The sequence below is a fragment of the Periplaneta americana genome, chromosome 12, assembly GCF_040183065.1.
Source record: "Periplaneta americana isolate PAMFEO1 chromosome 12, P.americana_PAMFEO1_priV1, whole genome shotgun sequence".
Lineage (NCBI taxonomy): Eukaryota > Metazoa > Arthropoda > Insecta > Blattodea > Blattidae > Periplaneta > Periplaneta americana.
The window spans coordinates 96,576,643-96,720,821 of NC_091128.1; the positions used below are offsets into that span (position 1 = coordinate 96,576,643).

Below are 144,179 nucleotides of genomic sequence, written 5' to 3' on the forward strand. Positions count from 1 at the left end.
TGTACAAAACAAACAAAGAAAGTGAAGTAATTATTTTAATCTCTTTAAATTACTTACTACAATAGTCTGTTATGCCTCTGATTGAGGTTCTGGTTGATATATAGGCCTACATCTATTATCAGGAAGTACAACTCACTTGACGATATGTCAGAGGAAGAACAATTGTTTGTATGCATCTGAGGGCTGGTTAGTGTAATATCTAGCTAGTCAGCGATGTGTACAATGGAGGGGAAAAGGAACTGGCCACCCTGCCATTAGCTCTTGGTCTAGTTGCCTCATAAGTGGTGCCTTGTTGGTGTCACTTGTGGGATTCAGAGCTGTCTTCGGACAGTTGACTAATCAACAAACAATAGTATGTTCGTCTGACGGCTTCTTATGTAAGAGGGTATAAAATCTGCAGAAACGTATTCAGCAATATGCAAACATTATGGCAACAATATTGTATTAACCGTGTTAAATTTTATAGGTGATTTATTATGTTTCAAATGGTACAACTACTGTTGCTGTTCAAGAACGTCCAGGAAGACCAGGTTATATTAGAACTAGTTTACCACAATCATTAATTCTTCATTCAATATTTCTTTTTACATCTTGGTTACACAACTTTTAACACTGTATCACTTCGGAATATGTATGATAAGACTTTCTTGTGTTAAATTTTAACGCACCTTATTTACATGCTTCGACCTATTTTTATGGGTCATCTTCAGAACTGGTCGTTGTTGGTCTTGGCGCCACTTGTTGTTTCCTGTGAGGGTGCGTTCGTAGTGTACAGTCAAAGAGTGTATGTGTTTTGAAATTGAGTTGTGTGTTGAGAATATCGTTGGGGTGTGTTTTCGTGTATCTGTATATTTCATATTGTTCTAGTGTGTTGAGTTTCTGGCTTTTTGGTTGGATGTGCTGTATTTCCAAGTCTTTGTTGATGTCTCTGTAGGTGTGGTTGGCATTTGTGAAGTGTTCTGCATATGTGGAGGTGTTTTGTGATTTTGTTATGGTTGTAATGTGTTCTTTGTAAAGTGTTTGAAATGATCTGCCTGACTGTCCTATGTAGAAATTGTTGCTGGTGTTACATTTGAGTTTGTATACGCCTGTGTGGTTGTATTTGTTTGTTTGTGTGTTGAGATGTTTTTGTAGAGTGTTATTTGTTCTGTATGCGATGTTGTAATTTAATTTCTTGAATGAGGTTGCAATTTTATGTGTGTTTTTGTTTTCGTATGTTAGTGTGATGTATTTTTTGTGTTCTTGTGTTTGTATTGTATTCTTCTGTTTTTTTTTTTGTGGTATGTTTTGTCTTACGTATCATGTTGTCTATTATGTTGGGGATGTATCTGTTTTCTTGTGCTATGTATTTGATTGTGTTTAGTTCTTCTTGATTTCTTTTTAACTACAGAGGTAATACAGATTTGAATAGAAACTGACACAAAGAATGCGGGATAATAATGGCAGAGGAAATTAAAGTATCTGGAGAAAACCTACCTTCTGGCTGCTGTCTTCACCACCACAGCCACAGGAACTGCCCGGGGTCGAAATCTTGTAGCCTTTGATGAGTTGTCAGTTGACTTATGAGACAGGTTACTTGGTGAACGTTGAACACTATTGTTTCTTATTTACTCTCTCATAGTTATATCTATCTGTAGGGCTACTGTTTTCATGACTAAAAGAACTTTGATCTTTTTTTGGTTATTTTACTATGCTTTATCAACAGCTATGGTTATCTAGCGTGTGAGTGAGATGAAGATGATAATGCCAGCGAGATGAGTTCAGGGTCCAGCACCGAAAGATGAGCAGCATTTGCTCTTAAAAATTTTAAATTATGGTTTATTTAACGACGCTCGTAACTGCCGAGATTATATCAGCGTGGTCGATCTGGTTGGCGAGTTGGTATAGCGCTGGCCTTCTATGCCCAAGGTTGCGGGTTCGATCCCGGGCCAGGTCGATGGCATTTAAATGTGCTTAAATGCGACAGGCTCGTGTCAGTAGATTTACTGGCATGTAAAAGAACTCCTGCGGGACAAAATTCCGGCACATCCGGCGACGCTGATATAACCTCTGCAATTGCGAGCGTCGTTAAATAAAACATAACAACATTTATATCAGCGTCGCCGGTGTATCGGAATTTTGTCCCGCAAAAGTTCCTTTACATGCGGGTAAATCTAATGACATGAGCCTGTCGCATTTAAGCACTACACTATCCAGGTCGACTCATTTACTTTTAATCAGTTGACGAAAACCCCGGAGAAAACCTTAACCAGGTAACTTCTTCCAGCCAGGATTTGAACTTGAGCCCGGTAGTTTCACGATCAGACGTGCTAACCTTTACTCCACAGCTGTAAATAACATTGATCTTATGGACGGAATCTTTTAAGTGGTAAGCCCGTTGTATACGACTGTTCTATTGACGATACGGTAAAATTCTATATTCTATATATATATATATATATATATATATATACAAAGTATAAATAAAAATGTAACCGAAGATCGTATGCGAAACAGAATTGACGTCACATCAGAAGTGTACAAGGAGAAAGTTATTGAACTTTTTTCAGGGGGATTTGGAAACAAATTGTGCCCTGAACAACCTCGACATGCACAAGCAACTGTGTTTCAACAAGATGGTGCGACGTGGTCATGGAAATGGAAGTCTACTCCAACAGCTGCTTACCGGTCAGCTGATTTCTAGACACTCAGATTTCCCATATACTTCATGAAGATCAGATTGGTCATTGTGTGATTGTTCTTGTTGGAGGTACTGAAAGAAGAGTGCTTCTTATCCATTCCTCGTAGTCTAGACGAACTTCGTGCAAACATTGGAAGACAAGTAGAACATATATTTGTACGATAGATATATCGTTGTGTACAAAATGTTACTAAAGTATCTCGGTTCCTTCCCTAAATAAAAACGGTTTTATATGAAACCTTTCACATCGTGCTTTACGAAAGATATTGATTTAATTCCCAATATGCTCAGTAATATCCTTTAAATGTGCAGAAATTTGATCGGTTCAAATCTCAGATTTTAAAATTCCTTTGCTGAACGAAAAGATACATTTGTTCGGATCAAATTTATAATCAAACTAAAATTCTTTCAATAATTTACTATCATAATACACTGCTCTCTTAAATTAATTGAGCATATTGGGAATTTAATCAATGGCTTTCACAAAACACGCTATGAAATGTTTCGTATAAAACAATTTGTATCTCGAAAAGGAAGCAAAAACGAGAAAAATTGTATTTAACTTTTTTGTTTGAAATATTTCAAAGGGCAATCCCTTTACGGTTCACTCTGTATATACAGAGAGTTCCTATGCTGACCGGTCCCAGTTAGTAATGTGCCGTCGGCATAGTGACGGTAGTTTGCGTATGTGTGTGTATCCATTGTTACAGTGGCTCCATGAGACAATTTTGGTCTAATTTTTTTGTTGCTCTTCTGCTCCAACTTGTCAAATTTCATGGATCTTATTCCGTCTGAATAAAGTTTTGTATATTATTTGAACTCTTAATTCTTTTCATCTGTATTCCGAAATTATATAATTTTTCTAAATGATGATGATGATGATTATTATTATTATTATTATTATTATTATTATTATTATTATTTCTTTCTTTCTTTGTACTATCAAATTTCCATGGATATTCATTTCACATTGAACTCAGGTGAAGTTCAATTAACTATCTAATCAACCTCTTTTAGAGACTAAATTACTGAAGTTGATTTTCTCAACAAAAACAGTGATAATAACAATAAAAATAATTATGTTATGGATATCAGTCAGTTTAAATATCGTCCATAGCTTAGGTCCGACGTTGTGATGATCCCACGACGTTGAAGTCCCATCATGTCTTTGTCTATTCCCAGTCGAAATTAGGGACTGTTTAACTCTTATGATGCAAGGTGTATGCTCATAGACGTTACTAATTTGCCGCTTTGCTTTCGAGTGTGCTAGTTGTGTTTCGATGGTACTGGTTATAAGTGTTGCCAATCTGACAATTTTAAACATATTATGAATGAACATTATTTACAGAATTTGTCACTTTTATAACATTGGTACTATTATTGAACTATAAAATCGTCTTTTTGTATAGCCGATTTACAATTTCAGTCGGAAATAAAGTAGCCATGTTAGCCACATTTGTTCAATTGGTCAGTAATTAGATATTGGCAATCCTATTGTCTGTGTAACATGAGATGTAGTTTCAATTTTTGCCACCTCTGCAACATTCGCTTATAAATTTAAAAAATAGTCTCTCGAAAGTGTACATTGAGTCAGAGATCTTTCTATGTTATTTGTCTATGGTCGAAATTCCATAGGATAGACGTTCGAAAATATACGTCAATATACATTATTATTATTATTATTATTATTATTATTATTATTATTATTATTACTTCCTTCTCACGGAAAACTACTTCCCTAAAATTTAATCATTCTCTTAATAATGTCATAGGTACTAGGAGAGATTGTATTAGAGATCTTGGTGTCTTACTTGATTCTAAATTATATTTCCATGATCATGTGCAAAATATTTATACCCATTCATTAAGAATGCTTGATCTAATTAGATCTATAACTTATTCTTTTTCTACTCCTATGAGTCTATTACTTTTATACTATATGATGGTTAGATCCAAGATTGAATATGCATCTGTAGTATGGAACTCTATTACCTCTACTGACTCAGCTAAATTGAAGAATCTTCAAAGGAAATTTATTTCCTTGTATTCTTATAGATTTTTACCTAATTCCGATGATTATAAATATGAGATTAACTGCAAATATTTTAATTGCTGTAGTTTATTTGCCAGACGTCAAGATCTTGATTATTTATTTTTTTGTAAAGTCATTAAGGGTGATAGGCCTATTGATTGTGAATCCTTCTTACGCAATATCAGTCTTCGTATTCCTGTAAGGGTTCAAGGTTTCATAAAACTTTTTACAATATAAATTCTAAATCTCTTTCTCCGGTCTGCAGATGTAATTAATTGTGGTTTATTTAACGACATTCGAAAATGCGGAGGTTATATCAGCGTCGCCGGTGTGCCGGAATTTTGTTCCACAGGAGTTCTTTTACACGCCAGTAAATCTACTGACATGATCCTATCGCATTTAAGCACATTTAAATGCCATCGACCTGTGTCGTGGTCGAACCCGCAACCTCGAGCACAGAAGGCCAGCGCTATACCAACTACGTTGCTCAGGCCGACTCTGCAGATGCAAAAAATATGCTCATTTGCATGGGTTGAACTTGAATCCATTTATTGTGCAGTATATATTATACTTTTTGGAGTTTTATGTCAGTTGTTATTAATTTATGTTTTTTGTTTAGATATGTATTATAATATTATTCTCATTATCTTTTATATCATTTCTATTATATTCATTTGTATAATACCACCCTTTCATGTTCAATTATCATTATTTTTAATTGTCATAATTTAAACATTATTCCTATGTACTTTTATTGTAATTTTTATCATTATTAATGTTTTTATTATTAAATTGCCATGTGCTGAACTATTTGCCCCTAGCTGTTGTACAACACATTAAATATTAGTAAATAAATATACATTATTATTATTATTATTATTATTATTATTATTATATTTGTGATTTTGTTGGTGATTATTAATTCTTAATTGACTTCTATTATATAAATAATACTTAATATGAAAGTACAATGTCGTGGTGAAACAGGCCTGATTGAAGGAATCTTCCACCATAAGTCCTTTATCCACCACAAATGTCACAGATCTGCTATGGATCGAGACACAGATTATGCTTAAAACCAGGTCTGCGACGTTTAAAGTCGACAAGATAAACATGTGTCAGAGTACACGATATTACAGGAAGACTCTTCTCGACAAAATGTGTGGAAGTAACGTACTTCATTACCACGAAGATTGCACACACGGATTGCTCATTTCTGCTGGCTGGTGACCTCCTCTGATCTTCAGTATCACTACTTGTCACTCTGTTAATTAACAGTGAACTATAAATCCCGGACAACAAACATTCGCAGAGTACAGGACAACACAATCAGTCCGCACGCGTCACCTGTCAACGTCTGCTCACGGCGCTCCAGTGGTGTCAAGATGGGACCTGCTGACTGTCATCCAGACTACCTGCACTAATTCTACATACTTCTTCCCTTAACAAGACATTTTGAACTAAAGTAACTTATTTTTTATGAACTGGCGTTATAAGAAACACTGGCTTGATAGTGAAATAGTGGACAGCGGAAGCAACAATAACGACGATAATAGTGAAAAATACAACAATGACGGCGACGCAAAGATAATGATAACTAAAAGAACGGATATGACAACAATGATAATAAAATAATACATTCCTGGCAATCATTACGATGTGAATGAAACCATGATAACCATAACGATAATAAAAACTATGGTTACAAAGAAAATAATAACTATAATAAAAATAAAGGTAATGAAAACCATAACAACAATAACTATTTGTTAATAATATGGCGAATAAAAAGTATGGTAACAATAAAACCCAACGACTTGAAAACTATGGTAAAACGACAATAATACTCATGATAACAATAATTTATTTCAATGGGAACTAAAACAATAACGATGAAAATAAGAACTATTGTATTAATTGCGAGAATAAGAGCTGCAATGTTACGTGCTTCCCCCCATTCAACGAAACAGAACAAAGACTGCAGCCGCAGTGCCCGCAGTCTGCATAATGTATCTCACAAATGAAGACGTAAAAATGCCGATAGTAAAGCAACCGGCGATCTTTCAAACCCGAGACTCAACGAATGGCGATGGCTCTTTACTGCAATGCTGAATATGAAGTATTTCTGGAGATTTCAGTCCTAATATTTTAATATGTATTGGCGTAATTTCGAAGACATTTATTATTATTATTATCATTATTATTATTGACCCCTGGTTGTTCTGCAGCATGTTAAATATTAGTCAATAAATAAATTAATAACAATAATGATAATAATTATTGTATTAGAGACTTCGGTGTATTAATTGACAATAAATTATATTTTCATAACCACATTGATTGTATTTACAACCATGCAATAAGAATGTTAGGAATAATTCGGTCAATTACTTATTCTTTTTCAACACCTGACTCTCTCTCTTTTAATACTATACTATACTATACTATACTATACTGTACTATAATATACTGTACTATAATATACTATACATTAGTGAGATGGAAACTCGAATATGCATCTGTAGTTTGGAACTCTATTACTAGTACTGATTCTGCAAAATTGGAAAATATTCAAAGGAAATTTATTTCATTATGTTCGTACAGATTTCTACCTAATAACTCCGGATATAACTATGATAAAAAATGCGAGCACTTTAAATGTCGAAATTTGTATGCTAGACGTCATGATCTCGATTACTTATTCTTATGTAAAGTCCATAAAGGTGACATTAATTGTCAATTTTTCTTAAACAGTGTCAGGCTTTTTATTCCTATTAAGGACATGAGACATCACAAACTCTTCTATATTAGAAATTCTAAATCTTCCTCGCCGGTCTCCAGATGTATTAAAAATGCTAACATACATGTAGGCGATTTCGATTCATTCAATGCATAGAAGTATTAGAACATGGCAATGTCTTTGCTATTATTATTTGCATAATCTTTCTACCCAAATTGATAATACTTTTGTAAGAATCAACTCCTTTCCATAAAATATTATAGTATTAATAATTCTTGTAAATTAATCATTGTAATCTATGTTCTTTTTGTTGTTATCTCAATTATTTAATTTGTACCATAGTTGTTAATTTTATTGTATTAATTGTATCACTGTGCTGGACTTTTATTGGCCAATGGCTGTTGTCCCGCACCTAAATATCAATAAACAAATAAATAATAATACTAATAATAATAATAATAATAATTATTATTATTATTATTATTATTATTATTATTATTACTATTATTATTAAAATCTCGATTTTTTTATTTTTAGTGTTATATTTTCATAAATTTAAGATCTTTTATAGGTCATTTTTCTGTGATTTTTAGGTCATCAACTTTCGATCCCTACTGATAATAGTAACTATAATAAAAATTATGATGACAGAATCAACAAATCTGTTATAACAACAACATCAATAAGAACTGTGATAATGATGACAGAAGAAATTGTGTCAATAATGATGGCTATAACCGGAATTAGGATATCAATAATGAACGACAATAAGAACTATACTAATCGTCATGAAAACAGTAATATTATAAAAATGACGAAGACAATAAATACTATAGCAATAACCATGTCGAGTGTATGATGACACTAACGAAAAGCATAACAAGAACTATGATTATTATTAGAACGTGAGAAAAGACTATGACAAAAATGAAGAAGACAAAAACTGTGATAATTACGACAAGTTAATAAGAATTATGACACTAACGACAACGAGCTAAGGACTATGATATTGATAACAACAACGACAACAGTAAGGACTAATAACAATAATGAAAACTATCATAAGAACTGTGATAATTACGACTCTTATAATTATGAGAAACGTGACAGTAATGAAACAATAAAAAAAATATAATTATGACAATGGTAAAAAATACAGTATGAGAACAAGAAGAACTACAATAAGACTTGTAATAGAAATAAGAACTGTAAAAATAATAATGATAACAATAATGACGACAATAATAGTAATCTTTACAACGGCAGCGATAATAAGAACTATGGTAACAAAACGGCAGTGACAACTATGATAATTACAACAATAAGAACTATGGTAACAATACCGAAAGCTATAAGAACTGTTATAAATACTACAATAATGTAAGAAGTGTAGCTATAACGAAGCAATAAGAAGTGTAATAATAAATTACGGCATCGGTAAGAAGAAATATGATAACATTAACGATTATAATAAGAACTATTAAAACTACAACAACGATAAGAAGAATTATGATACTAATGACTAGACTTCGTTGAATTGCCACACGCAGCATGCAATCAGGTTGCCGATGTACGGTAGTATAGAGGTGAGCGACCGCCCGGTCTCGTAGTATAAGCAGTTCATGTTAAGAGTTGTGACCGGTCCAAATAGAGCAGCTACAGCTAATGTATACCTATGTAAGCACTTGTTTTTGCATTACTGTGGTTGGAATAGTCAAAGCTTAACATTTGTTCAGTGCAGACAAGAATTCAATCAAACATACCACAATGAGAGTGTTACTGTTACAAACAATTGCCCCTGGAATACCCTTACCTCCGCGGCTAGCCTTGACCCGTTGGGGAACGTGGTTGGATTCTGTTAATTATTATGCAAAACATTACAGCAAAATAATGGAGGTAAATGATGCATTGAATAGCACAGACAGTTCCGCTGTTGCAGCTGTAAAATCATTGCCTTCTGAACAGCTATTGGAAGATATTCTGTTCATTGACTCTAATTTTAAAATCGTGTCCAAAAGCATCATCCTGTTAGAATCGTCTAAACTACAACTCTCAGAAGCCCTTAATATAGTGGATAAAGTATCACAAACCGTTATCCAAAATAGCAATTCACTAATTTCAGAAAAAGTGAAATGTAAGTTGAAAAACTTTATTGCTAAAACTTCTGCCTATTCACAACTTCGTATATTAAATTATGTGCTATCAGGTCACGACAAGACGTCTGGATTTGGTTGATACTAAAAAGTAGTGACTTTCCGTTCTTCAAATATGCACGTATTACATCGTGTGATGTTGAACGTACATTTCTCAATATAAAAACTGTTTAAGTGACCATCGGAGGAGATTACTTTGCAGTCGCTCAAAATGTACGTAACTCTTCACTGCAAGGCACATATTCAAGGATGATGTGAGTATCTTACATTAAATTTTAAGAGTTAATATATCTCACTATAAAATAATTGTGTATTTAGACCTACATGTTTAGACATTTCCTACTTCAATGATCATTTATTATATTTCTTGAATGCAGGATACAGGTTTTATTTTAACCGCAGTATACTGCTCAGTGTTTACATCAGAGGCATACTCCATCCGTTGCACGTCCCCTTCTAATACAGTCTATACCGCGTGCGCAGTAAACCTTTCGATTCTCGTGACAATTCCACGAAGTCTACTAATGACAATAAGAACTATGATAATGACAACGATAATAAGAATTATGATGATAATAATAATGACAATAAGAACTATGATAATGACAACGATAAGAAGAATTATGATACTAACGACAATAAGAACTATGATAATGACAACGATAATAAGAATTATGATAATAATGACAATAAAAAAACTATGATGACAACGATAATTACTATGACAACATTAAGGACAATAGGAAGAGTGTTATAATCATGATGACTATAATAACTATCGTAACAGTAACGACGAAAAAAGAATACTGTGATACAGACACCAATAACAAGAACTACGATGACAACAATAATAGCTGTGATATTACAACGGTAATAAGACTATGATAATAATAACAACGATAATAACTATTACAACATTAACGACAATATGAACTATTATAATTACGACAGCGATAATAACTATTATAAGAATGACAAGAAAAGAATTATCATACTAAAACAATGATAAGAACTATGATAATAATGACAAATAAAAACAATGATATTTACAATGATAAGTGCTATAACAATAACGACGAAAATAAGAACTATGATAACAATAACTACAATAAAATTATAACAATGATGACAAGAATGAAATAAAAATGACAATAGTGATAAGGACGATATTAAAAACAACTGCTTTAACATTTAAAATGCGTTGTTTGTGTCCTGCTTGAACAATATATTCTCAAGAATTTTCAAGTGTACTGTAGTTAATGATTATTGGTAATTATTTATTTAGCGTCCTTTTATAAAAGCAGAGAATATTGAATAACGATAAGCTGGCGATATAAAATATATTTTGGACACATTAGAGAGAAGAATAAGATATTGGGGAGATTTTATCAACACAAATAAATGTTTTATAAAGAATGAGAAGTTGTATGAAAGTGTATAAAACTAGAAATTATAACTAAATTTAAAATAGTTGTACAGAGAGTTTTCGTAGTTCTAATGATAAAATGAAGGCAGGATGGGATTTCGAGGAAGGTAACAAGAGATATGTTAATAAGTAAAGGAAAATTAGTACAGACAATAGAGTGTCATGTATTTGAACTTTATTTTATAATTATTTATAATTAACATTACATTGGAAGCTCCACGGCGTCGTATGTTTTTCATTATTTTTCATCATAATTTACATGTGGGAGAAGAAGAGAAAGTTGTCCTGTACAAAACACACTACTTATGATGACTTTTTCTTTCTATTCTTATAATGACTGGCGTAGTGTATTTTACGATATAAATTGCGACGTCACATAATTGTTGATGAATAATCACCATGGCGATATGAATATGTTTGTGATGAGAGATGTTCGTGATGATGATGAGAATTACACATTATGTCTGGAAAATATAGTTCATTCACAGAAAGAGTAGTATACAAGTTGCTTTGTGTTTTTTTTTTAATCTGATGTCTTAAACATATTTTTTTTTTTTTATTTTGGCCATTTACGCATTAAATTTGATCCATGTTACGAAATTATGTATACTTTTTTGTACAATTCTAAAATAATGATCATAAACGGACACCAATAAATGTACAATTCACTAAAAACTCATTCAATTTATTTATTTATTTCGTCAGTTGTTCTTAGTATAGCAAGAAAACCATCTTTTACATGTACTGATGAACATTCATAAGGCGGATGAGAGATGTAGCAAATAGAAACTAGAAGACATCGTAACACAGAGCTTTCTTCCTTTAAATATTTTTGATTTCTTGTAAAAACAAATGCTCTTTTTCCCCTTTACAACAGTTTCACAAAGTGTTGGTCTGCGCCAACCTAAGTCTAAAATGATTTAATATTTTTCTCGCGACTCACCCCAACACACTGTTCACTTTGTTGTCACCCAGAGTAATTTCTTCCACAACTTGCCTTTTCGCGTCTGGGGTATGTATGTGTGTGCCTGTGTGAGGGTGGACAGTACTCAAAAAGTACTAATCATCTCCAGTACCGTTGCCTGAGACTATATGTTCATTTTTTTTTCTGTGGGACCGAAATCTGCAGTGGCGATTAAAGTTTTAACCAGATTTCCAGGACTGTTCCATGGACTTGATTGGCCTGCTATAAAAATGTAACATGAAATGTGTTGGAGGGGTTAGCAGCTAAATAGAGATATAGACCTATATTAAATATTTTTAAATCTGCAGTAATGTTAACTACATTTACAGGACAAAAATCCTATGATACAGAAAGGAGTTCAGTAGATAAATACAGATACATATTAAACAATTTTTAAAAAGTCTACAGTAGCAATCACAGTTTTAATTACATTTATAGAGTTGTTTCTTAGATTTGATTGTTTTGGTGCAAAAATATAACACGGAATATCTTCAATATATTATACAGTATAGACTCTAGTAATTTCAGAAATATGTAGTAAAGAACATAATTTTAAGGCAGTGCGCATGATTAGAGGACGAGCGACCTGGTCTTCCTATAGATTTCATGCTACCTTAGTTCAAAAGTAGAATTCAAAGTAGGCTATCTTAAAAGAAATGGAGAATACAATTATTCATTTCAGAAATGTAAACTCTGATTAAAATGTCTAGATTTTCAATAATATTTTATTTGAATATTTATTTATTATATAAACTTTATTTATAAACTCATAATTTGTTAGACAGAATGTAGATAAAACGATACTCTTTAGAAAAACAGGTAAAAAATATATTACAAGAAGACGATGTAAAGATATAGACCTAAAAAATCTTTCTGACGCTAATAGCCTAATATCTCTTTAGAGTTAGGTCCGTAAACCTCGTGGGATTTTATTAGTGTTAAAATTTTACAGACAAAGCTATATTTGACCCCTTTTACAATTAGATTATCCCTTCTTCTTTTCAACGTTTATAATGGATCCAATTATTCCTTGAATTGATAACCAAGGGAAACAAATATTATTTCAAGCAATAATGTGAAGGAAAACAAATAGTTGTTTAATGTATTGCTCTGAAATATTAAAATGTTCATTGTTAAAAGGAAAATTCTAATCTGGTACATCTGTAACACTTCTACCATAGAACAATCCTGAAAATTTCTGTCGTAGGCAACATTACCTTTCTGTCTACGAGTTTGTAAATTATATGAAGGTACTTATATCTGTCTAAATTATATTCATATATATTTTTATGAAATTGTATAGGTAACAATATGTAGTAACAGTCATCTAGAAATTCAAGGGTTACACTGCAGTGAATCCATACTTAGAAAGCAGAACGTTCCTCATAATTATTATTACAGTTCATTTTATACTGTGACAAAATTTTTACATATAAATTTTAGTCTTCATGCTTTGAAAAAACAGGGGATGACCTAGAGCTTTAGATTAGAGTTATGTCTAAAAACTGAGTGCGTTAACTACTACAAACTTTGATATTGATGTAAATTTCATTAAACACTTCACAAATACAAAACTTCGCACATGGAAGTGTCTGTATTCAGCTCTGAGACTGGAATAGGAAAATGAATCAAGAGGTTTGCCATTGGCGATCATTTCTCTACCAAGACACTGCCAAACTATATAAAAAGAGTCTGGTTAATCTTTCGCTTCCCCGTGTTATGCTGTTACTTACTTCTTACTGTAAGAAGGAAGTTTGAATGTTTGTTGCATTGACAAAAATATTGAGGAAAAGTTTTTAAGTATCGGATTGTGCATGAATACGGATAATCTCCATTGAAATGTAAATCATTCTTTTAAATGTCTTGAATGTGACATTCCACAAGGTTATAACTTCTTGAACGAAAATATTGTTTGAGTAGAAAATCAAGAATCAAAATTGTATTGGACTGTTGCTGTACGAATGAACAATCTTAGAAAAAAGTTTTGTCGCACAGATACTGTATGTCCCAAAAAGAAGGCAGTGCGCATGACCAGATAACGAAACTTCAACGTGCTCATAATTTGTGTGTATGTTTTGTAAGCAATGTTCGCAAATATGATCATATTACCCCATCCCTGGAAGCAATAGGTTGGCTTAAAATAGATAAGAAAAGAAATTTACATTCACTTCTCTTTCTTTTCGAAATCTTGAACTTTTCTATTCCTTCGTACCTGTCGTCTCGCTTCACTTACCTTTCTTCCCACCATAATCTGAACACACGCTCTCGTCATGAAACAATACTAACAATACCATCCCATCGCACCTCTTCTTACTCATCCTCTTTCGCAATAGCCCTGCCAAGACTCTGGAATTGGCAACCTGCTAGCATCAGGGACTGTCGAAATAAAATTGAATTCAAACACAAACTTACTAGGCATTTGGTCAGTAATTGGGACTCGTTTAGACATGGTTTCTTGTAAATAGTTCTGTTAATCTATCACAAGATATTTCAATATTCGGTAATTTCATCACTATACAATTTTGTTATTCTAGGTTTAATTTGTTAATTCAGAAAATACAAAATATATTCTTTGTTCTTAACTTCTATGACAAATTGTCTAGCTTTCATTAATCAGGTAATCTTTTCGAACTTTTACTTTTATTGTAATTGTAAATTTAATATTAATTGTAATTTTATTCTCCATATTATAGTTGTAATCCCCTGATAGAGAGGCAAAGGCCTGACGGTCTTATCTCTACCAGGTTAAATAAATAAATACTACTAATATACAACGAAACAAAACTAATTTTATTACATCAATTAATCGTTCTCTTGTGAACCAGGTCGCTCGTCTCTGATCATGCGCAGAGCCTCCTAAACAAAACTAATTTTATTACATCAACTAGTCGTTCTCTTGTGAACCAGGTCGCTCGTCCTCTAATCATGTGCACTGCCTCCTTTCTGGGACTTATAAAGTATCTGTACGACAAAACTTTTTTCTAATACTGTACATATAAATTTTTGTTCCAATTTGACGTATGCAACGCTTTGGCTTGTCTATTCTATGCCCAGAATGGTACAGTCTTGCCGCTGTCTGTGAAATTAGAATTGGATATAACTACCACAAGCGTCAATAATTGAAGGGTTCAGAGTCATAGTGGGCCAAGCGCCATTTATTAAAAACGGAGAAAACAAGGGCTAAAGTTAAGTGAATACCATAGTTTAATGAAGATTGACATATAATTTAGTTTTAATGTGCACAATTTATATTATTTGCTATATGTTTCATTGAATTATGGTAAGCACTTAATTTTAACCCTTGTTTTTTTTTCCGTTTTTAATGTATGGCGCTTGGCCCACTATGGCTCTGACCGCTTCAATTTTAGTTCAATTCTTTTCTCGCGAGACAAGTATCTAGCGCATGCGGATAAAGACCGATGATGCAACGTGACGCACTGTATTTAATTGTCGTCTGTGGTTGAAATCACCCACTGTATCCACCTCACTAAAGCAGTTGTTTTGTGCCCTATTTTGTCACGTTTAAAACTACTCCAGTTCTAATTAACATGTTAGTGTTTCTTTTTAGTACATTTCCAGTCAGCTATCTCTGATTCTTTTCTTGTAAGGACTCAGAGCTGGGCAGAGAAGTGTTCTCTAAGAAACTATTGTAGCCCTCGAACTGTTTATAAGAGAGATGACTGCAAAGAAAGTAACATTTACTTATATTTGTCACTTAATTTGTTTTAAAATCGAGTGGTTGACATATATTATTAAATACAAACATACATATTTCGTTGGTTTCGCCACAACGGATTTCGATCCAGAAACGAATACGTCAATTGAATATTCATGTACAGTAATTTGATTTATCTTAAGACGGTTCAGTTTACATTTGTTTACATCAGCGATTTCCAACTAGTTTATCTATGACATTGCTATTAAGTAAGCAAGCACTGCAAAGCTAATGGATGCCGAGAAATCAATGTTGACTCTCTTTTTAGTGGCATAACTGAAATAGGAATACTTAAATTATACTATAATAATTATAATAACTTTTCCGTAACTTTCTAAAAATATACAAAAATAGTAGACTATAATCGCTTGTTTATTTAAGTTCCGTTTACTTTTTTAACTAAGTAAATTAAAGTTTATACTGATAGTTATATTTTGTTATCAGTTAAATGTATCGTATACACTATTCAGTAACACGTGGCTAAAAGGTGTATTATGCCCGAATAATTTTTATGTTCTCCGTTAAGATATTTACTGTATCAACAGTTCATGTTGCAGTTATTAGTTTTTCGAGTCAGATCATCACAAATTAAAATAGGAAACGAATGTAAGTCAGTACTTGTTTATAAATTAAAACATTTTTAAATTACTTAAAGATAAAATACCAGCACAATTGTGTGCATTCTTAAAAATATAGTAATACAAATTACATTAGTTTCCTATTACACTGGTACTTATTCTTCAATACACTACATTACTCTCCCTAATTTGCTCTGACCAATGCTCTGTGCCATTTCTCTGAAACGAAAAACGCGCCTCGACGTCATAAGTTCACAAGTTGGAAATCACTGGACTATATGCTTTTAAAATACACGCATTCTTATTTAATAATTAAGGGCTTTTCATACTCACATTCTTTGAATTTTCATTTCTCTAATAATTTAATTTAATTTAATATATTTTTGCCACAAAAGAAGTTTAGAGTTGCAGTATACAAAAATAAAAGTATGAAAAATATTTCGATTGTTTATGGATTTTGTTCTACTAATTAAAGTTGAGACTCAGGAAACGGTCTGAGAAATAACTTGCGATTGGGCATTGTGGTGTTACGGCCATGATGCCGGTTGAAGCAGGCCAACTGTGTCCCATAATTCAGTGAAGATATTGAGCGGAATATCAGCTGGATGGATGCTGGGATGTGCTCATTTGAACTCTGTTGAAAGTCATATAGAATTGTTTCTAAATGTCTTTTCGTAAGATTACATATATACACGTACATATGTATATACATTTCAGTTCGCATTTGTTTCTGTTGTTTTACATATAATTTCAACTATAAAACGAACCTGTTATATGTCTCCTGTTAGGAAGTTTTGTATGAGGGGAAGAGATAATTGAAAATTATCAACATGTTCAATAAAGTAAATAAAGAGGACGAAATAAAATTAAAATAAAAATCTATTTCCTTTTAAAAATTAAATATGACATTTTTGCTCAAAAGTTTGATGTTCGTTGAAACACAAAAATTGCACTTAATGTAAAAAATTGTTGTTCTTAACATGGCACTAGATTCTTTATTTACCACAGTTGCATTCACTCTTGCATCTTTCACACTCAAATTTACACGAATAAGTCCTCAGTTTTAAACTCTAGTTTTAAGAAAAAACATTAAAGACGACCTGAATTTTCGTATACGTCAAATTTGGTCAGGAGAATTGTATGTTAATACGAGATGACAAATATATATATATTTTTCGTTCCTCGTATAGCACGACCTTTCTTGTATTCGACTATCCTACATCTAGTTATTTTGATATCTTCCCACTTAATATTTTTCTTCCCGTTTTCGAAATAAAGCTAAAAAATATCCATTTCATTCTTATTTAGAGCAAATTGCGTACCTCGATGAGTTCAACTCTTTCTTTGATTCACCGCTAAGCGGTATTAAAAACAAGAATAGAAATAAACAGATTAATTTCAGTGACTATATAAGACGGGCGTAATTATATTCATTCTTAAGCAAAATTATTTTATAAGAGAGTTATATAAATGAAAAAAAAAAACAGGTATAGTTTATCGCACTGAATGATTTATGCAGCAGTCTGGTGTTGCTGTTTAAGGCTCATTCTTCCTGGCAACGGATAAGCGACCCAAGAGAAAACAGACAGGCCAGCACTTGACATATTGGCATACCCACACACACAACTAGGTTCCTTGCTTTGTTATTGTATAAGACACAGCCAACTAAAATTCCTGCAGCAAAAATATTAAACTGCAATTCCACTTGTCATAAAATCAATGCCAGTCTTGAAAAACAGACAACATTCTCTTTAGATAATTTAATGGATCTACAGTATAGGCTCGGATATTTTAAACTCTTTGGAACAGTTTTTAGTAACAATTAATTAAGTACGATGAAAAAATAAAAACAAAATTAAAAGTACATTAATCTTTTTCTCTTTTTCTGTAAATAATTTGGCACACTGTAATTAAGAAAATAGCCCTTCAAAATAGTTGACAATTGTTACTTTAAGTTTTGGTTTAATTTAGTAAAAATTTAAAACTATATAATAATGACAAAGAATCAATAAAAATTACAAATTTAATTACATTCCGAGTAATAAATAAAATCAGCTTTGGAATTAGGCTACAGTCGCCCTTTGACGTTTAAACATTTGCTGTGTACCAGAGAAACATTGTATTTTTTTCCCAATATTCTAATAGAAGATATAAGAAAAGAAATCTGTATGTAATTTATTTTTGGGGAGTATATTTACACTCAGTTTATTCTTATAAAATACGTTTCGGAATAGATAACGATCGTTATATCTTATGCGGTGATTGACATCCAAATTGTTTAGATAAAAATATGTAATAATTCTAAGATCAGAACAACAAAAATGAAAAGATCATAAGAAATAATTTGGATCATTTTTAGAAATGATTTATCTTAACGGAAAGAAAAAAAAATCAATGGGTTTAGTCTACGTATAAATGACGTGTGCAAAGCACCCTTGTAATAGTATTAAGTGTATATGAAATTGAAACGTATTCTGACAAAAATGTGATGTCGTTAATTGTGTTTCGTGATGGACGCCAGGGTTCAATGGTTGAAGAAAGAAATACAAGAATAAGGAGATGATGATTGTGATGACGATAATGATAATTATGTTTACAATTTAAATGTTTCTCATATTCATTTGTTTTTATTAGTACTGTAGTAATTATAAGCTTATAAGGGTGAAAGCAAAATTTGGATGAAAATTTAGAAGAAAAATGTATTTTACTTTGAGATTCATGTAGCGAACATATAAAAATATAATATTCAAATTCTAGAGTCTATTCCAGATAAGACAATACAGCTGATAATCATACCAACAAAGGCGACGAAATACAAAGATATTTATCGCTAGAAATAATGAACAAAAATGTATTTTGCATAGATATAATGAAGAGAAAATTGAGTCTTGAGGTTACTAATATTTTGTGAACATTCCCTTATTCTTTATTAACACGTTGATTTTGTCAGGGATGCTGGAAACCAAAGTTTGACACTTTCTTTGAATATTAGCATCATTTAGTCAGATATCAGACAGTGCTTAAATGCTTGTTGTAAGCCTCTTTTTGTTCACTTCCTTCTTCAGTATAGATAACAGATTTTCAATTACGTTCATGTCCGGTCATCTTGCAGGCCATGGGAGAATATCTTCTGCGGTATATAATTAAAACACCAGTAGTACCAACATAGCCAGTAAAAATATATTTAACCATTGGATAAATATACCAGAAGATGTAAACAATCATATTCACAACAGAGACTCTGTGAATTATACTGATAGTTGATATGACGAATTATATTATGTTTCCAAGAAAAAGTTTTAGTCCGTACAACCAGCTTCTAATTTCAGGCAATTTTCTCTGATTTTTTCCCTTAACTGTCTTCCCTTAACTAATATAAATATTGGTTTGTATACCTAATTATTCTCGAAAGGATTTACGTATTTATATTGTAATATTTGGTAGATTGCAATGAACTTGGAGCACGTTTAAAATCTTGTCAATCTTCGGTAATATAAAACAGTCTTTGACAAATCTTTTTCATTATTGATCAATCTCTGACAAGTTTTCTTACAAAATACTGAATTGGGAAACAATAATTTAGTAGATTATAATGAACTTGGAGCACGTTTAAAATCTTGTCAATCTTCGGTAATATAAAACAGTCTTTGACAAATCTTTTTCATTATTGATCAATCTCTGACAAGTTTTCTTACAAAATACTGAATTGGGAAACAATAATTTAGTAGATTATAATGAACTTGGAGCACGTTTAAAATCTTGTCAATCTTCGGTAATATAAAACAGTCTTTGACAAATCTTTTTCATTATTGATCAATCTCTGACAAGTTTTCTTACAAAGTACTGAATTGGAAAACAATTTTACATAGACTGCTCCAGCCAGTATTTAAATTTGGGGACTCTCTTGCCTACCCTGTGAGAAGAACTCGGAGAATCTGTAGGGGATAAAACTGATGCAGTTGACTGTACGCAGTGCCAATGCTCGATGCTTAGATTCATCTTTATGTGGTGCTGCTACTTGGTTTGAGAGGCTGGCGTGATTCAAGCCGTCGCTGTATACATAGCCGGCTACATAATGCGTCATAACAGCTTTAAATAAATAATGGGTTCCACAATAAATAAGTAAACCACTTTTCCTGAGTGGGCAGATATAATGTATTCTTGTCAGGTGAGAGGATAATGAAACGACGTCGAGAAGAGAGAGAGAGAAAAAAAAAAGACGAAAGAAAAAGAGCGAGAAGGATGATGCAAGACAAAAGAAGAAGGACAAGCAGAGAACAAGCCTTTCTTTAGCGCTTTTACTGGCATCTGTCGGGCTAATCTGTCAGAGGCGGCAGCTGTTTGGGGCATCAATCTCTCTCGTCAAGGTTCCTGCGTGCCACGAATATATTTTGTTGGCGTGGGTTTGCCCCCAAGTCAGTCTCATCTCTAGTTTTAAAAGTAGTTGATTGGCCAGTATATTATAAACCCAATGCAATTTATTATTACAAAAAAAAAAATGTCTGAGGGGGGTTGACATGATGTTTTTTTTTTTTTTTGTTGCTGATGCTGTTTCTAAGCAACACGGATAAAAACAAGCACGGTCGTAAAGTTGCGGTACATCCGCCATTATTTTGCGGTGAAATAAAAAAAAATAAACATCTTTAAAAATCACGTAATTTTAGACGTTAAGTTACAAGAGGTATTATAAAGATGCTTGCTATTATTTCAAATAATTGGAGTCTTCGAGAGCGGAACAAACAGCATGTTCTCTCTGGCATGACGTCTTTTACACGTCTATTGACCTGATCAGCCGTAGATGTGAGTTCAGAAATATCTTGAGTGTATACGAGGTCTTCCCTCCCCCTTCTCGATCCTTTTCAACATCGGGATGAATCTTCGATAGACTAAATGAATTTTGAGCCACGCTTCAATTTACGATATCCTTTCCCACGCTTCTTCTTTCTCCTAAAGGTGTTTAGCTACAATTAATATGAGTGCTAGTGCAAGCATGAAAACGATTAATTCATACGGCGCTTTCAACTTTTGAAGACCATTGCTCTGACTCTGAATCTAGAATTTCATCTTGACCTGATATCAAATAAAGACATAGTAAAACCACAGTCTAGTATATACAGTCACGAAGCTCAATACGTAGGGAATATGAATCCATAGATAGTTGCTAACCACTAGGATCGCTACTATCGCCTCATCACAGACAATGCGAAATAGTACAGGCACAGTCTGTTGTTCCTAGTACCCTCAACAACTCAATCTTCGTGACTGTATATACTATAGACTGTGGTAAAACTCCCGCAAAGTAATTAATTAATGAATTTGTTAATTTTTTGACATCTTCTAACATTTTAGTGAAATAACGAATAGTTATAGCTTACACATAGTACTTGAAGCTTATAATACCAAATGTAAATCGTAAATGTGAATAATAATAATAATAATAATAATAATAATAATAATAATAATAATAACGCCACGAGAATTTCAAGATAGAACATTCCAACATTCACAAAATTCAATTGCAGACAAATTCATATTCTGAGTACACATTCATACGGAAAGAATTTATAATAACGTCAATAGAAGATTGATTCTTTAGACGCTCGCTCTCCTACTAATCCTGATCCACGTAATAGTATCCAGGATACCTTGCGCAATGAGAACCATGGCGCTATAATGACCTTCAGTTGAGTGGTTTGCCCATTTATAACTCTTCTGCGCATAAACAATCATGATATAAATCAGCTGATAGAAGCTCAATAAATAAAACGGTTGTAATCTGCGTCTATAAATGTTGTACGCTATTTTTATAACTTGTATGTTAAGAAAATAGGCCGAACAGGCCGAAGGAATTAATTTCGTTATATAAAAGTTATAATTATTGCTAATTAAAAGAAGTGTGTAAATATAAAACGAACTTATGCAACTACTTCAGCGGCCCCAAAGATAGTTCATTCAAGAGAGCACGTGTTTACACATGCGCAGACACAGTCTACACGGATCGGGCTTCATATTTGACGGTAATTATAGTCAGCAATAGTGTCACTATAATGTGTAATATCGCTGGGATTCTTTCACGAAAACTAAACTAAAATACAAATTCTGTGAAATATATTATTGTGGTTTAATACTATTAATATTTTCAAGACAGACCCAGCTGTACATTAGTTGGTTATTTGACGTTGGTACACAAAAGGGTCAAGTTTGACTCGAACAGATTTTGTGGCATCTGTGGTGAAAAAAGGAGATATATGCAGATTTTCTCAAATCGCTTTCTATTTATTTCACTATTTTCAATCCAAAATTGCTCCAGAATCATGTTATCGTTTCTGAAAATATTTGTGATTGAAAGAAGTAACTTATTTTTTCTTAAAGAATGTCATCACATGGTATGTAGAATATGTTTTCAACAAATCTACATAATCTTATTTTCAGAATTAGGTTCGAATCATATGACATACCTAATTGAAGACTGCAAAGTAAAATCCAAGTCAATTGCATCCCTTCAATTAATGTCCAATGTGTAAAAATTTACGCTCTATTTTGAATGCAAGATGTAATTTTTTTTAACCACAGTTACCTGAAACGAATCATGACTATAAACATAACACAGTAATTCTACTCACACCCAACAACATATTCATAAAATAATTATAATACTAATCCTTATATACGGAATATGTTTAGGCCTACATGAAGAGAAATAGAGCGTAACTTTGTACACACCCGGTTGTAGATGTCTATTTGAAGATTTATGTGTGTTAAATGTTATGTTTTATTTAACGACGCTCGCAACTGCAGAGGTTATATCAGTGTTGCCGGATGTGCCGGAATTTTGTCCCGCAGGAGTTCTTTTACATGCCAGTAAATCTACCGACATGAGCCTGTCGCATTTAAGCACACTTAAATGCCATCGACCTGGCCCGGGATCGAATCCGCAACCTTGGGCATAGAAGGCCAGCGCTATACCAACTCGCCAACCAGGTTCGACACGATTCATGTGACTAACATAGGGTGACCAGACGTCCTCTTTTGTCCGGACATGTCTTCCTTTTTAGACCTTTGTCGGAGTCCGGGCGGATTAAAAGAAATCAAGAAATGTCCTTCTTTTCGTAACTTGTATGCCTGATATTTTGAAATTATCTGATTTGTTCCTTTTTCAAGTAATTTGCCTGTAGGTGGCAGCAGCATCGACGGAACGATTATAACTCTCTTTGGTCCTCCTTGTAATGGTCATTACTCAAAGATAGTAGTAAATCGAGAAATCGAGATGCGAATGTAAATCTAAATAGATATTTTCTGTCCTCTTCAAAAATTATAGTTTCCTTGACTTTCATATGTAGCTACGTAACTATAAAATCATTATCAATTTTTTTCATAACTATTTTGTAACAAAATAGATATTAACATACTTTTAAGTATGATATAAGCTTTAGATCTGTACTGTAAATATTTTGTAATAACATGAATGTTGACGTAATTTAAAGTATAACATAGACCACAGCCTAAATCTAAGTACATATTTTCTGTCCACTTTTTATGAACAATGTCCTCCTTTTTGAAGGTTTGTGTCCTCTTTTTTATCTTTGTGAATCTGGTCACACAAGACTAACAGATAGAATGGATTTTAAAGTACTACCTAAAGAATTTTACTACAAAAATTGACATGTTTAAATAGGCCAATTAAATTATATCCATAAGAGATAAATCAATGACTCGTTAGTACAGGGGCATCATTTTATTTTTACTTCAATTTTTATTGTACCTGAGTTTTTGAATGTACTTCACTCCCACCCCTTCTACTAACGAAATTCAACAGTCCTGCACACAGATCCAAGACCGCATATACAGTCATAGTAGCCTTACCGTCACAGTACGTTCCAAAAATATGTTCGCGTTTTCCAATGACGAAAGAGCTTTCAATATTGAATCATTTTCGCACATGTACTGTCGTCCATTTGCCTACGTCGCATTCCGGTTTTCCCCACCAGCTTCTATTCGCCTCTCTGTAAAGGCTAGTGGCTGGGCTGTCTTAGCTCTTTTCTGAGAACATTAATTTCTGTTAGGAATTGGACATCTACGTAATATTATACCCATACAACTGTTTAAAATAACTTAAATAAAAGGGGCTCGTAAGTAATTAACTGTCACGTGATTTCCCTCCTTTCTACGATCCTGCGACATAACCACTTGGACGGACAGTAGATAGCATGTCTAAGTAATTTTATCTTTTCGGATCGAGCAGAAGTGAAGATTGAATTTACAGTACGTAAACTACTCTTTTATAGAGTAGGTACAGAATTATTTCAATATGAGTTACTAGTATGAAGGACGAAACTGGTAATTGGAATTACACACATTAGAACTGAAGCCTGTATCGGAATGAACCGCCACCATTTTGAAAAATGTGTTTAAACATCCATATTATGATTATTTTTCAATTTAACTTCATTCTCTACAGTGTACGCTAATGTATAGACAGTATAATATACACTGCATAATGAATACTTCCGTATTAACAGCTCAGTTCGTGAGTAAAAACACTCATTGTTAATACTGTACTGTATTCTGATTAAACAAAAACCTAATGAAAATTATCAAACTCAAAAGCGTGATATTTCTTAGTTTACGTAAATGGATGAACTACTTTTCTTCTCTCCTATCCTAGTAAAGTGATTTGTTTGTATATTACGCCATGGAACTCCCGTCGTGGAAGGAGGTAGCAACCGTTGATCCAAAGGTATAGCCAGGTTAATATCAGAAATGTTAGTAAAAATAAAATGACGTCCCTGTATATTCTGGAGTGTTGACTGTGATAATTATTTAGAATGATGGTAGCGATAAAAAAAAATATGGTATGAAAACTTTTGTAAAACTCTATACGTAAGTCCAATACTTTTATCACATGTTTCTTCTGCAAACTATCACAACCGATTTTCCTGTCCTAGTTCTCACAGAATCTGTCCGACCTTTGAACCTTGTCCCGTGTAGTGAAAACTTGCCTACCGTGTTGGACCACTTGATTTTGATTTTTGGCGACGCATAACGTTACCAGCGATGTCGCAGACAGAGGAGGTGTCTGCACGGAGGACGGAGGTGGGACTCGGACTCGTCTCTTGTAAATCACGGGTGGACGGCCGTCATTAGACTGCGGAACCGGTCGAGCTGCGGCTTGTGTGGGCCGCGCTGCCGGACAGGTGAGCCTTCCCTCCGCACCTTCGCTCATTTTTGGGAACTCATCAAGTTGCAAGGGGGACAAATTGGTAATGAATCGGCTTTCCACTTCGAAGCTCCGGTGCAAACTTCCGGAGAGACGACTATACAATATTATGTATTACACAAACACGAAGTTGCGATACAATATCTCGGTTATTTAACGACGCTGTGTCAATTGCATGTGATAGCGAGATGAGTGCAAGGATTCGCCATGGAATTAACTAACGTTCGCCTTACAGTTAAGAAAAGGCTCGAGAACTAAACGAACCATGTAATCGGCCTAAGCGCAGCTTTGTAGTATGATTGATTCGATTTGCAGAATGGCACACAACAGTATAACTTTTCTAACTACACAAATTGCAGTCTAACTTCATGATTTAATTTAATTCTAACTTCTACTTCAAAATATATTTATACACACTAGGCCTAAAACACACTATCTACCAAAAAGTAATTGGGCACTGTTTTTTTCCCTTTTAGAATCTCGTTTTACCATCTTTTGTTGCTATAACAGCAGCCACCCTGTCAGGCATGCTCTCCACTAGTTTGTGTAGGATATCCACTGGAATGCGTCGCCATTCCTCTTGCAACATGGCACTCAGTTGGACAGTGGAAGTTGGCCGCATCTCCCGAGACCTCAATCGCAGGTCCAATTCATCCCAAAGGTGCTCAATGTGATTGAGATCAGGACTCTCTGCAGGCCAGTTCAACCGGTGAACATTATTGTCTGCATACCATTGCATAGTAGCCGCAGAAACATGGTGCCAACTTCCATTGTCCAACTGAGTGCCATGTTGCAAGAGGAATGGCGACGCATTCCAGTGGATATCCTACACAAACTAGTGGAGAGCATGCCTGACGGGGTGGCTGCTGTTATAGCAACAAGAGGTGGTACCACGAGGTTCTAAAGGGGTAAAAACAGTGCCCAATTACTTTTTGGTAGATAGTGTACTACAGCATTTTCTATTAACCTACTATACACTACAGATTAATCAGTAGGTCGATTAGATATTTTTTTGCCACTGCATGAAATATGTGAAGTCGAAGGTGAAGAAATGATCAGTAGTAGGACGGCATCAAACAGGTTTAAGAGATTCAATGATGGAGACTTTTAAGAAAAACATCCTTGGGAAGATGACCAGTTCTAGAGAATGAGACTATATTCACCAAACTGGATGAGCGGCCATTCACTAGCAGCAGTGAATTATTAGCAAAAGTTGGTGTTTCTAAGGCCACAGTCTGTTGCAATCTCATCAAATTTTTATTGTGTAAATGGTGAAGATTAGAACGAATGAATTTACCGAAGCACGTTATAGGAAAACAGTTTTGAGACGACCTAATATTTGGCCTACATAGGAATAAATTAAATTAAGATATTTTTGAAAAAAAAAATAATAAAAATTACGGATAATGAAATAAATAAAATGACTTCGAATAAATTTACTGGACCACAGAAGTAAGACTTTTCACCTAAACCAAAACTATACGCAAAACGATAAGTTAATATGTTACATTTTATTACAAACGTAAGCCTATATGAAAATGGCATCAAATAAGGTCTATAAAACCCTGAAAGATTCATGTAAGCGACTAGAATTAGGGAGCAGAAAAATACGAAAGATATTTCAGTGCAGAATGTAACGGAAAAATACATATTCGTAACATCGGAATACAATTGTCACCACATTGCTGGAGTGAAGGTCCCATTAGACAAATAATAGAATAATCTGAACCGTTTACATCTGAAATCTTAGTTGCAATTAAAAGTATACCGGCAGTACAAAGTTCTCTTATGCTAAAACCCCGTTTATTAATTGAGACCCGGAATCCAAGAGGGGCCCAAGTCCATTACATCAAACTTTTGGAAAATTTAAAAAAAAATGTTTGCTGTTGCTACAAAATGCCTCTGACTAATTATTTTTTGTTTCGTAAGTACATCTCCATTACATATTTTCATATAACCATGGCAACAAGCTTCTACTAATTATTTTACATGAGAAATAAATTTTGAAAGTGATTAAATATTGGGCCCCTCTTGGATTCCGAGTCTCAATTTTATAATCTTGCAGAATTTACCGTTTGCAGGAGATGAAACCTTGAATTCCTTTCGTTTTAGAGGTGGTAGAGTTAACGACAGCATAATAATAAAATACTGAAATCTATGTTCTCAAACAGCTTTCACTATGTACAGAAAAGATGGACGCGACAAAACAAGCAACAGAAATGAAATGCTGGAGAAAGAAAAAAAATATTCTTAGACAAACCTCAAAAGACTCTATAAAAATTGAAAATGGTCCCACTATTAAAACATACAATGGTTTCAAAGAAAATGGTTTCAACGTGTAGGCCTAAACAGAATGACAACAACCAGATCACCCAACATTTTAAGAAGCTACGTATCAAAATGAAGAAAACATGGAATAGGCCTACCAATCAAAAGACTTTTGAAAGAGGGAAGCTATAATAGGGCAGCAAGTGACTTAACTCCATGAAATCTGCGCCATGATGATGATGATGATGATGATGATGATGATGATGATGATGAAAGAAGGGAAATAGTAGACGAACAAAAAATAAATAATAAACACAAGATCAATTTTCACAAAATAAAACAAGTACTTTCCCGGTCACCGACAAGGCTGCGCTCAGGCGTGGGTTCGAATCTCACTTGGGATTTTATTCGTTAAAGAGTATTCTCTTATTCCTTAAATATAGCTCTCAAATGATTTGCCAAAATATCACCTCGCTATCACCAGTTTTACCAACGCTAAATGATATAGCAGATGATATAGCGTCGTAAAATAACCGAGTAACTAAATGTAGCTATAGAAAACTTTTTGTAAGACGAGAATGTAATACAGCATTAGAGGCCAATCGAAAAAAAAAAAAAAAAAGGAATGAAATGAAATGAAATGGAAGAATAGAGGAAAACACGTATTATACGGAACACATAAGCTTTTTAAAAATTGAACCCACGTAGCTGAAGAATATAACCTTAGTGTCGAGCTCAAATGATTCCGTTTTTGTTTAGTTTTGTTTCAATTATTGGCGCGAACTCATCTGGTAAGCGCTGAAAGGATATAAGGAACTGCACTTCACACTATAAGATAGCCTACATTCTTGGAAGGCACAGAATAAATAACAGACCGTTTATTTCACACACTTAACAACAAGAACATGTGATACATAGGAAGAGAAAGTATGTGAATGAAAAAAATTGTTGATAACCATAAAGAAGAAAATATGTAGTGAAGAATAGGATTAAACACTGAAAGAAAAGGAGATAGTACAGGAAAAGTAATTCTGTTACTGGTGATGACGACAATGAAGGTGAAGAAAATGTTGAAAGTGGAAAATTTTGGTTGCGAAGGAAAAGAAATGGAATGTCATTGTGAAAGAGAAGTAATGTTAGTGAAGATGACGAAGAGGCAGAAGGAAATATTGAAGATGTATGATTTTTGTTGACGGCAAAACGATTTTACTGGAAAAGGTTGCGTTAATTAAATTTATGGCCACGATAGTGTTCAAGAACAAAATTCTAAAGAAGCAGATGATGTTAACGAAACTACGGTTAAAGAAGAAGGAGGTTATATGATTGACGTGAAGTTGCTGAAAAAGTAGGCCTTATGATTGACGTGAAGTTGCTGAAAAAGTAGGTCTTATGATTGACATGAAGTTGCTGAAAAAGTGCGCCTTACTACTGACGTCAAGTTGCTGAAAAAGTAGGCCTTATGATTGACATGAAGTTACTGAAAAAGTACACCTTACGACTGACGTGAAGTTGCTGAAAAAGTAGGCCTTATGATTGACATGAATTTGCTGAAAAAGTGCGCCTTATGATTGACGTGAAATTGCTTGAGAAGTAGGCTTATACCATTCCAAAAAGAAAAGACGTTAATAAAGAAGATGGTGGTGTTGCTGAAAATGGAACTGGAGAAGAAGAAATTGTTGCAGTTTAGGAACATGCTGATGGCGAAGAAAGAAAGACGTTATTGTAAAAGAATATGTTACATAGACAACAATAGCCTCGTACATCTAAAACAAACGTGACAATTTTATTCCACCATTATAACTTGGTATGAGAAATAGTAACAAACTAAATCACTACAACCTAATTATGTTTCATGAGTACCGCAAGCCACTGAAAAAGACGTCACTAATGGTGAGCTAGGAGAGTTGAAATTTCTTTCTCTCCAGTTTCAATCAGCGTCAGTTCAGCTTCATCTTCAGACAAGCGGTTTAGCGTAATATCACCACAAATGACTAGCTATATAATTAACTATGTCTGAAAACCAGTGCAAGTGTCGTTTCTCTTGGGTCAAGGAAAAAAAAACATATCCATATTTTTTATTATTATAGTTTTTATTTAAAAAGAATCTGTTGTGGCACAGTCAGGTTCATCAAATGAATTTGGCAATGAAGGAAATATATATGTATATATATATATAAATTATAAGATGTTTCTCATATTTATTAAATTATTGTAAATTGACAGTTTATTAAGTCATAAATAGTCATACTACTTTGAAAAAAAAAACTCATGGGAGACATCACACAATCGCAGCCTGAAAACAGTATAGGCAGTTATTTGAGCGTTTCTTCGACCACGAACAAATGTCTGAACATAGAGGCAAGGAAAGAAATATAAACATCTAACAAAATAAAGGGAAAGATATATCTGAGCTAGCGTATACATTTTGTTTCTCATTTCTTGCATATTCTCGTTTTAAATATACATAAATTTGAGATTAATTAATTTCCTTTATTTAGTCAAAGAAGGAAGAATTGGATATTAAGAGATGCGTATACGAACGTGTTTTGTTATGCTATGTCTTTGTTGAGAATATTATATTCCCAATACTCTGCTCATCTCCCGTTTTTAGAGATTCTTTGACACAGATCCTGTTTTCAGCTAAAAGATATTTTAAAAATTTAAAAGAGAAATAGCGTTTCACATATTTCTCTGTTACATTTTTCTTTTCCGTTCATACCACATTTATATATATACACAAAATATGTACCTCAGCAGTACATGCACTGTTGTGTATTCCACAAAATACACCGGAAATATCTTATACAATGTTGAACAGTTCACATGAGCAACTCAACCATCTAGCGGCGATCTGTGACGTAATAAATAGGCTGATTAGCAGCCACGAGGAGACGAAGATAATCACGCTGGCTTGAACTTTGTTCCAAAAAATTAAAGTTCTTACATAATTCATCACAAATTTTTTATTATTTTATATCTTATGGTGACACAAATATGAAATGATAAGTGCCTCATTTTCCTAACAAATTCCTCCAAATATTTTTATTCTATATATATTCTAATATTATTACTTTATTTTAAATTTTACTCGCGGTTGCAAGATATGGTAGCATCACATTGTACTTCGCACGAATAGAACCAGTTGCTACGCAACCGCTCCTCCGAGCAGATTTTTTAATACTATTAATCATAAATTACTTTTTTTTTTAATTTTAGAACACCAACAGCACGAAGGAGTGGGGGAAAGGACTTTTTACAAGATCTACTTTAGAGGTGGGAGGAATGACAACTGGGAACAAATAATTTACAATAGCGGCATTCACTCGGGCTCTCACACGCGACCGCCAAGTTTTCCTCGTAAAATCTCACTGTGGTTACGAATATATGTACACGCACACAGACACACTCTACAGCTATACGTATTTGCTGGACAATTGTTTGGCCAGTTCTGTGTATTTGAGAAACTTGGAGTGTGGACTCTCTTCAAAGTTCGCTTGTTGTTGTGGGCTCTTGCCGCTGCCGGAGCCCGAGGCGCTACTCACGCTGTTGGCCGCGGAGGCCACCGCCGAGCTGTTGCCGACCTTGGAGGAGGAGCCGCTGGCACTGCCACCGGACTGCTGTTGCTGCTGTTGCTGCTGCTGGGCCTTTAGCGCCACCGGGTCGGGGATCACGCCGTCCTTCACGAAATGCATCTTGGAGAGGTGGTGCCGGTACGCTCCCTTCGAGATGAAAGGGGTATCACAGAAAGCGCACTTCATTATGGAGTCAGCCGTCATCACGGCGTCGTTGCACGCCCAACTAAAGGCTAGTATGGCTCCCGGAGCAGTACCGCTACCTCCGCCGGCCGCGGCCGAGCTCTGGGTGGACGCTGCTCCCGACGAGGCGGAGTGGTTGCCGCTGACGCCGGCGCCGGGCGTCGCCCCGGACCGACTCCCGCTCCCACCGTGTCGTTCAGTCTTGTCGCAGAGTTTCTGCAGTGCCGCCAGAGGGTGGCTGCTGGTCGTCCTCCCCGAGCTGGCGACGGCATCGCTGCCCCCGCCACCAGCGCCGCCCCCGGAGAGGCTGTCGAACATGGAGGAGAGAGCGCCCAGACTGGTGGAGGACTTTTTGTCGGGCCCCGCGGTGCTGCGTGGCGTCCCCGAGCGGTCGCTGCTGGCCGGACTGCTGGTGCTGTTGCGACACGGACTGCTAGGAACCGCCGCCGTCGACGCCGATGCCGCGCCTTCGCCCCCCGACGGCGTGAGAGGTGTCGCTTGCCGCGGGCTCATCCCCGGACTCGGCACGCTATTGCTGCTCCGCCTGTCTGTCACCTCCTCTCCGTCGTCGTCGCAGGCGCCCCCACTGGCGGGCGTCAGAGGCACGTCTTCCGCAGCCATCCTCCTTTGTCTCCCGCTGCTGTGGAAGCTACCTCTGTCGTCATCGTCCTCCTCTCCGTCCTCCATTTCCTCCTTTTTCACTATCACCTCCCTGCGACTACTCTTCCGACTGTCCTCTCTGTCCTCTTCCATTACTACCTCCTTCTTTATCATGTCCTCGTCAATGGATTCGTCATGACTGACCACTTTCGCAGATGGAGGCGTCTGGATGCGTTTCTCGGGTGTCGTACGCGGGGTAGAGCTCAGCAGTCGCTCAGCAGACTCGAGCTTGCGATCGGGCGTTAGGGACTCCGTCCTACCACCGCCTCCGCCCCTGTCCGACACGGAACTGGATTCGCTGCCACTCCGTTCCCTCCTATTGTAGTGGTGCTGTTGGTTGTGATGGTGGTGATGGTAGCTTCTCAAGATGTTCATAGTCTGCGCGTCGACTAGAGGCTTCGTGTAGTCCACACTCTCGTCTATGCCAAGCCGCTTCAGAATGCTGGAGCCCATGGGAGCGGAGCCGACGCCACCAGGACCAGCGCCGTAGGATGCGGCGCCATGCCTTGCTCTGGAGTCGAAGCTTTTCTCGATCAGCTTCTCGATTGCGTTGAGGACTGATGGAGAAGACGTGTCTCCGCCAGTCACGGAACCTGTAGTTCCACCTTCTTTGCTGCTACTGGACAGATCCGTTGCAAGAGATGGAGACCGGTGTTGACGGGCGGCGGGGGGCGTCGAATCCTCCCCTATGCTCTTCCTGCCCTCTCTTTCCACCATATGCTGCCCCATCACGACTGGCACATCTGGAGGAAGAACGTTACTTGACAAGAGCGCACTCTTCAACAAATTTCTCTGGTTGTTCCCGATGCTTCCTCCGCCTACACATTGCCGAATATGTTCTACAAAGATGGACGTCTCTATCTTATCACCACACTTTTCGCACGTTATCCTTCCCGCTGCCGGTGCTGCATCTCTCACAACTTTTCCACCAACGATCATGCCCCCTTCGCCATTCTTGAGTTCGTGTTGAGCCCTTTCGAGTTCTAATAATTTCCTCACCGGAAGTGACTTTTTACGTTTCTCCCGAGTTTGTCTTCGTCTTCCGCCACTCTCGGTGATTGATCGCATGATGTGTTCCTTGTAATGGGAGTTTTTGACCATGTGATTACTCAGTTCTTTAAGAGAACTAAACGCCTGGTCGCAGACTTTGCAGGTAAGGACAGCACTAACATGACTGCTGGCACCCCCCGGTCCCCCCGTAGTTGCACCACTCCCTGGCCCGCCTCCCGCCTTGCCCTCATCCGACGACTTCCAAGAAATGATCTGTTCTTGTGAGATTATATTGGTGTAATGTTGAGTCTGTTGCATATGGCTCGTCATCTCGGCCAGGGATCGGAAACTCTGTCCGCACCACATGCATTTGAGAATCTGTCTAGTTTGCTCTGCACCCTTTCCCAACCAGACATCCTGACCTCGGACTAGTTTCCTAGGCAACGGCATCGTCTCCTTTATGAGCAAATTGAGATCGGCTGTGGTTGGTTTGTTATTGCCCGCCATGGCTGCCGAAGCAGGTCCACTACTGGAGCTACTACTGTTTGTAGAAACAGACGGTGTTGATGTTGGTGGTTGTTGTTGGGGTGGCGGTGGCGGTGGAGGTTGAATTGGAGCTGCAGGAACATTCACACCACAGTGTTTGGCTTCTTTCATATGTGCCGTCATAGCCGCTAAGCTTGGAAAACTCTGCTTGCACCACACACATTTGAGAACGTCTTTCGCCTGGTCTGCACCCTTGTTGAGCCAGTGCGATTGCCACGCGCTATGTCGGCCACTGCTACCACCGCTCACGGGGACACCAGTACTTCCTCCGCTGTTGACTGACGGCCTGAACAAGTCGTCTCCTCCGAGTTTGCTCAGTTCGCTCATCTTTTCTAACGCTTTTGTGGCATCGCTTGGAGTTGGAACTCCACCAAAATGGGAACTCTGTTTCTCGTGCATCTTGATTTTCCCGTTCCAAATCGCATTATCACCAGGACCATGACTACTGTTGGAGGAATTGTTTTTCGGAGACAGACTGGCCGCAACAGCCGCTGCGAAGTATGGGAAGTGTGACGCCACGACTGGCGATGTCCAAGGAGACACGACTGACGGCTTGAAGTCCGAGGACAAGCGAGTGCTCTTGCGAGATGTGGGATGAGGACTAGGAGAAAGAGATGGTGCCGATAATGTCGCCGAAGGAGATTCATCGATACCTCGTTTCCTACTGGGTACTGACAGGTCTAAAGGACTGTTGTGCTGCGATTCTGATGGAAGTACTGGAGTTGTTGGCTTGCTGAGATTCAGCGCTGAGTCGCTATCTGTTTCGTCTCTCCCCGAGAGAGATTTTCCCCCACTTGAGGCCTTCTTCGTGCTGAAGTCCAGGACGGCAGTATCTGTTTCCATCGGCGATCTGAGGGGAGGAGGTGGCGGTGATATAACTATGTTACCAGCTAAAGGGAGGATAGGGGGAGATGAGGACGAGGATACGAGAGGCGAGACCGAGCCACGCGGGAGGACTGGAGGGAGGGGCGAGGTCATCAGCAGTCTGTGGTGCGTGTGTTGCGCCGCGGCTGCTGCTCCGAGGTAGGCTGCGATGGCCGCGGAATGAGGAGGAAGCAGCGCCGCCGACGCGGGCAGGGAGACGGCCACCGGGCTGATGGGTGCCGTGGGCGCCGTTGTGGCTGCGGGCATGACCGGCGCCGTCACGGAAATGCGCCCCCGTTCCGAGCACAGAGAATCGCGCGAAGGACACCGCGGCGGAATCGAGGACCCCCGCGAATCTCGGGACGGGCAGCGGGAGCCTGGAGTCTCCCTGGAACAAGTGAGCAGAAATACTCTGTCAGAGTTGACAATATTTTCAACACATCTTTCATATACCGGTAGTTATTTATAAGTGACGTTTACCCCTCCACTCCTGCTTTTCTGCAAAGAATAAGTAAATAAATATGAGAAGAGAAGCAGAAAAAAGAGAATCAGAGAAGAACGACAAAGCAAAATAATAGACGTAAAATATAAACAAAGAAACCTGATCAAAAAGAAACCAGAAAACAGAAGCAAAGAGAAGAAAATAAAAACGGATAACACAGTATCAGTAACAAATGAAATAACTACAAAGAAACGAAAAGAAACTAGGAATCAATAGGAAAATAAACAAGAAAACAGAAGCAAAATAGAAGTAGGAACTCATAATCAAAAGAAACAATAAAACAAGGCCAGAAAGAAGCAGGACATTAAAAGCAACAAGACCCAAGAAAGTAGAAGGCAAAAAGATGCAAAGAGACAAATTAAAACAGCAACTAAAAAGAAGTTGGAAGTCAAAAGAAAGAAGAAAAAAGAAAACGGAAGCAAGAAATCAAAATCAAAAAGAAACAAGAAAACAGAAGCAAAAAGGCGAAAAATAAAAATAAACATAAAAAGCAATTAAATAAACAGAAGCAAAAAAGCAAAAATCCAAATGAAAAGGAACAATGAAACAGAAGTCAAACATAAGGAAGAAATCAAGAGCAAAACAAACAAGAAAACAGAATCCATAAAGAAACAACAAATCAAAAGCGAAACGAAAAAAAGCGGAATGAAAAACGAAGCCAAAAATCAAAAACAAAAATAAATAAGAAAACAAAAGGGAAAAGAACTGAATATTCACAAGCAAAAATGTACAAGAAAATATAAGCAAAAGTTATGCAAGAAATTAAAAGTAAAAATAGACATGAAAATGAAAGCGAAAACAACCAAGGAAATACAGAAAAACCTACAAACAGAAATAGAAAAGGAACTTGATAAGATTGGCATGAAAGAAAGAAGAAAACAAGAATTTGAAATGAATAAGAAAAAAAGTATATACCGTAATAAAACAGAAGTTAAACATAATAACACGATAGGCCAACTGAAGGCAAATGAGAAACAGGGAATCAATCCAAAAAGAAGAAGGAAATCAAAATAAAAAGAAAGAAGAAAAACGGAAGAAAAAAACAAAAAAAGAAATAAAAAGCGAACACATATAAGAAAACAAAATAAATGGACATAAAAATGAAAAATATATCAAGAGAAACAACAAAGATAGAAGCAGATAAACACTAATGAAACTAGGAAACAATAACTTCAAAGGGACAATAAAATAGAAATATAAAATAAATTTGAAAATGGAAGCAGGAAACATAAAGTGAAAATGATGTAAACAAAAAAGAAACAAGTAAGACAAGTAACAACGAATCAAAAGCAAAAAGAAAGAACAAAACAGAATAAAAACAAAACAAAAAATTTAAACGATAAAAGTAAACAGAAACATGAGAAGTTAAACATGAAATAAACAAGGAAATAAAAATTTGAAAAAAAAAACAAGAAAATAGAAACGTAAATTAAATAAGAAAACAAAGTTAAAATATAAACAGAGAAACAGATACAAAAAAAAAAACAAAAAAACGGAAGCAAAATAGAAAAATAAACAATGATAAATTAGAAAACAACTGACCTCAATAAACACAGACATAGTTTGACACTTGATAGACGCCTAAAACGTCAAATCAATTAGGTTATCATTCAAATGTTCAAAGAAAAAATTAAGGTCTTTGAAGTGCATATTGGATAGAATCGAAACAGTTTCATTAAAGCTTAATTTTCATTTTAGCAATAATAAAATTAATCGTAATAATATCTTTGTATGGTTATGTTATACCACAGTCTAGAATATACAGTCACGAAGCTTGAGTTGTAAGGGTGCTAGGAACAACAGACTGTGCCGGTACTATTTCGCATTGTCTGTAATGAAGCGATATTAACGATCCTAGTGGTTAGCAACTATCTATGGATGCATATTTACTACGTATTGAGCTTCTTGACTGTATATACTAGACTGTGGTTATACTATTAATCATGTTTCTTTCACAGTCTTCTTTAGCAACAACTGAAATAACAACAATGATGCCAATAATTTTTTCTCACTGAGCTGCAAGGGTAACATAATCAAACTTCGGTATACTTTATTCTGGGCCATACTGTGCAAGATATATTCACAATTAATAGTATAATAAACCAGGATTCCTTCAAATAAAGGTCACAAGCTATGCTATATGGAATTTGGTGCGTCTCCTGTATAGCGACAAAGAATAGTGCAGCACATGCAGTGGCACATAGAATTTCAATTACTTACATACTGTATTTTCCAGTTTCGTGTATGTGGATCTCAATATTCCTTGCTGACACATGTCGCACATTACAGATTCTTTTGATTGAGGTACATGGAAATCATTTGCACGTGACTAGCACAGTCGTCACTCCCACCCCGTCTATTTTACATCTTATAATACGTCTCTTCTCTCGTGGTGACAGCATCTGTGTCTACTCGATAACTCTGACCTGATTCGGCTTCTGAATTTCTTTCTGACATCCTTATGATTTTCGCGTCATCAACATTTCTAAGTTGGTTTTTAAACTACAGCAAAAGTCCGAAACCCGGAATGTTCGGAGTTGGATCGATACGAATTCTCAGGCTGTATTTTCCAAATTCAAATTGAAGAAAATATAAGGAAGAGACGAACAGGTAAATCTTCACCGTTTATTTTCACTGGCAAACGAAGCATGTTTGCATTACGTACCGGCACTTCGAGTCCTGAAGTGTCCTAATAAAATAATTGCTATCAGACTCAAATCATGTTATTTTTAAATTACAACATTAGTACATTGTGAATTGATATCGTTTACCATTTGACTAAAAACTATAATGTAACTGCTTAATCGACAGAAAAATAGCTCATAAAAAGCTGTATTAGAGGTTTCCGTGTGTGTGTATTTATGGACTTTTTTTATTTTACCTATCCAAAGTAGTCCCATAAAAGTATTTGTGCAAAGAATTTAAATTTAGATTATTAATCTGGTAATCCTCGACAGATTAAAGTTTGAGAACACAGGTAGACTCTATACTGAAAAATATAACTCACAACTTCAAAATACACCAGAACACCTTTCTATTAGAAAAAAGTACACATTCAATGGAATGGGAAAACTGATTATGTTTACACAGAATAGGCCTTGTTATCATAAAAATAAATTTTGTATTTTTTAACTCTTTTCTTATAAGACGTACTGTACGGTTGGTAATACTGTGATACGAGTAATATTATGATAATTCTTTTTGAGAATTTATTACAATTTCACTGAGCGAGAAAAGGGCTGATTTTGTGCAGAAACTTGTCCACGAACATTCCCTTAATACGTTGACACAAAAACCCGATCTTCCTCTCGCTCAGTAAAATTGTAATAAATTTTCAAAAGAACAATTACAATATTACTCATATCACAATATTACCAACCTTTACCCCAGATAAAATATTTTTATTTTACCATTTAACTGGTTGTTTCATAATAATCAACTTTATTTTTTATAGATATATTAACCGCAAGCTAATGATTTCTTCACAATCGACATCAACTTACGGTTTTATTTTCTTGAACGGGCCACGATTTCAAAACTTATCGCTTTATTTTCCTTGAATGGTTATTATAAACCGGCATAATAACATTGAAGGTCACATTAAAGTATAAAACTGACTTACAGTATAATTAAGAAACATTGTAATTATTCAGATGTGATCGTTGTTAGCAAAGGTTACTTCACTTCGGAAGCACGACAATGACGTCAAACACGCAAGAAATCATTTAAAACCTGCTCAACATTACAGGCATATTAAATACATTTTACAAATTCAAGTGATACACTTTAAATACAAGAGTTAATACAATATTATGTATATATTAAAATACGAGTAGTTTATCGCATAATCAGATTGTTATTCTGGCACACTGTCAGATAGAAAATAGTGAAACATTCAATCACGCAGTCAGGTGAGTAGTGACACAGTGAGATGATTAGTTAGACATAGTCGAACATATACTTAAGAAGTCAGATAAAGAGGCGGTTAGCCAGACGTTAAAATAGTGAGATAGGCAAAAAGGTAGATGTGGGTATCCAGATATTCAAATAGATAGGCAGAGAGGGAGCTGTAGTTAGCCAGATACTCAAATAGTCAGATAGACAGAGAGGGAGATGTGGTTAGCCAGATATTCAAATAGATAGGCAGAGAGGGAGCTGTAGTTAGCCAGATACTCAAATAGTCAGATAGACAGAGAGGGAGATGTGGTTAGCCAGATATTCAAATAGATAGGCAGAGAGGGAGCTGTAGTTAGCCAGATACTCAAATAGTCAGATAGACAGAGAGGGAGATGTGGTTAGCCATATATTCAAATAGATAGGCAGAGAGGGAGCTGTAGTTAGCCAGATACTCAAATAGTCAGATAGACAGAGAGGGAGATGTGGTTAGCCAGATACTCAAATAATCAGATAGGCAGACAGATATTACAGTTCGCCAAATAGAGACATGTTTAGTAAGATATTAAAATAATCAGTGAGATATTCAAATAGATATCTAGACAGATGCTTAGTCAGATATCCAAACAGCTACTCAGATAGACAGATGGTTAGTCAAGTATTCAAGCAGTCAGACAGACAGATGATCAGGCAGACATTCAAATAATCAGGTACACAGATAGATATTTAGATATTCAGCCAGACTATCAGATGGTTGGTCAGACATACAAATATTCAGTCGGTCAGAAGGGCAGACAGACGGTCAGTCAAACATTCTTTAGAAAGACAGATGGTTACAAAGATATTCAAACAGTCAAAGAGACAGCCGAGTAGTCAGATATTCAAAGACAGATGGATAGTAAATTATTCAAATAGTCAATCAGATACACAGGAGGTTGGTCAGTTTTTCAAATAGTCAGTCGGACAGGCAGATGGTTAGTCAGATATTCAAAAAGTCAGAAAGGCTCATATTGAAATGTCAAATAGACAGGTATGGCAGTTAACTAGACATTCAAATTGTTAGTCAGACAGGCAGACAGTTAATAAAATATCCAGATAGTTAGAAAGATATTCAAATTGTTAGAGAAATAGACAGATAGCCAGATAATCAAATCGTTATCCAGGCAGACAAATGGTTATTCATATATTCAAATAGACAATCGGTTTGTCAGATATTCAAATAAATAATATGGTTTGTAAAATATTGAAATAATAATCCAGAAATACAGATGGGATGGTTAGTCGAACAGACAAATGGTTAGTAAGATACTCAAACAGTCAGTCAGAAAGACAGATGGTTATAAGATATTCAAGATAATCAGCAAATTCTGAACTGTAAGGGTGCTATTCATAGACATTTCGCAGCAGATACTTAGTCAGATACTTAGTCCAACAAACAAATGGTTAATGGTTCGACAGATAATCAGATTGTTTTTCAATCATGATTGTTAGTCAGGTATTCAGATGAGTAATCAGATTGTAGGGTAGTCATTCAGGCAGTTAATTGCTCATATAAACAGCTGATTAGATAGAGAATCGGTCGATTAGTCAATTAATGAGTCACTGAGTCAAATTAATACAAATAGGTAAATTCTTATAAGTTATTTACTTGACAATGAAAGCTTTTTCTCACGAGAAAATGCATTTACAAAATTTCTATTAAATAACAGTTTACTTTAAGTAATAAGTAATTAATACGTGGAAAACTGTAGTATTTACTTAATGAAGGAATGAACAATTCACAGAGTTCCGGTGTTATGCACATAGATGTCTTTATTCATACACAACAAACAAATTAGATTGCTATAGAATTTCTTTGCTTCACCCTACATTAATTAATTATAGCCGAATATTTTTTTTTCTGCTTTAGACAAAATACTGATAAAAACTAGTACGGTCTGTTGTTGTATTTCTTTTCATGGTGTATAGATAGAAAAGTAGTTATTTCATTCACAAACCTTCAAAATCTAACCTATTCAAATCAAATCTTTAGCAAACTTCAAGACTTGAAGTAGCCTATGTGTAAGTAATTACTGGATTGTTACAAGCAATTGCTCAGATATATTCAATATAATTTAAGTGCTTACTGGAAAATCATTCAAATATTTAACAAATTTAAATATGTGTAAGTCATTAATGGATTGTTACAATTGCTTAACTTTAATTCAACACAATTTACAATTTTATTGGAAATATAAGTCAAATTTTTAGCAAACTTAAATATATGTAAGTTATTAGTCGATTTTTACAAGTAACTGCTTAACTTTAGTACACAATTTAAGTGCTTACTTGAAAATTAGTTAAATCTTTAGTATGTACTTACTGGAAAAATAAGTCAAGTCTTTCATAATTTCAGCGTATGTAAGTAATTAGTGGATTGTTACATGTAATTATTGCTTAACTTAATTCAACACAATTTTAGTATTTACTATAAAAATAAGTCAAATGTTTAAAAACTTGAGTATGTGTAATTAGTGGATTTTTACAAGTAAATGCTTAACTTTATTCAACACAATTTAAATTTTTACTTGAAATATAAGCCAAATTGTTAGCAAAGTTAAGTATGTGTAAATAATTAGTGGATTTTTACAAGTAACTGTTAACTTTACAACACAATTTAAGTGCTTACGGGAAAAAATAAGTTATATCTTTAGTAGGTTTAGTTATGTTTAATAATTACTGGATTGTTATGATTTCTGCTTAACTTTATTCAACACTATTTAATCATTTATTGGAAAAATAAGTCGAATCTTTAATAACTTCAGTATGTGTTAAGTAATTACTGGACTATTACATGTAATTGCTTAACTTTATTCAACATAATTTATGTGTTTACTGGAAAAATTTTTTTCCAAATAAAAAATCAGTCATTAGTTTTTAATCAGCAAATTCTGAACTGTAAGGGTGCTATTCATAGACATTTCGCAGCACGCGCTACGAGCGTACTAAGCTAGCCCCGGCTATCCACTGGTTACTTGTACAGAATTCAAGTCATATCCTATCGCTAACACTGGTTTATGAATACGAAAAACGCTGATCATCCACCGGAAACCCGCGCTAAAAATGTCTATGAATACGACCCTAAGTTATTACTTAAATTTATTGAACCGTCTCAAAGTTTTTCCTGATACTCCATCAGTCATTCCTTCACAGTCAGTCAGTCAGTCAGTCAGTCAGCCAGTTAGTCAGTCAGTCAGTCAGCCAATCAGCGGGTAGCAGGGCTTCGCGTCAGCCAGACCGCCTGTTTGCGCTCGAAATGATATGGAAGAATGTGTGTAGCAGTTGTTGATTTACGATAATGGCGGACCACCAGTGCTAAATATTGCTCAGCGCTATGCTTTCCTTTCCTTTGCCATCGTCGTCGGCGTTATAGACGCCAAAGACAAGGACGAAGACAGAGAAAAACAAGAAAGATAGGAAAAAAGTGAGAAAGAAGAAAAGTAATTCCAACCAACCGTGCGCTGACTTTATAGATTGTGTCGTAGTTAAGACTTTTGAAAAAGTTATACAATATGTTGTTCGTCTTTTTTTTTTTCGATTGTTTTATACGACAGAATAAGATGTGAGCTGGCGTCGGTCACCTGGAGGATATTGGCACGATCGTAAGCAGTGCAGCTTCCGCGCACGAAGTATTACTTCTCCAGCGTTGCTACGCTGATCGTGTACAAATTGGTTTGAAAAGAAACTTGCACGGTAAAACTGATCTAAATTTTGAAGGAAACAGATCAGTAGAATTTGAAATTATCTTTATGAAGCCACGTAAGCTCGCTAGTGCTGCGACCACAACATTGGGCCGGTGATATGTTTTTACGTAATATCTTCCAATCACACAAATTGAAAACATTAAAGTTATTGAAGTTTTCAGAATTTGAATGGTTCAAAGTTCCTATTTCTGGCACTTCTTTTATTTATATTCTTCTCTATAGATCTCATAACATACTCAATCCATCTAAGGCGCCTGCTTATAACGTTGGCCACGAAATCGGATCATTTCAATATTTAATTCGTGGGTGCGCGGACAAAAGGGAATAAGTCACCTTTCAGCCAAAATTGAGTCAAGTCAACATTTCGACAGAGAAATGTGAGAAGAACACTGTGTAGAATGCAATAAGTCATAGCTTTGAAATTAAAGATGAAAGAGAATTTTGCATAGAGTTAAAAACTTGTTTCAGCGATCCTACATATTTCGCCAAAGTGTTTTTTCCTTTCTTTCAATTATCTCAAAACTTAGTTTTGGTGATTTATCCCCTTTTGTCCGCGCACACACAAATTTATTCCTTTCTCCATATAATTCTTCATTACCTAGCAACACGGTTCTTGTCCTTGGTTACTCCAAATGTTGTTCCACATTATCTTCCTTTCAAATGTTCATAATTTTGGCTCATCTATTTCCAGGTTTCATGCACAACAGAAAGAGCGGATATACTAAGAAAGAAAATGTTTATGTAAGAATGGATTTGCGAGTCAGTTAACCCTTAAATTCACAATGTATTCTAAAGGATACAACAGGTTAATAGGCTATATGCTATAGTTTTAATAGAACAAGAGAAAAAAAACACATGTATTCACCACGAGTTATATATTTATTTCCGTTTCTCAAAATTATTTAAGATGTGCCTACTTTTCGTTCTTTCAGTCCATAATTCGGTATGCTTTAATTTTCTGGGGAAATGGCACCAAATTGGAAGTGTCTTGATTCTGCAAAAGAAAACCATTAGAATTCTATGTCAATCAAACTATCTTGAACATTGTCCACCATACAGGTATTAACTGTCAAAATCTCTCTCTCGCTCTCTCTCTTTCTCTCTCTCTCTCTATTTATATATATATAATATACATACATATATATATATATATATATATATATATATATATATATATATATATATATACGACCTAGTCCTTTACACTCGACAAAATATAGACAATTACTCATTAGTAGCCAATATATATGATCATGAAATTAGAAATAGTGAACAAATTAATATTCCATAGGGTAAAGTTGCCTATTTCCATGATACACCTAATTCCGTGATAATTTTTTAAAATTGAATGTCAGTCAAAGCTTTGGCGTTCCATCACAGCGCCAGACATCTTTCTCAAAATATTATATCTTTCGCCTACTTTTGAGACACCGGTGAACTTCCTAGCAAGAAAACCAAACCTGTGACATTCAGTGAAAAAACCGCATCACGGAATTAGGAGTATCACGGAATTAGGCAACTTTACCCTACTGTAGATTACATAAAAGTAGTACAAATTTTTCTGTCATGGGAATGAAATTATATAATAAGCTTCCCAGTCAGTATTATAAGTTACCAACCAATAGTTTCAAAGCTAGATTTTATAATTGGCTTTTAATTAATCCTTTCTGCTCTGTAGATGAGTTTCTTAACATAAATTCATTCGAAATTATTTCTTTTTAATGAATAAAGTTACTTACATATAGTTACAAATATTACATTAAGAGTGAAGTGCTTTCCTTAATTTTTAGAATTTCAAAATGTTTTGTGTTTTCTTTCTAATTAAACTTTACTGTTTTCAATTATGTGTATTTCCAAATTTATGTTTTTTTTTCCCCCCTTCTGTATTGTGACGAAGCCTATCATTGTATGTTTAATAGCGTAATAAACTGAATCGAAATGAATTGAAGTATCTTACACAACTCGCTGGCACGAACAGTAAGTGAACACCTCTTTATCAGCATAGTATTTACTCATAGGAGTCGCAGGTCACAAAGGCCAGAGGAAGAGGGAACAGTGATTCATATTCCGAACGCAAATTTAACTTGGGCGCGTAATATGTATGTATGTATGTATGTATGTATGTATGTATTTTTAGTTGGTTATTTAACGAAGCTGTATCAACTACTAGGTTATTTAGCGTCGATGAGATTGGTGATAGCGAGATGGTATTTGGCGAGATGAGGCCGAGGATTCGCCACAGATTACCTGGCATTCACCTTACGGTTGGGGAAAACCCAACCAGGTAATCAGCCCAAGCGGGGATCGAAACCGCGCCCGAGCGCAACTTCAGACCGGCAGCTAAGCGCCTTAACCGACTGAGCTACGCAGGTGACCTGTATGTATGTAGGCCTATGTATGAGTGCACGTAATTTCCGTGGCGCAGTTTATTTTCGTGTGCTGCTCAGTCAGTTTTTATGTACTGTAGCTGGGGTCACTTCAGCACTCGCTACCTAATAGTAGACTGCAACATTCACTGGTTCGGCGCGATAGGTGATTATCTGGAACGCTGATAACACTCAATTAGCAGCAGTCAATCACGGCTGTGTTTGTGTCCTCAATCTATTTTTATTTCTCCTACCGAGCGTAGAGGGGACAAATGCTATAAGCTAACACATAATTCGAGACTCCATCGACCTGGAAAAATGAACCGTGTTTGCTGAGCTAGTGGAGTGAACGTTGACGGCTTCGATTGTAGTGAATGTTGACGAGTTCGATTGTAGGTAGGTGTGGTATGAATTGCAGGTGAGGGTTGGCCACTCGTATGAGCCTAGTGTTCTACATCCAAATTTTTGTTCCGACGAGATATGGTAAGATTTTCGTTTCGATGAGAAATGAGAAGCAGATCTTTCCTGTAGCACTCTAATTGAAAACTAGAATTCTTCCACGTGTCTGAAATCTACAGGCCTAAGGGCTAAGACACGGACTTTCCATTTTACTTCGCTTTCCGAAAGAAGCACTGCTAAGATTTCACTATGCATAAAATTCCATCGCTCTTGACTAAGTATGAACCCGAAAACCTCGTAAGCAATGACATGCAAGTGTGATAATAAATAGACATCAAAGACGACGATTCTGGTTAGGATACATATTTTATTTATGTTGGTTCTAAACGAAGTTATTATAATAAAATTCATCCAAAAATAAAGTAATAAAACATAATGAAAAATTACAGATAGGCTACAAAAAAGATTCAGTTACATTATAATAGAAATACGAAAATACTGAGCTTAATGAGAGTAAAAACGTAGGGAGAGGAGGAGGATCAGAAGTATGAGAAAAAGGAAGTGGCGAAGGAGAAGAAGAAAATAAGTGGTAAACAATAAACATAGTGATAGAAAATGATGAAAAACTCTAAAGAAACGTGTGGAGACGAATAAACAGAACACAGAAAAAAATAAGACGGAAAAATGATAATAGTACATTATGCAACCAGCCTATAATGGTAGTAATTAAGACGCGAGTATGGTTCTTTATGAAAAGAGCGCAAGCGAGTTTCATAATTTTCATACGAGCGTCTTAATTACCATTATAGGCAAGTTTCATACCACTTTTTATGCTCGACTATATTTCTAACTTGAAATTATTCGTAAGTATTCATGTTATGATTATGTAAGTGAAGAGCGGAAGTAACCTTCTAAATTGTGAGATGTGCGCAGACGCGAAAGTATTGATTTTTCCGAGGCACGAATGTCATTGACCTTGATATAATCTAGAGAATAACATGAAGATCAATACTGATATAACATGGAAATTGATTTAGAATTGAAAAACGAGATGACAAATTGAATTTATTTGAATATTATTTACAATTAAAGCTAATTATTATAGTAACAGAACATAACCTTCTGCGACAGTATTGGATTTCCAGCCTCCGTGACGTTTCGCTAATTGTCTTTCGATTGCATATCCGAGAATAATCGATACTTGCGGTTTTATAATGGTACAATGGTGATTTCTCATTGGCTGAACAACTGAAGTATAATGAATAGGTGTACTTTAATGAGGTGCATTAAAGGGCTACTATCAGGTGTGTAATTACTACATTTCGGCATGGTTGAGAATAAAGTCTGTAGAGAAACAGATTATAGAGAGAAGATTAAATAATAAATAGAGATATAATAGATAGAAAACGGAAAAATGATAAAAGAAATTCTACAGAACAGATGAAATAAAATAAATAGAGAAATAGCAAACAGAAAAGTAAAAAAAGTAAAAGGAAAACAGATGACCAAGAATGAACAAAAGAACAGAAAAATAATAAAGTAACTGTAAAGAAATAAATGCAGAAGAATAAACAAGGCTATTAAATGTAAAACTCGCTTTGTCTATAATAAATGATTTTCCACAATTCGCAAAAAACTACTGAAACCCAAATCACCAAAAATGGAAAAATATGATATTTGATTACATTGTATTTATTTTATTTTAGTAGGTTATTTTACGACGCTTTGTCAACATCTTAGGTTATTTAGCGTCTGAATGAGATGAAGGTGATAATGCCGGTGAAATGAGTCTGGGGTCCAATACCGATAGTTACGCAGCATTTGCTCATAATGGGTTGAGGGAAAACCCCGGAAAAAACCTCAACTTTCTCCGACCGGGAATCGAACCCGGGCCACCTGGTTTCGCAGGCAGACGCGCTAATCATTACTCCACAGGTGTGGACACTACCGATAGATCAGTTTATAATCATGAATATTTTCTGTGGACGCTCTAAACTACAAACAAAATAAGTCAGAAAGAAGGGCGTAAACTGAAGGTGTAACAGTAGAATACATGGATGGAATATTATAAAACAGAAGGAGAAATATGCGAAACATAAAACGGTGAAGTATAGAACAGGAAACAGGGATAATAATGAATGTTAAGAATTAACAGTAACAAAAGAAATAGATAATGAAACAGACGGAGCTGATAACAAGAGGATGAAGACGAATAACACAAGAAGGAACACAGGAGGGATCATATCAGAGACGAAGAGAATAAATTCAACTTTTTTACACATCGAACACAGGACTGTTGCGTGCCGATTAAAGCTGAGAAGTGAAAATACTGTAAAGTGATCAATGATTGCGTCAATTCCATAGCTGGCCGGCACGTCAGAACCTGGGCGATAAATATTGTAGCGTGAAGGAAAACGGCTTTAATACAGACGCAGAAGTCGGCGTGTCGTTGCGTCATTCCCTTATTTATGTACGAAACATAATGAAATCTCAATTATAAGTTTCCTATTGATTTGATTTGTGACTGAACCACGAAGACTATTGCTGCATAACTTATAAATATCAGCAAATAACCGATGCTTGCCATAGACGGTACCCTGACTGGAATGGTGTGGATTGAGTCTTCTAGTTCCAATTACGTATTCAGTCATTAAACAACAGAATAGTAATTACGATTATGCAGATTTGTATTAATCACTTAAAACAATGAAGTAAGATTATTTTAAATAATTAATTGATTACTTACAGTGTGTTTCGTAACACGTGGTACCAACTTCAGGGACGGATAACAAGAAGTTTATAATTATTATTATTTATTCGCCTTAATTTCAAGTTACAGTCATCCTTGCGTTTCAACACAAATGAGCTTGTCTCTGAAGAAAGTACTGAAAGTAAGCTCTCTGCGCTACCTTACGAGTCCTACAACGCCTCCAATATAATAAATAAACAGGAGTGTGTAGCGGAAGTAAAATTTCTTAGGCCTATGCCGTAAATAGACTATGTAGTAATCTTTAAAATGTTCGTGTAATGAGAGACCATAAATAATTAGGTAGGGTTAAGTTTAACAATTTTATACTCAGCACACTTCAGAATTTAAAAATGAAACAATTGGTTTATGAGATGTGCAAATGAAGTACACAAAACCAAATTTCGTGGGAACTTTGATATTAATTAAAGTCTTCATATGACGAGCCAAGATTTAATTCCAAATTAGCACAAGTTGGATCAGCCATTGCACTCCATGAGTGTTCGTTGATTGTTGGCACAGTACGAACTTTGTAAAGTAACTGCAGAGGAAAGGTTTAAAAAGGATTTTTCCCTTCGCTGCATTCTCGAATTCGGTCCAGCCTATTCTATTTCGTTTTTGGCTGAATTTGTAGCGGTTCATTTGCATGTTTTCTTTCAGGTCAGATATTGTTGTCATTGATAGAAAAAGATCACAGGAACAGGAACCCGACTATCAGGTTCGAAAGAGATGCACAACAGCCAAAACTTAGTGATGATGAAAAGAGAATCATCTATGAATCTTGCAAGCAGTATAACATCATGGCTAATGGTTGTTCAGTACACGGACTTATTTTTGGAGTTCGTGGTACTATCTCCAAATACACCTATAACCTTTTAAAATCAAAGGAATTCACATTTTACAATGTTGAGAAAATCCTTAGAGAAATTCTAATGGACTAAATTCAAATTTTGCAGTTTCATCTCTATTTCAAGTAATATGATTCATTTTAATTTTCCTTTGAAATGTATTGCATATATTTTCATTGTTTCATTGTAAACTTTTATATATGTATTTGTTTTCTGGATCTTTGTGGTCACCCTTTTCAAGGGCAGATGGTTTTATTTTATAAATCAGATAGGCCTATATATGGCCGGCATATTTTCTAGCAAAACGTTTCTAATGTACTTTCACGCAAGGTTTCGACTATATAACGTCACAACACTACACAGAAGACGCAATGCCCGGCGGCAGCCCCACTCCCATTAATTCATGCATTAATTTGTGTGAATTGGTGTAAAACAGCAAACATCACCAACTTTATTTCAGCGACAACATAGCGTGAGTGTATTCATTGCCCACCCACTTCTCCTACGTGATTCGGGTTCCGCATATTTCGGATAGTTGGCGGAACCCATTTTAAAGTTGCATACCACTTCGGCGAGCCACGTTGTGCATGATATGTATCTGTGGAGACTTGTGTCTTGTACCAGGATGAGTGTATGTGTAAGTGTTCGTGTAAGTGTAGTGTAGGGAATGGGTGAGGATGGTGAGGAAGGGACAAGGGAAAACCCGGGTGCCGGCACGTAGTCTATTTCTGTTGAAAAGCATCAAGGGGACCGCCAGGTTTAGCGTCCCCATCCGACGTACGAATCACTATCAACAATGATGTATGCCTTCTCTTCAAATGCACTGCGGAGAGATTTGGGATTTAACCCAGGCATATTGGTGCACCATCTAGTGATTAGAAGTTGTGGACCGTCACCTCCTAGTCCCGAGGTATACATTTTACACGAAAATCTGACTCCGCGGGGAGTCGAACACGGAGGCTAGTCTGGAGGCAAACGCACTACAATAGAGCTAAATCGGGGACTGTGAAAACTTAGCAACGTACACAATCTCGTAACAACACGCAATGCCCTCTCAATACGTAATTATATAGAAATTTGTTTCACAGCCTTCCATTTTTACTTTGCCTAAAAAGTTTTACTTCAAAACTGACTAAAGAAATCGTCTGAAGATTGTTAAAATATCGTAATTTTATGTTTTTGACTTCGAATAAAGATTCATTATTGTTTTATTAGCAGCTAATGATTACAGTTTCAAATAAATTGACTCATAATTAATGTCTGTAATTAATTTTTACAAAATCCGAATAATAGTTTAGGAGAAATCATTTGTATAGAGACACAGATGGAATGTCAGTTAACTAATTTTCTGTATCACACATGTTCAAAACGTGTATTTCTGGGAAAATATAGTAATGTAACTTTCACAGCATAGCAATATATTTTTACACTTCGTGTATTGAGAAAATAAATAGTAATTTGATACGTTGCTAAGAGATATGCTACATTATGGGATGAAAATAAACGCAAACAAGACGAATACCATGATTATCGGGAGAAAAATAAAGAAGGTAAACTTGCGAATTCTAAATGTGGCAGTAGAGCAAGTGGACAGCTTCAAATACTTGTGGTCTACTACAAGCAGTAACATGAGCTGCTGCCAGGAAGTCAAAAGAATGATAGCAATGGCAAAGGAAGCTTTGAATATAAAAAGAAGCATCTTCAGTGGACCTCTGGAAAAATAACTAAGGAAGAAACCAATGAAGTGCTTTGTATGGAGTGTGGCATTGTATGGAGCAGAAACATGACATTATGACGAAGTGAAGAAAAATACTAGAAACATCTGAAATATGGATACTGAGAAGAATGGAACGTGTGAAATGGACAGACAGAATAAGAGATGAAGCTGTGTTGGAAAGAGTAGGTGAAGAAAGAATGATGCTGAAACTGATCAGGAAGAGAAAAAGGAATGCTTGGGTCACTGGCTGAGAAGAAACTGCCTACTGAAGGATGCACTGATAGGAATGGTGAACGGGAGAAGAGTTCGGGGCAGAATAAATCAGACATTAAGATATACAGATCACATGCGGAGACAAAGAGGAAGGAGGAAAACAGGAAATATTGGAGAATTCTGGATTTGCAGTAAAAAGACGTGCCCTTGAGCAGAAAACTATGCATGAATGAATGAAAGTACAAGAGAGTAGAATTAGATTTTATCCGCGAGTGGAAAGCAGATAATTTCCACGAGCGCTTAAAATCTGTTTAGTCTTGTATGCTATACAATATTTGATCCATTACTAGTATCTAAATTTAATTATAAATTGTATGCATTCTCTTTCTAATTTATTGTTCGTGAAGAAATTATAAGGCCGTGTCTCAAAGCTACATTTTCAGCTGAAGTGAACTACATAGTTGTCTAAAAAGCCGGAAGTGACGTCAGAAGTCATGCTCCAAAGCTACATAGTGCATAGCAATCAAGTCCGTAGTACCTAGTAAACGAAAATGCTTGCTTGATTGATGACTTGTTCACTAAACAAACATGGATACCTCATCAGCAACAATTGAGGTTATGATATCTGAAGACGCTTTGGAAGTGAAATAATGTAAATATAATATATAATAACACGTTAACTTTGAACATTGACATTGTTAATATCATCTTTACGATGTTTTAAACATTAGCCTACTGTAATATGACTCGTAATGAAACTGCATAAGGACATTGCTTTCTGTGACATTGCTGCACTTTGATGTCACGATTTTTAGAAAAATAATCTGTGAAGAAAGCTATGATTCAAACGTACATGTCCAAAGCTCCCTAGTGTTTAGTTTACAAGTCACCTAGTTGCTAGTCACTAGTGTGTAGTATGAACAGTGAAATAAAGAACAATTTGGATACCAGTTAAAGATAAAAGAGAAGATAAATATGGACACGTTAGTGTGGAAAATTCTACCAATCTGTGAACAAGAACAACGGATGCTCATACGTTTATCCGAAATTATTCTCAGTTCTTGAATTGCCTCCAGCCCAGTGTAATGTCGTCCAAGAAAGAAGTTGTCCTGCGACAATCGACATCAGAGCATCACTCACCTCAAAGCTAGCGGGTCATGCAGCATGGTTATCGCCACTTCGGGCTCCGTGTCGTGTCCATCGACCACCATTGGTGAAGGAGTTGCCGGAGACGTGGGAGCAGTGGGTTCCGGCGTCACGGATCCCGCACCATCAGCCACATCATCCTGGGCGCCGCCAGGTGAGTCTGCCGCCGGCGATACGGGCTCGGACGAAGCGTCATCCCCTGCCAGCTTGCTGCCAGGACTGTCTGGTGGGCCACCCTCCTCACCGCCTTCCCCACCTTCCCCTGCAACGCAAGACGCAGTCACTTCAGTTAGCATATAGCACTGTGTTACAAATCAAATGATGTACTACTCGCAATAATAATAATAATAATAATAATAATAATAATAATAATAATGATTTATTTCAGATGGCAGAATTAAGGCCGTAAGGCCTTCTCTTCCACTCAACCAGCAAAAAGTATACATATAAATGTATGAACTTACAAGCTACAAAGAATTCAACAATTTGATTTAAATAAGAGTTACATGTATACAAGAGTTATTTATGAATTAAACAGCAAAATACTATGAACTATTAATTAAACAATGAAATACAAACTGTGTAGCAGAATTAAGCTAAAATACACAGAATTTTTATATATTTCAAATAATGTTAGATAATAGAAAGAGATTATTAGGAGACAATCTTGAAAATACAGCGCTAATGAAAATACAGCGTAATGATGAGTCCACAAGAATCGAGTTTCATTTCCAGAACGTAAATGCAGTGTTATCTCTTTTTCAGAAGACTGTGTCCCTTGTCTTCTGTGTCACAAGAGCGATGGCCACTGCATGATCCGGAGTTACATTATCTCTAAGTGTTGTTTTTACAAATCAACAATTATGCCTAAGTTAAGCAGCAAAATCTTCGATTGTTTGAAAGTAGTAGTAGTAATAGTAGTAGTAGTAGCAGCTGTAGCAGCAGTAGTATTAGTAGCAGTAGTATTAGTAGCAGTAGTAGTAGTAGTAGTAGTAGCAGTAGCAGTAGTAGTAGTAATAGTAGTAGTAGCAGTAGTAGTAATAGTAGTAGTAGCAGTAATATTAGTAGCAATAGTAGTAGTAGTAGTAGTAGTAGTAGCAGTAGTAGTAGCAGCAGCAGCAGTAGTAGTAGCAGTAATAGTAGTAGGAGTAGTAGTTGTAGTAGTAGTAGTAGTAGTAGTAGTAGGAGTAGTAGTTGTAGTAGTAAAGGCATAATTAATTTTTTCAATGGTGTTCACGCCCTCCTCTAGGAGGAACACGCTCTACTTGTAGACTCTTTGCCGTAGTGTTGCCCTTGGTGCAACATGAGAAGTGATCTGGAGCGCACCAGTGTGATGATTATGATGATCAATAAAGCAATGGTGGAATATCGGTAGGGGAATCTGGAGTAACCCGCGGAAACCTACCTCCTAACAGCGTCTTCGTCCACTACAAATTCCACACGGACTCGCCGGGATTGGGTTACCAGTGTGGAAAACATTTACATAAGAATACCGTTGTAATCATGATGCTGACAAATTTATCCTGAAAATACGTAGAGTTTGGCGATTTGTAATATCAGCATGAAGTTACCTACAATATAATCCCAAGACTACAATGAAACATAAGAAGGTGCTAAAACTGGATAGCATCTGACCAGCGAAATACGTGAAATGTCCAGTGAGAAAGTACGTGTAACCTTCGTAACTCATTTTTTCTCTTCTTTTCATTAATTGTTTAATATTCGTCATATTATATTTGTATCTAGGCTATATTCTTATATTGATTTTCACATTTATAAACATATTCTCGCGAATACCGAAATATAATTGTCGCCAAACTGATATATAAGAAATTTGTTGAAACGTTTGAGAATGAACAAAAAAGAACTTAAAAATTAATAAGTGAAAAAGTAGCAATTAACACATTACAATTGAACTGAACAAAAACATTAAATTATACGAAAGTAAACAAGTGCGATCCAAAGACTTCATGACATTTATAAAAACAACGGACAATCAGTTGTTCCTCAAATGCAGTTGTCGTTTAGTCAACTGTTCGAAGACAGGTCTGAACCTCATAAGACATCACTCATGATGCAACTAATCCAGAAGATAATGGGTAGAGTAGCCAGTTCTTTCCTCCCTGTCAAATGCAATATGACTTACAAATGTATAATCAAGTAACCAAAAGATAACAATTAAAAAAAATGCATTTTAAGAGCTCAGCCCTTACATGTGTGAAATTCACCCTTTAAACTACAATACAGGGTATGCCTATTACTTAAAAGAATGCATTTTCAATTCACAATTAATGTTTGATGAGTATGTAATATAAATTAATAGGCTTGCAGAACTGCCCTAATTAAAATATCTTACGATGATGATGATGATGATGGTAGTGGTGATTTTCTTTATACAGTAAGTGGTATGAGGGTGGAAACACATTCAAACGTCAATCAATTGTTAGCATTTAAGAATCGAAGAAATTATATTAGCACGATATTATTTGTTAGGCATATGCACATATTTCTTTAAAATTATAATTTCCGACACATTTACATACAAACATCGACAAGGTTTAACCCTGCAACTTATAGCCAAGATGGAAGCCATGTCTGCAGCACCGGTAACCCTCCTGAGGCCTGGCCGACTGTCTCCCATCCGAAGGAAAATATGAAGGAGATGGGAAGGTTTTCAGCAGCGCGTCACTGGTTCCTTTTCATTTCCTGCGCTTTCACACAATAACATCAGCAAAACGACGACAAAACTCTGGGGCGCGCAGCAAACCTTGTAATTAGTACAGCTTGGGGGGGTTAATTTTAATTAGAAGGTCTATCGGGTCTGTTTCTCCACCTCCACCTCCTTCACATCTTCCTCTTCTTCTTCGTTTTCTTCAAAACTATCTTCTCACGTTCTCTATCCTTCCATACGGACAAGGCATTTCGGCTGCGCCGTGAGCTTCCGTGAAAACGGTGGAGGTACAATCCTGGACACGTCGATTCCACATGAATACCTGTCCACAGCACAAGTACATTCTTACACAATCACAAACACTTGGCCACAAAACATGTACTCTCCTGCATATGGCACATGCACTTGCCCAAATAAGATATATACTCCCGCACAGGTGTCCAAACAACAGGTACAATCCTGCACACGTTTACACTTTTCCACACAACAGGTACAATCCTGCATACGTATACACTTGTTCCCACAACAAGTACGTTTTTCTATACACGTCACGAACACCTGTCACACAGTAATTGTATTCCTAAATATGTCACAAACACTTCTCCGCTCCACAGATACGTACATAGCTCAAACCTCACTAATACTTGTCCATTTAATAGGTATATCCCTGCATATATCACATATACTTCTCCATACAACATATGAAGGGTTCAGACACATAGTGGGCCAAGCGCCATATATTAAAAACGCAGAAAACAAGGGTTAAACTTAAGTGATTACCATAATTCAATGAAACATACAGAAAGTAATATGAAGCATGCACATTAAAACTAAATGATATGTCAATCTTCATTAAAGCATGGTATTCACTTAACTTTAACCCTTGCTTTCTCCGTTTTTAATAAGTGGCGCTTGGCCCAGTATGGCGCTGAACCCTCCATATGCACTCTTTCATACGTCACAAACACTTGTTCACACAATATTTACATTCCTGAAGATGTCACAAACACTTCTTTGCACCACAGGTACAAAGCTGCACAAATTGCACAAATATACTTATCTACAAAACAGTTACATTCCTGCACACGTCACATACATTTGTCTATACAACATGTGCACTCCTGCATATGTCAAAAACACTTTTACACACAATAATTAATTGTATTCTTACACAAGTCACAAAAAATTCTTCGTACCGTAAGTAGGCCTACAAAGCTGCAAACTTTACAAAATACTTGTCCACACAATAGTGTTTCATTCCTGCACGCGTCACATACATTTGTCCATAGAATATCTACACTCCTGCATGCGTCACAGTTCCTTGTCCACACAATAATTAATTGTATTGTTAAATATGTAACAAACACTTCATACCACAGGTACAAAGTTGCACACTTTACAAATATCTGTTCATATAACAGGTACGAGTATGTGGGAATTCCAACTTTCAAGGCCTAACAGCAACAGCTGTAAATACAACAAAAGCACGATCGTGCAAAAAATAAATTGCCCAACTTGATAAAATATTCGCATAAAAAAACAGAAAATTTTATTTGCAATTTGTCAATGAGAAAATTTATGGAGATAATTTTAAAACAGGCAAATAAAATTGCAAGGTCTTGGCAGTTTGGGTTCATTTATATGTAGCCTAATGGTGTTTAGGAAATACTATTGGGTATATAGGCTGCTTCTTAGCGGACATCCTCCTTCTTTGTTAAAGAACTGAAATAAGTTATTCGTATTTACGTATTTTCTAACGCATACAAAATAATAGAAATAAATAAATCTATTCCATTTATTCGGTTATTTCATATACAAATAAACGAATATATATGTCTATTTATAAGCAATATGAAGCGTTTATATTTGAAATAATGTTTAATTACAGTATTTAGATTTGCCTCTATTATTTCATATACGTTAGAAAATACGCAAATAACTTATTTTAGTTAAAGTACAAAGTGAGAAATGTCCGTTAAGAAGATGTCTATATACTCAATGGTATTTTCTGAACTCTGAACATTCTATAGAAGTTTAATTTTAGCCAGGAAAGTCAAGAACAGTGCAAAACAACACTAAGCAGCATATTCAGATTTAAAGTAAGACTAAGAAGAAAATCTAGAATATAGAAAAGAAGATATAGGTTAAAGAAGAGGGCGAAGAACAAAAGAAAACAAAGTCAAAGTAACAGAAAAGGAGAATAAAGAGAACAAAGAGCAAGGACCACAAACAACGAAAAGAGGATGAAGATAAAATGAGAAGAAAACAAAAATGTAGAATAGAAAGAAGTAAAAGATAAAGAGCGAGAAAAAGATAAAGTACGAGAAGACAAAACTTGGTAATATTACAAAGAACGAGGAGACAAAAAGGAAGAAAAAGTTAAAAGCGAGAATAACACAAAGAGAAAAAATACGAAGTACAATATAAAGACAAATAGAAAAAAGACAAACTATAAGGAAGGAAAGAAAAAGAATACAAAGAGAAATAAATAGTTACGAATAAGAAGAAGGCTAAAAAAAGACATAGACGAAAAATACTGCAAGTTGAAGAACCAAAAGAAGAATGAAGAAACATGGAAACGCAAACAGAAAATACAGCTAGACGCCTAAGCTTCCAAAAATCGATTTTATGGCCAGAAGTATAACTTACCGGCAACACATTATGAAAGTCTTCTAAAAATAAATTCCCCAACTTAAAACGAAAGACAAAAGAACAGACCTATAGATTTTAGCATAGAAAGCGTCTTTAACGCTAGAGAACTTGTAATCAACGACTCTAAAACTTCCACGTGACAATTTCAAGCACGTAATTTTCTTCAAGTTTCGGAGTCAAACGATGTCATTGAGTTCCCCCCAGTAAATGTTAGCAATGGTTATAAATTTTATGACGTCAAGTGTAGGTTTGAAGATCATAGAAACGGAGGAAGCAGGAGGGAAAGAAGGGACAGACTGAAAAGGAAGGCAGAGAGAAAGAGAGAAAAGACAAAGATTGCGAACAAAATGCGTTCTAACGTTTCATTAACTACCACCATCATCAAGCATTATTTCATCTTCATCGCACATAACAACGCGCTAAGAGTGAGATGCAACCTCCGCCACGAATGAATGAGAAATCATAAGCTAAGACTCCATCCAGGCACACAGCACACATAACCTACTTCAAGATAAACAACAACGTCTTCATCGCATTTACAGGCATCGTAAGGATTCTTACAGCTTATAATTATCGTCATGGTAAAGTGTGTTCAGCAGAATTTTAAAACTGATCAATCCAAAGACTCTCCCTTGGTTCTTGTCCTTGAAGAATTGGTTCTTTTCGTTGAATAAGCTTTAATGGGTTATTTAACGACGATGTATCAGCTGGCCCGTTATCTATTGTAGATGAATTCGTCGAGAGGGATCCGAGAATTAATTACGGGAAAATCCCGGAATTAATCTATAATCTGCACAAGCGGGATTTGAACCCACGCTCCAGCCCAGCCTCGTAGTACGAGTTCCATTCGTACCAAGACTAATGTAGCTGCGTCCCATTCCTTTAAGCGTGATCGGATGAAACCGGGGACGTCGTTTTTGTGTTAATATTCGGGAGTCACCATACTTATTCACGGCTCTGGCTGAAGAGCGCCGGAAAGACTACGATTAGGCATGAGCCAATACTTACAGTGTAACTGCATTATTATTCATAGCTACTAGCCTACATCTTGCAAAATTGTTTATCCGTTCCATCCTATGCACCTGTGGTGCAGATAGGTTTTTGTGACATATTCAGGAATACAATAATTGTTATTGTGACATGCAGGGGTGCACATTATCTGGACAAGTGCATGTAATACGTGCAGGAATACTACCTCTTATGTGGAGAAGTATTTCTGAAGTTTGATTATACTCTGAAATGGTGGCATCCACTCAGAAACTTATTTTCTTATTCCTTAGAGACAATCTTACTTTGTGAGATGGAATAGTTAGTATGAAAGTGAGTGTCCTGCTGTAAAATTGATTTTCGCGCTCTGTTACCACCCGACCGCATGTTAATTTGCTATCTAGTATTATATTTTACTAATATTATTTTATAATTCTCAGTTATTACTCTTTCAATATTTATTTCATTTCATTAAGGATACACGCGTGAAAGAGAATAAATCTTACAATTGAAGGGTTCAGAACCATAGTGGGCCAAGCGCCATTTACTAAAACCGTAGAAAACAAGGGCTAAAATGAAGTTATTAGGCCTACCATAATTCAATGGAAACATATAGCAAGTAATACAAAGTATACACATTAAAACTAAATTATACATGAATCTTCATTAAACTATGGTATTCACTTAACTTTAACCCTTGCTTTCTCCGTTTTTAATAAATGGCGCTTGGCCCACTATGGCTCGGGAACCCTTCAATTTGAAACAATAAGTTGATATTAGGGATCTATGTTTACAAAACTCCCATCCCACCCTCACTTTCTTTTGATTTACTTGTTTCGTGCAGGCAAGTGCAATGAGTTTGGAGCTGATTTTTTACTGTGGTACAGAGATGTGTTGAAGTTAATAACTTTTACAAGGGTCAGTTTCATTCATTTTTTATGGAAGCGAAAAAATCGCAGAGCACACGTGTGCATATCGCAAGCGAGTAAAACAAAATAGCAATTAAAGTAAAAATGATGAATATGTAAACACCAAAACGTGCTAAAAAAAAAAAGAAGAAAAAAAAGAAAGAACGAATGTATGTATACCTGAATGTGTCACAAACACAACCATCACATACATACATAAATAGAGGATTCTTCTTTAATATTTTTTTATTTTGATTACGCAATCTCACTTGTATAAATGAACTCGTCTAGCTTACACTTGCACGGTCAGATTCTATCTTATCAGTGTATGAAGTCATTACTACCTTTCATACACATTTCATTTGGAAACTGCCATCTATTGAAAACGATAGTGCTGCTCCTACAATCAACTTTAGGAACTTCATCTTACACAAAAGTGTTACATATTTTCTAAGTTTGTAGGTCGAATACAGATGTTTCATGTCAAAGGAGAAGTAGGAAGAAAAGGGCAAGAATTGTGAAATATATAAAGATAAGAGTGAGAAGAGGAGGAACTGACGAGGCTGAGAAGCAAGAGAATAAGGTGCAAGAAGAGAAGCATGAGGAAGAGGATGATAGATGCAAAGAAGGAAACGAATAAAGTAAAAACTAAGAGAAGGAAAACAATAGGGAAGAAAGGAAGGAAGAATAGGATGATATAACGAGGGAAAAAAGATGTAGCAGGAGGAGAAAATTGAGACTGAAAAACAGGAAGAGAAAGAGGATGAGAAGTTAAATGGAGAAAGAGATAGGAAAACAAAAGAGGGATAAGAACGATGAGAAAGAGGGGAGGAGAAGAGGAAGAGAAGTTTACAAACGACATGATGTATGGCACCAGCATGTGAGTGTAGACTGTAGCATCGGCAACGCGATGAGACGCACCTTGAGTGTCGTCGTTCCGAGGAGGTGCCGATGAAGGAAGCGAGCTACTAGCGCCGTCTGGTGTTGAGAGGCTGAGGCGGGGAAGGACAAGCAATCTACGGCGGAATCAAAGGTGACGCGCCGGAGATGGGAAACAACCGAAGAGCGATAGCAAAGGGAAACGAGTCCGATGGAAGATGGAGCCACTTACAAGCAGCCTGCTCCCTCAGGTATTGTCTAATTGATGACGTAACGGACCGTTTCCGTCACTCGTTGTTATTGGTGACGAAGGCAGTCACAGGATGCGACAACCTGAGTGACGTCACTGCAGCATGTTTCCTCTCCTTCTAATTTCAATTTTCGACAATGGAAATTCGTTTCGTTTTCTGTGTCTAGTAAACATGTTATTAATTTTGTTCAGTTGAATATTTCCATTAACTTTCATGTAAAAATATAAGTGAAATGATTATACTTTATTACTCTGAAGTCATAATTTCAAATGGAAGCGAAACAAATGAAACTTCATTGTTTTATAATTAAAAAAATATATATATTATGCATTTCTAACTATTGTTGACAGAAACGAAACAAATGATTTGTAACTATTGTAAACATAAATTAAATAATTGAAAGATAATAATTAATTCGTAACTATTGTTGACATAAATGAAATAATTCAAATATAATAACAAATTCGTAACTACTGTTGTTACAGATGAAACAGCTGAAAGATGATTAGGAAGTGGTAATCATTTTTGACATAAATGAAATAATTGAAGTATAATTATTATGAATTTGTAACTGTTGTTAATATGCATGAAACAATTAAAATATAGTTAGGAATTTGTAACTTCCTATTGTAAACATAAACGTTGAAAAATAATTATGAATATAAATGAAACTATTGAAAGATATTTATTAATTCGTAACTACTGTAAATATAAATGAAACTATTGAAAGATATTTATTAATTCGTAACTACTGTAATATAAATGAAACTATTCAAACATATTTATTACTTCTCAACTACTGTAAATATAAATGAAACAACGGAAACATAATCATGAACCGGTCACTGTAAGCATAAAAAAGTATTGAAATATAACTATCAATTAGTAACTATTTTAAGCATAAATAAAACAATTTTATTGTAAGACAATCATGTACTTTTCGCTATTGTAAACAAAAATGAAATAATTGAAAGGTAAATATGAATTGGTAACTATAGTAAAAATAAATGAAACGATTAAAAGATAGTATATTTGATAAGTACTCTAAACCAAAAAAATGAAGGATTGTTGATTATTGTAAACAAAGACGAAACAATTAAAACAGATAATTCGTATATGTATTAGTAACTACTGTAAACATAAATGAAACAAATAAAAGATAATTATGAAATTTTCACTACTGTGCACAAAAATAAAATAAATGAAAGATGATTATGAATTGGTAATCATTGTAAACATAATTAATGAAACAACTGAAAGTTAATTGTTTATTCTTAATTACTATGAACATAAATAAAACAACTGAAACGTAATTTAAAAACCTAAATGAGGCACTTGAAATATCATCGTTCAAAATCCGTAACTATACCAAGGGCTATAAGCAAGTGAAACAAATGAAATACAATTTTGAATATGTAATCATTACAAACGCAAGTGGAACAACTGAAACATCATCATTCTAGATATGTAGCCGTTGCGAACATTAGTAACATAACTTAAGCGTTATTATAGACTTGAAAAAATACAAACAGAACTAAAAATAATTGAACTAAAAACTATAGGTATAAAAATAAGATACTGGAAAAGATAATAAAGATGGGGATCTGGAGAAACAGTGATATACTACATGTGTGAGATGATGCGTAACTGTTTTTACACTAATACAGTCTTTTCCGTAATATAAAAATTCACAATCCAGACAATTATGGAATATATTAATCAAACAGACGAAATTAATTTTAGATAGTAGAACAGACTTCAAAAAAGTATTCAGAACGAACAAAGAAACAAACAAGAAACGTGGACATTAAACGTTGTATTTACAGATATCCCACGAATTTAAGAATATTCTGCGAAATTCGTTTGTGGACAAAGTGTTCGTGAGGATAGGTTTAATAATTTGGTTTTCACTACCAATATTATTTGACCATTGCTCCACTACCACTGTACCACCATATAAACAACTCTTAACAGATCTCTTGTTGTTGATATAGCCCTGTTAAAGAATTTTAATTTAAATTTCAATTAATACTTTTCTGAAATTAAGATAAAAATGAAAAAAACTAGATTATACAAAACTTCGCTTGTATATTGGAATAGGATTTTAATACATCGAAAATAATTCCTGTGACAGAAAAATACGAGAATATTCTAGAATATGTACTTGTCCCGAATGCTGTTTTCCACCATCCTGTATTCATTTCTAGTCTTCATGCAGATTGTTACGTTTGAAAAGTGGTAGTTGAAATGGTAAAGGGAATGCTCCGTGAATTGTGATAAGAAATGAAGAATTCACACTCTTTCTGGCTAGCATGCCCAAGATTGGACTGTCAACCAACTGTTTGGTAGGAGCAGCAGTACAGAAAAACCTTTTTACACCACTCAATCCTTAGAGAATAGCAACTCATTTACATTTCGATACGAAACATCACCGAATAAGCAAAAAAAGAGAAGATAAAAAAACTGTATGTGAATTTTACAAATGGCGAAAGATTTAGAAATGCATGAAACGTAGGCGTGCGTTGAAAACTGCGGTTTGTAAGTCACAACTATTGCAAGAGAGAGTGAGAGACCAAAAGAATGGAGGAAAAGGCTAGTAAAACGGAATTTTCTTACCCTATTTTCTCTCCTCCCTACCATCTTTCCTGAAGACGCATTTCATCATAAGTATTTTGAATCCGCAGTAAATCTTGGGTAAAAGATTGATCTGATAACAAACCCATCAAAGAAAAATGGATTCCAATTTTCTATAGCGTACCCGTGAGAAAAAAAAACAGGTGAGCATCGGTGTAAGCAATGTTCAGAGATCCAACTAATTAGGACTTTAGATTAACACACCAGACCATGAATAAAGAAATACGATCGAGGCAAGGCCCCCTAGATCATCCCAAGGTGACCGTCAAGTCTGATGGATGATTGAAAGAGTGATCATGCTTGCTATCTTTACATCAAATCTCGCGCAACACGATAAAAAGAAAAGCGTTCTCTCGTGATCTGCGAAAAATACATAAGTCATCCAAAAGAGTGTAGGTATACTCTCAATGTCACCAGGTCGCTTGCCTTGACCTATCACGGTGGAAGGTTTCAAAGCTTGGAAATATTCTTGATCGCTCCTGTCACACGGTGATGGGCTGGGAAGGGGGCAGGGAAAAATACGGCAAACTCGATGGATTTACGAGTTGCGCGTGATGTAACTCAAAGTCACAATCAAAACCTGATTCCTTTGCCCGGGGCTCTCAACAAAAGCTATACTGTAGTTAAGTCTACCTTGCAACCTTCCATCCCGGATTTCTAGAGACATAATTCAACTTACTCTCTTTTCTGAAAATGAACCTCCATCATCAGTTCTAGAAGATGAAGTAACCGTCATAAAAAAGGACGGGTAATTACGTTGCCGGGTCTCAAGTTACACGAAAATTCAGTTGAACTGAGGCACGGATACGAAAACAGTAATATTGTAATTCTTTCCTAAACGTCAACTTCGTAATAAAGCAAAGCGAAGAAAGCTCAAGGCAGGAAATAAACAAAAATGCACGAAGTAGTGAGAGCAGGAAATAAACGATCAAATAAGCATTTATTATCATCTTCGTCGCTACTTAATAATTACACCAAATATGCTAACATTTTGTCTTTAACTGTGCGCCTATTTGTCGAATCCTTCGGCCAGTAAATCAGCCAATCATGATTCAACTTATTCTGTTTTTTAAATAGCGTTTCCTTAGTAAATTCTAAAGGACCAAGCAACCAATATGAAATGAAAAATAAATGTGTTACCAGGTTTTCCAAGATACATAAAAATTCTATTGACTGCAGGAAGAGGTATGAGAAAAATGCAATTTCAGCAATTGCATATTTAATATAAACTTTAAACAATTCATAGTAACAGCACAGTTTAGTATATATAGTCACGAAGCTTGAGTTAATGAGGGTACTAGGAACAATAGACTGTGTCGGTACTGTTTCAAGTTGTATGTGATGAGGCGATAATAGCGATCCTAGTGGTTAGCAACTATCTGTGGATGCATATTCCCTACGTATTGAGCTTCGTGATTGTACAGTATATACTAGACTGTGGTAATAGTAGTATAAGGGCGAAAGTTGCAAAAGGATAAATTCATTCTACCTTTTTACATGTAACTTAGTTTAAGGGCGATAAACTGCGCTCACATTCCGTTGCCAATTAGTTATCATGGAAAGGTGGAGCGGTGCATAATGTACTATTGAAATTAAAAACTTTTACAGAACATCAACAATTTTGAGTCTACTAAGCGTGAACTTCGTCATTTTAATCTATGTCACCATGATCACGTCCCACCTGCTCATGCGATGATGCATTTTCATCCATACAATTTTTTATTTTAGTAGGTTATTTTACGACGCTTTATCAACAGCTTAGGTTATTTAGCGTCTGAATGAGATGAAGGTGATAATGCAGGTGAAATGAATCCAGGGTCCAACACCGGACGTTACCCAGCATTTGCTCATATTAGGTTGAGGAAAAACCTCAACCGACCTTGCCCCGACCGGGTATCGAACCCGGGCCACCTGGTTTCGCGGCCAGACACGCTAGCCGTTACTCCACAGGAGTGGACTCATCCATACAAAATTCAGATGGTACATTAAATAAAACATCGCAATATTCTCAACAGAAAGGCGTTTTGTGAGAAGATTTTAAATGGCATGGATGAAGATGTAGACTTTACTGACACTTTGTGGATGTCTGACGCAGTACATTTCCATCTCAGTGATAGTCACAATATAAAGGACGTATTTTCAAGAAATAAAGGCAGACTATGTACTTTATAATCTCGTCAGTTCGCCTGCCAGAATTTATTACACATTGATTCTTTACTATATTAGGCCTATACGAAATTCGAAGAATAACTTTTTCATTCATTCATAGTTTTCTGCCCAAGGGCAGGTCATTCACTGCAAACTCAGAGTGTTTCTTTTTATGTTTCAAGTTAATATTTGAAATGCTCTTACTATCTTTTGTAATAAATCACATGTGACACTAACACTAGTAATAACAGCAATAATAATAACAATACTAAAGTTCAAGATAAATACAATAAATTCTCTGTTTTTTTTTCTGCATGAGCCTAACATACGAGTACTTTCCAATAGGCCCAATGTAACCAAGTGTGGATTCAGGATCGAAGGAAATAGGCCTACATACGCTGTATAAAAATTAAAGCAGCTACTACGTCACAAATGAAGGTCATTTTACGAACAACAGGATGTCAGGAAAGACACAGAAATTACCTTTGGAATCAGTAAATGTAAAATTCATCGCGCGTACGAAGAGGAACATGGAAAGAAGACAATACGTTGAGACAACCACGAAGTAATGAAGCACATAAATATTTAGGCATAACGCAAGAGCAAGTCGTGCAGAAGAAACAACTTAAACAAGGACATAAAACAGATTTTATAGAATTATTTCTTCTTCTTCTTCTTCTTCTTCTTCAAGGATTAGGCCTTTTGTTCTATTACGACTTCAAGAGGAATTTTGGTTTTGTCATCTAGAGATGAGTCGTCCCTTAGTTCTGAAATCTGTTGGTTTACAGTTAAGTTTTTTGGGAAGTCTATTTTCTGGCATTTTTTGGGGATGTTCACACCAATAATTTCTGTAACCAGCTAATGGATGAAATTCTCATCTTACGTGCATTTTTCTTTCATCGGAGCGGTTTAAAGTTCACTGTTCATATCTCCGTATGTACATAGGGGCACTTTCATTATTTTCTTTAGTTTTAACTATGTGGTTTGCAATATCTTTTGACCTACGTCCTTCTGATAGTTCCACACATTCTCCGAAATTTATTTTAATATTCAAATTTTATTTTTTTTTTTGCAGTAAGAGGTATTAAAACGTAAGTAATTAAATTTATTATCTACTCAGTTATTTCTTTTCATAGGATTTCGTAAAAAAAATTAAATCTGAAGAACATCGAAAAATAACCGTAACACCGTCTACATTTTCTCAAACTCTTTTTGGAATCACAATGTGGTCAGATATTAAAGATAATAGACTATAAACTACAGAACTAACGTAAAATAAATAAATAAACAATCACACAAATAAATAAATAAATAAATAAATAAATAAATAAATAAATAAATAACTAAATAACGACAAAAGAGTTAAGGTAGAAGAAGATATCAGATGATAGATGACAGTAAGATATATAGATCATATGGGAGACAAAGAGAAAGACAGAAAAGAGGAAAAACTGGAGAATTCTGGGTTTGCAGTGAAGGACCTGCCCTTGGGCAGAACACTATGAATGACTGAAATAAATAAGTAAAAAAATAATAACAATGAATGGAATTATTTAATGATGTGCACCTATACGCAAATAAAATATATATCTTTTTACCAACTTTGTTTTTTTACGAACTATGCATTTTACATTAAAGATTTTAGAGTATGTTGTTCACTTGAGAGAAAAATACATGCAAGCAAAGTTTCATTAAAATATATTTAGTACTGTTTGAGTTATCACGTAAAAGATGTCCGGCTGAACAAAATACTTCACAAATGTCACAATTAAAAAAATGGCTATATATCAAAAACATGCCTGGAAATTGGCAATTCAGAAGACGTACAGACCGATTATTATTTAGTCCTGACAGCTCAGCGACGCGAAAGAGGGGAAGTAATAGGAGGAGTGGGGAGAGTTCCGGAGTAGAGATAAGGGTGAGCGGTCGGTAAAGGAATGCAGTACAGCTGAATTGTACTGGAAACATCGCTCTACCGCACGCATGACATCCGATCGCTTCGAAGGCAAGCGAGTGAATAACCCAAACACTCTTTAGCGTAACTAAATGGACTCGCCTGACCCAGGCGCACATCTCCGGTAACTGTCAGAACTAAATAATCGTACTGTAGTCACAAATCAAAGAACTGATAAAAGTGATCTCAAACTAAACTAGCTAATTGAGATCATACTACTCCTTCGAACATCGTCCAATGGGTACAATAGGTTCCTAGACCTGTGACCGCAACATTTTAATAACACATAGAAAGAGAACTGATAATGTAATACAATGTACATAAACGCGAAGGAAATTTACAGTGATACAAGAGTGGTATCCATTTTCCGATATTAAACCAGTCGAAGCACGATGTTCACCGCCATGTGATACAGGAAATAAAACGCTCGGAGGCTGCCCCATACATCAGGATTGGACAATACTAACACTAGAACAAGTTCACCTCAGCATTACCATTAAAAAGAATAAAATTCTGTTAACACTCCCAGTGCATAGCGTCCGACTGAATCTCTGTATTGCATTTACATGCCAGCTCACATAAGACTGTTCCTGGTGTTCGATTCATGGCATGCATGTTTCTCCGTTGTCAAGTGTTGTCTTGTGTCTGCGGTAGCTCTGTGCCATGCTGACCACACAAGTAGGGAGAATCGCAATGTGTACCTGTCTAATATTGATCAAAATGATATACTTTCCCCTACACCCCATTGGAATTCAAGTCGGTTTGAAAGATCAGGTGAAATATGACGGATATGTTATACAGAGTGTAGAGAAAATTGAGAATGTGGAACATTTAAAGTACCGTATCATTGAAGCCTGTGCTAAAGTCATCTCGGAAATGCAACAAAATGTTCTATCCACGTTCTCAATTTTCTCTTCATGTATGAAACTCTTTATGTAACCCCAAAAGAAAAAATCAAGGTGTGTTAAATCTGGAGACCTGGCCGGCCATTCTACTGGCCCAAGCCGATCAATCCAATGTCCAGAAAACTGTTCGTTCAGTCTGCTGCAACATTTTTGTGACTTAACCTACCAGAATGAAGAATGATTTCAATTCTTTCCTCTTTCGACAATGCCATCACAAAAGTCAAGAAATTTGTTACAGGAAAGCTTCAAATAATCATAACAATGCATTGAAACTGTCACAGGTTAACCAAACAGTAAAGCAGGAAACATTAATTACCAGAATTGCATAAAAATACCTTTTCCAAAGCCTCCTTAGTACCGTAACATATTACAAAATATCTGTAGATGCAGTTACTAATATTTGTGTCATTACTACAGTTATCTTTAAATAACTTGAAAACGATTAGAGATATCTCAAAACGGATTGCACCACTGTTTTTCTCATAAAACTTCACATGATTTTGAGTACATACATGACCCCCTTTCCATTTAAACTTTCAAAGTTGTATTCAAAATGGCGGCTTTTGAGATAGCTGAGGACTAGAATCGAATGTATCACTGGTAGAGCATTTGGTCTTACAAATACTGATAACACCAATATTAATCGAAAATAAAGCATATGGAAAATATTTATATGGTTCCAGACTTCTGATTCACTCTGTATAATACAATGTATATTTGTTTATATAACTCCCTCACATACACTATATATTATGTCACAAAGTACATTTATGCAATGTTTAAAATTTTCGTATATAAAAATATTTCTTGTCTGAAGATGGCGTTTTAGGCGAAAACGTTTATAAGAAATGTATTTAATGTACACTGTAAGATTACATTAATTGTGATAAGTCATAAGACTGATTTATAACTGATTATTTTAGCAATAACATTATAATTTACTTATCTGATACTTCAAAATGAATTGCAAACATGTAAAAATATTGCCTTAGGTTATTACTACAGAAAAAAGTATATAAATTGTAGTTCATTCAACCATTCAAGATAGTTACTCGTATCGGTAGTAGTCGCAATATTGTCTAAAAATTACTCACGTTGTAAAAAGTATGATGCGCGCCCACTTGTGTCACTGAATTATCGCGTCTTTCCAGAAGGTTAAGAAATAACATATGCTAATATTATAAAAGACTTGTGGATCGTTTTGCGAAAAATAAAAATAAAGCCCCATAATTAACATAAAATTTATCAGTAATTTCTGAACTTTTGCGTAACATTTTTAACAGATTTAGTTATATAGGTACAGTAATTATGACTGTAAAACGAATAAGAATTGATAACATAGATGTCACTGCCGGTGGCATTATTTTGACTACCGTTGCACAGTATGTATACTTCTATTTTATTCAACCCCAACCTCCAATATTATTGTTCAACAAACTACACAAACTTAAATCCAAATCGCTCAATGTGAATGTTTCTTGCAATCAATGACGTGGTGTACTTACAAACAAATTCCTCAATTATTAGTTTACAACAAAGACACATTACTTGAAATGAAGTATAGATTACAGAGAAGGCAACCATCAACGCCATCTTTCGTAGCTGACGTCACAATCATCCAACTCTGCTCTGAATTGTGAAGTTCAAAATTTCGTAGCATTGTTTTCTCTTCCCTTAGACGAAGCGATGAAGGAGAGCGATAAATTAGAATAAATAGGGAGTTAAAGAAGGAGCGAAAACGTGGAGGAGGAGGAAAGAGTATCTTTCTCAGTCGCTCCAAAACATTTGAAGAAACTGCTGCGCGCAGGATGGCTGTCGTTGCCTGCTCTGATTTCATTTACCGATAGCTGCTAAGTTTTCCTAAACGTCTTTTCGTCTGCTCCCGTCATTTCATTCTCTGGGCTTTTATGATGCTGCAACTTTCTGCTCAAGTTTGAGCGAGGCAAGCAGGCAGACGGACCGGCGGATTGAAATGGAACTAAACGTCATCTCACGTAAGATTTTGCCTGATGTAAACAAATTATGGAAATTGTGGAAAAGTAATCCGTAAATACATTACAGAAGTGGTTGGAAGAACGTACACGTGATTTATGCACTATGTATTCTGTTCATAATTGGTTTCAAGGTAAAGTAGAACCTGGGTTATACGTAAGTCAGTTATACGCAGTTGTGGTTTGTATGCTTATGCATAGGTCCTAGTAAAATTTCTTTTAATTACATAAATTGATTCTGAATTGCAGTACGTAGTTCCCTTTTGTATTGAATTTGGTATTCCCAAGAAACTAGTTCGATTAATTAAAATGTGTCTCAGTGAAGCTTACAGCAGAGTCTGTATAGGCCAACATCTTCTATATGATGTTTTTCCAATTCACTGCGGGCTAAAGCAAGAAGATGCACTGTCACCTTTACTTTTTAACTTCGCTCTAGAATATGCCAGTAGGAAAGTTCAGGATAACAGACAGGGTTTGTTATTGAACGGGTTACATCAGCTTCTTGTCTATGCGGATGACGTGAATATGTTAGGAGAAAATCCACGAACGATTAGGGATAACACGGAAGTTTTACTTAAAGCAAGTAAAGAGATAGGTTTACAAGTGAACCCCGAAAAGACGAAGTATATGATTATGTCTCGTGACCAGAATATTTTACGAGGTGGAAATATAAAAATAGGAGATTTATCCTTCGAAGAGGTGGAAAAATTCAAATATCTTGGAACAACAATAACAAATATGAATGACACTCAGGAGGAAATTAAACGCAGAATAAATATGGGAAATGCCTATTATTATTATTCGGTTTAGAAGCTTTTGTCATCTAGTCTGCTGTCAAAAAATCTTAAAGTTAGAATTTATAAAACAGTTATATTACCGGTTGTTCTGTATGGTTGTGAAACTTGGACTCTCACTTTGAGAGAGGAACAAAGATTAAGGGTATTTGAGAATAAGGTTCTTAGGAAAATATTTGGGGTTAAGTGGGATGAAGTTACAGGAGAATGGAGAAAGATACACAACACAGACTGCACGCATTGTATTGCTCACCTGACATAATTAGGAACATTAAATCCAGACGTTTGAGATGGGCAGGGCATGTAGCACGTATGGGCGAATCCAGAAATGCATATAGAATGTTAGTTAGGAGGCCGGAGGGAAAAAGGCCTTTGGGGAGGTAGAGACGTAGATGGGAGGATAATGATTTGAGGGAGGTGGGATATGATGATAGAGACTGGATTAATTTTGCACAGGATAGGGACCGATGGCGGGCTTATGTGAGGGCGGCAATGAACCTACGGTTTCCTTAAAAACCATTTGTAAGTAAGTTCCTTTTTGTAGTATTTTTTTGCATCGAGTCTGAATTGCACGCATTTTTCGTTCTCCTTGATACGTAATATTGTTTGATTTTAACTTCGCATGATTTATCTTATATGGCTTCGACATTTTAACAATTTTCCACAGTTCTGAAGGTGTGACTGCACCATTCTCGTTTTAAAACGTATACAGTCAGTTCGATAATTGTGACTGTCCAATCAGTCTATTGCACACCAACTCCTTCAAATGAAGGGCTGAGATTAATAAAACCCGAAGATTGAATTTGCAACAAAGATGGCTCAGGCAGGCCGTAAACGGTCACCAGATTTAGCCTAAGTGACTATCTTCGTGTAACTGCAAGTCCTCAACTGATCTTGTGAAATGCTTCCCTGAGTTACAGGAAACAATTCATGGCCGTGATCATCGCATAGGGAAGTTTTAATAAAATTATATCAAATGAAGGTAAGTGTAAGGTGAAATGGATATTGTTACCGATAATAGAATGCAATTAGCCTATTAAAGTTCAGGGAAATAGCAGCATCTCACGAAGATACCTCATTCTTCAGAATTATCAGCTACAATCCAACAAAGGCAGGGGCTCGAATCCAAGTTTATGGCTACCGGCATTGTCTCTGTATGACAACCAAGACAAGTGCTCCGAGAATGAATTGGGGTACAGATTCGAACCTCACTGGGTTAATTATCTAATTGGGGGTATATAATAAAAAATAAAATCTCACTCTTACCAATTTCATCGGCGCTAGTTAAGCATTCAGCGTCGTAAAGTAACAGATTAAAAGAATACTCATCTACCGGAGGAGCAGAGAAGAATGTAGTATTTGTCAGCACAATAAGAGAATAGACTAGTATATACAGTCACGAAGCTTGAGTTTATGAGGGTACCAGAAACATTAGACTGTGCAGGTATTATTTCACATTGTCTGTAATGAGGCGATAGTAGCGATCCTAGTGGTTAGCAACTGTCTATGGATGCATATTTACTACGTATTGAGCTTCGTGACTATATATACTGGACTGTGATAATAGACTAATTCTTGATTCATACACATTTAACAGTCTTGTAGGCTATATCACTAAAGATAATGTTAAAACTTGTTAAATTAACAACTTTTCATTCTGCACTTAATACAAACTTCCGGTACTTTATCTTCGTGACTAATTTCGACGTGGAGTTTTGCCATTATAAAACATTCTAGCGAGGTTCTGCGCGTTCTTCCAGTTTCCTTTTCTCGATATCATTGTGGGGGGAAGATGTTTAGGTAGTGGTGGGGTGTGTTCGCGGTTAGTAGTGTTGTGTCGAAAATAGTATGCATTTTGAAATTCAGTTGAGGGTTAAGGATTTGTTGTGTTTGTGTGTGTTTCTAACATTAATTTCATATTGTTCTGTGGCTTTTCAGTTCAATGTGTAAAGTTTCCATATATTTTTCTATACTGTTGTAGTTGTGGTTGCTGTTGGTGATGTGTTCTGTGCAGGTGGATGTATTGTGTGATTTGGTTATGGCTGTGGTGTGTTCGTTGTGCCGTGCTTGTAAACAGCTCCCTGTTTGTCCAATGTAGAAGTCGTTACAACTACTGAGTGTTAAGTTTCTACTAGTTAACATAATACAGTATCAAAGGCTTTTAATTTAACAAGTGTTAACATTGTCATTAGTAAAAATAATAACATACATGATTATGAACGCAAAATGTTGAAATGATTGTACAACATTTAGAATACATGCAGCGAAACTGTCTCTCCAAAATGAAGCGAGTATGAAAATCTGAGGCAGTGCAAACTGGTCTGTAACAAAAGTGAGCATAATCCCTTCGCACATTGCATACATGTTGCATTATAAACATTCCTTCAGCAAAATCAAAGCGAAAACCAACTGCAGTAATAAATTTAGCGGCAGACAGTTTGAAATGCCGATGCGAAGAGAACGCTCAGTGTATGGGGCAACACTAATTGCATGTTTATGCACTCTAATTGTATTGGAATTTTGAAGAGCGCATTCCGAAGATTATAGATATTACAAGCGAACATCTCAATTAAATCTCTACGTGTTATAAAAGGAAAAAACGATTTGGAATTAAAGATACAATTCCAGTACCATGTCACCACAATCAGCTCCGATATAAAGGAGAGATCCTTTTTGTATAACAAAAAGACGTTGCCGCCGTGTGCAGACGTACAAACAGTACATGAACATCACAAAAGGAGGAGGAGATACATGGAAAAGCCTAACCCTTTTCCAATGTAACAGCCAATGATCTTCGTTTCTAGAACTACTTATACTTGCATGTATCCACATGTCTGAGGGGGAGGGGAAGGAAATAAAAAACAGCCATAGCAAATGGCTGCGCGACCAATTACATTGATTTATGTAACTATTGTTCAATGCAAGCAAAGCAATGCGTTCGGTCCTCCATGTTTGGACAGGAGGACGTCACAAAAAGACATCAACTTTAATATAAGTGTACGCCCCATTTTCCATCCTATCCTCCCTCTAGAATGTCCTCCCCGGCCGCATCAGTGATCCATCGAACGTATAGACCTCTCGAGAAGGGAGAAGAACACATTTTTGCAACTGCAGTTAAGAACTGAGGACCTGAGAAGAAGATTGGACCAAGTGTAATTCTATAGCCAGCAGCTATAGTGGACACAAAGGACTTGGGAATTTGCTCGCCACAAAGAGAGTTCCATTCTTGTGGAATGCGTGTACACCAAAGTTTGACAATCTTATAAAATGAACCCATTGTTTATACGGTTCAATATTTTAAAAGTTCTAGTTGGAAAAACAACATTTTTAGCATTCCAAGGTAATGGATGGCAATGCCCGTGTCGTAAACGGAAACGCGGAAAATTGAAATAAAAAAAAAAACTTAAGAGAAAAAGATATACATTCGTAACCATCATAATCATCTTTACCAACAGCATTATCTCCATCATGTTACACTACATTCATCAGCATCACCACCACCAATACCAGCACCACAAATATCCCCATTGTCATTACCACCATCATCGACACAATCACCATTCTCACCACTAGGACTACCACCTGCACAGCCACCATTGTTACCAGATTACCATTAGCGATAAAACTACCACCTCTGCTTTAGTATATGAGTGACACACCTAACTTGACTTCGTTAACGACAAGTAGAAAACTAACTCAAATAATGTTAAAAGAAACAATTTACGCTATACAGAGTGATTCAAGAGAAAAAGACCATACGTTGAGGGGCGATATCATGAGCGATTCTGAAGGAAAAACATTATATAAACATTGTCTTATTCTCAATGGTCCCCCCCCCCAAAAAAAACAGCTGTTTGAAAATAACAAGCATAAGTCTTCCTTTATTCCTCTGCATATTTCTTCATATTGATGCAAACGCAACCGAAACGATATTAGGTTGTAGTGGCCTTTGTCAGGTTGGCCATTTACACTTGCGCAAGTGCTACCAGAACTTGGAGGATGTTCCCTTGGTAACAAGGGCTAGTATGCACTTTCGACAAGATAAGGGCTCCTACACACTCCAGTCGGCCAGTGATTCAGTACCCCAATGAAACCTATCCTGGGCGTTGGATCGGTCGCGGTGGTGTCATTTCTTGGCCATCGAGGTCACCCGAATTTATAGCATTAGATTATTGTTTGTGGGGTTGGCTAAAGACCGAAGTCTACAAGCCCAAAGTGGAAACAAAGGAGCAATTGATTGCCCGCAATTTAAGTGCTTGTGATCACATTAAGGAATGTTCGAACCAGCTCAAATTAGCAACACGGCATCTGGCTACACGAGTTGCAAAGTACATCGAGGTTGATGGTGACATTTTTAAACATGATATTTATAGAGAAGTGAAGAATTAAATACACCATACAGGTAACGATGTCTATCACCTGCACTGCTCTCGTTCTTCATGGTTTCGATTGATTTCCTCCAAACCCGTTGAGAATAAGACATAATATATTTATATAATGTTTTCCCTTTACAATCCTATGCTCCCACCCCTGAACCTATGACTCTTGTTTTCTGAATGATCCTGTATTTTAAACTTACATTTACAGTATCAGTATGCAAACACTATAAAACGTGTTTCGACCTTGTTAGCTTTATTTCCATTCTCACAGAAGCCATTCTGAGTATTTTTATCGCTCAGGATCGGGTTTAATTCCGAAAACTTCAGATTCATTGACATTTAGATTAGTATAAAAACCTTAGTGAAAAAGACTGTATCGATAGTGACTTGCAAGGGGGAATAGTGGGACAAGTGTTTCGGCCTGCTTCAGGTTCGAACACTGCACAGCTGCAGCTGTACTACACACATACGAAGGCACATACATCCGTTTGCTTCCGAGGTCTTTGATTGTTTAAAGGAGCTCAGAAAACTAGTCAACACACATGCTGATCTAGCGTAGGAATGTGCATAACCAAGAAGGAGAAAAAGAGATTGGCGAAGAGAGAAAGACGTGTTAAAAATACTTTAAGGTTTGAATATTTCTTAGAAGTCAATTTTTCTTCTCCCTGGCTGGAGTAATTTTGTGTTGAAACAAAGAAGACGTGACAAGATAGAGGTTGCTTCTGCAATGGTGGACGTTGTCGGGCAACCGGTTAGAAGACGACCCCAACTCCTCCCACTTGGGTGTCTTGCAGCCAGCCAGAAACCACGAAGAAAGCCTTTATTTATATCCTTAAGAATAAAGAAATTCTGATGGAAAGCTGCAAGCTTTTTAGTTGCATTTCCAGCTCAAGAGAGAGAGAGAGAGAGAGAGAGAGAGAGAGAGAGAAAGAGAGAGATTGGGCGTGTAACACGTTCATTTGCATACAGTGTACATACATCGTACAGCTTTCAGCTTCAGGCTTTACCACAAGCAGGTTAATTTATAGGAGCATTCATTCAGCAGCAAAAGACTCTTTCAACGAAAAAAAAAATAGTCATTGAAGTTGTATAAGCAAAAAGAATGGATTATAAACTGTATATTTACTGTCCTGGCTTCTATACTACAGACAGTAAATTCAGGAGTTTTAGCAAGTCCTTTTCTTCTTCTCCTAACTTGAAATTATCATCAAAAGCATCTTCATAACCACCACCATCAACTTCGTCATCACTATAATCATTATCATCATCATCATCATCATCATCATCATCATCATCATCATCATCACCATAAATATACGGTGCATAGCATCGCACATCAAAATCAACAACGCTATTAACATAATCTATTATTATTCTCGACAACCTTATCAAAACAGCCATCATCCTTCAAAAAACATTCTCATCATTATCATCTTCGTTATTAACAACATCGACGTCATTAATATTATTATTATTATAATCAGCAACATCACTTTTGTCGTCATCCTAATATTTCTCATCGCCCACGTCAATATCATTTTTATCATTATCCTTATTATCAATATCATTCTCTTCGCTGTCCTTATCAACATCATTCACGTCACTGTTATTATCAATATCATTCTGGTCACTGTCATTATTACCAATATATTACCGTCTTTTTTATACATTATCCTGATCGTTGTCCTTATTATCAACGTAATTCTCGTCACTATCCTTAACAATATCATTCTCCTTGCTACCATTATCATCATTCTCCTAACTGTCCTTATTATCAACATCATGATTGTTACTATCAATATCATAATTCTCGTCACTGTCCTTATTATCAACATTATCGTCACTGTTCTCATTATCAACACCATTCTAGTCACTTTATATTATCAATATCATTCTCCTTACTACCATTATCATCATTATCCTAACTGTCCTTATTATCAACATCATGCTTGTTACTATCAATATCATAATTCTCGTCACTGTCCTTATTATCAACATTATCGTCACTGTCCTCATTATCAACACCATTCTAGCACTTCATATTATCAATATCATTCTTGTTACTGTCATTATCATCATTCTCCTAATTGTCCTTATTATCAACATGATTGTTACTATCAATATCATAATTCTCGTCACTGTCCTTATTATCAACATTATCGTCACTGTCCTCATTATCAACACCATTGTAGTCACTTTACATTATCAATATCATTCTCGTTACTGTCATTATCATTCTCCTAATTGTCATTATCAACATTATGCTTGTTACTATCATTAGGCCTATCATAATTCTCTTCATTGTCCTTATTATCAACATTATCGTCACTGTCCTCATTATCAACACCAATCTAGTCACTTTATATTATCAATATCATTCTTGCTACTGTCATTATCATCATTCTCCTAACTGTCCTTATTATCAACATTATGATTGTTACTATCATTATCATAATTCTCGTCACTGTCCTTATTATCAACATTATCGTCACTGTCCTCATTATCAACACCATTGTAGTCAATTTACATTACCAATATCACTCTCGTTAATGTCATTATCATTCTCCTAATTGTCATTATCAACATTATGCTTGTTACTATCATTATCATAATTCTCGTCACTGTCATTATTTTCAACATTATCGTCACTGTCCTCATTATCAACACAAATCTAGTCACTTTATATTGTCAATATCATTCTCGTTACTGTCACTGTCATCATTCTCCCAATTGTCCTTATTATCAACATCATGCCTGTAACTATCATTATCATAATTCTCGAACCTGCCTTTATTATCAACATTATCGTCACTGTCCTCATTATCAACACCATTCTAGTCACTTTATATTATCAATATCATTCTCTTTACTGTCGTTATCATCATTCTCATCATTGTCCTTATTACCAATGTTATTCTCGTCACTGTCCTTGTAATCAACAACTTCCCTTCGCCAACATTATCCTCGTACATCAACATCACAGTTATGCTAACACCTTCTTCGTGACCAATATCATTCTCGTCATCAATGCGATCATTGTATCAACCCTTTGTAAACATTATAATCTTCAACATCAGCATCATCCTCGTGACTGTCATCATCAGATATTATCGAATATCCTCAAATAACAGCGGGTCCCGCAACAGGACATCGTCTAGCATTGGAAACACTCCCGGATGTTAACCGTATGTAACCTCTACTGAGCGTCTCCGACTGACGCTGGTATAGCACTGAGCTGTTGATAGAGAGCCAGGAATCTGCATGATTTTACCCGTAAGTACATTGTCACTGAAGCTAGTAGACTAAACTATATATCCTATAATTTTTTATGACGTTTCATAAAGTGACGAGTAGAGTAATTTCAAATGAAGAGTGTTAGTGGAATGAAACTTGTGACGCTGAAGAAAATGTGGGAACCCCAGGATAATCCCTCATCCTTCGATCTTCTTCACAATTATCACTCTCCAGTCAACATCGAAGGTCCACCCGAGCTTGCGGAATGGTCAAAGTGAACTATCTGAAAATTTGTCTGCGCTCTATATGCGTGTATGAATAGACGTATGTGTGTGTTTGTGTATGTAATAAGGGATTTCCAATTCCTTGTATGCAGGCATCCAAGAACAGGAATCAGATCAGGTGATACAGAAATGTAATTAAAATAGGAATAAAATCCACTTTTCAAAGTCTCCACCGGAGCTGTCAGCTACGTGCGCAGATCTGCATGCCTGCCCGCTTCTCTGATGGATGCAGATTGGCTTCTGTGTTGTTCTCGTTGAACCTCTTAAGTCGCTCGCCTGTTCTTTGATGAGGTGGGGTGTTAATCAATGCGGATGACAAAACAATATTCCACTCGAGTGTAAATTAGATGTACATGTCATATAAAATCCTGTTTGAGAACAGTAAGCATCCTTCCTATCTGCCTCACATTACAGTCAGATAGCCGACTGGCTAGAGCCGCTATCCTGAATTCATATCCTACTGAGTTCGAATGAAATTTGTGATGGACAAGAGCACGGCAGAATTACCTCATACTGCCGTGCCATTTGTTGCATATTCGGGGTTGAAAAGTTAGCCACGTCATTTAATTCATTTGCGCCTTACCTCCTCGAGTTGAATGCGTGCAGAATCAATATTGGCCTACATAATAATCCATGTCATCCTCTTTGTAAATAGGCTCGTACGTTTTATAATTACATACATACGTACATACATACATACATACATACATACATACATACATACATACATACATACATACATACATACATACATACATACATACCGTACATATCAAACAGGAGCAAATTAAATCCGTTTGTCCCGACTCACGTTCTGTTATCCTTTAAGTACTCTATTATTATTTGGTTGCATAATAGGTATCTTGTGTAGATCAATCAATAACAGTTTGGTCTTATACACAGGGAGTGAGTACTGTGGTTATTACGTACCAGTACCTATTAACAGTGGCTAGAGTTATTTCAAATCCGTCCAATTCTTAACAGGGGAGGGATCTGGGCTACTTGACTTACGGTTCCAATTTTATCATCATGTGAATCCTCTAAAGGGGTTCAGATTTCGCACAGATAATGAAGTAAAGGCCGTAGTGCTGAAAGTTAGTGAGGTTTAAAAAGGGTACGTCTTATTCCATTTCTACGAACAGTCGTGTGGTCATAATAATAACTTATGGATGTTTAGTTTTGAAATAATACTCTTATAGCAATGTTTTGAATCCCGGTTAGCTAATCATTATTAGGAAGGCGTACGCTACTCTAGAATACTTATAATTTCGCATTATGAAAACAGACACAGAGTGTATGGATAGAAAAAGGGGTAGTTGCTTGAAAACAGTGGTAATGGCCAGGACTAAGAGATCTAATATAACTACAAGATTAAAAATTTAATCCAGTAACATGTCTTAAGTAGGGAAATTTCGTTTTCTCAACGACTGAAATAGTCTCTCTTTTTTAATAACAAATAATACATACTAATGACAATAATAAACTCGAGAACAAAAATTGTCTCATGTGGCCTTAAAAGAAAACTGCAGCACAAAGACTTAAGCTGCTACCTATGTAAGGGGGGGAGAGGAAAATTGCGCCATACAGCAGCCACTCTGTCCATTAGGAGGAAAACGAAACGACAGTCGTAGCTTCTGAGATGAGAGCAGCAAGACCCCTTATAGGGCCTATGTACCAGTACCAGACCAGACACATGACACAAAATATATGCTCAAATGAAAGACAATGGTCCATAAATCAGATAGAAAAAGGAAGAATAGCAGACCACGGTGGGATAATACGAGACGGTAATGTAATATAACCCCATGGACGATGGCTTCGTCCCGCAGAAACTGCAATTACCAAAGGGGGAGGTGCTGCAAAAGAGTCCCTTCTACCTACCACATCCCTTTCCTTCCTAACTAACCAACCCACCCCCTCACCCCACATACAACATATTATACCATTATGCTTGGAGCCAATTAGCTAAATTGCCCCGAAGCTCTACTGCACCTCTCCAGTATTCCAGCACCTCCCTTCTTCTTTACGGGATCTTGTCTGGTATTTACGACAACTTTATGTCTGCCTTTGCTCTGTCCCACGGGACATCCTCCTTTCCCCTCCCCCCACTGCGGTTTAGAAGTTCCTGGATGTTGCAGCGCAATGGTTCATCACCCAAAATTTCCGGAGAATGAAAACCTGTTCATTTTCACATTATGCTAGTGAGACGTTCATCAGGCCATATATTCTCTTTCGTCTTCATCCATCCATAAAGATACTTCAATATCCAGACAAATTTCTGCAATGTGCCAAGTTTCATAATCAAGAATTAATATTGCGAATATTTTCGTATAAGGTGTCAATTTAACCTATGCAAGAGTTCCCAACCATTGTTGCTTCTTATTTCATTATATTTAATACGTTAATAGATTCTGAATTTTTAGCCAGACATAACGATTTGCAAGATCACAGACCACTGTTACCTGAAATTAGACGTAACAGAAAAAGAAGCAATATGACAGCTTCTGAATATCATATAAATGTTAACTGCATACAACAGTGAGTTATAATTATTTACTGTTCGACGCCTATTCGACGTAATAGAAAAAATAGTATGTGATAGCTTTTGAATACTCTGTGGTAATTAATCATTTACAAAATTCATCTATCTTCATTCCCTAACGTTCAATATCAGAGAGAAAGACATAAATTAAGTAAAGAAGCAATGTGTTTGCATCTTGTAAATATTGTCTCAGATTTAATCCTGCTTAAAGAATATTGGAAATATTTTTGTCTGTTGTTCTGCGAAAGAGAATAAATTAACAATTTATTGACAGCTTCAGGTACAAGAAAGAAAAAAAAAATTACGTGTTGATAATTGCTTAACATTGTGGGGTAAACACTGGTAATTTCGTGGCAGTGGTTATTTCGTGATACTTTTTCTTTGCTCTTTCGTGAACTAACCAATGGTGTTACGAGATTCAAATTTCCGCCAAGGGATTGCATATGTTGTCCAGTTTCCAGAAACATACAGCTACGCTTTGTGTGACTATTGTAGCTGCTTCAGTGAGCTTTTATGTTTGGAGAGAGCAAGTTAGCGTCGACTTCTCAGGCGTACAAATTTTGTGGATGTTTGTAATTACATTACAGGCTTATTACTAAAGGTAAGCATATGATATTTGGTACAAAGATTTATTATATCTTAATGAAATTTTAGGAAATGTTTTTGGAATTTCAGATACAGCTGTAGTCGCCATATAGGCTTAGCTTTACTGATAGAAATCTCAGCTCTTTGAGGCGAAATTTTGTTGAGTATTAAGTGTTACATTTTATACTATTTTAAAAATTGTATTAAAATACGAATTTTAGAAATCTGAAGATAAGATGTGATAACAAAAAAGAAAAGGGGGACGCAATGGGTTCAGTGTAGCTTCTGTTTGATTTCTTATCATGCTAAGTGTCAATGATAAGTGTTAGATGACTTACTAGCAAGAATTGTGACAGAAGATGAAACATGGCTCCACCATTTTGGACCGGAGACAGAGGGAGACAATGTAGTGGCATCATGCACATTCACCAAAGAAATAGAAATTCAAAAGTGCACCTTCAGCAGGAAAAGTTATGGCTACTGTGTTTTTCGATTCAGAAGGACTCTTGCTAGTGGACATTATGCCACACGGAACCACCATTAATTCTGACGCGTATGTGGCAACTCTCAAGAAGCTTCAAGCTCGACTGAGTCGTGTTCGACGACATCAGGAGAAGCAGATTGTTCTGCTATTGCACGACAACGCACAGCCATATGTCAGTCACAAGACCACAGACCAGATCAGAAAATTCGGATAGACAACACTGAAACAACCGACCTACAGTCCTGAACTGGCACAGTGCGATTACCATCTCTTTGGTAAACTGAAGGATCCCTTCGCGGAACGAGGTTAGAAGATGACTCCCTTGTGGACGCTGCTAAAGAGTGGCTCAGACGTGTTGGTCCAGACTTTTACCGTGCTGGTCTACAGGCCCTCGTTCCTAGGTTACGTAAGGCAATTGAAAGGGACGGGGATTAAGTGGAAAAGTGACATTTTGTTCCTAAAGGATGTATCCACATTCTGTGAAAATAGCAAAGCTGTAGGATAAAAATATATTTTTTAAACAAATGTTATGCATTACTTTTGGAGTTACCCTAGTAATATAGGCTATAGTAAAGTCCGTAATAAAAGTGTTCACCCTTTCAGGGCAAAGAAGATCCCTTTTCAATTTCAATTTTTACTTTGATTCATTCTTATTGTGTGTTGATATGTATTTCTATGTTTTCTTGCTATGAATATTAGACGGAATTACTATGTTTGAAGTCTTGTAACAATAAATGAGAATTTCATTTGACTTTAATGAATTTTTCCACAATTTTTCTACCTCTCACGAAATTATCAATGTAATATCACGAAATTACCAAGGTTATTACGAAATAACCAACCTTTCAGCTTAAGTTGTAAAAGTGGTTTTTGGCACCTGTTCAAGAACGTGTCCAATCTTTTATGTCTCCAGATTTGTACAGCAAATTATCGTTTTTTAGATGAAAAAATCGGAATAAGGATATATTTACTCATTTGAATTTTAAATTAATTTTCATGAAATTATCACGAAATTAGCAATGTTTACCCTACCAAATTTTATGTTGCATGTAAGATTTTCTATCCATTGTTGTTGCTCTATGTAAGCGAAAAGGTAAAAAAAAAATTGGTGACAGTTTTGGACGTAAATAAACAAAGAAGCAAACTGTCGAAAGCTTCTGAATAGTACTGTATGTCAAATTTTATATTTTATTCAATATTTTTTAACGATTGTTGTTTCTTACTCTAGTAAAAGAAGAAAGGAACACTTTGATGAAAGTTTCTGCTATAACAAAAGAAATAAAGTAATGTGTTGATAGCTTCTAGAAAAATAAATAAATAACATTTGATAGCTTCTCAATGTTGTGCCAAATTTTATCTTACTTGCAAGACTTTTTTACTATTATTTCTTCTTATTTTTTACGTGAGGAAAGAAAAATCAAACGGTTGACAGTTTTGGACAGAAAGAAAGAAAGAAAGAAAGAAAGAAAGAAAGAAAGAAAGAAAGAAAGAAAGAAAGAAAGAAAGAAAGAAAGAAAGAAAGAAAGAAAAGAAAAGAAAAGAAAAGAAAAGAAAAGAAAAGAAAGAAAAAAAGAAAAAACAAACAAACAAACAAACAAACAAACATAGAAAGAAAGAAAACGTGTTGATAACTTCTGAACATTGTGCCCAATTGCATCTTGTTTGCAGAATGTTTAACTATTACTGCTTCTTATCCTACTGTACTTACTGTAAGAAATAAATGTGACATAAGAAATCAGCACTAACTTACGTTTCTGATTATTTTGCCAAAGTATTAAATCATTAACAACATTCACAAAGTAAAAAACAGGCTATTTTGAAATACTGATGCTAAAACTACAAGAAAAGAATTTTTCTATTCCAAATCTACATTTTCAATAATAATCTAAATAATAAATATAATTTCATTTACCAAAATTCAATTTTAAAAGTATGTTGGATTGTGTAGCCACTACTGCTATTTTACAACGTAACAAAATACAGAAGCAACACGCTTATATATAGTTCAAATGTTTATAAAACCAAACTATATCCAAGATTCTTAACACCAGTGTTTCTCTTATTCGACGTAACTGAAGAAAGTAGATATGTGGTTAAATAATCTGAATATTACGTCAAATTCATTTATAGCCTATATTATATAAAGTATTGTAATTTCTTTTGTCTTCGAGTCGATGTAATGCAAAAAAAAATGTGATAAGAGTTTGTCAATTTGTACAATTTCTGCGATTTGATATAAAACTATCTTGCCTCTTGTACGACGTAACACTAGAAAAACATAGGCCTAAGTTAGTAACGCGTTGATAACTTCTCAATATGCGTAAAATTTAAACTTTTGTAAACATTTCTAGAAACATTATATTAAAGATTCTAAAATATGGTATTTTTTGTTATTCGAAGTAATACTCGTAATGTAAAGAAGAAAATATGCTATGATAACTACTGAATATTGTGTCATATTTAATCACAGCAAATATTTATAACCATCGGTTTTACTAGACGTAAATACAAGAGAGAAATGATATGACGACTTTTTTGTGCTATTTACATATAAAATTACATGAAGTAAGAATAACTATCGTAAACTTGCGTCCAGCCTGTTTCGTTGTTGAAGGAAATAAACGGGAAGGTAAATTACGACAACAACAACAACAACAACAACAACAACAAAAAGTAGTCTATCAAAGCAGAAAAAGAGAATTCGACACTCAATTGTTACATAGTTTGAATACAATAAAAAAACAAAATAGTGCTGAAATAGTCTAAGTTTGGTAGTATAAACAAAGCGGAAAAACAGAAGATCAATGATCATCCGTGTGAAAGATAGCAAAACAGAACAATATCATAATCTCTGAACTGACACTGGTGATATTTGTGCTGAAGTGAATGGTATGTTCTTATATTATGAATAAAGTGTCCGCATACACGCCATTGTGGCGCATGGAGGTAGAGTTTCTATGTTTTCTGGATACGGAACTAGAAGATGTGATGTGGTCATCACCAGGCTACCATTAACTTTTACTCCCGAAAGAGCTCCGGTATGTAATGAAGGTTAAGTGGATCCCAGAGCTGTATTGGAAGTTATGACGAGATAAAAAGAAATACTGCCCTCACCTGAGCTTGAATTCAGACTTCCAGTCCCTACACTGTCAAAATCGAATGCATCTGTTCATGGTGAAAATGACGTTGGACCAAAATCATCTCTAACATATTTTTAACTTTGTCTTAATTTAAGTGATAATTTGTACATGTAGTTTAAAGAAATTTCCGAAAAGTATGATATTAAAATTTTTTTGATAAAAATTAAACAACGGAATTATTCGGAATAAGTTTAAGCCGAACAAAATTAGAAATTAGAGTAGCCACGTCCAGAGGATAAACAAAGGATCTCTCCTAATACCTATCCTTTTTGCATCAACCAAGAGGCCGTCGAGAACTAAGAAGATCTACCCTTTTTGTGTGAATCAAGAGGCAGCAGAGAACTAAGAAGAGCTATCCTTTTTATATAAAAGGGCCGTCGAGAACTAAGAAGAGCTACACTTTTTCTATCCGCCGATATCTAAGAAGAACTATTATTTTTGTATCAATGAAGAGACTGCCGAGATCTGAGAAGAGCTATCCTTATTGTATTAACCAAGAGGCAACCGAGAACTAAGAAGAGCTATCTATTTTGTTTCAACCAAGAGGCCGCCGAGAACTAAGAAGAGTTATCCGTTTTGTGTCAACTAAGAGGCTCCGAGAACCAAGAAGAACTATCCTTTTTGTTTCAACTATCCTTTTTGTTTCAACCAAGAGGCCGCCGAGAACTAAGAAGAGTTATTCGTTTTGTTTCAACCAAGAGGCCACCGAGAACTAAGGAGAGCTATCCCTTTTGTTTCAACCAAGAGGCCACCAAGAACTAAAAAGAGTTATCCGTTTTGTGTCAACCAAGAGGCAGCCGAGAACTAAGAAGAGCTATCCCTTTTGTTTCAACCAAGAGGCCGCCGAGAACTAAGAAGAGTTATTCGTTTTGTTTCAACCAAGAGGCCACCGAGAACTAAGGAGAGCTATCCCTTTTGTTTCAACCAAGAGGCCACCAAGAACTAAAAAGAGTTATCCGTTTTGTGTCAACCAAGAGGCCGCCTAGAACTAAGAAGAGCTATCATTATATTAACCAAGGGCAGCCGAGAACTAAGAAGAGCTATCCCTTTTGTTTCAACCAAGAGGCCACCGAGAACTAAAAAGAGTTATCCGTTTTGTGTCAACCAAGAGGCCGCCGAGAACTAAGAAGAGCTATACCTTTTGTTTCAACCAAGAGGCTGCTGGGAACTAAGAAGAGTTATCCGTTTTGTGTCAACCAAGAGTCCGCTGAGAACTAAGAAGAGCTATCCCTTTTGTTTCAAACAAGAGGCCGCCGAGAACTAAGAAGAGCTATCCTTTTTGTATGAACCAAAAGCCGCAGAGAACTAAGACCCGATCAGAGACCTAGGAATCCCATTTAGCCTACCATTTTTATATCAACCGAGAAGGAGTCGAGAACTAAGAAGACCGAAGCAGCGTTGAAAAGTTTATGATGTTGATAGGTAAAGCAATGCCATTAAATATGTTGTCTACCCTTAGCAGGAACACACTGTATTATATGTTTGGAGAAGGAGTAATTGCAAACTTTGATAAACATGCCTTTCTTCGCTATCGCTTGCTTGGACTCCGTGTACTGTTCTGTTTTTATATAGTTTCATGCTAAAGGGTTGTTCGTTTCTGATTTAATATTTTAAGGCCCTAATTCACCCAAGTCAGTCAAAGGTTCGAGGTCAGATCCTCAATAACTTTCCTAACAAAAATGCTGTAATACACTCTTAAAATCTGTAATTCTCTTTTCCACCCGACAGTCAATTCTGTTGCATAAACGAAACAAAAATGGACGATAGGAAAAGAAATCGACAGTACTCGAATGGCGTTATTGATGCTGTCTGCTTTTGTTTCGTATAAATATGAAATATACGACGAAAGATTCAATGACCCGTAATTGTCCAGAAACAACCCCACCCCTTTTCGACGTCACGGTTCACATGAGCATCTACCGACCAGTTTTTCAATTTAAAATCAGCTATAAACAAAAGAATAGCTGTAGTTAGGTGTGTTCACAATACTTACCTTAAGAAGGTAAGGAATTCACATATATACACAGTCAACGTTAAACATAAGTTCAGTATTGCAGTTGAGAACATGTTTTAAGGTCGCACAACGTGAGATAAACATAGAGACATTCACAATGCATTATTCTTCCATCTCATTGGTGGGTCGAGCTTGAAAATGTAACTTTCGCGATTTGATTTAATATTTTAATGCTATAAAGGATACAAAATTATTATATGATAAAAATACTATAATTTATAACATTAGAAATAACTGAAAATATATTAAGCATAATCCTCTGCTTGAGGTTCTGACTGATATGTACGGTACATCTATTATCAGGCAGTACATCTCACTTGACGATATGTGTCAGAAGAAGAAATTTGTATGCATCTGAAGTTTGACTAGTGTAATATGTAGCTAGTCGACGATGTATGCAATGGAGGGGGAAAGGAACTGGCCATCCTACCCCATTATCTCCTTGCCTAGTTGCCTCATAAGTGATATCACTTGTGAGGTTCAGACCTGTCTTCGAACAATTGACTAAACAACATATAAATAGGCCTACATAAGTGGCGACATTAAAAAGGTGTAACATACCTTTTATTTTATTTACTTTTTATTTATTTATTTAATCTGGCGGAGTTAAGGCCATCAGGTCTTCTCTTCCGCACCACCAGAATACAAATAGACATATACAAGAAACAAATGCAAAGAGAAGAATAAAATAAGAAATATAAATAAAATTACAAAAGATTCAGAAAAATTATATATATATATATATATATATATATATATATATATATATATATATATATATATATATATACTAGTAGGAAGATAAGATCTGATATTTGATATTTTTATGGGATATGATGAAAATACTAAAGATTTAGTTTTGCAATATGAAAAAGGTCTTACTGAAACCACTTCACTTGCATGATTCGGGTTCCACATATTGCGGATAGATGGCAGAACAGTGACCCATTTTCAAATTGCACACCACTTCGGCGGGCCACGTTGTGCATTATGTGTATCTGTGTGAATAGTTATTTCGTATACTAAGGTGAGTGTATGTTAAGTGTTCGTGTAAATGTAGTGCAATGATGGTGAGGAAGGGAGAAGGGAAAACCCGGTGCCAGCACGTAGCCTATTCCTGCCGCCAGGCTTAACGTCCCCATCCGACGGACGAATCACTATCAACAGTGACATATGCCTTCCCTTCATATGGATTTAACCCAGGCATGTTTGGTGCACAATTTAGTGATTGGAAGTTGTGCACCGCCATCTCTCCTACTCCCGAGGTAGAAATTTTACAAAAAAATTTCTGACCCCGCCAGGAATCGAACCCGGGCCGGCTAGTCTGGAGGCAGACACGCTACCACAGAGCCAACTCGGCGAACTTTTTGAAAAATGTAATAATTTGAATATTCAGGTGTTAACATTAGTAAAGTTTCGTCTTCGTTTAACTTCCACCTGTTGTAGGGCTTACACACCAAAGTCTGTAGGAGAGGGGACGATCCTATGGCCCACACATACTAGACACTAACACACATGTGGGTCTCCCCTAGCCTGAGGTCAGCAGAGCGTAGGGATCTCCACAGACACACAGAGGACAGAATATTAACGAAGCATAGCCATCCATGCCCGAGGAGGGATTCGAACCCACGAATCTTCGGGCCGCGTCGCCTAAAGGGTAGCCAGAGAAAATGGGATATAATGGGACAAAAATAAATTTAAAGTCACCAACATTTAAATTATAAATCTGTAGTTCGGAGTATTTACAGTGACACATGGAGAAAATACTTGGAAGATAAAACAAAATTTGCGGTCAGAATTATTATCAGCATTAATCTCACTAGAGGTTATGATTTTTTCGATAAATTTGCGAGTGGAACACGATTGACTATTACACGATTAGAAAACAGTACATAAAGATTAGAAGTAACGAATACAATAAAATATTAATTGTCTTACGAAAATACAAATGTCTTCAAATGTATTATTGTACCATCTCAACATTACAAATATTACGCTAGATAGCAGTAGTGTGTTATGATTAGCTGTTTTCTTGTTATCAGTTGTGCCAAGTATGGAATCCTCACTGAACTCTGTGGACGGTTACTAGTCAAGAAGGCTTTGTTGATTCAGTTTCATTTTTTATTAAAACAGTTGCATTCCACTTCAATTATCCGGATCCCAGTAATCAACGTCACTTGACAGATGATTTTCATTAAATCTCAGTATTAAATAATCTCTGATACGTGACTATCCATAATATCATATAGCAGAAGCTATAACATAACTTAAATAATATAAACAAGTGTTAGAAAAGTTTTAATTACGGATGATGAAATAAACAAGAAAAGTTTGAATTAACTATGATGAAATAAAAAAATAAACATGAATAATTTTAAAAGGAACAATTATTGAAATACAATTTTCAAATTTGAATGTTTTAGTGGTTGGTGGTTCAGTTATGTTACATTAGACGTGTGCGTAAAAGAAGTGGAACTCGTTGATGTACATGGCGTATTCCTCAACTTATTCAGGATTTCCGAATTGTGCTCTTCATTTATTTGTAAATAGGGTTTCAGGGAAGATGCATGGCTATGACCAGTGATCTTTATTAATTCTTGTTCTTGAATGCCAATGCGAGTCATATTTGAAACTGCTGTTCATCGACTGGAGTGGTTTGTAATTTTGTTGTTGTTTTTTTTTTTAGTCCAGATCAGTGCAGTTTGAAATGTTAGCAAACAAAGAAACAAAGCTAGGGTAGTGATAAAAATAAACAAATGCTAGGAACGCGATAAAATTGTGCGATAAGCAGCCATGGTTGGTTGAAAGACGTTCTTTCGTACCGTTTTATTGGTCAAAAGTTGTACGACGTAGTAAAAGTGTAATAGTCAATGGAATAGGACTTCTTGAAACGTTTAACCAGACATTTTCAAATGACTTTGTAACTAATAACAATAGACGTTTTTCGCCTACTTCTGAATCAGAAACAATAACAATGGCATGGTGGCGACAAGAGCAATATTTTTCGACTATAAACCGAAACAGGATATAATTATTGTTTGGCCGCAATAGGAACACTAACAGCAGAAGATCTTCATGCATAACAAAAATAAAATAAGTGATATAGCTTAGAAAGCATACGACTAAAACTATTGTATAAATTTTCTGGTGTAGTGTGAAATAGAAATAAGTATTGATTTTGTAATATGCTAGGCTATATTGTTTAAGAGGAAGGAAGAGTCCTTCAGTATGATAAATTGTAAATGCAAAATGAATATGATTCCACGGAAACAAGTAAACAGTGCCTAGCCAAGACATGCAGACCGATGAATTGTCTTGACCGCACCTTGTAAATACATCGGACGGGGCTGTTATCTGGGAATTAGGAAAGGGCACATTATGTTATAGTGGAGTGACGTGGCATGCGGGGGCGGACGATAATGTGAAGTTAGAAAGATCTTTATGAGGGGTAAGCTCGCAACATGCTGTAATTTTTACCTAACTTGACGTGGATATTTCCCCCATCCCCTACCCCCAAGCTCCACTTCTCTTTAATTCAAGTAAGCTCACCCGTCAGCATGTTCCATTTCAGCCATTATTGTTGTGCTACATGCCCAGGTTCGAATCTTATCATTCCCATCTTTTATAGTGCTTAGAACTAGTCTACTTAAATTGTGCAGGTACTTCTGGGTCAGCGATGAGGAATATCAAGAGCAATGAGATGTGTAACCTACACTGTAGGTCTGGTCTTAGCATATCCAGCTACAAATCTAGTTAATCTGGACTCGATTCCAGGCAGGCAAGTAGACACATTTCTCCCTTCGATAGTGACTACGTGTGAGGTCCTTGCTAAGCGTTCTGTGGACTTGCATACTAATATATCTAATAACAAGATCACAGAATCATGTGAATTTCTATGTTAATTAAAATTATGTTCAGTAGCGGGTATGTACAATGACAAATGAAATGCTATTTATTATTCTTATTATTTTTTTAGTTGGTTATTTTACGACTCTACTGTATAGGTCTCGCAAGCAGGGAATACCGACGGAAGGAATGCGAATGAAACAATGCGATAAGGAAGAGAGGGCGACAGGAAAGGCTACGAGATAGCTTGAATGATATTCAAGAGTACAGTCGGAAGAGAAATGGCATCGATAGAATCAGTCTTGCGTTGTGATAGTTACAGTACGACTTTAGTTTGTTCCATTGCATGTGAATACGTGTCTTGTATAGCATGGTACTATTATTTCATTCGCAAACATATGTTGCGCGCTTAATTAGCTTCGAATTTTTCTCTTGCTACGTTCTTTATTTCCACAACGAAGTCCTCATTTGTTCATCTTCTCGGAAGAGACAGTACTTCCATCGGTCCGCACCTCTCGTCTCCTCGGCGTGCCTACATACACACGTCAAAACAGACAGTAACGTCACCACTGCTTTTCGGTAATAGTTCCTTGCGCGAGCTATACCAATTGCTATGGTTATCTATCATCTGAGTGAGATGAAGTTGATAATGCCAATAAAATGAGTTCGGGATTCAGCGCCGAAAGTTACCTAGCATTTGCTCTTAGCCTAATGGTTGAGAGAAAAACACTAGAAAAAACCTGAACCTTGTCTCAACCAGGATTTGAGCCTGAGGTCCGCTCGTTTCATGGTCAGACGTGGTAACAATTACTTCACAGTGGTGGACTTTATTATTATTATTATTATTATTATTATTATTATTATTATTATTATCATCGTCACCATCATCATCATTAGTCTGGCTATTCCTCTGCTGAAATTTATGAGTAATAATGAATAATAAAGTGTACAGAATAAAACTCAGGATAAGTTTAAAAGAGGGGAAAAGGAACTGGCCACTCTATCCCACTATCTCCTGGCTTAGACCTATTTGCCTCATGCGTAATACCTTACTGGTGCCACTTATGAGGTTCAAACCTGTATTCGGATAGTTGACTAAGCCATAACTATTGTAAAAGAAAATTAAATCCCGAGACACTTATAAAAGCAATCAGAAGCTTATATACGAATACAAAATTGTTTATGTAAATCTTTAATAAGCCATATTACTGAAAACCTCATGCAACAAAATATGTTGGCAATTATGTGAAATAAAAAAATAAAAAAGACAGTAATAAAAAGGAAGCAGAATCAACAATCAATTGTCCACACCTGTGAAGTAACAGTTAGTACGTCTGAACGCGAAACTAGGCGGCCCGGGTTCAATCCCGGTCGAGGCAAGTTATCTGATTGAGGTTTCTTCCGAGTATTTCTCTCAACCCAATAAGAACAAATGCTGGGTAACTTTCGATGCTGGACTCATTTCACCGGCATTATCGCTTTCATATCGTTCAGACGCTGAATAACCTTAGATGTTGATACAACGTCGTAAAATAATCAAATAAATAACAAGCAATTACACAATTAACAAGAAAAAACTACGCAAAGTAAAAAGAAATAGAGAAAAAAAGAAATAGTAATAAAACTAAATAACGAAAGAAAGGAAGAAAAACGGATGGACTAAAGGAGAGAAGGATAGAGAAACAAAAATATGGCAGAATGGAAGACTTGTCACAATGTATGCGTGTGGTCTCTACAAGCCGTGGATTATATCTAATTAGGACACATCAAGCAATTTAGAATGATCCAGGCCAATCACAGCAACTCTCTGAAGTTGACGACATCACTGAGGAATTCTGCAGTCTCATCTCTGGAATCAAGGCCCTCAGGTTATTCTCATAGCCTGTTTTACCAACCATAATCAAGACGCACAGAGGACTATGAAATGTTACGCTATTATCCAAGTTAATCTTCAAATCAGCGATTTTTGTAAACTGTGATATTCTTCACATCGATGGTAAAATTTCAAGACAGACAACCAATTCAAAAATTGTTAAAAATCAGTAACACCAAATTGTATAAACTAGATATATGTGAATATGAATGTAATAATATTGTTTTATGTACGACATGTATGGGAAATGCCGGTTATTATTCGGTTGAGAAACTTTTATCATCCAGTCTGTTGTCGAAAAATCTGAAAGTTAGAATTTATAAAACAGTTATATTACCGGTTGTTCTTTATGGTTGTGAAACTTGGACTCTCACTTTGAGAGAGGAACAGAGATTAAGGATGTTTGAGAATAAGGTGCTTAGGAAAATATTTGGGGCTAAGAGGGATGAAGTTACAGGAGAATGGAGAAAGTTACACAACACAGAACTGCACGCATTGTATTCTTCACCTGACATAATTAGAACATTAAATCCAGACGTTTGACCTGGGCAGGGTATGTAGCACGTATGGGCGAATCCAGAAATGCATATAGAGTGTTAGTTGGGAGGCCGGCGGGAAAAAGACCTTTGGGGAGGCCGAGACGTAGATGGGAAGATAATATTAAAATGGATTTGAGGGAGGTGGGATATGATGATAGAGAATGGATTAATTTTGCTCAGGATAGGGACCAATGGCGGGCTTATGTGAGGGCGGCAATGAACCTCCGGGTTCCTTAAAAGCCAGTAAGTAAGTAAGTAAGTACGACATGTATGTATGTATGTATGTATGTATGTATGTATGTATGTATGCACAGTGAATCGTAAATAATATCATTAATTTCAGAAAAAGTTTGATACAATTTTTCCCGTTTTTCCTTCCCTTTCAAGATAAACATTATTTTATATGAAATACGAGTATTTGAGGATGGCAGTAAGAGACGAGCGGATATAGTTGCTCTTAATAGACAGAAGAAGAAGGCAGTAATATTGGACCCAACTGTACGGTTCGAAAAGGATGTATTTCAAGCATTAGTGGTTGATCAAGAGAAACAAGTCATTTACCGTCCATGTGTTCCTCACTTGAGTGAGAGCTATAATTAATTACTGATTACACATGGGAGGTGAGGAATGTGCTTTTTGGTGCCCGCGAATCGGCGTATAAATATACTACTGACATTTTAAAACAATATGATATGACATCACAAGATATTAAAAATATTTGTTTAAATATCTTAAAGAAATCCATAGGCATTTTACATAATCATTTATTTAATGTTTAATTTTTAAATTTTCTAAATTGCATATTGTACTATGATTGCTACTTACTGTATTGATTTTCCTCTCTATTCCATACATGCATTTTTTTTATTGTTTTCCGGACCTATATGGTCATTTGTTATGACAGGCGGATGTATAAATAAATATATGTAGCGTGTTTTGGGAAAGCCATTAATTTAATTCCCAATATGCTCAATCAATTTAAGAGGACAGTATATTATCACAATAAATGATTGAAAGAAATTTACTTTTATCCTTTAAATGTGCAGAAATTTGATCCGAACAAATGTAACTTTTTGTTATGAAAAGGAATTTTAAAATTTTACATTTTTTCTGTTCAAATTTCTGCATATTTAAAGAACAAAACTAAAATTATTTCAATCATTTATTATCATAATACACTGCTCTCATAAATTGACGGAGCATATTAGGAATTAAATAAATGACTTTCCCAAAACATGCTATGAAATGTTTCATATATCTCGGAAAAAGGAAGCAAAAACAAGCAAAATTGTATTGAAGTTTTTTGTTTCAAATATCTCAAAGAAAAATCTCCTGAAATTAATGACATTACTTACGGTCCACTCTGTAAATGCATGTATGTATGTACTTAGCTCAATATTTAACAATGAAGTCTTTATCTTTCGTAGTTGTCAATATTTAATAACAATATCTGAATGCTTCTACAAACCTTGACATGTGCTGAAGTGCTCCATCTACTTCTACTCATTCTCTTTCTGTAGTCTAGACATAACAGACAACTTGCTGATGACAGGAAACCAATTCTGTCAAGGTTATCGCTCAAACAGTCGTGGTCCGTGACTAATGGGAAGCTAGTAGCAGCTGCTTTTCGTGGTAGTTTAGGAATTATTTCAGAAGTGTTACTGTAAAAGCGCTTTTCTAGCCAATTGCAATATTGTTTATTAAACATTTTTAGTAAAAATCTAGCAATGTTTAGAATATTACATAGATATTTCAGAATATATTTTACAAATATGAAATTTGTTGTTAGAATTATTTGTAGCTGTACCAATTTATTACATAATCATTTTTAGTAAAATATCAGAAAATGTTGGTAATTCTACAAGAATTTATTCGCATGTAGGTAAAAAATTAGGCCCTATTATAAAAATATTAAACATATTTTGTAACTAATTATACCAATTTATTAAACATTTTTAGTAAGATACTAAATAATTTTGAAAATTCTCTAAATACATGTCAGCAGATAATTAAGAAATTACATGCATATTTATATACACATATGTGTACTTTTATTTCATAACGAATTGCACAATTCATTAAACACTTTGAGTAAAATAAGGATATAATGCATTTATTGGAATTCTACAAAGCTATGGCATTACTCCTGTACCACTGATGCATACTTTTCAATTCTCTTAGGAAATAAAAATAATTTTAACAATATAAATGACGTTTTTAAGAAAGAGAGTAGAACACATTTCTAGATATAAAAAGCATGAAGATAGAGTTTTTATTACCACACAAACAAGAACAATTGTTTGTATACATCTAAAATCTGATTAGTGTAATATGTTACTAGTCAGCGATGTATGCAATTGAGGGGGAAAGGAAATGGCCACCTTACCACATTAACTCCTGGCTTAGTTTTCTCAGGAGTGATGCCTTATTGGTACCAACTGTCTTCGGACAGTTGACTAAACAACAACAACATACAAACCAACAGATACAAAGGCAAATGAAAGAAACGTTGAATGAATGACTGACAACCTATTTCCAAATTAATAATCAATCAGGATCTCTGAAGTGGAAATATTTTAAGCTCAAGGAAAGATGGTATGAACAGTTTTAAAGCCAATACTTCATGAAACCGTAACAGGACTAAACGTTAACGATGATGATGATAATGATAACGAGGACGGCAACGATTATGATGAACAAGGGGATGATGATGACAAAAAATGTTATTAAAATATTGTGTGACTTCAATTCACCTACTTTGATATAAAGAATAAATTAATTGAATGTTAAAAATATGTTATATAGTCAAATGACTTGTCAAAAAAAGTGTTCCATGTCAAATATTTCTGAATCAAAATTGACCACAGAATATAAAACCCATTACATTCCCATGAAGTTGTTCTTGAGTTTCTTATGAAGCAAATTCAATTCCCATGTAATCGCTGACTTGCCAAGCAAATGTTACGGTTATTGTTATTCATTTCATGATTTTTCAGATCAGATTACTCGTTTTTTATAATTTTATTTTATTATTTTTATGAAGTTCTGCAGAAGTTTTCTTTTGGGTTGTTCGCAGTCTTGTCCGTGTTTCAATTATTTTACAAAACTGTAATCTGGGGATAAAAGTGTCATCAAAAATGAACCGAATTCTTAGGGTTACAATTAGAAGGAATAAGATAGGCTACCAAACATGATTGTTCTCCATAACATATCCGAGTCTGGCGCTCCAAGAATGGTAGAAAGATTTCTATGAAACATTTTGTAACATTTACTGAAGAACCAATGATAATTGATTTCACATGTGTTGTATTTTTATTTTGAAGTGTACTCGTATTTGGTTTAGCACTTTTTCAACTCCTTTCTTTATTATATTTCCATTAGCTATAAGAGCTATGTCAACATTTAGTAAAGTGTTGACTTTCCTGTCACGTATATCTGGTTTATTTGCTTCAATTTTTCTGCTAGTTTGTAGTGGAAAGTACCATAGGACAGTGGCATTACTTTTTTTTCATGATAACTTTTGTTTCATGTAAATATCAGTGTTCAGCGACAGTTTGATCTCCTAGAGTATTTCCTGACGATTAATTTGCACCTAGTATGATATACATGTGATGTCAATCTAGGACACTGGTACCACAGAGTTTTTTTAATTGTGGCACAGTCATATTAGGCCTATAAATATTTCGAGATTGTTTACGTTAATTACTGTATGTCTCAGCATTACAACTGAAGATAACAAATGTTTTATATTGTTTAGAATTTCATAAAAACATAAAACTTTATTTTTCTAAAGAATGCATTCACCATTTTAACAGGAAATAAAAATGCCTCGTCAAAATACTTCATCCTTAGTCTGGAAATTCCTCGCAATTACAAGGCATATGCTAGGATATTTCTGTTGCATTTGAAGCATACTTCAACATGAAATTAATGTGGGAGTGTCCAGTCAGCAGACTAGTAAAAGTTAAAGATACCTCCTCTAAATGTCATAAAGTCTCTTGGGAAACATGAAGATAGAAATTCATGCTTTCATTCATGACCTCAGTACTAGAATGAGGTGGCGTTGTCGTCACCATGCTTCGACCGCTTTTTACTCCCGGGAAGGCCCGGTACTCAATTTGACAAGAGGCTAAATGAACTACGGGGGCCGTTCTGGAAGTTCTGGTAGCGAGAAAAATCCCACCACCATCCGGGACTGAACCCAGGATCTTCCATTCCATAGTAGTTGCTCTACGAACTGAGCTATTCGGCGCCAATAGGCTAATGGACAGCCTTAATTCGGGTATACTGAGAATAATATTGTTGTTCCTGAAAATGTGAATTAATTTTCTAGTGACAACATTTTTACGAGTATTTAGCTACTTGAGAAAGAATTCCAAAGACCTTAAGACTCAAAGGATAACTATTTAGTGGCCCTAGAAACTTTATACTAGATATTTGAACAGAAAAATGTATGGGAAGATTTTCACTTGGAAAACTGTGAGACTCCTACAATTTCAAATACGTAAACAAAAGTTAGGAACATAAATGCTTAATGCAACATCTAAGATTTTTTCTGGGACCTCTCTAGTAGTCTGTGTTAAAAATTGGCTCACATTTTCTCACAATGTAGGCTTACACAAATATGAAAAACCTATTTTTAATATTATGCAAATTATTTACATTTTAAGGTTTTCACCCAACATCTTATATCTGAAAGTAATGAAATTTCCTAGCCATTTTATTGATATTAAGTAAAGTCATCACTTAAATTGAAATAGGTCTAAATTATGTAAGGAAACGAAGCCGAATTCGCTGAAATTGAGCCATACTATACTTAATTATATGATCAACAAGGTGAAAGTCGCCGCTTAATTCATACTGAACAAAATTCCGCTACACCGCTACGCAGCATTTTTATATCGGCAAGCGTACCAGACAAGATACGTAAGTTTTCATGTGTTCTTCGGTGACTCCGCGCACACTACTGCTGCGTGCCTTGGTTGTAACAGTTTCTGCCTTTAGTAGAGGACCAGCTGGTAACAGCGATGCCGCGTGCCGGTATAGAAAAGTTTTGCTCAGTCTGTACAACACATGACATACAAAAGAAATACATACATAGCAAGACTGTTAAGAAGATATATCTTCAGTTTCTAGCAGAAATCAAACCTGGGTCCGCTGGACATGTAGCTAGAGGCACTACTACTTTAGTCGTAATGGAGAACACGAAGCAATAAAATGTTCAGAAATGAATTAGCGCAGCTTTCATTAGTGATCTGAGCTAACAATATCATTCTATCATGTCCTTTGATATCATCTGCCTTGAGGACTTTTGGTGCCGAGTCCGACGCAACGACCAGAGGCAATAAAGGGGGATGATTGTGCGGTTATTTGTCTCCCTTCTTAGTGCCTCGGAAGTTACTAGAAACGCCTGTAGCCATTCTTTTGTCGCGGCGCTGCTGTAGCCGGCTGTATTAATGAGGTAACCGGGGTGTTTATAACGGCCGTGTTACGCTAACTGTTGGTGCTGGACAGCACAGACGTGTGTTATGTCACATAACCTGCGCGATATTGCTCCATGGCAACATCCCTGCTATACGAGCCATAGCCTCTCTTCCACTCCGGGCAGTTTCCACGCCGGGCCTTGCCGACCATTACGTTTTAAATTATCTTCATGTCATCGCCCGAGTATAGAGGGCTTGGTGATAAAGATACGTACTGTACTTCTTAGCTCCGGCTCTAAACAAAGACAATTCGCTCCTTTCTAATCAATCGCGATAACTGCGTCTTCTTCTTCTGCTTCTACTTCTTCTTCTAATATTTCTACTGCTCTCGTTTTTTATTAGTGTTGCTGATCAATCAAAATATTCAATCGATTAATCCATAGATTAATCGAGTTTTGATCGATTTGAAAGAATGTTTTAATATACTCTAATACACAATTATTGTTAAATTTAACTTGTGTTCGGTGATAAGCATAAGTAGGTATTAAATGTTGTATATATCTGTATAGGCCTATATTGTATCGTTATATTACAAAACTATTTTAATTATTTACTAACATATTTATTATGAGGCTTATAATTTATTGTGTCAATTTCTCCGGGAATTTTTGAGACAAACATAAATAATAAAAAGTATGAAGACTCACCTAGTTAATACTGTTTCATCCATGATTTTAAACATGTGAGTGCATTCACATGCTCCGAATTAAGTGCCGCTCTACGTTTAGTAACAATGTTTCCTGCATCACTAAACACGAAAAAAACTTTTTTTTCTGTCAAGCACTTCTCCACGATCGTTCAATTTAAATCCAAACGTTTCACCGAATTTACCTCTCAAATTCTCATATAACATAATGGAATTTACACTTTTCATAAACCACAGAAAACTGAATTTTTTTTCTTTATCAAACTAAACACACAACGCATGGAGAACTGTTACAAACCAATAGCAAGCTTGAAGATTGCAGCTACGACAGAATTACATATCGTTAAATAAAAATATCGAACACTGATAATATGCTTACCTTAAATTAAATTTGAAAACAAACCAGACCACCAGATCATCATCAACATCATCATCTTTTGTATCAAGGTTCGGGTACTAATTTCCTCGTGAGAACCAAATTTTCCATATATAAATTTAATACAAAATAAACACAGCAATGTGAGATCCATATTGAATTAACAGATGGTGTCAGTATATTCCTTAAAACACTTTATCTCTGATAAATGAAGGAACGAAATTGGTTTGTACATACATATACAAGTATTATAATTGATTTACTAGGTATAGTTTAACATCTACACTATGTAACTAATCAGCGATGTATGCAATGGAGGGGGAAATAAACTGGTCACCCTACCCCATTATCTCCTGACTTAGTTGCCTCATGAGTAATGCCTTATGGTATCACTTATGAGTTAGACCTGTCTTCTGACAGTTGACTAAACAACAACAACAACAATAACATCTATACAGATTATTACATAATTAATTTTATTACTTAATATAGAGAAGAAATTACTCACTAAATTTTTTCCATTACGATGTAAACTGAACAACGTAAGCCGAATTTTATAACCTTTTTTAAGCTCAAGTTTTCCTATTTAAGTAATCTAACTCTTGATGTTGCAGTGTGTAGGTACTAAATTTGACAAACACTGAAACACAGCCTTTTGCCACTTCCTTTTCTTTTTGAGAAGCACTCTGGTAATATATGTAAGTGACGTTAAATTATCAAGTAGCGGGGATGAGCAGTGCCTACACACAGGTAACAGATGACAGACTACTGCTCCAGCCAGCCGTTCGATCGTGAGATCATGTCATCTGCAGCGCCCACATCGTAGTAACAAGGATTTAATGCTGGACGCAACGCGATATAACTGCCTGCGGTTAGCTTTCGCGTCTCTGCTCCCCCAACATTTGTTTCTTCCTTTGTCACTTTATTATTTTTTTTCCTCCCTATATTCTTTCCCCTTTTCTTGTATTTCTCTCTTTATTCGTATCTAAACTACTCCATTTTTTCATTAATTTCTTGTCGTACTTTCTCTCTTCCGATCAAGTTGCTTTTCCTCAATATTTCTTTTAATCCATTTCTATTTTATCTTTTTAATTTCCATATCTACTTCCCTATACTTATTTTTTTATTTATCTCCTCACTTTTATCTCTTCTGATTCCGTTTTTCTGCATCTTCATTTCTATCTCCATTCATTCTTCTTCTTCTTTTTTTTTTGCACAGAGGAGGAACCTGAAGGCTTACACTACAGCCTGAGGCTAATTGTGTTTACCACACCTATTGTAAGAATAACTGTTGGAGTCCTTAGGATCGTATTCCAGTAAGTATCGTGATTCACTATTTGGTGCCAGCTACTGATTCAACTTAAACAAGCCTCAGTTCCGACAAAATCCGCGCTTAAAACCCCTCCGTCTCCCTGAGAGTTCTGCAACTTCCTCAGAATGATATCTGTGTCCAACGATATTATATCCTGCTGCATCACTTGTCGATCTATATAACTATTGAATGATGATAAATTAAGTTGAAATTAACGAGTCCAACGCCGAAAATTGCCCAGCGTTTGTTTCGAATTAGTGGAAGAAATGCTACGAAAAACTCTCAACCAATAAATTTGTCATAACCAGGATTTGGACTCGGATCTGTTAGTTTCCTAGTTAGATATGCTGACCATTAATCTATAGGCATGGGCGTCTTTATTAATTTATTTGCATATTATTTTATTTTATCATGTCATTTGTTTTGCTTTCTGCCTGATTCTATTTATACCTGTAAGTTATTTTGATTTTCTACTGCCTTCTTATTGTCTTTCTCCACTTTATTTGTTTCATTATCACTTCGTCTTCCTCTATCGCTTTCATTTTCTCCATTTACTTTGTCTTCATTATTACCTCTTCCACCTTTCTCTTTTCTTTCTCCTTTCGTCTTTTTTCACGTCTCTTACTTTCAGTGCTTAACGCTCTTCATCTTCCTTTCTTTTCTGTTTGTTCAGTTTATTTATACATATTTTAACATCTACGTCATAACGCGTGTGTAGAATCTTTTGGTATTTATACTAGTAAGCCGTGATGTGATTCTGTTTATATTGCTATATTTTATAATTGGGCGTGTATTCATTTTAACTGAATTCAATTTTTTAATAACTATGATAATTGTGGTTAAGGTAATAATGAACCATGGAATTTAAATTACCAATCCGGCATTTGCCTTTGTGACTGAGGGAAACTATGAAAGATCTCAGTCAGATTGTCCGGCCACGGGGTTTGAACCCGGTTCTCCCCGGATGCGAGTCTAGTGCGTTACCACTGAACCACCTCCCTTGGTTTTATTTCTTTATATGGCCACTTTTTTTTTTTTTTACAATTTTTCTCCCATTTATTCTTTAATTCTTTATATCCTTCTTTGCTACGTTTCTATTATCATTCCTTTGTCTTCTTTTCTTTCTTATCTTGTTGTTCTTTCTAGCCCTTTCTTTGTTTTTCTTCCGTTACTTATTGCTTTCTCTGCATTTATCTTTTTATCTCGTCTTTGTTCCAATCTTTTGTTCTTATTAGGGGAAACTCGGCTAATTCCGCAGTACGGGTAATTCCACAGTAGTGCATATATGATTTTACTGCGGCTTTACAATAACGTGAACGCAAGTTTTGAGAGGCTGTCAACAGGAGGCATGTCCTCTGCAGTGCTACAGAAAAAATCCAGGTTATTGGTCGACACCTCTGTCGGCAATACAGTGAAACATCGAAAGTTGGCTGTTTTTCGTGTTTTGCTAAACAGCTGTGAAGAAAGTGAGCATTGTTACGTATAAATTGTTTCTTTTATGTTACTTTCATAATGTATTTCAGAATTATTTACTACTGCGGAATTAGCCAAGTTCTATTGCGGATTTATCCGCACTGTTGCGGAATTACTCGAGTTGTACTTTTTCAACTGTGATGCATGTACAACTAAATATATTTGCATTTTAATAGGTCTCTTCATCTCATTTGGTAATGAAAGGTTTCATCCATGTCTACATACCTTGATAATATTTTTCAATAAACATTTTGATTAAAATATGACAGATTTATTTCTTAATACTGCGGAATTAGCCGAGTCTTCTCTATATTTACCTATTTAATCTTTCTTCTGTTCTTGTTTTCATATTTTTCCTTTATTGTGATTTCTCCGTAATTCTTTATCATTTCATTTCTTGAGATATTAATTCTTATCTTTTATTCCCATATTACTCTTCGCCCTTACATCTTTCTCTCTTTATACTTTCTTATTTTCATTATTTATTCCTTTGTTGTTTTCCTTCCTTTCTTATTGTTTTTCCCTTCCTCTTCGTTCCCTTTACTTCATTATACAGTTATTCATTGTTCTGCTTGTGTTACTTTCTTTCTTTTCCCATTTCTTCCTTTCCATTCGTCTTGTTCTGCCACTTATTTATGTACGTATTTATCCTTCCTTCTCTTCCCTCCACGCTTATCTTCTTCTCACGATCCTTGATTCGCCATGTGTGTTAGTTAATAATCTCCATATCATCTGACTGGTAATTGAAATTAAACGTTGTGTCTGTATTCCGTGATAAAGCCGTACCGCTTGCTCCCTCACGGACCTCGTCTGGCGCGGAGAAATAGAGGAAAGCAAGAGGGAGGAGCGAAGGATCATCCCCGCACAACAAGAATGCGCCTTCCAACACCATTTCTCTTTATTGCCCACCGTTCGGATGAGGACCGTCGTTCCAGGCGTGTCATTAGCGGGGCACAGACCGCCGGAATCTCATCAAGTGCTGCCGGCTGATCACTCACTCTTCAGACAGACGGACAGACAGACAGCAGTATCATCAGAACCAAGCTTTAATAATTGTCGGCCAGGAGCGGGATATAGCCGGAGAACAAAGACCATTTAGAAGCGAAGGGTCCTCCTTGCCGTCCTCATCGCGTCTCTATTGATCCTGTATCACTGCGCCGAGTCCGTTCGGCTTTTTAATTTAATTATAAACTTTATATTATTAGTGATAATACCAAACGCAACGGCTGTTGTTTGTTCCCATAGTTCTCAGTATGGAAGATGTTTATGTCATAGGCTAAACTGCTAATGATGTCAGTTCATCTATTCGTTGGAAATTTTGTACGCTTTGAGGAAGGCTTTACATCGAATTCACGATCTGGAGTTCGAATCCAAAGTAAAAAAAAAACTGATGTTTCTCCATTTCCTACGCAATGCTCTGCATTGTATTTCATATTATTACTTTAATGTGAAACGTCTACATTTGGCGCAAAGGAGAGAAAAATTGTAACGTTTTCACAAGAAAGGTTTACTCTGACGTCACTCGTGGTACCATCAATCAATCAGATAGGGATGGAGCCAGAGTGAATTGTAATGGCAGACAGAGTAATTATCTCATACCTCCATGTTAATTATAGAATCACTCAGAAGCGTCATTTTAGGGTGGAGCAGGATAAGGAAATTACTCTCCGCCACCGAGCTTAAGATAAAAAAATTAGTAATTGAGTAGTACTACTTGCTAAAGAAAGAATATGAGAACTTTTCTTTTCATATTCCACTTTTATAAACAGTTAAGAAATACAAGACGAGCTAGTTTTTTACTTTTCTCTAATGAAACCAAGACGTTACCCTTTACTGTATTAGTGGTTGTTATATAATATTGTAAATAAATTTCTTTTTTGTTAATTTAAATTAACGTTTCTTTATTAATAAAATTATGTGTTGGCCACCGCCGTGGCTCAGTCGGTTAAGGCGCTTGCCTGCCGGTCTCAAGTTGCGGTCGGGAGCGGGTTCGATCCCCGCTTGGGCTGTTACCTGGTTGGGTTTTTCCGAGGTTTTTCCCAACCGTAAGGTGAATACCAGGTAATCTATGGCGATTCCTCGGACTCATCTCGCCAAATATCATCTCGCTATCACCAATCTCATCGACGCTAAATAACCTAGTAGTTGATATAGCGTCGTTACATGACCAACTAAAAAACATTATGTGTTCATTTGTTCGCACCTACATCATATTAACAGAATGTAGGCCTGTCGTATAATATGTACGATATGAAGTTAAAACTAGGCGAAGTTCACCTGATCAGAAGTTCATTAATTTAGGTCTGTTTGATTTTCCGATGTCAGATATTAAAACATAATTTATTTTACTCAAGTCTGGTTTTCAACGTCGGGATTTTAATGGCCAAGGGAACTCCTTATGACGACTGTCTGTGGAAAGATTGGAATAGTAGTCTCATTTTGTAGATTTACAAATTTTATACAGTTTATATATACAGTATTTTTTTTTTCATTAGCCTAAATCGCGCACAGTTGTAATTCCTATCTCCTATTGTGATGTGAGATGAATCACATTTTCTCTTTTCCCAAAACATTCAATTTCTTACACTTTTTTCCGTAGTACAACATGTTTTTTTTTGACACTTGTAGAAGACATTTTGCATACAAGTTAAACAGTAGGGCCACTTGAAGTGAAGCCATAATACGTAAAGGTAAAGGTTTGTAAAAAACACTTTGTAGAAAAAATTCGTTCTCATATAATGTACAGTACTTCATATTTTTTTCTACGAGAAAGAAAGACAGTCGGATAATTCACCAATCAGCTAATAGGGTGAAGGATAATCGGGGTTTTATTGTAATAATAATAATAATAATAATAATAATAACAATAATACGAGTAATAAGGAAACATGTGTTATCAGTCCTAAAATGCAAACTTTGTTAACGGTTCTCTGATAATGGAGCCGTCACATAACTTCTAAATTTTAGATGTTTCTGCAAACGTCACGGTACAAAAACCCAAAAATCTTGTACTACGTTGAACAAGATTAAAATTTCAAGTCATGCAACATTTTTAATCTTCATGCTTATATTTCAGGCATGGTCCTTTAAGATTAACACCGAAACTCTAGATTATTTCGGTGTCTTTGACGGTGCTCTAAAGAAGAGAGATACATTTTTTTGTTTTCTGCTTGGGATTGAAACCTTAGCTATGAGATCTGTAGCCGGAAGCAGTGTACCACCAGCTGAGATAAAGCAGAAAGCTTCAAAAAAGAATAGGGATATATCGCCATAATTTGAACCTGATTATCCGACACTGAAGTCGACTATAGGCCTAATATGTTTGGAAACCCATCAAATTACTCTTAAATAATTGTGCCCATTATTCCATACAATTTTGCTGTTATTAACCCATCTAAGAGTATAATACCAGAACGATTGTCCCTCAAACCAGCAGGTGGACTGGATTGTTGACAGACTTCTCTCCGGAAACGAAGTGACGAAGATGTAATGCGCACCTGACCAACTGCTATTTGAAGCTTTTGTCTTCCTTCACATCCTTCCTCCATCACGTCACCCATTCACTCTCTTATTTGGCTGAGTAGTGTCTAAATATTTATTGTTTCCGCTACTTACACATGCTTCCTTGTAAGGAGGTAAGAAGAGTAAGAATGAATTTCACACTTCGTTTTTACTGGAATCATTGAATTAAAAAATGACAAATATAAACAACATTTAGGAACACCATATATTCCTCCTCCTCCTCCTCCTGGTCATCATCATCATCATCATCATCATCATCATCATCATCATCATCATCTACTCATATTAGTGCAATATAGAGATAGTGCAGTAGGGGAGAGTCGGGTAGTATCGGACATCGGGTAATATCGGACAGTGCGTTTCTTTCATCTACCACCATATGGCAGTACAGTACCTGAATGACATGGTTACGTTTCTCTACGCGACATCACAGAAACGTAACCATGTCAATCAGGTACTATCATCGTGTGGTAGATGAAAGAAACTCACTGTCCGATATTACCCGCTGTCCGATACTACCCGACTCTCCCCTATAATACTGGGGCGACGATATATATATTTATTTTAGTGTGTTATTTTACGACGTTTTATCAACATCTTAGGTTATTCAGTGTCTGAATGAGATGAAGGTGATAATGGCGGTGAAATGAGTCCGGGATCAAACACCGAAAGTTACCCAGCAATTGCTCATATTGGGTTGAGAGAAAACCCCGGAAAAACCTCAACCAGATACCTTGCCCGGAAATCCAACCCGGGCCACATGGTTTCGCGGTCAGACGTGCTAACCGTTACTCCATAGGTGTGAACGTGACGATTTATTTATTTGTTTATTTATTTATTTATTTAACCCACCGCACCGTTCCGAATCCACAATATTGGTAGGCCTACCCCTGACAGAAGTTTCAATATATACAAGGAATTTAGTTACACTTACAGTATTTTGCCGACAGGGACAGAGAGACATCACCTCAAACGCCACCTAGTATGCAACTAAAGTATTACTAGGACGCGAGAGAGGAGAAATTTTGTCCAGACCCTCTAATTCAGGCTTGGAGGTCTTTAACGTGTTGGAAAACTCCGACAAGGAACACCAGGCTTAAAGTCCCTCCCGGAGAACTTGCGTTCCGGATTTTTGCATCCTGGAAAATCCATCGAACCCATCCGGGTTTGATTCCGAAGCTCCTGGATGTATAGGGGAGCGCTTTACTCCTAGACCACTAGGAACGACAGAACGGGTGTAGGTGGACGAATATCTGATAACTACCTCTATTATTGGATAACAAAACTTTAATGAACATGCTATTCATGCGTGATGAGGTGATGTTACGGCAATAATCAGCATTAAATTAAAGAAACAAACATTCAGAGAAAATCATTCTCGCGACCGCTTTGCCCACTGAAAATAGTGCCGGATCTAACAGAAATCTAATTTCGATTCTTGTACAGAGAAAACATCACTGTACAATTAGTGGAACGTTTAATGACTTTTTCCTCCAATGTCGGATGCTCTGAATTTTGTTTATTTTACATCAAACGTCTACCTGTAGGGATAACATATTGGAACTTTATATCATTTTAGCCGTTTTCAATACCATCTGTGATAAATCGTAAGATGCAGATCAGCCTCATAGTAGGATGAATTACTGTAAAAATTGTGAACATTTTTCAGACAAAACGCAAGTAAGTTACCTCGCTAAAACATGCAACAACACTCAACTTTACGAGTATTTAATACAAATTCCTATATTTTAATCCAGATCTCCAGAATTGAATGTCGACGGTTTGAAGGTTCGCAACGACATGAATAGCGATGAAGTGAAAAATATAAGTATTTAAATTAAGAATAAAGTATGGTGAAATGCAGAAGTTAGAGTAGGCCCTAATGCTATATATATTAATAAATTACATAAAACTTTGTGTAGACTATGTGACAGTTTGAAAGGAGGCATCATAAAACTCGTAGAAATACTCTTTAACTATTCACCCAACACAAGGTCTGCATTAACACATTTCTGTCTCTTCACGCCACACAAGTTGGTTACAGTTGAAAAAGAGACGCTTCTAACCGTTGCATATAATGAAAATCTAACGAGCCCATCGAAAATTAAAAAAATAAAAACTTTACAAAGTAAACCATTGTTTAAAACTATACATATTAATTACTTAGCAGTTCTCCTCAGTCGACTCCTTCTTACCTCCTTCCTCCTCCTCCTCCTCCTCCTCCTCCTCATCATCATCATCATCATAATAATAATCATCACACCCAACATCATCATGGTAGTGCGCACATGTAACATACGAATAATGAAAGAATTAGTGGGCTAAGAATATTCGTCATTGTTCCTGCAATTTCTGTATCTCTTTCTATGTTACTGTAGTCGTGATTGCTGTTGGTAATATGTTCTGGGTAATTTGATGTGATGTAGGGTTTAGTTAAAGCTTTAATGTTTTCACTGTATCTTATTAAAGAATATTTTTTATTAATTTGTCCTACAGAATAATCTCTGTAATATTAATTGACAATTAATATTTAAGGAGAAAAATTCGCTCCGGCGCCGGGGATCGAACCCGGGTCCTTGGTTCTAAGTACCAAGCGCTCTGACCACTGAGCTACGCCAAATTCAATCCACAGCACCGGATCGAACCCTCCTCTTTCAGTGTTTCCCTTTTGGCCTGACTCCAACATATATGCTTAGCTTGGAGCGAATTTTTCTCCTCAAATATTAATTGTCATTGTATCTTGTTTGGAAATATCTTCCTATCTGTCCTATGTAGAAATCTGGGTAGCTACTGCATTTCAATTTGTAAACACCAACTACACATCACACCAAAAAGTCCACAGTTAAACATATTAGAACAATACGAAATATACAAACACACAATAACACACCCACAACATATACTTAATGCACAATTACACATCTTGATTACACAACTTTTAACATTACATCACTTTGGAAAACATATTATATATCTTTCACGTGTTAAATTTTTATGTTGCCTTGTTAACATGTCCAATAACAGGTCGAAACATGTTAACAAGGTAACATAAAAATTTAACACGTCAAAGATATATAATACGCACAATTACAGTTCAATACCCATACATTATTCATCATCATAATACATGATTCACAAACAACCACCCCCACCATGAGAGCAACACACCCCCAAACATACAACGGACGAATGTAAACGCCGGAAATCAAGATCAGCTGGAACAGCAGTAGTTCGAAGGACACTGAAGATGACACCACACCGGTGTCGAAAAGGACCCGTCTGCCAGAGGTACATAAACTGTTTAAATTATAATACTTTTAACGGTTCAACTAATATAGGCTAGTTTCAAGATTTAATTTTGTTGTGGTTGATTCACTATGCCCATGTAGTTTTATATTTGTAACTGTAGCAAATTAAATTAAAACGACGTTGTACAAACTACGAGTACTGGATTATTTACCATCCATGGAGTTGGTGATGTCCAGATGGTAATTTGATTAGATAAGGACAAAGATTCGCTATGTGATTAGCTGGCATTCGCCTTACAGTTACGGTAAACCTCGGAAAAAAGCTTTACCAGCGGGAATCGAACTGACGCCCAAGCGCAGCAGGCAAACAGGTCTACCGCTTGAGCTACATCGCTGCTCAGTCATGATTTATCGTTGCTCCTATATCGCTGTTTTATTAAGGCCCATTCACAATGAAAATTAAACATAACCGTAACATAAACACAGAAGTTTGCGCCCAGGCTACCAAATGGGATCATTCACAATGATTCACATAAGCATTGACATAAACATTACCGTAAGACGTTAACATGAAAGTTTGCAAACTCCAAACTTTCATGCTTATGCTTACGTGATTTGCAAACAGAACACAATCGTGGAGCGCTGAAGTATACGACAGAATATGAGGAAATGGCGTCGTTGTTATGTTTCCATGATTATCAAGTATGTTTCCTGTTATGTTTATGTTCCCATTGTGAATGATCTTGATTTTATCGTAACGTTTATATTCTTAAGTTAACGCTTACGTAATGTTTAATTTTCATTGTGAATGAGCCTTTACTGATGCGTGAATAAAACTGAGAGTTTTATCTACCCCTGGTACAGAAACTTCAATGCCTTGGACGGGATTCAAACCCACGATCGCAACCTATTACGCAGCGTTGAAGCTGTGCCTTAACTACTGCACACACTTTATGTGGCTTGGAAACATTAAAACAGTATAATTATGTGTTACACGTATACAAGAAGAAAATATTTTGCGCTAGAACTTGTAATGGAAAAAAAAAACCAATTGAAATAATCCTAAACTGCATTGTACATGAATCAAACTCAAACCCATCCACGTCTGCCCATTAGGGGGCTCGGCGCCATTTACGTCATTAAAACTTAGGCCCACGTGCGGCCCTCAAACTACACAAATCAATTTGTGAAATGGAGTTATGGCGCTCTAAAAACTGGAATATGAAACGCACACGCTTACTTCACAACAACGGAGATGTGACAGTGGCAACAGTAATATTAATGACGTTTAATGAGTGGCCGCACTTTCGGATGAATTATGTCGATGGTAAATCACTGAAATCAAACTTCACGTGTGATTACAATCTACTTAATGGACCTCCTAGACTAGCAGCACTGTCACTTCAACTCAACTTGTTTATTTAATGTCTATTAAATTGAAGGGGAGAGCTGTACACATATTATGTCCACATTTTACACAATAATGTCGCTCGAAATTTTGTAATTTTAATTCGGTGAAAGATGACATAGGACTAAAATTTCTCGATATCCGAATTCTACATGCAAATTCATATTTGTACAGGCCTATATGCGACATTGCAATCGTTTTCTGAAAGTCTGTCAGCTTTAATAGTTTAATAGTTTAAATTACATGTCTAAAAACAATAGCCTATGTATAGACAAGGTCAGTTAAAATGAATCAATTACAAAGGGATTGTACAATCAAAAAATTCGTCAAGATTATAAAACGGATTTTAAATCAACCAACTAGAGGTGTAAAATTTGAGAGCAGCTCCGCTTAAATTAAAAATAATATTATGTGATGGAAGAGGTGGAAAAATTCAAATACCTGGGAGCAACAGTAACAAATATAAATGATACTCGGGAGGAAATTAAACACAGAATAAATATGGGAAATGTCTGTTATTATTCGGTTGAGAAGCTTTGTCATCCAGTCTGCTGCCAAAAAATCTGAAAGTTAGAATTTATAAAACAGTTATATTACCGGTTGTTCTTTATGGTTGTGAAACTTGGACTCTCACTTTGAGAGAAGAACATAGGGTAAGGGTGTTTGAGAATAAGGTGCTTAGGAAAATATTTGGGGCTAAGACGGATGAAGTTGCAGGAGAATGGAGAAAGTTACACAACACAGAATTGCACGTATTGTATTCTTCACCTGACATAATTAGGAACATTAAAACCAGACGTCTGAGATGGGCAGGGCATGTAGCACGTATGGGTGAATCCAGAAATGCATATAGAGTGTTAGTTGGGAGGGGAAAAACCTTTGAGTAGGCCGAGACGTAGATGGGAAAATAATATTAAAATGGATTTGAGGGAGGTGGGATATGATGATAGAGACTGGATTAATCTTGCTCAGGATAGGGACCAATGGCGGGCTTATGTGAGGGCGGCAATGAATCTCCGGGTTCCTTAAAAGCCAGTAAGTAAGTATTATGTGATGGAAATTTATTTGCATTCTTTAATGAAATTTGACAAAAGTTTTTTTTTTTTTTAGATTTAGCAAGTCTACATGTTATTATATTAAAATCATTTTCTTGTCTTGTGCCATAGGAATGAATATCATTTCTTAGTGTCAAAGTTGGAAGATTATCTTTAACATACAAAATTAACTCTAGAATATATAAATTTATTACAGTCATGATTTTGTTTTTCACAAATAATGCTTCACAATGTTCATTAAAAGCTGCATTTGATATAATTCCTAAGGTCCTTTTTTGAAGCAATAGGACTCTATTTATAAAAACACTGTTGCCCCATAGCAATATTCCGTAGGTAAGAGTACTTTGAAAGTAAGCAAAATAAGCATCACGAATATAGTTTTCAGGTATAACAGTTTTTAATCCCTTAAAGAGAAACAAAGTTCTTGAAAATTTAGTAGAAATGTGATCAATATGACTTTCCCCTGTCAACTTGGAATCAACAATAATTCCTAACCTATTAAACTGACTTTGTTTATGATCGATCTTCTTAAGAGTAAAAATCACACTTCAGTTCAGCGAGGTGCAGTAAAGAAAATACTGAAAAAGGAGAGATGAGAATAAATAAGAGATGGCTGGATGGATGGATGGATGGATGGATGGCTGGGTGGATGGATGGAGGGATGAATGCATAGATCGATGGATGGATGGATGGAGAGAGGAAGGGAGGGAGGGAGGGATGGATGGATGGATGGCTGGATGGATGGATGGCTGGATGGATGGATGGATGGAGGGAGGGATGGATGGATGGATTGATGGAGGGATGAATGGATGGATGGATGGCTGGGTGGATGGATGGAGGGATGAATGGATAGATCGATGGATGGATGGATGGATGGAGGGAGGGAGGGATGGATGGATGGAGGGAGGGATGGATGGATGGAGGGAGGGAGGGAGGGAGGGAGGGAGGGCTGGATGGATGGACAAAAAAAGAGTGTTTTATGAAATTATACGAGTGTTTACACACAAAGAGAAAGGATTAGAATAGTCACGAAAACTCTCAAATTTATCTTTAAAACAGACAGACTATAAATTATTATTTATATTTCATCAGTGTGTGTAATGTACGCATGTAGAGCCTATGCTTGCGTATGTGTACGCGTGTACCAAGGTAAATATTAGCCTATATAAAGCACAAAAAGAAAAATTATTTAAATTAATTAATAACCGTTATTCATCGTGGTTTTACTCAGTCTATTCAAATAAATAAGACTATCGTCGCCTTATAAAATTCGATCTCTTCACCAATACTCATATACAATTTCAATAGCAATACCCACATTTAATGTCAGTTGCTATTGCGGTTAAAAGGTTCGTTATATAAGAACAATTAAAATAAAACATAGGCTGTATATGGTTTGCATGTTTCCGTCACGTCATCTTGTGGCCCGTGAACTACAAATTCTGAACAAAAGTAGCTACTTTTTTAATTTGTTATTTTATCACGCTTTGTGAATTGCTATAGATATATATCTCTGAATGAGATGGTGATAATGCCAGCGAAATGGGTCAAGTTACCGAAACTTACCGAGCATTTGCTCTTATTGGGTTGAGGGAAAACCCCGGAAAAAAACAGCAACCAGGTAACTTGTCTCAACCAGGATTTGAATCCGGGCCCGCTCGTTTCACTGCCAGGCATGCTAACAGTTACTCCACAACGGTGGACAACAAAAGTCTTGGTTTAAGATCTCTGTAATAATATCGATATAATTTCAATTAAGTCACATTTAAATACGCTTACACAATCTATGGAATATGTAAACAGTCGTCTATTTTCTAATTCGTTTCTGTCTAACCCTTAAAATAGTATACTGGGAATAATTTCATTTCATTCTATGGACCTAATCAAATTTTAAATTAGTAGTCTATTCTGGTGTAACTCATCTGAAGTTAAAAATACTAATATTTTTGTTTTACAACAGAAATTCTGTACATAAAAGGACATCCTGTAAAGATATTTTCCAAAATTTTATAAAACTTGACTTTTGTAAGTACATTCTTCCCCTGATGATTTTTCGTGTTAGCAATCCAAGATACTTTTAGGCCTAGTACTTATCAGAATGTTCATAATTTCAATAGGCCTGCAAGATAAAAATAAAATCTTCATCTACCCTATGTCAGTCTCAGCTGTCATAAACAATAAGACTGCCTTACTTACTTACAAATGGCTTTTAAGGAACCCGAAGGTTCATTGCCGCCCTCGCATAAGCCCGCCATCGGTCCCTATCCTGTACAAGATTAATCCAGTCTCTATCATCATATCCCACCTCCCTCAAATCCAATTTAATATTATCCTCCCATCTACGTCTCGGCCTCCCCAAAGGTCTTTTTCCCTCCGGTCTCCCAACTAACACTCTATATGCATTTCTGGATTCGCCCATACGTGCTACATGCCCTGCCCATCTCAAACGTCTGGATTTAATGTTCCTAATAATGTCAGGTGAAGAATACAATGCGTGCAGTTCTGCGTTGTGTAACTTTCTCCATTCTCCTGTAACTTCATCCCGCTTAGCCCCAAATATTTTCCTAAGCACCTTATTCTCAAACACCTTTAACCTATGTTCCTCTCTCAGAGTGAGAGTCCAAGTTTCACAGCCATACAGAAGAACCGGTAATATAACTGTTTTATAAATTCTAACTTTCAGATTTTTGGATAGCAGACTGGATGATAAGAGCTTCTCAACCGAATAATAACACGCATTTCCCACACAATAAGACTGCCTAATTATTTTAAAGTCTTGAAGGGCCAAGAATACAATTTCAGAACAGAACTAATAAAATTTCTCTAGCTCTAAACTTAGACCTATATTTTCTATTCAGCTGATGATTTTTTTATTTTATTTTTATTTTAAATCCACCACCAACAGAAGCAAGCTTCCAATTACAGGTGGTTTACATGGATACATATGCAAAATACATAATACATAATAAGAAAAAACAAAACAATCAACACAAACGAAAGAAAGAAAATACATACCGGTAATAGATGCTAGAATATAATATTGAAGTTAATATAGTGCCAAATACTTCAAATTGAATTAGTCTGTTTACTATGTATTGTATAGGTTACTTTTGCATATTGTTTCGATCAGGGATGTCAAAGCGCCTGCACTGCGTGCTCTCAAGAACCCGCACAACATTTCCTTAAGAGCGATGATTGTACTTTATCTTTGCTGATAAGTGAACCTTGCTGGATTTGTATTACTTGTAGTATGAGCACGCAATTTAGGCGTTTTGACATCCCTGGTTTAGACTATTTTTGTTCTACATCACAAATCCACAATACTGAAGTAAGATCTATGAAATATAGCCTAATAAATGATATGAAAAACATTTAGCCTATAATAATTTAAATGATGTTAAGAAAATATTTGGATTGAAAGATGTTTTAAATAGAAAAAAATTAAATAAAAAGAAATATATATATATATATATATATATATATATATATATATTCATCATGTTATATTACGACCTGCGTACTACATATTCTACCTTAAGATAGCTATAACAATGTCATCATCACAGATTTATTTAAACGCCATTCAATAAGTTGGCGTGTATTGTTTTAATTTTCTTTTAGTTGTGGGTCTACTGAGTGTTTCAGATATGATAAGGATCTTATTTCTACAGTATTCCCTTTTTCTTAACTAAAAACAATGCCATAATTTCAATTATGCTGAGTATTTACCATACTTGAAAGTATGTATGAGAACGATTATTACTAATTCCACAATTTGGGACATCTGGCCGACATCTTCGGCTGACCACTAGGATCCAGAATACAAAGCAGAGGTTAAATTAAAGATAAGATACAATATGGTTTGCGGAGAGAATACAGAACAATGATAAATTTAAAAATACAGTACAATTTGATTTCGGAGAAACATGAGATGAAAGTACAATAAAATTAAGCGTAAAGAAATGAAGTAAAAAAATCATATTACGTAGTTTTATACAAGTGATTGTGTAAAATGAATAATGAATCTCTCCATACCATTAGACAAATTTTGTTAGTGTCCTCATTAGAAAATTTAAGAGAAAGGAGAATGGTTTTGGTTAACTTAAATGAAGTTCCTCTAGCGCCAAAAAGATGTCCTTTCACTTCCCATGTATTAATATTCATTTTGTATCTCTCACTGAACACAACAAACATTTTCATCATGTCAGAACCTAGACCGGCAATCATAAAATGAGCCGTTCAGAGCAGAAGTGGTGTAAGTCAAAATTGGGTAATGAGGTTTAAAGTAAAAGTTCTGTAAAATACAGCGCAAAGTAGCAACTAATATGTCCTTCGTGCTATCCACTGACTACTAAATTGAATATTAATTGATAATTTGCGCTGTATTTTACAGAATGTTTACTTTAACTCTCATTACCGATTTTTCACTTAGGCTACACCACTTCTGCTCTCAACGGCTCAAATATGAGCAAATGTTATATGTTGAAATTATTACAACAAAGTTGCCACAGTTTTAAACAACCCACAATCAAACAAAAAGTGTGTTATTTGTGATTTTACTCAGTACTTTCGGTCTTCCTCAATAAGCATGGTGATGTTAAATGATGACAATTGAAATAAAAATTATTTCCATCACGAAACGTCATGGTCTGAGAAACACAGTTTTAGAAGAAAAGATCTGCTTTAAAATTTGTATAATAGTATTGTTATAACTTCATATAAGTGACAGTTAATTAAAAAAATTATTCAATAACACTAATATATATATATATATAAAATATATTAACATTTATGCAGGGAAACTGCATATTATGTATGTTTATTTGTCTTTGCCTCATTTTTAAAAGTGTGTAACTCGTAAACACGACTAATTTATGTTTATGAATTTTGAACGTAACGACGACGCCCTCATAGGGAGCCTCTCAAGTTAGCAATTGGTATTCCTTTACTGCAGTCTTTAGCAGATTTCGTATGAACAATATCCAGTTAAACATCAGTTCCAGGAAATGCAGGGGATAAAGTGAACGTGAAAATAGGAAATATTCTTTCCAAAAAACCTGGCTATTAGCAACTTAAAAAATTCAAGATATTCTCGAAGGAAAATTTTCTATAGAACAGCTCACAGCTTTTGTGCAAGCGCCTCTTACTTCTTGTGACGTAGAACGAAGTTTTTCGAGCTACAAAGCTATGCTGAGAGACAACAGGCGAAGAATGACAACAGAAAATATACGTCACTGCTTAGTTGTGAACTGTAACAGCATAAATGGAGCATTCAGCAGTGAAGCAAGCTCTTCAAAATCCGTAGACTAAACGTAAGTTACCTATACCTAATTATTCTGTCAAAATAATCTCAGACTAATAATGCATATTTTGTAGCACATTTATCTATTTTTACGGCATAAATGCATACATATTCTTCACGTTTTTAGGGCATGAACTTCCTTTCCCTGATCATTATATAGCAGCTCCGCCTTCATTAACTTTATTAGGTGAAATTAGATTATTACATGGTTTTATTATTATTATTATTATTATTATTATTATTATTATTATTATTATTAACTCGATTACAACTACGGACTCGGCTAAATCAGAAAATATACAAAGAAAATTTATATCTTTATGTTCATTCAGATTTCTGCCCATTAATTCCGGGTACAGTTATGAGAGAAAATGTGAATATTTTAATTGTCAAAATCTATATGCTAGACGCCATGAGCTAGATTATCTGTTCTTTTGTAAAGTCCTCAAAGGTGATATATCCTGTGACTCTTTCTTAAACAATATTACCTCACGTATTCCAATAAAAGATATGAGAGCCCACAAACTTTTCTATATTACAAATTCGAAATTTTTTTCACCAGTCTCCAGATGCATTAAAAATGCCAACATGCATGGCTGCGAATTCGATCCCTTCAACGTATAGACTTAGTTTGCTCTTGGCAACGATTTATCATTTACGTATGTATTTTTTTAGGCATTATACTGAATTATCATTGTCTCATACTATTCTTAGTTATCCATTCATCGTTATTATTATAATTAATTGTAATTGTATTTATGTGTAATAATTATTTTATGTTTTTGTTATATTTGTGCTGAACTGTAATTGGCCACTGGCTGTTGTACAGCACATTAAAATATAAATAAATAAAAATAAATTATTATTATTATTATTATTATTATTATTATTATTTAAACAGTTTTATATTTCAGAATGTATATACGCACTTTGTTATTAGTGAATATTAGTTTTTAAGTTATTCTTTATTGTAATTCATCTATGTAGGCCTGTATGTAAATTTATTGTTCTATTGAAACCTCTAAGCACGTGATCAGTCGCTTTCAGGGGAGTGTTAGAATTGTTGTTAGTTGTATATTTTTACATTGTCTATTCTTCTAGCAATAAAGCCTATATTATTATTATTATTATTATTATTATTATTATTATTATTATTATTATTATTATTATTATTATTGATGACATTTCTACGTATTCTGCTCCGTTGTCACAACTATCTCTTTCGCCTTCCTTGAAATAATAATAAGCATACATATTTTCATCGCGATATATCTCCGGGTCCAAGAACCACAGTTTTGGAATAAATGTCTTTTTCTAAGATCTCTATAACTTCAGCAGTGAAGTCTTGAATTAACCACTACTAATCCAAAGGATGCTTCACCCTGCCTGCCCTCATGCAAGACAAAACTGGGGACCGAATAATAATTGCAAACAGTAGCTATTATACCTCGAGGTGTGCTCCAGACTGCTGCGTGGAGACCGGCGGCCTGCGCGCTTGGCAGTCCAGTGAGGAGTTGAAGGAAGGCACAATGTCACAATCCCAACACCACAACACACCAGACGGAAACTGACTGCATGGCTGGCTTGTCTATTACGCTCCAGCCCGCCTGCCCTTCAATAGCAAGGGCAACCCAGCTGATGAAGGGACCGCGTGCTAGATAAGGGTGCAGTAAACTTAACCTAAACTGACTCCGCCTTCTTTCCAGTGATTGGTCTTCTTTTTCACCAAGGCGGAGCCGGTGGGTATATCGATAACTATACTAAACTATTTACAGGATATTAAAACGACTCCACCAGAACGCGATCAACTTTTTTGTGCCAACATGTATTTGTTTTGTTATGTATAATGACTTCAATTGCCTTTGTCTTACACATGGCTAGATAAAAAAGAATATTAGTCATCCGTTGTTGGCTCTGGTGGTAGCGTTACAGGCTACAAATTCAGTGGAAAAAGGTGTCAACGCCTGCCTGGTATTGCTTCAGGATATTCACTTCCGATTCAAACTCTACAGGATGACTATGATGAAGATGATGACGATGACGACGAAGAGTGACGTTTTAAATTATTATATTAAGGAGGCAGATAATTATGAGAGACAGAGAGACAAAGTTTTAGGCCTATAACCAATTTTTCGAAACAATCGTAAGTACTTCTTTCTTGGAAAGAAATGAAATCCATGTTACACACTACATATTATAGCCTATCTCATCTCTTTATAAAGTGGGGCTCATTGAGACAAGACGAAGTGAAAACTTCTGTGTTCTTTTCCTTAAATTTAGAACTTTTGGTTAAAGACAGAAAGATAGACCTATAACATGTTATTTTATGCCCCTTAAGGGCAAGTAAGATGAACAAATGTGATTATGAAGATTAGGGCTCGAATTTTTATGATATAAAAGTTAGTATTGCAATGTATAGCCTATAGTTCAATTAATATTGATATTAGAGGAGAAAAATTCGGTCCGGCGCCGGGGATCGATCCCGAGTCCTTGGTTCTACCATTGAGCTACACCGAAGTCCAATCCACAGCACCGGATCGAACTCCCCTCCTCCAGTGTTTTTCCCTTCGTGGCCTGACTCCAAGTTGGGCATGAATGTTGACATTTTATATTAAGTCAACTGCCATTATACAAGGAGCGCACTCAGTTGAGTGACTTGGTGGCCAAGATTTCACAGTAATATGCACAGTAATCTGTACAGAAATATGTAGTGTTGCTAGAACAATCTACGTAAAGAGTATTATTTTTTGGTCCTACAGAATATATCTGTTATGGTAACAATTAATATTATATAATATTATATGTTCTATAGTTCAAGGTCAGAAAACATTTTCTTTCGATAAATAACATTGCTGTTATCTATTATTTATAGGTGCAAGTTACCTGGTTATCTCTGTGTACTTAGCTACCCCCTGTCGTAATTGTATTTTATTTTGTATGACTTTGAAAAGAGGTCTTATACAATTTATAGAAATATAGATTTCTGTAAGTTACTTCAACAAATTCTATATTCATTGACAGCTTTCGATAGCTCTAATTCAAGATAGTTCTGACTATCTATGGATGCACTCCTGAATTTCATTTTCCGAGCACTTAGTTGTTCTGTCATGATTTCATCCAGTTTTCTCTGAACAACTTCTATTGCTAAAAAGACTTTACTAGGTAAACAATTACTAATAATAATAATAATAATAATAATAATTAATATTGGATCCTACTGTCTGCTTTGAGTTTCATAAAGGACAGCCAGAGGAGGTGAACTCTGAGAAGAAGAGCATAGGCCTATATGAACCTATTGTAACGTAGTACAAAAATTACAAGTTATACTGTACAGTATAAATGTTGTTGGCTTAATGGTTGGTCACGAGGAACTATAGGCCTATCTAAATTTTTGGCACAGTTTTGGACATCACAAGAACAACAGAAGTCTTATCTCTTAGACATTGCGAGCGTTGCGTTTAAGAGGTCTATTTCTACGTAGGCTATATTAAGAAATAATTAATTTGACAGTAATAGGCATACTTACTTACTTATGGTTTTTAAGGAACCCGGAGGTTCATTGTCGCCCTCACATAAGCCCACCTTCGGTCCCTATCCTGAGCAAGATTAATACAATCTCTACAATCTTATCCCACCTCCCTCAAATCCATTTTAATATTATCCTCCAAACTATGTCTCGGCCTCCCCAAAGGCCTTTTTCCCTCCGGCTTCCCAAATAACTACATGCATTTCTGGATTCGCCCATATGTGCTACATGCCCTGCCCATCTCAAACGTCTGGATTAAAATTCCTAGTTATGTCAGGAGAAGAATACAATGCGTGCAGTCCTGCGTTGTGTAACTTTCTCCATTCTTCTTTGACAGTAATAATAAATTTTAATATTTTTGTGTAAAGAAAATCATACTCTTTAATTCTGTTACTTTTTGTAGATTCTTTTATACATCAGAGCTATAATTGTCGTATTTTTATGTAATACCTTTGTAATTTTATTATACATTTTCCAGTTGTCTATATCACTTTGTCCATGAAAAATTAAATTAAATCATATGTTATTTGTAAATCTTTTAAGTCTATAGACAGTTTTCGACAGCCTTCAAAGCAGTTTATTTTCAATCAACAACAAACGTGATTATTAGTTGTAATTTTTTAATTTGTTATTCAACGGTACAATAACAACTGCGCAGTTATCAAGTTTCGATGATATTGGTGATAGCAAGATATTCTGTTGAGATGAGTCTAAGGATTAGCAGTAGAATTACCTGACATTCACCTTACAGTTCGGAAAACAAAGAAAAAAATAAATCAGATTAGCTATTAATTCAAACGGGACTCGAACACTAGCACAAGCGCAGCCGAGATCCACTCACTACTAGTTACCTCCGAGTACATTTTATTGTTTCATTTTTGTGATTATTTTTTGCCGGCATTTTCGACATTACAGCGGTTTACTGTCGTACTCACCGGCCACAATTTTACCGAGTGCGCTACTCTATGGGATAGGTGGCAGGCCTTTCGCGGGGAGATGATAGATAAGAAGTGACGATGAAAGGATAATGAGGGCTAGGAAGGAGTCAGGTCATGGTCCTTGAAATTGGTACAAGTAACTAAGCTTATCCCAGCATTTCCTTGGAGGGACATAGGAAGCCACGAAAAATCCAAGTTGGGACAGCCGGTCTCTGGGACCGAATTCTGGACCTCCCGAATGAAAGGTAAGAATGATAATTTATGAAAATAAAATTGTTTTTTAATTCTCTTTTCATAATTTCATCTCATTGTTCTTGAATAGTCTCTATCGTTGAAAACAGATCTCAACCAAATAATAATGAACTGCTATTTTCAGTAGGTTGCTTGAAACCTTTCTATATTTATCCATTAATTCGAGACTTCTTAAAATTCTCAAGCTTTTAACAGCCGGTTGGAACACTCGTCAATTGGTTCCCAGCATGAATTCCATGCTTATTGTATTCCTTGACCACACTTGTAAGAGTTGTAAACCAAACCAAATATATATCCTGGTTTCACCCCAGTTCGCAACCAGTTTAGTTAAATATACGGAGAATATAAACATGTCGCAAACATATGGAACAAAGACAGATGCCTCCACGACGGAAAGGTTTCTCTGCGCCATGTCCCAAGAGATAAGAGGCAAGTTCTTGTTGTTACAGTCCATTTTAGAAACTGTAGGTCAACCCTTCACCGCCTCCATATAAAATGTGTGATTTAGTGTGTTCATTTGGACCTAATCTTTTTTAACTCAACTTGAAATGGAACCTGTCCATAAAATCCTTGTCATTAATTTAAAAAGTTAATAGTTTAAGCAAAAGCAAACCAGGTTTCTTTAGAAAGTGTTACTCTTTGTTGTTCGATCGGTTTGTATCAGATAGTTCTAGAAAAAACTCAAACCATTTCGTTCGCGAAATTAGCATTACATTATATAGCATCTATACTTGAAAATGGTACATGTGGTACATGTACTGAGTGGAAGACCTGAATGTATACATTACTAAAAGTAATATTCAAAAGGAATTACATTTTGTGAAACAGAGAACGCTGATAGGTACATATAATAAAAAAACACATTGATAATATACACGTAAACATTGTACGTTGACGTAAAGATTTCCTGAATTAAGGAACGCTATTATAATAAAAACATGCTGATAATACAAGTAAATAATAAATGTTTGCGTAAAGGTTTGTAAAATAAAATTAAGTTTAGACTATATAACAAAATAAAACATAGGCCTACTTATAATACGGGCTACATGTTAGAGTAAAGATATCGTAAAACAGAAGAACGCTGATAGGCCTATAACAAGAAAAACGTGCTGATAGTACATGTAAACAACAAACGTTAGCCTAAATACTGTATTTCGTGAAACAAAAGAACGCTGATATAATAAGAAGAACGTGCTGATAATATGCCTACATGTAATTAAACAACAAATGTTAGCGTAAAATTTTCGTAAAATAGAATAACGCTAATATAACAAGCAAACGTGCTGATAATACATGCAAACAGCAAATTTTAGCGTAAAGATTTCGTAAAACAGAATAACGTTAATATAACAAGCAAACGTGCTGATAATACATGCAAACAGCAAATGTTAGCGTAAAGATTTCGTAAAACAGAAGAACGCTAATATAACAAGCAAACGTGCTGATAATACATGTAAACAGCAAATGTTGCGTAAAGATTTCGTAAAACAGAAGAACGTTAATATAACAAGCAAACGTGCTGATAATACATGCAAACAGCAAATGTTAGCGTAAAGATTTCGTAAAACAGAAGAACGCTAATATAACAAGCAAACGTGCTGATAATACATGTAAAAAGCAAATGTTGCGTAAAGATTTCGTAAAACAGAAGAACGTTAATATAACAAGCAAACGTGCTGATAATACATGCAAACAGCAAATGTTAGCGTAAAGATTTCGTAAAACAGAATAACGCTAATATAAGTTAACAAGCAAACGTGCTGATAATACATGTAAACAGCAAATGTTAACGTAAAGATTTCGTAAAACAGAAGAACGCTAATATAACAAGCAAACGTGCTGATAATACATGTAAACAGCAAATGTTGCGTAAAGATTTCGTAAAACAGAAGAACGTTAATATAACAAGCAAACGTGCTGATAATACATGCAAACAGCAAATGTTAGCGTAAAGATTTCGTAAAACAGAAGAACGCTAATATAACAAGCAAACGTGCTGATAATACATGTAAACAGCAAATGTTGCGTAAAGATTTCGTAAAACAGAAGAACGTTAATATAACAAGCAAACGTGCTGATAATACATGCAAACAGCAAATGTTAGCGTAAAGATTTCGTAAAACAGAAGAACGCTAATATAACAAGCAAACGTGCTGATAATACATGTAAAAAGCAAATGTTGCGTAAAGATTTCGTAAAACAGAAGAACGTTAATATAACAAGCAAACGTGCTGATAATACATGCAAACAGCAAATGTTAGCGTAAAGATTTCGTAAAACAGAATAACGCTAATATAAGTTAACAAGCAAACGTGCTGATAATACATGTAAACAGCAAATGTTAACGTAAAGATTTCGTAAAACAGAAGAACGCTAATATAACAAGCAAATGTGCTGATAATAAATGTAATTAAACAGCAAATGTTAACGTAAAGATTTCGTAAAACAGAAGAACGCTAATATAACAAGCAAATGTGCTGATAATAAATGTAATTAAACAGCAAATGTTAGCGTAAAGATTTCGTAAAACAAAATAACGTTAATATAACAAGCAAACGTGCTGATAATACATGTAAACAGCAAATGTTGGCGTAAAGATTTCGTAAAACAGAATAACGCTAATATAACAAGCAAACGTGCTGATAATACATGTAAACAGCAAATGTTAGCGTAAAGATTTCGTAAAACAGAATAACGCTAATATAACAAGCAAACGTGCTGATAATACATGTAAACAGCAAATGTTAACGTAAAGATTTCGTAAAACAGAAGAACGCTAATATAACAAGCAAACGTGCTGATAATACATGTAAACAGCAAATGTTAGCGTAAAGATTTCGTAAAACAGAATAACGCTAATATAACAAGCAAACGTGCTGATAATACATGTAAACAGCAAATGTTAACGTAAAGATTTCGTAAAACAGAAGAACGCTAATATAACAAGCAAACGTGCTGATAATACATGTAAACAGCAAATGTTAACGTAAAGATTTCGTAAAACAGAAGAACGCTAATATAACAAGCAAATGTGCTGATAATAAATGTAATTAAACAGCAAATGTTAGCGTAAAGATTTCGTAAAACAAAATAACGCTAATATAACAAGCAAACGTGCTGATAATACATGTAAACAGCAAATGTTAGCGTAAAGATTTCGTAAAACAGAAGAACGCTGTTATGAAAAAAAACATATTGATAATATCTATACAAGCGTAAAGATTTCGTGAAACAGAAGAATGCATATAGGCCTAACAAAAAAAAAACGCGCTGATAATGCGAACCAACAATGCAGCCTACATTAAACTAAAGATTCAGTGAAACAAAAGAATGCTGATAAAGGAATGAAAAACGAACCTGTTCATAATAACAAGTACACAATATCTGGTAGTATAAATATTTTGTGAAACAGAAAAAATTAACAAAAAATACATTGATAATATAAGCTTAGTTAAGATTACATGTTAGCGTAAACGTTTCGTGAAATAAATGAATACTGACAAAACAAAAGAAAACACTGGTAGGCCTAAACATTCTATGTTAGTGTAAACGTTTTGTGAAATAGGGACTCTGAAAGTAACAAAAATAAACGCATTTATACGAGGCAATACTGCTCGCTAGACAAATAGTAACTATTAACATACATAGGTTTATAATTTTTGTAGACATAAATGTAGAATCAGTTCATGAAGTAGAGAGGGGTCTAGAAAAATTCTAATCTAGTTACTAGATTGGGTGCGAGTGTAACGACAAAGAAGTCGGTGTGAGAAGATTTATTACTTACCGAAGAATTTCTTATATTTTACGTTTTCTTCATCATCATCCTTAACTCATTATCACAACACCATCACCAATCCACATGGCTTAAGGGTATATGTACGTGAACGACCACAACTATTATCAGAAAATGCAGGCTCTAAATTTCTAAAATTTTATAAGGAAATGAACTCACAATTGCACAAAAATTACAAGGTACCACAACAAGACTTATTAGAACTTAATTATCTGATAAAAGTATAAAAAAAGTTTATTAATAATATTTTTTTTTGGAATTTACATTTTACTTTAAATTAAATTTTCCAAAATTTGAAAGTTTTCCCACATATTATTTCATAACTTCACAACCATTAGAGATAGAATTATAAAATTTTGTACACCGATTTAACATGCATGCATTTATGCAAAAGGTAGACTACAATAATGTCCATTTCTTTGAAAATAGAAAAATTAGGTGAAAAAACATTATGTAAATTTTAATATATTTTAAATGGAACAAATAAAAAATTAATTGTATTAAATTAAACAACTCTGAGAGTAGTCTACTTTTCAGAAATAAGTGGTTATTACATGCAGGAAAAATATTAAAGATGTCAGAGAGACCATAACAATGTTATGGTTACCAAATGATGTAACTGCAGAATTTTTTTTTGTCATACTTTGATAAAACTGGTTTGAAAAATATTATTAGTAACCTTTTTTACACTTTTTATCAGATATGTAAGTTCTAATAAGTCTTGTTGTGGTACCTTGTAATTTTTGTCTAATTGTGAGTTCATTTTCTTATAAAATTTTAAAAATTTATAGGCTGCATGTTCTGATAATATTTGTGGTCATTCACGTACATATACCCTTAAATCTTAGATACGTTCGATTTCAGGTAAACTGGATTATGATTATAGAAAACGCTGCAGTCTAGATAATTGAATGAAAAGACCTATTCTACGATACCTTACACTTTCACCGCAACTTCTATTAACTAACTTTTCTTATTAAAACCGAGACTTCCCGCCCGCCTTTGTAAATACAGTTTACTAATTTACTTCGCCATAAAAATGAATCCTTGCACCAAACCCAATACACGGGTCACTTTCTACTAGGAACAAGAAATTGAGATTACGTTAGGAATAATTTCATAATAAGTTTACATTCTGGAATAACCTCGCCTCAGAATAATAGCAATATACGTTTCCTCTTGTACATATACGAAACTAGTTGTTATACGTATGTATATTATATGGGAGGAACCATTGCAGAAACCGCCGAAAGGCGAAAAGGTATATCGAAAGCTATAAAATAGGAAGGCATTAATTTGAAGGTACCTTTATCTCGTCTATAGGCTAATATTGCTACCATTTAGATTGCGGACCGCGATCTTCTTCTGTGTCATGCTGCTTTAGGAGGTAGCGCCACCGTGTGGTAGAAAGCTGATTGTGCACAGTGGAAGGGGGTAGGGGATGAGCTACATGGACGAAGAGGGACTGTAAGGCAAAGAAAGATAGACGCTGAATTAGGATGAAGGAGACGGAGATATGCTTATTACAGCAGCAGTAGCAGCAGGAAGAGGGTGGGAGAGTGAGTAAACCGAAAGCAAAGCAAAAGGGCTGAAGCTTTAGAGAGAGAGAGATGGAGGTTAAGAGGGGGTAGTAGGGAGGGGGTTGGAGATATAGGACGGGGGGTTATCGCGATTTCATTCCACCCACGTCCTAATAATGGGTGCTATAATTCCTGGCAAGTGTCCGCCGATTCTCCAGTAGCAAGCAAGGGTACAGAAACTTGTATGTAACATGGGAAAGGGGGTGGGAGGAAGACTGTATGTATTATAGTTACAGCTACGATTGTACAAGGTCTGCTTGTGTATTGTATACATTAAAGAGAGACGTGGATCAATAAAGCTGGGTTAGGAACCTTCTCGAATGACTTCCTATACAAGGTAAAACTGTTTAGCATAGAAGCATATTACACTCTTTAAAAGATGAGGCTTCGATTGATTGTGCTTTCGAGGCTTGAAGAACACGGGGCGATAATCCTACCCCCAGAACTCAGAGGGGTGTAGTCTTCTCCGTGCGTAGGCTATATACGTCTTAGAGAAGTCTGCGTCTTCATTACAGTTGTCAAGTAAACCCCTGTTATTACGCAGGTGACGGAAAGAAGAATTAAGACCTGCGTTATAGGCAAACCGCAGCACTTAGAATTTCAGAGTGGCGTCCTGATTTCAGCATTGTATGTGCAGAGAATTCTTTATGAACATTTCCTTCAGCTTCCTTTCCTCAGCTTTGGCTTGCCATTGGATGCAAAGTTTGCGAATTCAAATCCGATCGAGGACAATGAATTTGTAAGGAAATGTAAAAACAATTCTTAGTTCGGTAAGCAAGTTTAGGGGTTATTTAAACAACTCAGGTAGTAGAAAATTACAGAATGGAAAATAACTTATTTGCAATGCTATACAGGATGTTTCAATAAATATGTTACAAACCTTTAGGGGTGGTAATCACAATAAATATATTTTGGTGCAAAAAAAAGGAACACTAAGAAGAAGTAAGATATTTTTATTAAACACTAATAAGATTTCGGCCTATTATGAACTTTTTATAGCAAATTTAAATTTTTTGGAATATTTCTACAGCTAACATTAATTTTGACCCATAGTTTGAGAAAAAAAAGTTTTTTTTTTAGGTATTTTACTAGTATTTTAACATTTCATTATAAAAAAGGAACTCTCACCATTAAAAAATCACGTCAAAAATAACTTCAAAATTATTTTTTAACACATTTTAATATATTTTTGTCACGTTGCCATTGTGTGTTCCCTTTTTCGGCTGCAATGACAGCTTCAACCTCACAGACATAACACTAAGAAGAAGTAAGGTATTTTTAAAAAACATTAAGATTTCGGACTGTTATGAACCTTTTTTATAGTAGGCCGAAATTTAATTTTTTTGGGAATATTTCTACAGTTAACATTAATTTTGACCGATTTTTTTTTAGTTTTTTTTTTGGTATGTTACTAGTATTTTAACATTACATTACAAAAAAGGAACTATCACCATTAAAAATCACTTAAAAATTACTTTTTATCACATTTCAATACACTTTTGTCATGTCGCCATCGTGTATTCCCTTCTTCGCAATGACAGCTTTCAACCTCACAGACATGTTTTCAGTGATATGTTTGATATGTTGGTGATCCAGAGTGTCCTGCTTCTTTTGTATGGCTTTCCTGAGTTCTGAGGTATGAACAATCTTCATACAGGAACCCACGTTACGGAACGTTCCGTTTAGTAGTTACAAGCATAGGAGGGCAATTGTAAAGTAAATAATAATTAGAACCTATATTGTCTTTAATGTGCTGGCATAGAACTTGTAGACAGTGTACTGTAACCTAACCTAAGCTGTTTCTGTATGATGTTATGTTTATTTAGGTGAAGTATTACAAACAATAATTTTTGTTTCTTGTTACTATTATTACAGGAAGACTCACATTAAGATAACTTGCTGACAATGCATTTTATATATACAGGGTGATTCAAAAGTCCCGCGACATAGACAAACTCCATTAGTAGTGCAGATAGCGAACAATGGAAAGAGGGGAAAGTTGTTGGAAATAGGTAGTTTTCAATCTAATGTGCTTGAATGTTCAACGTTGAATACACCGTTGAGCCTGTACACTTATACGACACACTCGCCAATCTCAATGCTGCCAAATTTGTGACTTTTTCGCTATTTCTATCGGATCTTATATACGTATTACTTAACGGAGAAAAATGGTTTACATGCAGAGTTTAGCAGTTGGTTAACTTCTCACAGTGCAAAGGATCGATAGCATAAAAATTCGGGGGAAATTCGTTCTTGTCTGGCGGTTTTCCCTGAACTTGTTTTGGTAGCACCGCTAATAATTATCGTAATAATTTTATAATTTACCCAAGACACTACGTACTATCTCAAATCTGTTAGAACTAGCGGAAAAGTCACTAATTTGGCAGTTTTGGAACTGGCGGGTGTGTCCTACTAGTGTAAAGCCTCGACGGTATATTCTACATTGAAAATTCAAGCGCATTACATTGAAAACTACATATTTCCAACAACTTTCCCATCTTTCCATTTTTCGCTCTTTGCACTAATAGCGGTGTTTGTCTAAGTCGCCGGACTTTTGGATCACTCTGTATAAGCCTACTGTGGTGGAGTTACGGCCATCATGTCTTCTTTTCCACATCACCAGAAATGTAATACAGTATAACTACAAGGAAAAGTGTACATCATCATGCATCTTCCATTTATGGATGAACAGAATGAAATGGAAGAAAGACTTAAATGCTTTACCAATCAAAGTGTCATTTACGATGTCAACTAATTCGTAACATATTTATGACAATTCACTAACATTTGCAGACACAGCGAGTCTGCCATCAAATTTCAGAAAGATAGCGTTGAGTTCGATGCTAGCTGGTTACATTTTATATGGTCCGTCACAGAAATCTATAGAGTAGCTTCACGCATATGGGAGCGGAGTCAATCTGCATCGGAGTGTATTGCGGGCAGCATCAGCTCGAGGCCGCTAAGGGGTAAGATGCTCGTGGTAGAAGGTAGAGTAGAGTTCAGATAGAAATGATTCCCACCCTGCAAGCGATTACTCGCTTCGTTCAATCAACAACCCTTCCTCCGAACGACCATTGGCCCTAGCCCACCCACATAGACCTATTACTTGCGCAGAGGTCTTGTTTCGTCTTTCTGCTCTACAGATTCCTGAGACAGACCATACCTTATCAAGGCTTGTAATTACCAACTGAACGTTTGCGGACATACTTTTCTATATGAAAATTGCTCATATCGATCACCTCTATTACCGTTTAAAATGTTTAACAATGTTAGTGAAACATCCTTTATAAATTTAGCGTCAAGAAGTTGTAAGAAAAATTGATTCAATGAAACTGTAACATAGCTTATATCACTGGTTTAAATTTTGTAGTTTTGATAATGATGATGATGATGATGATAATGATAAAGTCTTATCATTATCTTTTCCAGGAGGGCATTGGCAGTCGCGAAATTTTGACACGTGAGAAAACTTTTTTATTTGCTGATGATCAGCTCAACTTAGTCGAATTAGGAAGTCATAAAGTTCACACCTGTAGAGTAACGGTTAGCGCGTCTGGCCGCGAAACCAGGTGGCCCGGGTTCGATTTCCGGTCGGCGCTAGTTACCTGGTTGAGGTTTTTTCCCTCAACCCGATATGAGCTAACGCTGGGTAACTTTCGGTGCTGGAGCCCGGACTCATTTCACCGGCATTATCACCTTCATCTCATTCAGACGCTAAATAACCTAAGATGTTGATAAAGCATCGTAAAATAACCTTCAAAAAGAAAAGAAGTCATAAATTATTTCGATAAAGTAATGAAGGAAACATAACTGCGAGGATAAGTGCCACTTAACAAGGGCAGGTCTTTCACTGCAAGCCCAGCATTCTTCAATCTTTCCTGTTCTCTGCCGTTCTCTTAGTCTCCGCATATGATCCATAAATCTTAATATCATCTTCTGCAACGAACTCTTCTCCCGTTCACCATTGTATCCAGTAAGGAAATAAAACAGGCGCACTGTGTTGCACAAGTGACGTTGAAATCTTTATCTTATTTCATAAGGAGAGTACAAAGACAGTGTAATGAGTTGAGATACAATTTCTACATAGGCTACATGAATTAGGGAAACAATAAATAAATGGACAGTAATAGTGAGAGTGACGGTAAAAATTGCATGTATAATGTTTATTTTATAAAAGATGAAATAATAATGCCCCAGATTTAGGACTTACCGCGTAAACATAAACAACTCGCATAAATAGTTCAAATTTGTTACAATCTTTATTAAAATACGTCGCTACAGTTCATTTATAATTCACATACTTATTGCTTACTCTGTAATAACTTTCAGCGTTTATTATTAATTCAAAAAGAAAACTCGGACCATGGCTTAACAGCTTGTCAAATAAAGTTTATGAGAGGAACAGCTGTCCACATAAAGTGCGACATGAAGCGAAAATAAAATGTCATGGAAGAACTCAATGTTCAACAGTTTTTGAGTTACGAATTTTTTTTTCATTATTGGACTACCATCTGCAAATATCTGCAAGAGAAAAAGTATGTAAATATACATTAAAATACGCACATTTACTCAACTTGAATTATATTAGTACTATTACGTTTTATAAACTGTACAGTAATAGAGGAAAATAAAAGCGAATAAGTTTATTCGTTAACTACTTGGGAAGTCAACCAACGGCAGTATTTCAAGATAAAGACATTGATAATAAACTCTGTAAATTTAATCTTGAGAGCGGAACAATAAAGAAAAAAATATTAAAGGATGTTCAAGTTAAATTTTATATATTTTTATATTGTATTATTTTGTCCAAGTGAAACATCAGTAGTCGGCTTCGGTAGCGTAGTCGGTATAGCGCTGGCCTTCTGTGCTCGAGGTTGCGGGTTCGATCCCGGTCCAGGTCGATAACATTTAAGTGTCAGTAGATGTACTGGCATGTAAAAGAACTTCTGCAGGACAAAATTCCAGCACACCGGCGACGCTGATATAACCTCTACAGTTGCGAGCGTCGTTAAATAAACCATAATTTGAATTTGAAACATCAGCATTGGGACAGATGGGAGAAAGAAAGTCTTACTTACTTACAAATGACTTTTAAGGAACACGGAGGTTCATTTCCGCCCTCACATAAGCCCGCCATCGGTCCCTATTCTGATCAAGATTAATTCAGTCTCTATCAACATATCCCACCTCCCTCAAATCCATTTTAATATTATCCTCCCATCTACATCTCGGTCTCCCCAAAGGTATTTTTCCCTCCGGCCTCCCAATTAACACTTTGCATGCATTTCTGGATTTGTTCATACGTACTACATGCCCTCTGTATCTCTCTTGTAAAATAAAATTTCTGTGCTTGATTGCTAGCTATTCTTTACTAGATCATAAACAAAATGAAGATCTAATGGGTGAATTAAGCATATAGGCTACAAATTAATTGAGATGTAGAGAAAATAAATTAAACTGGAGAAATAGTGTTGAATGAATGCACAATGCAGGGAATCAGAAAATAACGTCAGACTATAACACAACGAGGAAAAGCGACGCTGATAATCGAAAAGACAGCTTGGACTAACGTGACAGGACGGTCTGCAAATCAGTCCAAATTTTAAAACTGACTAATAATGAAGGCGATGATTAGGATATGACAGTGACAATAGAATAGTAATTTACTTTAGGCTATTGCCTATTACTGCAGAATGTAATTGAACATATTATTTGTAATTTTGTAGTTTGAACTCCTGTATATGTATTTGAATTTTAATGCAGTGAAAAAAATGTTATCTAAATGACAGGTCGTTGACAGTGCCACACACTACACAAATAGAAAGGATAGCATTATCAAATTTACATGAACCTTAAAAGCTATTTTTTTCCAAGTACAGGATCTGCTATACTTTTAGGCCTTGCCAGCTTCTTGACAAATCTGACATAGAGGAGTGTAAATAGGACCTATCAGTAAAACATGCACTTTTGTTACCTATTTCATAAGCAGTAATCAGGTTTATAATACATTTCTTACATTCGCTGACTGGAGTTGGCGTTTATCTTTGTAAGTTACTATGAAAAGGAAATTTCACAAATAAATTGCCATAGAAAGTAATTTCCTATAGGCCTAAATGTTTCACTCATTTGTCTCTGAATTAGTAGGTAACGGACGATTTATTTTTTGTCTGATGCTGGTATTGTCTTAAAATACATTTCAAGAAGTATTTAACTGCACATTTATTAGGGATGTATCAGTGGATGGTATGCAGTTGGCCTCCAGATAGGGCACGTGGTTCACGCATGACGTAACACTCTGCCGTTTCCATAGCAGGGTGCGAAGCCATCAGGGTAATTTTTTCCAGGTAGTTGGATAGGTCATAGTAGATCTAATGTATGGCCACTCTGGTCACCAGACTTAACCCGCTAGAAAGATGTAGATTATTGAAGAGGAATATAATACTCTTCAGAGGACGCCGGAGACGTTCACCCTCGTCCAAGATTCCTGCAGTCCGTGCTCTGGCGTGTATGAATATGGGTGGAATACTTTGTGAATAGTTGCTGTATAGGCATAAGTGGCTATAACAATGTAACACGTCGTTGCAGAACATGGGTGTATAGGAACTTTGTCATGCATTTGTCTTTAAGAAATCATTTCTTCAAGTCTGTAACAGTAGTCTTGTAGCATCCTGTATATTAGAGAGCTACCTATCTAATTACTCTTATGAGACATAATCAAGAGGCGGGAAATTATCGAGCATAATCATGTGCAATATAGACTATAATTTGCACCGTTTGAGAAACTTGTATGTAAACATTTTCTTAATAAAAAGAAACTATACAAAGTGAAAGTGATATAACTATACGAATTGAAGACGACAATAAAATACATTAAAATAATATAAAAAATTACTTTGCGTTTTGTAGGTCTAGTTAAGAGCATGGTTACTTAGATATTTAGGCTGAAAGTCTGTATAGTTTGGCAACAGCGCATCGCCGGCTCACCTAAGAATATACACACAAACTCAAGTCCGAATAGCAGCATTCCCTTCCTTAGTCACTGCAGTAGTGTTGCCAGGTTTCCTAATGGCAGAAAATAACGATACGTGTTAATCTTATTTAATTTGCAAGAAAACCGTCAACTTTATTTAAAAATTGCAAAGGGATAAATTATTTCTTATCAATTTCTCTAATTACAAGAATGAAAATTAAATTCGGACGGGTAGTACTCAGTGAGGGAAGTGAGACGGTTTGCGCCGGTATGGAATACCGTCACTGGTTTCTGTGGCCAGGAAACATACCATCACTGAAAAAAATGTGATCCGTAAACATATTTTGTTTACACATTTCTTCACAGCAAAGAGTACTATCTATTTGGTTCATAAATCTAAACCACAGCCTGGAACTGTATTCAACGTGTATTTAGACACGTTTATTTGATAAGTCAACCCCTGGAATGCTTATAACGGTAGTATTTCAAGTATAGAATGCTGTGGTCTGTAGCTTGTGGTGGCCATTGTTGCCAATTTAGTAACTGTGTAATTTTTGTTGTTGTTGTTGTACTTTTTATTTATAATTAAGTAAGGCACTTTGAAGCTTTAACATTATTTTTAAATTATAAGTCTCAATGGACATTTAGAAATAATCTAGTAAATAAATGAAGTAACTTGAAATTATTTTATTAAGAAATGTAATGTGTTGCGTAAGCTTCAAAGATTCGCGTTACTGACAGCACGAAACAATTTATTGTAGACATCATGTTTGTGTATTTTGTTAGAGAGGGGATATGCCTTTTTTAAATCGAGGTATGCCAGTGGAAAATCTTGGGGTAGCATACCGCCTCTGGTTTTTTCTCACTTCCCTCACTGGTAGTACTTATCGAGAAAAAAACAGCGTTAAGATTCAGGGGGGAAAATTATTTTTATTATTTTTTTTAGGGAAATATTCATTTGGGACTAACATGGTATTATAATTTTTTGTTACGCTCTAACCAAGGAATAAGCTGTTAAAATCTTCACAGTTATATTACTTCTACCTATAGGCCTACATGAAAATTGTTAGGCATAAAGACAAGAGTATTACATCACTGCGGTAAAGATTTTAAGCAAATACAGTAGAACTTGGTTATTATGACATCCAAGGGACCTTGAAAATTATGTTGTTATAAACGAGTTTCGTAGTAACCGAGATTCACATTATCAGTCTAGTGAGGTGGAAAATGAAAAATAACAAACTTGATTAGACATATTAGATTTTTAAGCCTACAATGAACATAATAAAATACACGTAGGCCTACAATTATAAATACAGTATTCTGCATTAAAACAGTTTGTTCAGTACTCACCAAACTACTTTACTTAGAAGTGAAGTAATCAGTCATTTTACTCTGTTGTCTTCTACTTGCCCAATACACACTTTCTAGGGCTAAATTACGTTCTATGTTCATAATTTCAGTTGCAATTTCACTGCTCCCTTCCCTAGCTTCATAGAACATGTTCATAATTCTAGTGACTTCTAAAGCGTCACTCACTTCTTTTAGTGGCCATACTGCGTTAAAATGCGTGCACTTAGTGAAAACTTCCTGTCGAAACTGATCTAATACCACATGAATTCGGCCAGGCTACAATGGGGTGGGGAATCCGCCTGCATTCCAGAGGTCTATGACAGAAGGAGACTATAAAGAATTTGTCAGGGTCAGATTTCAACAAAATATTTCTTAAAATACTTTGGTTCTTAGAAAATCTTATTCCAAACTGAGGTTGAAAATGACGTTATATGCGAGGTAGACGCATATGCGTTTGTCGTATTAAGCAAGGTAGGAAAGTAGGAAAGCATATGTCTTATGGGGAATTAGTTGGGACCACAAAATATTTGACGTTATAGACGAGGTGTCGCACAAAACGAGGTCGCTATAACCAAGTTCTACTGTACATTAAGTAGTTTTATAGAAAATAAGAGTTGATCTTCGCAATGATTCGTCAGTATGTTTCCGTATTTCCACGATCTTTTCCTAGACAAATAAAACACATTATCAAAAGAGTGAGAGAAGTAAGAATCGACGCGAGGACCTGCCGTGTGCCAGTTCAAATAAATGTTGGAAGCAGGCTATTACCGGCAGCGATGAGACTATAACGGCGGAGTTGCTAAATTAATTGACGAGCTGTCGCATTTAACTGCATCATTAAGCTTATTTCCCTGGAATCAACCCCCTCCAACCCCCGCACACATACAATTTGTCACTCACTGGATCCCAACTCACTGCGCGCCCCGATCCCCTCCCCCAGCCGCCGCGTGTACTGGAGATTCGGACAACCCCGCAATCAGCGCAGCCCCCTCCCAGTCGCACCTCTCAGCGCTTAGTTACACACTCAATTTGCCGCAATTTAAAAATATCATATCTGTCCACGTTGCAAGGGTCTCGCCACTGTTACAAATGGCCGCACGGCTTATAATAGCTCGTTTATTGGTATCCTCTGCATTAGGCATAGATCGTGTTTTGTTAGTAGATACGTTACCTAAGTAACACACTGTGGCTGTGGCTCTGAACGAAATTCTCTATCTACATACATGGGCGGGCGTGAGGGGAGGACTTATCAATGCTCTAATGTGAGATTTTATTTAAGAGCGTGTAGAAGAAAAGCAGGGATGAATGAAGAATGAAAGAGAAATATTTAAGAAAATACAAAGGAAGGGAAAAAAATAAGGCAATATAATAGAATAGAATGTTTTATTTTCGCTGGCAGAGTTAAGGCCATAAGACCTTTTCTTCCACTCAACCAGCCTTAATCAATACAAAACATATTTAAATTACGAATATTTACACTACACTTAAAAGATTCTCCGGCAATATTCTTCAGTTACGTTTTAACGACTAGTAGGCCTACATGTTTATTTAAATTTAGATAAACCTATAAGATAAAGTAGTAACTTAATTTATGAGCTAATTTAATTCAATCAATTATAATTAAGTTGAGATAGCTAGTAAAATGATGACAATTAATTTAATATAAGTTTACTAGTACTATGTTATAGGGAGAAAAAATATAAATCTAAATTATATTTATATAATGAGAATATTAATGTAATGAAATTTTGCCATTAGAGATTTTGTATTCCATTTAGAAAAATTAATGATAATAAGAATGGGCAGATGTTAGTTTCATTGTAAGTAACAAATATTAATCAGTAATTATTCTGTTAAGTACGAATTTATGTAATTTTGATCTAAATGAAGTTATTGTCCAACAACCCCTTACATCACTCGGAAGCGAGTTCCAGTTTCTAGCAACTGAAACTGCATAAGATGAAGAATACAAAGAGAAACAAAAAGTAAATGGACTCACGAAAATAAATGTAGGAAAAGGGGGTGGGGATAAGTGACGAATGAATGATTAATTAATTAATTAATTAATTAGTCAATGAATTAATGAAAAAATAATGAAGTACTTAACAAAAGGAAGAAAAAAGTATGAGATCAAAGAAATGAAAGAAGAGAGAAAAGGGAAAACAAAATAGGAAAGTGATGGAAAATAATAATTAAAGAAGAAAAAAAAGAATGGGCACGCAAAATGAAAAGATGGAAGATGAAAAAAATATATATAAAGATTCGAAGAAAAGGGAGAATTAAGAAATGGGAAAAAATGAGAAACTATGAAAGAGAACTAAAAAAGAAAGGAAGAAAAAGAAAAATAAAAAAGAAGAAAGAAAAGAAAAAGAAAAAAGAAGAAAGAAGTTAAAAAATTAAAAATCGGAAAGAACAAGAAAAATAACAAAAAAGTAGGAAGTAAGAGAGGAAGAAAAATGATAAATATTAAAGGAAGAGGGAAAATAAGGAAGGAAGAAAGGAAAAATAAAAAAGAAACAAAGAGGAAAGTAAGAAAATGAGAAAGAAAAAGGAAAAATATAAAGAAAAGAAAAAGTGAGGTAGAAAAGGGGAAATAAGAAAGGACGAGAAAGGAAAAAGAAAGAATAGGATAAAATAAGAAAGCCAATGAGAATAAAGGAAAATATGAAAGAAAAAATAGGAAAAACAAGCGAAATGAAAAGGAAAATAACGAGCAAAGGAAATTGAAAATAATCAAGAAAGAAAGGAAGAAAAATAAGGGAAAACTGAAGGAAGAAAAGGGAAAATGGGAAAGGAAGACAGAAATACCGAAAGAAATAAAAAAGGAAGAACTAATAAACGGATAAATAAATAAACATGAATAATATACTCAATGAAGGAAGCAAAGAAGTAATTGAGAGGAAAAGCAGGAAGAAGAAAGGAAACTAAGAAGAAAGAGGGGGGAAAAATTAAGACAGGATATTAGCCTATAGAAAGAACAGAATCCCATAATACTAATCTTATGCCTGAATCGATTTTGTTCGGCCATGAAGCTGGTAAATTCGTAATATCAACTTAAGAATATAGTGGAGCAATCGTAGAAACTGAAGTAGGAGAAGAAAGGCTGTTAAAAGACCGCTATGCCCACTACGAACGTGCTCTAAATCGAACCCCGTTCCCTCGGTTGAGACTTGGCTACGATTGAGTACAGAAGGACCGTCGGATTGTATTGTCCAAACTGATGTACGATTTTTAATTAAAACAAATGGCATCACATCCCATCCGCTGCAGTGAACATCGGTCCCTATGTTTAAAAATGCAATAGACTTGTACGTTGCCGCGTAGTGGTGGTGGCATTCATACAGGGGCCAGATCTACGATAAAATCCTACCTGCACTTGCGGTGCTGCAGCATTTCAGTTTCAACAGAGATTGTTCATATTAAAATTTCAACTCATCACGAGTAAAATACTGTAGTCTGACGAGGTGCCGAGTTGATGCTACAGCAGGCAGACATTACCCACAATGCTTTGGTGCTACTACGTAACTGCTGCAGCACTTAACGACGGTTTTTCAACAATGAGGGCCGAGTCGTCTTCGGTGGTCTAGTTATCCGTTGTCAACGTTCGCGAGTTCGAACCTTGCCGTGTATGATAAACTTTTTAAGGTCGGTAAAAAATCTTTAGCACAGCTTCCTTCGTAAGGAAAAGGAAGCAAAGGGTATATTGTCACATTTTACGCCAAGTAAAATAACCCTGACCAAGACAGAATAACTGGCCAACACTTTCACGCCTAGAAAAGTTCCCTATTTTCCAGACACATGTCCCTGCTTGCAACCGTTTCAAATGTAGCTATATGAAGGGTTCAGAACCACAATGGGCCAAGCGCCATTTACTAAAGCCGTAGGAAACAAGGGTTAAAATGAAGTTATTACCATAAATCAATGGAAACACATAGCAAGTAATATAAAGTATACACATTAAAACTGAATGATATGTCAGTCTTCATTAAACTATGGTATTCACTTAACTTTAACCCTTGCTTTCTCCGTTTTTAATAAATGGCGCTTGGCCCACTATGGCTCTGAACCCTTCATATATGCAGGACTTACCGCGAGACCGCGGAGGGTTTTGATGGACAAACCTGCATGCAGAGTTTAGGCCTAAATACGAGGTAATGGACAAAATGTGGATAAGCAGCAGAAAAGCATACGGACACTCGAAACAAAGAAAACGGACAGATGATCCATTCCAGACAAGTGACTTCAGAACTGTATTTTATGGGGCAACGATATTTATTATTCTCAACGATAAAATGCGCCGGTTTAACATTTAGTGGAAATCACGATTGTGAATTCCAATCCAATTTAGGGAATGCCTGTTTCGCGTATATGTGAAAGCATAACTGAATAACATTATTTTTTAAAATACATTGGGATTATAATAAACTCTTCAAGTAAGTTATATATACCTAATAACCCGTGCCATAAGAATTAGTTCTGTAGGTCATTTTGAGCATAAAATATCATATGAACATGGGTCCGATTATCACTAGTTTAAAAGTTATTCGTAAAAATCCAAACGTCATACTGTGAATCAGGCTTTGGACTTGCTTGCATCGTAATACAAACATTGGAACGTAAACTAAACGGTGGGTTGCGCTGTGACGTGAAGTGCAAGGAGTAAGGAGAAAATAGGTCTTCCCGTATTATGTCCGTATTACACTGCTGCGGTCATCAGTGACAGTCGTGCCGAGGTACGGACTCTACGCGCGCCATCCAAATCTGTGCGGCCAAGTGCATTGAAGTGGAAGGAGGGATATTTGAAAATCTCTTTCCAAGCTGAGGTATGTTTATTTTATGATTAGTACAGTATTTTGAATTAATATTTCTATGTATTTTAAATGAACACTTAGTTCTACTCAAAACAACTGGTACTTTCGTAGGATTCAATCAGCTAATAACCTCTTAACAGTTGATAATCGGACCAATGTTTATATGACATTTTATGCTCAAAATGATTTATAGAACTGATTCCCAAAACGCGGGTCATTAGTCGTAGATCACCCTGTATATGCGGACTCCTCTTGTGTATAAAAATGGTCTCGTTCACATTGTTGAGTTCATAGGCTATGACATAAGAATTTCCATCCCAACCGAAATCTAATGATGCCAGTGAATTCTCGCTCCACGAAATCATTTCTTTATTTTTTTTTTTATTAATGAGGTCGAATAGACACGTTAGACGTCAAAATGCACAGAATTACTGGATGAGTCCATACTTACAACGAAAATACTTAGGTCTACATAAGAGTAATTAAGCTCTTTGTAAGCGGAATAGTTGTGTCGTGAAATGTGTGGATTCAGTGTATTTGCAACAAATAAGAACTGACGCTAGTAACTAAAAACCTGACAATTTGTGTACTTCTTCGTAACCAGGACATATCTTTGTAGCAGCAAGACAGTATTCTATCGTTTTTATGGTGAAGCTGTTGATGATGAGGACGATAAAGAAATTCAGATATTTCTTAACAGATACGAACTATGCTTTCGCCAAGGCACTTAAACAGATGATAATACATTTCCGTACACCTACTTCTTTGCGACTTGAACAAGTCTTTGTAGTCACTGTTTCCAACATATCGCCCTACAATCTCGCTAACTTATCAACAAAAAGTAGCTAAATCTCTCCAAAGTTTGTTAAAAAAATCCCCAGAAACGTCACTAACAATTCATAATAAAATATCACTACATAAAAATAAGAAAAACATACATATGCGGAGAAAAATATAATTTCCTCATCGCCACCCTCTTCTGCGGAGTCTGGTTATGTTGTTGACGGCTGTGATGTTGAGGTGGAAGGTGTGGGAACAGCTGATTGTGAATACACTGCACTTGATGCAATCATTTACACTACACTTTCTGGCAAATTGTAACACTTTTCAAATATATATTAAATATTTTAAAACCAACAAAATCTACAGTCTCAGCTTCATACGAACTGTCGGCACAACATTCCAAAACCCAACTGCCTCAGATCGATTCGGAGTGGAAAATCTCCGCGTTGCAGGAAGAACCAAGATTACATTAGCTGCAGCTCGCGACTCGTCACGTGTCAATCAAAGTTGTCACCGTTTATGGGTGTTGGAGCAGTAGCATTGAAAGAGAGACCTAACTCGTGAGAATCATTGAATCAGCATCTTTCACCCCTGATCACTGATCACAAATATATTATGAGATCAGGGCTTTCAAGTATTAATATTATATTACTCAGTCATGCACCCATGCCTCTTCTAAAACTAAGAAGTGCATGAATTCAGTTGAATGTTTTAACTTAAAAAAAGAAAGAAAAAAGTGGAAGAATATAAAAATCAGCAGAAAAGTCGCTAATCGTATTTTACAAAATTTGCCGCCGAGACTGATTCAAAATTCCCTAGATTTAGCGACTTATCGCTAAATATGGCAACAGTGTTTGTAGTATTACGTAGCTACCGTTTGATGATGATGTTGTGGCGAAGTGCGGAACTGAACTAGTCTTTTGTTAAAGATAACTTAAAAGGCTGACAAGTTGTATCATGTAGCTGGTTCAATTATTAGCTTGTTGAGACTCCCGATACACCAAACGCGGCCGATCAGGAACAATTACACGTGGACATAACCTCGACACATGTGGTCAAAGACCTCTTCAGTTCAAACCTGCGAGGCCGTCTACCCATTATTACTACTATTATTATTACTATTTGTACACTAGCTTCAAACACATTTCATACAATTTCTAATTAAAAGCAGACACATAAGTGTCTGTTGTACCTTATAATTACGCAGCTTAACACGACGCTGTGCCCACAGCCTATCAACAGGAAATGGGAAGGAAAACTTGAAGGCGAATATAAAATATTAACCTGCGCGAACACGTCGAGATATTGCGTTTCAGGCTGGCTAACTTGATGGACACACGGATGGACATGTCTTCCGACGTCAGTCAAAAGAAGACAAGGGCATCCAGCAACATGTACAGGGCCCTCATCGTTATGATTCTCACGAATGCCTAGCCACCCACATGTCCGTCCGTCCGTCCGTCTGTCCTAACCTAACTGAGCTGAAGGCACTTCATGCCACTCTCTTAATTTCCGGCTGGCCTCTGAAAGAGAGAGAGGTAGGGAGAGAGAGAGAATCATGATTCAGGCCCCTCTCTCCCCCTCATTTCAAACTGACCATCACCCTCAAGGGACTCGCGGATGCGAGAGAGAGAAGAAGAAACAGTAAGGAAAGGCAGCGGTAAAAAGCGTGCATGTCAGAGAACGAGATGACGGTAGCCGCATGCACCCTGCATCGCGAGAAGGGGTGGAGTGGGGTGGGGAGGGAACCGCAGAGTCCCACTCTCTTCTTTTCCATCCGAAACTTCATTAGCTGTTGTGGAAGTGCTGACTGTTTGGTTGGCTCTGCCTTTCGATTAGCCCGATACTACGATGCGGCTAGCAGACCAGATGAGAAAATAAGATTTCTCGCCTCTCCCTCTCTGTCTCGCACACTGAACCCCTTCTCGCGCCACACCTCTACAGTGACGGATTCCGCGGACAAGCTTCAAATCTCACGGATTGCCTTCATCTTACGAACAGTTTAGCTTTCTTCCTGTGTTATGTTAGTGCGAATGATTTCGATTTTGTTTGTACATTGTTTTGTTTCCTTGTTGTATATCTACAGCTGTAAAAAAAAAGTGATCGCACCGTGAACAGCGAATATATTCTAAGCCCACTTCGGATCACGGTGATGTTACACGATGCATGCGCTTGTAGATGCGTCGGGGTAGACTAAGAAATAACCATATTATAAGAGAGACACTAACCCAAGAACCAGTAACAACAATAATAGAGACAAACGAATTGAGATGATTTGGCCACGAAAGCAGAATGGATAGCTATAAAAAAAATTGGAAGACCAGAGTAGAAGGGAATAGAGGAAGAGGATGACTGAGAATAGAATGGGAAGGGGACATACAAAAGTTAGTAAAAAAATAGAGGAAATACCCTGCAGGAAACAAAAAGATTAATACAAGACAGGGTAAAATAGCTATAGGAAATGGATCACGACTGGTTGATTAAACCTA

The 144,179-nt window shown here is 35.7% G+C and overlaps 1 protein-coding gene across 1 annotated transcript; it reads right to left on the reverse strand.

The window, feature by feature from the left end:
- Window positions 1-30,718: 30,718 nt before the first annotated feature.
- tio (zinc finger domain-containing protein tiptop) lies at window positions 30,719-119,286 on the reverse strand. Its single transcript, XM_069841760.1, has 3 exons — window positions 119,129-119,286; window positions 52,157-52,424; window positions 30,719-34,976 (listed from the first exon to the last, which is right to left on the reverse strand). The coding sequence occupies exons 2-3, from the start codon at window positions 52,225-52,227 to the stop codon at window positions 31,187-31,189; spliced, it is 3,861 nt and encodes a 1,286-aa protein (XP_069697861.1). The 5' UTR covers window positions 52,228-52,424; window positions 119,129-119,286; the 3' UTR covers window positions 30,719-31,186.
- Between the last annotated feature and the right edge of the window lie 24,893 nt (window positions 119,287-144,179).

Coding starts and splice junctions, on each gene's coding strand:
- tio (XM_069841760.1), bottom strand. CDS start 52,227: ATGGTGGTCGATGGACACGACACGGAGCCCGAAGTGGCGATAACCATG. Junction 34,977..52,156: donor CATGACCCGCTAGCTTTGAG/GTGAGTGATGCT, acceptor CACTTGTTCCAG/GGAGACTCCAGGCTCCCGCT.